The 137,377-nt window shown below is 45.7% G+C and overlaps 3 protein-coding genes across 3 annotated transcripts; 2 read left to right on the forward strand and 1 right to left on the reverse strand.

Annotated features, from left to right (window-relative positions):
• Positions 1-2,331: 2,331 nt before the first annotated feature.
• Positions 2,332-46,649, reverse strand: SH3GLB2 (SH3 domain containing GRB2 like, endophilin B2). Its single transcript, XM_044268579.1, is given in 12 exon segments — positions 2,332-2,569; positions 2,652-2,877; positions 9,638-9,738; positions 11,455-11,544; positions 16,573-16,596; positions 18,046-18,108; positions 20,858-20,950; positions 22,353-22,378; positions 22,381-22,485; positions 27,941-28,069; positions 28,154-28,295; positions 46,406-46,649. Coding segments are annotated over 12 exon segments (1,170 nt in total). The 5' UTR covers positions 46,469-46,649; the 3' UTR covers positions 2,332-2,461.
• A 6,599-nt stretch (positions 46,650-53,248) lies between these two features.
• On the forward strand, positions 53,249-87,381 carry MIGA2 (mitoguardin 2). The gene is given in 17 exon segments (XM_044268578.1): positions 53,249-53,443; positions 58,449-58,665; positions 60,931-61,080; positions 61,083-61,140; positions 63,958-64,079; positions 65,780-65,894; positions 66,109-66,239; positions 68,574-68,688; positions 69,964-70,064; positions 71,519-71,634; positions 76,120-76,192; positions 76,284-76,370; positions 76,454-76,552; positions 81,942-82,076; positions 83,165-83,218; positions 83,461-83,577; positions 85,485-87,381. Coding segments are annotated over 16 exon segments (1,776 nt in total). The 5' UTR covers positions 53,249-53,443; positions 58,449-58,569; the 3' UTR covers positions 85,692-87,381.
• A 29,725-nt stretch (positions 87,382-117,106) lies between these two features.
• DOLPP1 (dolichyldiphosphatase 1) lies at positions 117,107-127,022 on the forward strand. The gene is made up of 8 exons (XM_044306208.1): positions 117,107-117,254; positions 120,208-120,308; positions 120,387-120,471; positions 121,058-121,157; positions 121,311-121,409; positions 121,484-121,612; positions 123,215-123,304; positions 126,695-127,022. Exons 1-8 carry the CDS (start codon positions 117,179-117,181, stop codon positions 126,729-126,731), a joined length of 717 nt encoding a protein of 238 aa, XP_044162143.1. The 5' UTR covers positions 117,107-117,178; the 3' UTR covers positions 126,732-127,022.
• The last annotated feature ends 10,355 nt before the right edge of the window (positions 127,023-137,377 follow it).

The following is a 137,377-nucleotide window of genomic DNA, read 5'->3' on the forward strand; positions in this document are numbered from 1 at the left end:
CGCACTTGCTTGCGATTTTCACGCAACCCCATTCACTTCTATGGGGCCTGCGTTGCGTGAAAAAAAAAAAACACTATAGAACATGCTGCGATTTTCACGCAACGCACAAGTGATGCGTGAAAATCACTGCTCGTGCACAGCCCCATAGAAGTGAATGGGTCCGGATTCAGTGCGGGTGCAATGCGTTCACTTCACACATTGCACTTGCGCAGAAATCTCGCCCGTGTGAAAGGGGCCTAAAGGTTATATATATTTTGCAACCAATTTTTTTTTTTTCTAAAATGAAGCAAATTCGCAACGACTCAGTTGAGAAAATTACAATAGTGTATTCAGCCCTATATGTCACGATGGTTATGGACTACAAAGAAACCATAGGTAGAGCTTGGTTTGTGGTCTGTCACCAGTGCGACACATAGGTCTGCATACATGCTGTGGACGCCAATCAGAGAATTTTAATTAGCAGGGATGCTCAACCTCCGGCCCTCCAGCTATTCCAAAACTACAACTCCCAGCATGCCTGGACAGTCTACAGCTATTAGGTCATGTTGAGAGTTGTAGTTTTGCAACAGCTGGAGGGCCGCAGGTTGAGCATCCCTGCCATACAGTAATACATTCTCTGAAAAGCAAAGGGCTATAATAAGCAAATCCTGCCTTTTAAAGGGAACCTGTCGCCAGGATTTTGTGCATAGAGCTAAGGACATGGGTTGCTAGACGGCCACTAGCACATCTGCAATACCCAGTCCCCATAGCTCTGTGTGCTTTTATTGTGTAAAAAAAAACCCGATTTGATACATATGCAAATTAACATGAGATGAGTCCTGTATGTGAGAGGAGTCAGTGACAGGACTCGTCTCGGGTTAATTTGCATATGTATCAACTTTTTTTTTTTTACACAATAAAAGCACACAGAGCTATGGGGACTGGATATTGCGGATGTGCTAGCAGCCATCTAGCCACCCATGTCCTCAGCTCTATACACAAAATCCAAGTGCCAGGTTCCCTTTAAAGGGGGTTGTCTAGCAGCATTTACAGTACTTTTTTTATTTTAAAATATATATATTATATAGATAGATAACTCACAGTGGGTTAAAGTGCATCCATCGGCAGGATCAACCCTATTAAATCAGGTGGGTGGAGTGGCCCCTGCTGAGTACAACAATACTTTATGTACTGCTGTTACCGATTTCATTTATATGCAATTAGCTCATGGCAGGCGGGCCCGAGCCCATCAGATCTACACTGGTCCGCACCACCTGGCACTCTTGCATTCCCCTTGCTTGACAGGGCCAGGCATCCCGCACCCGTGCTGTAGTTTCCACTAGAGGTGCATGCACGGAGAACTGTCGCTGAAGCAGATGCTCTGTACATGTGCCTATAGTGTAGCGCAGCAGCCAGTAAAGATCTGGGGCTTAGATTGCACCTAAATAAAACCGCTATATTTTGGTAATGGTGCCACATAAAAAAAAAAGGTATCGTTTTACTTGGCAAGATCAACCCGACCTGGCATCATGCCTGGTTCAATAGCGATAATCCTGCTGACAGATGCTCTAATAAGCCATAATCTCGCTGATCCCCACCACTGCTCCAGGCCCTACTAACATGCCAGGAACGCCCCCGCTCAGCCAGTTACTTGCAGAGGTGGGTCACCAGTACGGCCAGTGCTTGGCTGAGCGACCATTTCCAGCATGTCGAGTCTGGACCAGGACCTGGAGAGCAGCAGCAGGGGATTTGAGAACCCAATGGACAACCTGTTAGTTGCATTCACTCTATGTAGATGACTTCTCTGCTTTAGGTGGAAGAATGCTGCAAACATAAGGGAATGTATATAGGGCCAGCTTGGATAATAATTGTAGGTTACACTGAGGGGTTCACGCAACAGCAGAATGCACCCTAAACCTCCTCTCTGCATAGCGGTGATAGTGATCCTATTACGTGGACACTACCACGTACCCAGCGCTGGCCCCCACAGTGCATTCTTCCACCTGTTGCACTCCACATTGGGTGTTCAGAATTGGGACAGACACCCATTTTAGGTTAAAACAAGATTTCTCGTGCATGGCATTGGGGGACACGGCACTCATGGTTCTCTGTCCCCCAATGCCTACTACGAGAAAAGGATTTTACGGTGAGTACAAAAAAAAAAACAAATTTTCGGGGCAGACCTGAGGGGTAGGAGTGTATGGCAGAGACCATTGAAATCTGTGACTTTAGTGCAAGCAGGATGGGTTCGCCCCCGGCTGCTCCCTCAACAGCAGGATCATTTAATGACACATTGAGCAATGGTGCTTAACCTCTTATATGCTGGAAGCTATTATAAACTGCGGAGGCTGATCAAACACAGTAAAGGGGACTGGTGAAGAAAGGATTTGCAAGGACAGACAAAGGGAAACAAGAAGAAGAAGCAGCAGCCCCAAGGGGCGATTGGCTTGTTGAGAGATTCTGCACAGCCGCAGCCTTCAGTCTAACTGAGGAGTTCCAGGTACGTAACGGGGACTTTGCCTTTCTGGTTCCCCCTCTCTCCAATGAGCCAGTCTGGGTCCATGCCAGGGAGGCTGTACACCGTGATTAACTGGAAGAGGAAAGGACATGGCTAACGATAAGAAATCCTAATATACAACACATAGGAAACAGGCTCAGCAGCCTCAGCTCACCTCGTCGGCCATGAGGCGAAGCTCAGTGCTGTCTGCTGCCTCGTAGTCGTATAGCACTTTTGCTTTTCGTGTGCCACTTGAAGGTGGTTTGACGTCTGCTGGATTCAGGGTCCCGTCTGCAGGGTTGGGACTTACGGCTTGGAGCAAGGGGAGAGTGGCGGCTGGAGGGGAGGTGCTGAGAGAGGGGACGATGGCATCTGCGTTCCCCACAAACGTCGATGGAAATCTGTAAGGACAAAAGGTGCACTCTGGTTATCCTGTAGAGGAAGGAGTCCATTCATAACCAGCGGTGCTGGAAGTGAACCGTTTAATCTTGAAGGTTTTCATTTCCTTTAGGTGGTGATTGGCTGAGGGGGGCAGGGACCCGGTAAGTGATGGAACGGATGCAGCAGGGGATCGGTGAGTACTGCGGTTTCCACGCCCCTGCCCAGCGCTTACAGTGATTGTTCCCATCTCGGGCATGAACCGGTAAGATGCGACTGCACACGGTGCAGATAATCTGCAGTATTTATCATGTTTTTGTTGGAGATTTTTTGTTTATGTAAACAACCTCATTGACGTCTATGTGGAAACCCACTCTACAGAAGTTGCGGAATTGCATGGGTGACAGGCTGCAGATTTTAAAAGCCGCACCTACGGGGGAAAAAAAACGAAGTGTACACGAGATTTGTCAAATCTCATTCACATTGCTGTATTATGCTGCGGTTTTCCCACTGAGATCAGATGCCTGGAATAAATGGGGCCATGTTTTTTTTGCTTGCTGTTACAGCACAAGGTCTTGAAGGTTGAGTGTGGCCTGATCACACATCACTAATTACTATGAACGCTCATTAGCGATGACCTGGTTGACTATCTTCCAGTCTAAGGGCTGTTTCACACGAGCAGTGCGGAAATCACTCTCCGATTCTGCTCATCTTGCAGTATAGTGCACTGCATTATACGGATTTATAGAATCACAGTGACCGTTTCATGTCAGAAGTAAGGTCATGCAGAGGCACATAGCATTATAAATAATAAGGCCTCATGCACACGGCTGTTGTTTTGGTGAGGTGGACCCCTTCACTTCAATGGGGCCACAAAAGATGCAGACAGCACTCCATGTGTTGTCCGCATCCGTTGCTCCGTTCTGTTGCCCCGCAAAAAAAAAAAATAGAACATGTCCTATTCCTGTCCATGCTTTGCGGACAAGAATAGGTAGTTATATAAAGGCTGTCCGTGCCGTTCCGCAAATTGCGGAATGCGCACGGACGCCATCCGTGTTTTGCAGATCCGCGATTTGCGGACCGCAAAACACACAACGGTCGTGTGCATGTAGCCTAAGGTTGTGCGCTCCTGCAAGTCCAGAACGGAGGATCACGCTCACACACACTGCGCGATTCCCGCAATGGACTCGCTCGTGTGAAACATCTCCAATACAACCTTTAGGCCTCTTTCACACGAACGATACAGATTGTGCCAGGATGTGTTCAGTGAAACTCACACCATTTTGCAAGCAAGTTCATTTAGTTTTATCTGGAATTGCGTTCAGTGTTTCAGTTTTTTCCGCACGAGTGCAATGCGGTTTTTCACGAGCGTGAAAAAAAAATAATGAAGGTTTACAAACGACATCTCTTAGCAACCATCAGTGAGTCCAGGGCTGCGTGAAAAATCACAGAATATAGAACGTGCTGCGATTCTCACGCAACGCAGAAGTGATGCATGAAAAAACCGCTCATGTGCACAGACCCATTGAAATGAATGGGTCCGGATTCAGTGCGGGTGCTATGTGTTCACTACACGCATCGCACCCGCGCCGAAAACTCGTTTGTGTGAAAGGGGCCTTACTCTTCCTGAGGACTGCATCACCTGTGAGTGATATTCTACAACACCAAGGGTTGTCCGGTGGGGAAAGAAAAACTATTTGAAAAAGGGCAGAATGGATTTAAAAAAATTAAATAAAATAGAACCAATACTCACTGATCCCGCTGATGCCGAGACAATCCCTAACCTCATTGGGTCCCTGTGACGTTACGTTTCTGCATGAGGATAGGCTCTACTCACACCAAACGAATGCTCTAGGATGCATACGTATGTGAATAGATGCCGTTTATTCATGTACTATGAATACGTGGCATGCACCACATTCCCTCCCACCAAATACATATAGACATGTGACATCATGTATAATATACTTACACCTCACCCCTGGAACTGGAAGCATAAAGGGAGGAGAGAGAGATTATTGGCAATTTGTAATGGAAAACGGAGGCCGTGGACCAGTGGTCTGCAGCCTGTGGCTGTGTCTGGACAAGATGGGAGTTATTGCCCCAGCTGGAGGGCCACAGACTGTGGATCATTGGTCTGGACCATAAGGGAACAATCACCAAAGCATTTTCTTTACATTTCAGGCCCTGGGGTAATTTTCTTTTGCTGACATTTGTGAGATTGATGTAGATTGGGTTCAAAATAAATACTATTCATACAATGTGGTGTAAATCACCACGTGCACATACATGTTCCAATATTACATACAGACTAAAGGGCGTGGCTGCAGATGCCACCATTTATGCATTTCTAGGAGCCATAACTGAGGAACAACACAGGCCCGATTTACTCATGTCTGCGCCAAACATCTGTCTAAAAATGGGTGCAATTTGGCACATCTCGCTTGCTTGACAAGGGGTTGGGTTTCTCTGGGGTCCATTTTGCACCAAAACTGAGACAACTAATGAGGTAGTTGGTATACTATAGTCAGAGAAGTAGGTCTCTCCCTGCAAAAGATTTATCCTCCACCCCCCTGTGATAAATCTGGTGCAGGTGTGGACAGCCGGTCTAAGGTTACAGCAGCCATAGGGAATACCCGTATTTCAATAGATGTAGCAGGTCCTCTTTAAATTATAGTTGCCCGTTTTTAAAGGGGTATTCAGATCCCAGCAAAAAAAAAAAATTATTCTTAGGCTACATGCACACGAACTTTGTTTGTTTGTTTCCTGTATCCATTCCGGTTTGTTTTTTTTGCGGATAGGATGCGGACCCATTTATTTCAATGGGTCTGAAAAAATGCGGACAGCACACTGTGTGCTGTCTGCATCAGTATGTCCGTTCCGTAGCCCTGCAAAAAAAATAATAGAACATGTCCTATTCTTGTCCGTTTTAGGCATTGTTACAATGGATCCGCAAAAAAAACGGATAGCAAATGGATTCATCCGTTTTTTGTTTTTTTGCGGATCCGAAATTTGCATACTGCAAAACATATGGTTGTGCGCATGTAGTGTTAGTATAATGAATGACAAATGTAAGGTTATGCACATGGGAAGGAATAATGCAAGTCACCCGTACATACTATAATGTTAAAACACTGGGTAACACTGACATGGAAAAGGACCTAGGAATGTGAGTGAACAGCAAACTAAGCTGTAGAAACCAGTGTCAGGCAGCTGCTGCCAAGGCCAATAAGATAATGGGTTGCATCAGAAGGGGCATAGATGCCCGTGATGAGAACATAGTCCTATCACTTTACAAATCACTAGTCAGACACATGGAGGACTGTGTACAGTTCTGGGCTCCTGTGAATAAGGCAGACATAGCAGAGCTGGAGAGGGTCCAGAGGAGGGCAACTAAAGTAATAACTGGAATGGGGCAACTACAGTACCCTGAAAGATTATCCACATTAGGGTTATTCACTTTAGAAAAAAGATGACTGAGGGGAGATCTAATTACTATGTATAAATATATCAGGGGTCAGTACAGAGATCACTCCCATCATCTATTTATCCCCAGGACTGTGATGAGGGGACATCCTCTGCGTCTGGAGGAAAGAAGGTTTGTACACAAACATAGAAGAGGATTCTTTACGGTAAGAGCAGTGAGACTATGGAACTCTCTGCCTGAGGAGGTGGTGATGGGGAGTACAATAAAGGAATTCAAGAGGGGCCTGGATGTATTTCTTGAGGGTAATAATATTACAGTAGAAATGTAAAAATAAATGTAACGCACAAGAGTAACTACAGCCCCAAGAGGTGCACTCAGTCGGGTGGACTCACCCTGTCCACTCCCAGAAGTAATAAATATAGAATAAAATTGGCTGGGCACTCTCAGGATATCTGCACCAATTGAAATTTATTAGCATATATTACAATAGCGCTGAACAACAGTATATATTAGCGGAAATACTCAACACTAAATCACAAAAAACACATAAAACAACCAACATGCAGTAATATCATGTAAAACAACTGGAAAATAGAAATCTAAAATATGATAAAAATCGAGGAATAAAATGGAATACTCGATAGTAAAATGATCGTATAAATATTCAGCCGAATATTTGTTTAATGGAAAAGTCACCTCGGATACTGGTCGCAATAAACTGTGTCCTCTAATATTGTCCTATTCGATTAAATCACAGGGGTATCCAAAACTACAGTCCCAATACGTGGTCCACTGAACCAACTTTAAGCGGCGTCCCGCTTATCACATCCACCAGCAGCGTCTCACTGGACTGAGAGTCGTATGAATAAAAGTGCTGGATAAAATCAAACGGTCTTACCGTCTCCCTTGTTAATTCAACGAAGGTAATAATATGATCCTCTGAGTCTGTGGACCGATAGTTCGTCAATAGCTTTGCACACTGGCAATTGTTTGGCACATGTTCAGGCCTTCCACATGGACTTAGGCCTTACAGGTTATATTCCAAGTGAGCCATTCGTGTGACAGACGATTCCTTCTTAACAGATATCCAGTAGATTTTCCAGATTCCCAAGTGGTCCAAGTTTCTGGGGTCCTGTCTAGGCTGACAGGACCCCAGAAACTTGGACCACTTGGGAATCTGGAAAATCTACTGGATATCTGTTAAGAAGGAATCGTCTGTCACACGAATGGCTCACTTGGAATATAACCTGTAAGGCCTAAGTCCATGTGGAAGGCCTGAACATGTGCCAAACAATTGCCAGTGTGCAAAGCTATTGACGAACTATCGGTCCACAGACTCAGAGGATCATATTATTACCTTCGTTGAATTAACAAGGGAGACGGTAAGACCGTTTGATTTTATCCAGCGATTTTATCCAGCACTTTTATTCATACGACTCTCAGTCCAGTGAGACGCTGCTGGTGGATGTGATAAGCGGGACGCCGCTTAAAGTTGGTTCAGTGGACCACGTATTGGGACTGTAGTTTTGGATACCCCTGTGATTTAATCGAATAGGACAATATTAGAGGACACAGTTTATTGCGACCAGTATCCGAGGTGACTTTTCCATTAAACAAATATTCGGCTGAATATTTATACGATCATTTTACTATCGAGTATTCCATTTTATTCCTCAATTTTTATCATATTTTAGATTTCTATTTTCCAGTTGTTTTACATGATATTACTGCATGTTGGTTGTTTTATGTGTTTTTTGTGATTTAGTGTTGAGTATTTCCGCTAATATATACTGTTGTTCAGCGCTATTGTAATATATGCTAATAAATTTCAATTGGTGCAGATATCCTGAGAGTGCCCAGCCAATTTTATTCTATAATAATATTACAGGCTATAGCTAGTAGAGAGGGGTCGGGGATCCAGGGAGTTATTCTGATGCCTAATTGGAGTCGGGAAGGAATTTTCTTCCCCTAAGACCTCATGCACACGGCCGTTGTTCTGGTCCGCATCTGAGTCGCGGTTTGGATGCGGACCCATTCACTTCAATGGGGCCGCAAAAGATGCGGACAGCACTCAGTGTGCTGTCCGCATCCGTTGCTCCGTTCCGTAGCCTCGCAAAAAATATATAACCTGTCCTATTCTTGTCCGCGCTTTGAGGACAAGAATAGGCAGTTATATTAAAGGCTGTCCGTGCCGTTCCGCAAATTGCGTAACGCTCACGGACGCCATCTGTGTTTTGCGGACCGCAAAACACACAACGGTCGTGTGCATGTAGCCTAAAGTGGGGAAAATCGGCTTCTACCTCACAGGGTTATTTTTTTGCCTTCCTCTGGATCAACTTGCAGGATAACAGGCCGAACTGGATGGAGGGCTGTTTTTAGCCTTATATACTATGAAGTGTTATACACTTTCCCACTTCCTGTATTGATACTTCATAGTTTAAGACTACTGCTTGCTGTCATTGAATAGAAACCCTCACTGTTTACTTCCAGCGGATACAGGTCTGTCCTAGTCATGTGATGGACACAGAGGTACAGGGCAGTAATCAGATTTATGTGTTGTAACGAGTTGTGCACCTGTGTGCCCGTCACATGACTAGGAGAGATTAAAAAAATTTTTTTTAATAAACTGGAACCAAAGGAGGCAAAAAGCGAAGATTCTGATATAAGTGAAGAACTGATGCTGAAAGGACGGAAAATGCAATAACATTTCCATGTGCAAAGAACAACGTCTATAGGCTAAAACTGGAATCTCTCTTTTAGGGCTCATGCACACGAACATATTTTCTTTTCGTGTCCGTTCCATTTTTTTGTGGACCGTATACGGAACCATTCATTTCAATGTGTGCATTCCGTCTCCGTATCGCAAAAAAAAATAGAACATGTCCTATTATTGTCCGCATTACGGACAAGGATAGGACTGTTCTATTAGGGGACAGCTGTTCCGTTCCACAAAATACGGAATGCACACGAACGTCATCCGTATTTTTTGTGGATCGCGAAATACATACGGTCATGTGCATGAGGCCTTAGAATCATTTTCCGGGAGACCCAACATGTGGCCGGCTGACACCAACAAGAGCTTACTGCATATGGATGTCTACAGCTCCCATTGAAGTCTGTGGGATAATATAAACTCATATGCCGCAAGCTCCCCCTAGTGGTGGCTGCCGATAGCCTGTGTGAGAGACTTGCAACACCAGCCGTTCTGAAACGACAACTTCCAGAATCCTCCCTTCACTTCTATGGGAGTAACAAGAACAGCTGAGCAAGTGTGACTGCTGGGAGTTGTAGTTTCACAGCAGCTGGAGGATGTCGAAGGTTGCCGATCCCTGCCCTCTGCTTCCTCGGTCACGTACCTGCCCAGTTGTTTCTGCAGGTCCACCATATACTGGTAGCACTGAGCATAGTATGTCGCTTGGGCCTCGGCAAACTCATGCAGGCAGCGGAGGTGATTGACCTGTGGAAGACACGGCAGGTGACGTAAGGCTCTTTCCAGGATAGGGTTTCCTATGTCATGGTTGAAACCACTGGGTAAACAGGGAAGAAATGATAGAAATACAGAAGCAGATCTGCTGGGAATTAACCGTTCACCGACACTTTCAGGTCAATCAGCATCTTCCCATCTATAGATGCTCAAGAACACATTTCACTTTTCTACTACAGGCGACGACCACATTTACAATTTATTCTGCTCCAATGCATCTAAAATAAAGCAACTGTGCAAACAGCATACCGTTATGTGTCCACAGCTCCTATGTAGACCTATGTGTCGGCAAGGTTACCGCCTGCACACACATCCTGTCCGATATTAAACACTCATTCCCATCTTCGAATGTTCCACTATTTTTGGAACCCCCTTAGAAATGAATGGAGAGAGCTGGGCCACCTCTCCATTTACAGCAGCCATGACATGGGGACCCAGTGGATCAGCCATAATGGTTGAGATGAGAATAACCCTTTAAAGGAGGAGGGGTTAGGCAGACCTGTGAAGGTAAGCATACTCACCTGCTTCACCGGCTCCATCCCTTCACGGTCTCCCTGGATGTAAATTTCCTGTTCGACCCTGCTCCACTTTTGTCATGTGAAATGGTCACACGATGCACCCCAGTGGCCAGCGATTGGCTGCAGCGGCGTCACATAGGAAGTTTACATCCAAGGAGTACAGTGGAGGCCTTTGGAACAAAGAAGCCGGGAAGCAGGTTAGGGCGGAATCACATTAGCATTAGGGCTCTTTCACACGAGCGGATGCCGTGCGGGTAATCTGCTGCGTAAAAAAGAGACCCAAGCCCCGTTCTGGACAGCAGAGGCACGGAGCAGTAACATGATTGATAACGCTCCGCGCCTCTGTGACCTTTTTGCTACAAAATCACGGTGACCAACTTTTGTAGTAGAAAGGTCACAGAGAGGCGCGGAGCGTTATCAATCACGTTACTGCTCCGTGCCTCTGCTGTCCAGAACGGGGCTTGGCTCTCTTTCACGCAGCAGATTACCTGCACGGCATCCGCTCGAGCCCTTAGAGATTCCGTTATAACAGAATGCAAACCGGAACCCTTTTAAAAGGCATTCCAATTTGCTCCGTCCTAATACATTTCTATGGGCGCAAATAACAGCTCCGTTTTTCTTTTTTCCGTTATGCATGACAGAAAAAAAAAAAAAAAAAGTCCTGTCGATTTTTATTTTTTTTTCCGCCATGCATAACGAAAAAAATAAATAAATATGGAACTGTTATGTGTGTCCATAGAAATGTATTAGGACGGAGCAAAACGGAATGCCTCTTAAAGGGTTATAACGGAATCTCTAACGCTAATGCGAACCCGCCCTGCATACGCTTCCCTTTGCAGGTCTACCCAGGGTGCACACCCCCTTGTACATATGTACCAATAATCCTTACAATTCATTCATTTTGAAATGATCATAATGATTATTGTGGAGTCAAAATGCACAAAAAGTCTTGGTCCACATTAAAGTGTAGATCTACCTTATCCTGCATTGCTTCTCCTCTCCGGATCCCGAATCATGGTCTTTATTACAGTTGGAGCCCATCAATCCAAGAGTTATCCCCTATCCAGTTGATAACTTCATTTTTCGGGGAAGACCTCTTTAGGGCTGCTCCCACCAAATGACTGCACCCAGAAAACTGCTCTCAGTGCTGATACATGACGCTGGTACTCACGTGAGTGCTGCTGATCCCTTCCAGGAGCAGTCTGGTCACTTCTGCCTGACGGTCAAACTCTGTCTGAGCCACTCGCAGTTCATGTTCTGCCTGCAAGAGAAATCAATCGCCTCCACATTAACAGGATAAGGCCTCATGCACACGACAGTATGTATTTTGCGGTCCGCAAAAAAATACGGATGATGTCCGTGTGCATTCCGTATTTTGCGGAACGGAACAGCTGGACCCTAATAGAACAGTCCTATCCTTGTCCGTAATGCGGACAATAATAGGACATGTTCTATTTTTTTGCGGAACAGAAATACCTTCCTTTTTTTTGCGGACCCATTGAAATGAATGGTTCCGTATACAGTCCGCAAAAAAAAAAAGGGAACGGACACGGAAAGAAAATACGTTTGTAAACCAGACTGCAGACACTGCTCCTTCCTGCACTCAGCGGGAAGGTCCTAATGGAGCCACATACTATAGGAGAAAACCCCTCAATAGTAATTCCCTAATTCCCCTGCAATTGTCTCACAGAGCTAAGAGCAATCATCTCGCTAGTGATATAGATAATTTCTACCTCTGCTATCATAGTCTCTTGCCCTTTAAATTCATAATACATATCTATTGGCCCGAGATCTGTTTTCTGATACAAACCTCCCAATCCCCTGCAGACTCAGGAGTCATTTATGACATACCGGCAGCCACCACTAGAGGGAGGTTACTGTATTTTTTTTATTGATTGTTCAGTATAACAGTAAGCAGTCGGCTCCCCCTAGTGGTGGCTGAAGGCAGCCTGAAATTCATTAACAAAAGGCGTAAAAATCAATAACCTATTCTCAGGACAGATCAACAATGTCTGATCGGTGGGGGTGTGACTCCCGCCACCCGCGCTGATCAGCTGTTTGTCACATATACCGAGCACAGAGCCATACATTGTACAGTGGCTGTGACAGTACAGAGCTGCACAAGGGCCATATGACCAATAGAGGTGACTGCACAGGCCTAGGAAGAGGTCGGAGTGCTTACCTGAGCACTTTAACTAGCTCTATGCTGGAGATTTGCAGTTCTGTATCAGAAAAACAGATTCCCGACTGCTATCAAGATATATTAAAGGGGTTCTCCAACCTTTCTTAGAAAATCCCAGAGTCTTCTCAACTGTGGATCAAAGATTGTTTCCTCAGTACTTACCTGTCCGTCACGCCGCCGATGTCGCTGTCTCCGCTGCACTCAGACTGGGTTGTGGCCTCTTTTTCTCAGGTTGCAACCAAAGGAGTTCCTGAGAGCAGAAAACCCTGCAGCCAGCCTGAGCGAAGCAAAGACGGCGCGGCGATGGCCAGGTAAGTACTGAGGTAACGATCAATTGTCCACAGATGAGAAGACTCCGTTCCAAAAAAAAAGCCCTGGAGAACCCCTTTAATAATTCAATAAGCCAAGGAAAATTGTCCTGCTTATAGTAAAAACACAAAATGGTATTCCAGGATGGACATTCACTTTACAGGGCATCTGTCAGCAGTTTTGTACCTATGACACTGACCTGTTACATATGCGCTTGGCAGCTAAAGACGTCTGTGTTGGTCCCATGTTCATTTGTGCCCGCATTGCGGAGAAAAATGATGCTATAATATATGCAAATGAGCCTTTAGGAGCAACAGGGGCGTCGCCGTTACACCTAGAGGCGCTGCTTTCTGCACTTTGATTGACAGGACCAGGCAGTGAAAACGTGATCATGCTAGGCCCTGTCCAGGACAGCAGTTGCAGAGAGAGCAGAGCCTCTAGGAGTAATGGCGACGCCCCCGTTGCTCCTAGAGGCTCATTTGCATTTAATAAAACCTAATTTTTCTCAGTAATGCGGACACATATGAACATGGGACCAACACAGATTCCTTCAGCTGCCGAGACGCACATGTAACAGGTCAGCCAGTGTCATAGGTACAAAACTGCTGACAGATGCCCTTTAAAGTAAATGTCCATCCTTAAATACTATTTTTTTTTTTTTACTTTAAGCATGACATTTTTTTTTTTTAGCTGATTGAGTTATTATATTGCCCTGTAAGGTGGCTCCAAAGGGGTAGCCCGAAGACATATGTCACACAGATATACCATCTGCATGATGTATTTTCCAGCCAGAAAACTCCAGTAATGTGCGGGATTACCCAGAATACGTTCCATACATCCAGCACGGTAAATACATTGGGCAGATAATCCACCTGTGTGACCTGGCCAATAGGAAGAGATATCGTCTGTATCCAAGTATCAATATTACAGCAGAAGAACGACTGACAACAAAAAGAAATCTACGACTATCATAAAAGTAATGTAGCCAAAACCTTTCGATTGCTCATTTCCAATCTACATAGATGGAGCTCATACTGTGTCTCCTGGATGCAGACGACCTTCACTAGAGATCGGTTTATGGTGGACAGAGGACCTATGTATGAGAGGTCAAAAACTCTGATGGGTCAGTGCAAATATAACGGCTTACTCTGTGAGAGGATATCAAAATTCACTTTTGTGCCACTTGCCCCTCTCTGACTTTTGATGGTGCCCTCTCCTTTTCGGCCTGGTTGGACAGGTCACCCATGACAGTGTATAGTCCTACTGTTTGATGGGACAAGCCACCATAGATTTGAGCTGGATCAGATCACCATTAAGTTCACAATCTGCCACGGTGAGTATCCTGGGTGGCTCCAGGACAAGGCACCGAAGTAGATTTAGGGTAACATGCCACCACCCACTGGACTGGGCTTCTTCCTTCGGATCATGACACCATCATTGCATGTAAAGTGGTTTCATCATCCATCCCGTCCTCTCCTCCATACCATCAGGATTCAGAAAGAGGGGTTCTTTCCACAAGGAACAGGTTGGATCATGCCAATTAAAGGGATATTCAGCGATTGCATAATTAATATGCACTGAATTTTCCTGACTATAAGACATCGCTAAAATATATCTACTTCTAATTGTCCAGAATAACTGGGTGAATTTTCCTCTTGACTTCCAGCTAAACCTAGGTTCTTCATATGCAGTGAGTCTTACAGTGTAAAAATTGTATTTTCCTGACTATAAGACACATCGCTAAAGTATATCTGCGTCTAATTGTCCAGAATAACTGGGTGGATTTTCCTCTTGACCTCCAGCTAAACGTGGGTTCTTCATATGCAGTGAGTCTTACAGTATGAAAACTATGGATGAGCAGTGAGGGCAGCCATGAAAATTCTCCACTAGAAACCAGTGATTGTGTCCCTCTGTGACATCACTAGGGTCTAGTAAAGGTGGGCTCGTAGTGTTCAATATGGCTGCCTCCACATGACAGGCTCACATTACAGGAAAGTCCTGGTGACACAAGAGAAGCAGAATGCATGACTGGACATGGTCACATGAAGCCCCGGAGATAGAAGCGCCCATCCCTACGGATGAATACGTGCATCCTACTGAAGGTGGAGAGGATCATGCTGGGAGGGAAGCAGCAAACAACAAAATGGGGAACAGAGGAGCTTAAACGGCAATCAAACAGGTGGCTCCTGCAGTCCTATATCTGGATGTCTATATATTAGTCTACGTATCACACGTGCCCTCAGAGATGTAGGTCTTACAAAAAATATTAGCAGGGCATCTTGAACATGTGCCTCAGAAAAGTCCACAATACACAGTGCACGGGGGACATGGGAGGTGAGGATATAGAAGTGGCATCACTTACAGGCACTGGATGTGCATGGATCCTGGTGGTCAATCACCTCATGCCCCGACAGGGCTTCTTTTATTATGCAGTTTGCAATGTGGTGGATCCATAACAGGATGAGCCCCACTGTCGTTCAGTGGCGTATTTTTCCACCGCAGTAAGTTTCCGATGTATGTTAATGGAGCTGTAGAAAATCCATTCACATGCATGGGATGTAGATTGCACCCGAATGCAGGGGTGCAGCAGTCCCGGGCCCACTTGCATGGTGGGATCTATCAGGACGGGCACCTCTCTCAAAAGGTATCAACATCTGCAGGATGCCGATATAGTTGAAGCATGTGCGTGTCCCAGCCTCCATCTTGTAAACTGCTGGCCAGTTCAGCATAGGACGCCAGAACGTGCACAGTACGTCAGCATCCCGGCACAGGTGGCACAACGATGTCACCATATCACTCACAGAGGTCATTATCTAGGGGATTCAAAAGGGTCATTATTACTGTCTAGAGGACACACAGGGGGCGTGAACACTACGTAAGGTGTATTCGTAGCGGTCATGATGTGGCTTTACCTGGGTTGGAGGCCCACTCAGGTGACGGATGTGTTTTGTGCACCCCCATGCTGAATCCCTATCTACGCCTATAAACCTCTGGCTATATGCAATACAGATGATCTGTAGCTGAGCTGCTTTGTCTCTTGCGCTGGATGATGAAATGATCCTGGGAGCATGGTCTTTGGATTTCAATAAAAAATAATTTAAAGGGCAAGTACTTCTACTATTCGGAGAAAGTAAATTAGATTTATGCGAGAGGCTTTCTTTATGGACTACTGTTCCCTTGGCCCTCTGCATCAACACTGTATCAGAGAGGGGCTTAAAGGTCCACTACCCTGGAGCAGGCACTTTAGGTTATTAGAAGAGCTGCTGATATTATTTATACATATATTACTCTGGACATCCTTACAACTGGAGATATGGGAGATGATTTCTGAAGAACGTTAGGGTCCTCCTCTCCTCAACCTGTTAAATTAAAGGGATGGCAAACAAAAACAAAACCCAAACTGTAGAACAGTGGAAAACCTATAAAAACGTACAGCTTGTGAGAAGCAGGGTCAATATCATACGTAGATCTGGAGAGGTGTGAGATGAAGTGGGGAGGGGGGGGGATGGGGCAGACATCTTTCAATCCTAATAAAAGACAATGCAGCCAACCACTGCCTCTAGCTAATAGCGGGACTGTAGACTTCTATATCATCCATCCCCATAATCCTGAGGAAACACGATGGTAAACGCAGTCAGTATTTATACCGCTGCAGGACCTGGAGTCGGATTCTGTGGACTGTGTAGTGATGGGATTTTCTGAAGACACAGAACGAGAGGCCCAATTTTAATCAGGAAACACTTTCAGAGGAGCATAGGGCACAACATTAGTCCTCGGCGTAGTCTTGGGTGTGCTTACCTTGTCCACCTCGTCACTCCAAAGCTGCAGTCACAGAGTAACAGGAGAGATGAGTCTGAGATACGTCATAGGCACTCAACAAAACACAACAGCCAGTGATGGTTCACAGATGGGAAGGAAAGGGAAGGGTTAAGTTGGGGCATTGATCAATGGAATGTCATAATTTACATAGGTCCTTAGGGATTTGAGTCTACCCCCCAAATACTAACTTAAATATGCAATACCTAACCCATCAAATTATTACTATTTTGCACTTAAATTAGGTCCTTCACATTGTTTTGCCCAGTAACTGTCCTACTTGGATGTGCTTAGCTGCCATCATTTGGGCATGGCAAGGTCCACAAGGTGCCTCCATGAGAGATCATATATGTCTAACCCACAGATCTCCCATACTATGTAGAACTAAAGGTTTGCAGTCCCCATAAGGGCATCATGGAGATGGTTCTACAATCATGCCTTCTCCATAAGGACCTAGATAATACTGGATGGGAGTTAGTGGCAGTGTATTTGTGGAAGGGATAACACCAAAATGAAGTGTTGGACCATGAGACCTTCAACCAACCTAACACAAGCCAACGTGACAAGACGGAGGGTAGGTTCACACCTCCTTTTAGCTACTGGAACAGCCTGTGGATCCAGCCTAGCTGGATATTGCAGTTTTCTGCTAGACCCCTTTGATTATAATGGGATCCAGACACTTTCCAGCATGAGTGCTTGGTTTTGGACGGACAAAAACTGGTGCATGCTGCGTTTTTTGTCTGGCCAAAACTTGGCACTCATGCTGGAAAGCGGCTAGATCCCCGCCTGATCCCATAATAGTCAAAGGGTTCTGGTGGTGAATGGACGTAGGACTTAGTAAGCTCCGGCAGGCTGTCCTCTGCTGCAACAGCCTGCCGGATCAGTCAAGTAGAGGTGGGAACATACCCTAACATCATCTAGAGATACAAGGGCTACACAACGGCAAGGACCATACTGGATCAAAATGATCTCAACCCAATTGACAAAGGTTTTTTTGGGACGTTCTTCACTACTGAACGAAGACATGGGTTCATGACAAACGACCACGTGTACGTGGACAACATGTGGACACCATGTTGACCCTACGGTGCCTGATCATTCTTTATGGCCACATAATCTCACAAGGTTCTTCCCATGAATCAGCACAACTGGATTGATCTATGAATCTAACCGATGTTCCTAATTTCTGCCAGTGATATCTGTACCCCCCTCCCTCCAGGAGTGCAGATAGCATAGAGACCCAACAAGTCCATCAATGTCCTAAGACTAGTCAGCTTATTTTATGATATAATTATGGTGTCTCCAATATTAGGCTGGAGTGTTACTACTGAACTACTCACAGAAAATGGGGAACAGTTATGAAACGGTCTAAAAGAAAAACAGTTTTTCAATCCCAGGGGGTGCTAATAGGAATCGAGGGGCTGAGGAAAGGGGAGGAGTTTAGATTGATCTTACCGCTGACGCACTGGCCGACAGTACGTAATTACGAGGTCGGGTCTCCTGAAAATCAGGCAAAGCCTGCGGGGAACAGAGCTCATGTCATGCAGGGAGAACATGAATGTGAAAACAGAAACACACAAATGAAAAAAAACAAAAATGAACACAGACGGGTAAAGGGTGGGGGGCAAAGAGCAGCGATAACAAGGGGCACGCCCTAGATCCCGACACTACATTAGGAATATATTCTGTATATTGCTGGCTCACTCTTCTTGGCGTTTTCTACCTGCCGTAACAATACAAATGGCGCATGTCTCTTATAAATATGGAGGACAGAGTGGCTGCTAGGGTTGATACCGCCATCTTTAGGTTCCACTAGTTTCTATTCTTGACACCCAATGGTCTTTCTCATCCAAACAGTCACTGGGAAAAAAGGGGCCTTGTTGTCCACAGCAACCAACCAGAGGTCCAAAATTGTAAGGTCGTTCTCCACCTGAATGTATTATCTTGGTTTGGGCAGAAAGAGTCTACTTTCCTATTCTCTGCCCTCTACTTGCCAAAAGTCTAGATTTTGCCAGGACCATAAATTGATCTTCAAAAAAGGTGGGGTTTCCAAAACCCTGCCCAAAAGTGGGCACTCAGGGGACGTTCCCAAGGCGGGGCTTTCTAAAACTTGGTACGTATGTCATTGTCAAGGTAGCTTTGAGCTGGAGACCAGACAAACTGGTTGCTAGAGACAGTATGAGCACATTTTTAGCAACTTAAAGGGGTTTCCGTGATTTTTAAATTGATGGCCTATCCTCTGGATAGGTCATCAGCATGAGATTGGCAGGGTCTGACTCTTGGCACCCACGCCGATCAGCTGTACAAACGGGCTGCGGCGCTCCGGTGACCACTTAGCCAGCTTCATAGGCCACGTGATGTCACGCTCATCGGCCATATGGCCTAGGCACAACTCAGTCCCATTCAAGTGAATAGGGCTGAGCTGCGATACCAAGCACAGCCACTACGAAATGGATGGCGCTGTGCTTGGTATGTTGCGAGGAGGCGGTGGTCCAATGAGCGCCGCGGCTTCCTCAAACAGCTAATCGGCGGGGGTGTCGGGAGTCAGACCCTCACCGATCACATACCCTGAGGATAGGCCATCAATAGGAAAATTACAAAAAATACCACTTTAATAGAAAGTAGTAGTTAACTTTACAAGGGAAATTTGGCTTCTGATACCATAAAGGTAAAGTGCCAGAGAAAATGGACGTGGGCACCGGACTGGTTGGTTGCTATGAGCGGCAGCACACTTTGCAAAACAGACAGTTTTATTAAATGAACCCCGGGATCACAACATAAATCTACTCTATTACACGTAACCATTCTGGATGAGGCGGGCACGGCGGGCGGTCCCCGGGGGCATCTAATTCCATATAGATATCTCCTGTCCAGTTAAATAGTTGAGCTGCAGAATTTCAAAGCACAACGCAGAGAGGCCGGCAACATGCAAAGAGCAGAATTAAGGGAGGCACGACACAGGGATATGGAAATGTCACAGCAGGTAGGAGGTGGGGATCCTAGTGCTCTGCAAATCTAATGACATCCGGCACAAACTGGTGGCGGGCATTACCAGAGGAAACGAATTACACAGCAACGTATAACACAGTCAGTGAGGCACGAGGAGATTTGTGCCTCATGTCTCAATACGGGCTTTTTTTATTTTTTCGATTCTGTCGTGTGCCTATGTCCCAATGACAACTCCTTCATCCCCGGAATTTGGCTATTCAGTGTTGTCATAGGGACACTACGTGGATTCCAATCGGTATATCCTCATTGCCATGATTACGGGCACGGTTGGCACCTACACAATCAGAATCTTCAATTCCAGTTGGTTATACAAAAATCCAGTCAAAACTTCCGGATAGACCAAGCACGGAGGAGCGGGGATAATACATACACATATTGTATATATGATGTATACAAAATACTAGGAAAACAGATGTAGCAGTGCTGAACCAGTCAAGGCACTTCAGTAGAGTTTGTCACTCGGCACCTCTTGATGTGACGTTGCAAGGCGCTAGCTGTCCTGTTCCAACTGCAGTCCTATAGAAATCCACATCCTGCGACAAGTGACAAACTTGGCTCTGCTACATCTGTCAGGCTAATACCAGTAAAGAGGGCTTGAAGTCGCTGCTTATTAGCTGAGGGACAAACGCAGGTGCCCCCCTCCCCTCATAACATCTTATGGTCTAATGGGGCAGGTATCAAGTGACCTCATTTCTACATCACCAAATAATTATTCTCCAGCGCACCCTGACCCCCAATCCTACAAGGTCGATAACGAGGGCAGCGGAAAATAAAAAAAGTTTACAGATGGACAGAAGGAAGCAAAAAGAAGAAATCACGCAGTGTGACCTCAGCGACAAATACTCACATCGCCCTCGAGCTGAGCAAATCACAAAAAAACACAACAGAAAACAAAACACCACAAGGTTAGTGAGGGGCAAACAGAACGCAACAAGGGAGGACGTTAATAGCAGCCAAACACGGCACCACCAAAGAAGTAGTATGAAGATTGGGATATGGGTAATTCTCGCCTGATGTGATGGTATGTGTATAATGGAACAGACACGACGCAATGATAGGAGCATTCACCACAGATATCCTACTAAAAGCCCCTTAACCCCAAAGCTACAGTAAAGAAAAAAATAAAATAGTGATGGCAAATAGGTAGACACATGTCAACTGGGAGGAGTATATGGAAAGATGGCCGCCTTCAACCCCCAATATGCATGCACCCCCTACCCCCATCATGTAGCAACGTGATTCTCAGATGGGACATTACCGCGGCTTTCGCCTCCGCTGCTTTAGCCTTCTTCAGTCGTGCTTTACAGGCATCTAGATCCAGGCGACGGTTCTGCAGAATTCTCCTCTCCTTCTGTAAAGTCAGGAAAACAGACAAGTGTGAACATGTGTTACAGAAGAAGAAATAACGATGTGTGATGGGGCTGATGAATAATTGGGCGCTAAGGATGTATAATATCTGGGGGTCAGGTGATCACTGCAGCAGCGGCAAACAGAACATGGATGGCGGGAGACCCAAGTGCTGCAGCAGTGGAGCGAAGGAGGAGGTAAATATGCTTCCCTCTGCAGGTCTGGCCATGACAAGTCTGCCGAGAGACCCCCAGAAGATGATCAACGCCTTTAATGGAATTGCGTTATCGTCCGTGGTATCGGATTCCATAACGCAATTCAGCATATGCCTGAAACTTGAAGTTCGCTCATCCCTACTAGGGATGAATTGGCCATAAACCTTACTGGGAAATTTCCCAGTGGGCCGATGCACAAGGGGCCACCCAAGCCCTCCTATTTGCCGCTGGCCGGGTACGTAATGTGCTCTCAGTGGTAATTAACGCTGTGAGAATCAGGTATTCACGTATTTGGCCAGCGACCGCACAACTGCTATGACCCGCATCTCACCTCCTAAGCCCCATGCTGGAGGAGAAGGAGGTGGCATCCATTGATGGCGACCAGACTGACAGCTTTTGGGGCAATATGTAATGCCGCACTGTGGTGTATGGTTCTGATGGGATGGTATTTTGTGCTATGGTATTCCTGACCCTGCCTACTTGGTTGACCCAGCTTCTGTCAATTTGGACCCCCCTACAACATAGGGTTTTTTCCAGGGCCACGTTTAATTCCCAGGCTGTCCCCTTATTACAGGAATATGGAAGCATTATATATTAAAGGGGTTGTCCACGTTATTTTTATTGATGGCCTATTCTGAGGATAGGTCATCAATATCAGATCGGCAGGGGTAAGACACCCGGCAGCCCCACCGATCAGCTGGTTGAAGAAAAGGTGCGCGCCGTGCCACTGCAGCCTTCTCATCATTGCTTACCTGCTCGCCGTCGCAACCGCAGCCGCCCCATTCGCTTCACGGCAACTCTCCCTCTGTATACTCATTGGCACAGAAATGCGATTATGGGGGCTGATTGCTCATCATGGCGGACGTGCCACATACCAGAGCCCATTAGGCCCTGTCAGAGCTAAAAGTTCCTCCAGAAATGGAGCATGACTTTAAAGGGTTTTTCCGAGGACTCGCATATTGATGACCTATTCTCAAGACAGATCATCAATATCTGATCAGTAGGGGTCTGCCTCTCTCTGTAACCTCCTCACAGAATACCAAGCACAGTGCTGTATATTGTATAGAGGCTGTACTTGGTATTGTGGCTCAATCCCAGTCACTTCAATGGAGGTGACATCAAAGGCCAAAGAAGAGGCTGAGGATAGGTCATGAGTCCTGGACAAACCCTTTCAGATGAAGCACAACTTACAGAAATGGTTCTCCAATCTCCTTCCAAAAGTTGCGCAGAGGAGTCAGGAAGTTGATGGAAGAGGAGTGGATGAAGTCTCGTTCTGCAATCCCCAGACGTTTCTGCGTCTCCCCGACCTTGATAAGTGTTTGCCCTGAGAAGGGAACAGCGTACAATTAGGCTGGTGTGATGGGGGGAGACAATGCTGTTTAGCTGTACACGGAATGAGATTAAAATCCAGTCAAGCGCATGGAGAGAGCACAATGCAATTAAGGCAAAGACACAGCCTGCCCGCAGGCTCCAATTACAGCCCCGTCAGTTTTATCAGCCAGGCAACGGGAGCCAGAAACTGAATTGGTATCACATAAGATGTATCGGGAAGAGGACATCTGGGAAATGTGCCCGCTGTATATACGGAGTGGAAAGACTGGCAGCACTTTATTTTCCATCTTGGCCTGTGACGTGTAAGATTCACAATGTGGTCAATCCATAGCACTAAATTCTATAGGGAACACAATGGATGTACACAGGGAACATGAATGAAGTTCTGCAGAGAGTGCTACTAATATCCGTTCTACATCTGCAGGTAAGCAGGACTATAAGGAGACCAGAAGCAGAATACCTGGCACACACTTCCAGGACATCCTCTATAAAGCAGGACTATAAGGAGACCAGAAGCAGAATACCTGGCACACACTTCCAGGACATCCTCTGTAAAGCAGGACTATAAGGAGACCAGAAGCAGAATACCAGGCACACCCTTCCAGGACATCCTCTGTAAAGCAGGACTATAAGGAGACCAGAAGCAGAATACCTGGCACACACTTCCAGGACATCCTCTATAAAGCAGGACTATAAGGAGACCAGAAGCAGAATACTTGGCACACACTTCCAGGACATCCTCTGTAAAGCAGGACTATAAGGAGACCAGAAGCAGAATACTTGGCACACACTTCCAGGACATCCTCTATAAAGCAGGACTATAAGGAGACCAGAAGCAGAATACTTGGCACACACTTCCAGGACATCCTCTATAAAGCAGGACTATAAGGATACCAGAAGCAGAATACCTGGCACACACTTCCAGGACATCCTCTATAAAGCAGGACTATAAGGAGACCAGAAGCAGAATACCAGGCACACACTTCCAGGACATCCTCTGTAAAGCAGGACTATAAGGAGACCAGAAGCAGAATACCAGGCACACCCTTCCAGGACATCCTCTGTAAAGCAGGTCTATAAGGAGACCAGAAGCAGAATACTTGGCACACCCTTCCAGGACATCCTCTATAAAGCAGGACTATAAGGAGACCAGAAGCAGAATACCAGGCACACCCTTCCAGGACATCCTCTATAAAGCAGGACTATAAGGAGACCAGAAGCAGAATACCAGGCACACCCTTCCAGGACATCCTCTGTAAAGCAGGTCTATAAGGAGACCAGAAGCAGAATACTTGGCACACCCTTCCAGGACATCCTCTATAAAGCAGGACTATAAGGAGACCAGAAGCAGAATACCAGGTACACCCTTCCAGGACATCCTCTATAAAGCAGGACTATAAGGAGACCAGAAGCAGAATACCAGGCACCCCCTTCCAGGACATCCTCTGTAAAGCAGGTCTATAAGGAGACCAGAAGCAGAATAACAGGCACACCCTTCCAGGACATCCTCTATAAAGCAGGACTATAAGGAGACCAGAAGCAGAATACCAGGCACACCCTTCCAGGACATCCTCTATAAAGCAGGACTATAAGGAGACCAGAAGCAGAATACCAGGCACACCCTCCCAGGACATCCTCTAAAGCAGGTCTATAAGGAGACCAGAAGCAGAATACCTGGCACACCCTTCCAGGACATCCTCTGTAAAGCAGGTTTATAAGGAGACCAGAAGCAGAATACCTGGCACACCCTTCCAGGACATCCTCTATAAAGCAGGACTATAAGGAGACCAGAAGCAGAATACCAGGCACACCCTTCCAGGACATCCTCTATAAAGCAGGACTATAAGGAGACCAGAAGCAGAATACCAGGCACACCCTTCCAGGACATCCTCTATAAAGCAGGACTATAAGGAGACCAGAAGCAGAATACCAGGCACACACTTCCAGGACATCCTCTAAAGCAGGACTATAAGGAGACCAGAAGCAGAATAACAGGCACACCCTTCCATGACATCCTCTAAAGCAGGACTATAAGGAGACCAGAAGCAGAATAACAGGCACACCCTCCCATGACATCCTCTAAAGCAGGACTATAAGGAGACCAGAAGCAGAATAACAGGCACACCCTTCCAGGACATCCTCTATAAAGCAGAATTATAAGGAGACCAGAAGCAGAATAACAGGCACACCCTTCCAGGACATCCTCTATAAAGCAGGTCTATAAGGAGACCAGAAGCAGAATACCAGGCACACCCTTCCAGGACATCCTCTAAAGCAGGACTATAAGGAGACCAGAAGCAGAATACCTGGCACACCCTTCCAGGACATCCTCTATAAAGCAGGACTATAAGGAGACCAGAAGCAGAATACCAGGCACCTGCTCCTCATCTCCATAGCATACAATATGTAAATCAGCGGAAAGAGTCCTCATGAATATCAGGACTCCTCGCCTTGCCCTGTGTGGTGAACTGGAAGTGTTTAATAAAGGGTTTCAGCAGAACTGCTGGGTCAGTTTTAGAGAGTGGCCCAGAGTTTTGATAAGGGGACCGGTTGCTAAAATAAATGATGATAGCCACCATTTAAAAAAAAATAATTAAAAATTAAAAAGAAATGTGTTCATTGCGGCCCTACAATAAGTATATATAGTTATAATACAAAGTGTGATGATTATGGGGGCTATGTTATGTTAAATAAAATAAAAAGTGTTTCATTAAAAAATGTTTTCCATCTTTTCTTTTTTTTTTTTTTTACCTATTATATACTCTGGCATATACAGATGGGTGATTTTGCCCAAAAAAAAGAATCTTGATTATTTTTAATTTAAGGACAATTATCGATTTTTCTCAAGTATTTTTTTTTTCTGGTGGTTACTTTTATTTTTCTGCCCAATTTTAGAGACACCCTTTTGGTGTACATATAACTTATTGATTTACTTTTATTATTATTTTTTAATCATGTGGTAATCTAAAAAGAAAAAAACAAAAACAATTCAACTATTGTTTTTTTTTGCACTTAGAATTTATGGCATTCACAACATAATTAGCATGTTACTTTTATTATATCCGCCATTACGGTTATATCGATACTAAATACGTATAGTTTCATATGTTTTTTTTTACTACTTTTGCACAAAAATAAAAAATGTAATGTCCTCACATTCTAACAAACAGTCAGAGCGAGATGAGTTGTGGTTTCATTGTTACCATTTTGGTGTACATGGGACTTACTGATTAAGGGCTCATGAACACAAACTTATTTTCTTTCCGTTTTTTTTTTGTAGACTGTATACGGAACCATTCATTTCAATGGGTCCGCCCAAAAAATGGAAGTTACTCCGTGTGCATTCTGTTTCCGTATGCCCGTTCCGCAAAAAAAAAATAGAACATGTCCTATTATTGTCCGCATTACGGACAATGATAGGACTGTTCCATTAGGGGACGGCTGTTACATTCAACAAAATACGGCATGCACATGGGCATCATCCGTATTTTTTGTGGATCCGTTTTTTGCAGACTGCAAAATACATACAGTTGTGTACATGAGCCCTAACATTTATTTTTATTTATTTTTGGGGGGGGGGAGGGGGACAATTCCATTTTGCTTTGCATTTTTTTTTTTTTTTACGTTGTTCAGGGGCGAACACAGTGCGATACCATAGATGTGTGTCGTTTTTTTTTCAACCACATTTATAAAAATAAAAACATTTTTATAATGGAAAACATGGTTACAATGCAGTGGTAAACTGTACTTTGTATACAACTGCATTATAGCCCATCACTTACAGTGACAGTATGTCTGAGGCGGTGCCTGTGGCACAGTGTAATGCTCATACAGTTATGGCAGGCCTAGGGACCTTTGTTAGGCCCCCAACTACCATGGCAATGTATCGACACCCCACAATTGTGTATCCCGGGGCGCAGATGGAGCCCCTGTGTAATTGCCTAGATGCAGCTGTCGCTATTGATCACGGCATCTAGGGAGTTACCAGTAAGCGGCCAGCATCAGAGTTATCTCCGATTGGACAGTTACAGCGGGAGTCCGGCTACAGTCAGTGCAGGGTCCAGTGGTAATTTGCAGCACTGTGCAGGCCTCTTCCGTCCCTGTAGCCCAAGCCAGTATTCATTGTGTGGGTGGCAGGGACTGAAAAAAGAGTATCCAGGTGCCGCACCTGTCATAGAGGTCGGGTGCAGGCTATGTGATTCTGCCGCCGACACCCGCCTCCTGTATTTATATTAAACGTTAGTTATCTTCATTGGTGGCGCAGTGGCCACAGCCCCTCCCCCTCCCTCATTGGTGGCGCAGTGGCCACAGCCCCTCTTCCGCCCCTCTCTATCCTCATTGGTGGTGCAGTGGCCACAGCCCCTCCCCTCCTCCGCCCCTCTCTATCGTGATTGGTGGCAGCGGCATAGAGGGAGAGACTCCTTCTCCACTGTGCTGCTGAGGAGAACATGGCGCGTGCCATGTTCTCTGATACTAGTAGAGCGGCCTAGTATCGGTAAAAGGCAAATCCCGGTACAAAAGTATCGATAATTCGGCACCCGATGCAACCCTAGGTAGGACGTTCCACAGTGTAACGGCTCCACCTATATTGATGTCTAAATCACCTTTCTTCCACAAGATGGCGCTTTGCAAATAGTCCTCTAGGATCACCCGAAAATCTTATTAGTTTTTGCAGCTGCTGCCTGACATTAAGTACTTCTGCTTACCACATTACCCATGTCCTTTTCTTGTTCTGTTGCCGCCAGTTTTATTCTATTCTATATGTACGCAGCCATACGATTACCGTGGTCCCCCGGTGCATTACTTTTTTCTGAACACTAAAATTCACCCGCCACTTTCTTGCCCATGTTGCCAGGTATTTGACAATCAAGCTTGGTTTTAAATGAGTGGTCTGCTTTTCCTATATTGTTTACCTATCCTCAGGATACGTCATCATTATGTGATAGGTGAGGGTCCGATTCCAGGCTAATGTATGAAGAGACTGAGGTGCTTGTGCGAGCGCTGCGTTCTCTTCATTGTCTACCTGCACGCTGTCGACATTGCGCTGGTGGTGCAGTGTAACTACAGCTGCTCCGGCCAGGGTTGGAGCAGTTGTAATTACACTGCACTGCGATGTTGAAAGTTTGCAGGTAAACATTGAAGAGAACGCAGCGCACACACAAGCGCCACTGTCTCTTCAAACAGCTGAGCGGTGAAGGTGCCAGGAGCCGGACCCCGCCAATCTGATATTGATGACCTATCATCAATATGGGAAAGTGGACAACCCCTTTAGCCCATTTTGAGTATGTCCTATTTACAAGGACTGATGTTTTCTGTCGTGTCACCAATTCTTTACCCATGTGCATAAATTGCCCCCTAGTCCAGGCTTCATTACGACACTGAAAGTGTTAATTTATTATAATTTTTTTTTTATATGGAAGAAACTGCAGTTATTCTATAAAACTCACCATAAGGAGAGCTGGGTCCAAAGTCATTGGCTGCTTCGGTCATGTACTGGCCCAATAACTCCCCATTAGTCACCCGAGAGGGAATCTTCCGGTCCAATTTTTCATATAAAAACTCTTCTACTCGAGCACCTACAGGAAGGACAACACACAGTGCGTCTTTCTTCTGGATTTCCATTCTTTCTTTACATTAGCCCTATTTATTCATCTACTCACTGGGGTTGGGCTGCAAGAGGACCTCGGTCTGACGTAGGATCTTCTCGGTCCAGTTCTTTGTACCGTCGGCTCTGGACAAGAGGTTCTCGAAGTGAGCGTCCAACTCCGTCTTCTCTGCCGAACCCAACTTCTCCTCTGTAAACTGAAATGAAGAGAATGGCCAATCAACAAAATGATAACCTATTGTATGAATTGCTGATGGAAGGGCTTAAAGATGGCTCCCGACTCCAACATTCGGTCATGACGGATCTACATGGGCTTGTGGAATCGGCATTCATGTCAACCAATGGTGATGTCCATGGCTTAGCCAGATATTGACATGGGATCCCTAGTATTGCACATATCCTTTAGCCTGGGGGGGTGGGCATAAGCCATGCACTGATCCTCAATCCAGAGGGTGCATAGTGGGAGCAGTCTATAGGCGTTTTAACCCTTTATGGACAGTCTTTGTAGTTAAAGGGGTTTTCGAGGAGTTTAATACTGATGACCTATCCAGCGGAGTGCCGCGAATCCTTCCTAGGCCACTGACGTCACATTTAGCTTCAATGGGAACTAAGCACAACTCAGTCCCATTCAATTGAATGGGCCTGATCTGCAATACCAAGCCCAGCCACTATACAATGTGTGGCACTGTGCTTGGTAAGACATGAGGGGGCTGCAGCGCTCACCAGAGAGCCACAGTCTCCTCAAACAGCTAATCGGTGGCATTGCCCGGAGTTGAACCCCCACTGATCTGATTTTGAGGACCTACAGAATCAGAAAATCATGGCGCTCCACATTTGCGATGCAATCAGTTTATATTTTAATAAAGAAGATCATACATCCAAGTGAAGATCCAGATACATGTGATATAATATCATTTACAAAGAACCCACTGAATATATCAGAGCGGATGTTTTGGTCCTTTATGGACCTTACTTAACGACTAATCTGTGCCCACCGTGTGTGAGGAGCATTGGATGGTCTGGATTGCATATGTATCAGATGACGGACAAGTCCTTCATGAGCACCAGCTTTCTTTTATAACAAAACTATCCTGAGGACAAGTCATCAATATCGAAACTCTCAGAAAACCCCTTTAAGGGGCATCTGTCAGCAGTTTTGTACCTAGGACACTGGCTGACCTGTTACATGTGCGCTTGGCAGCTGAAGACATCTGTGTTGGGCCCATGTTCATATGTGTCCACATTACTGAGAAAAATTATGTTTTACTATATGCAAATGAGCCTCTAGGAGCAACGGAGGCGTTGCCATTACACCTAGAGGCTCTGCTCTCTCTGCAACTGCTGTGTCCTCTGCACCTTGATTGACAGGGCCAGGCAGCAAAAAAAGTCATCACCTCTGGCCCTGTCAATCAAGCAGAGAGATTGTGGCAGTTGCACAGAGAGCAGAACCTCTAGGTGTAATGGCGACGCCCCCGTTGCTCCTAGAGGCTCATTTGCATATAGTAAAACATCATTTTTCTCAGCAATGCGGGCACATATGAACATGGGACCAACACAGATGTCTTCAGCTGCCAAGTGCACATGTAACAGGTCAGCCAGTGTCATAGGTGCAAAACTGCTGACAGATGCCCTTTAAACTCACCCTCCTGTTGTGTCTGTTTTAATGAATAATTGCATTCCCTGTGCAACAGAACTACCCATGGTACGGTTCCTCCTTATTCCTCCTGGAAATGTATAAAAAAGGGTGACACTTGGGCGTTACCATTCCCCTTACTAATGCAGTGCACCCCCATAGACACTGTCCAATTAGTGCTCATATTCTGTAGGTAGAAACTCCCATTCTCCAAACGAGTGGTAACCCTCAATCTATTCACAGATTTCAAGGAGGAATAACGGAAGAATGCACAAAGTAGTAAAAAATGTGCTCCTGAATTGTTGTTTTATGAGGAACTTATATATGTATTTATGACAGATCCTCCTTCCATTTCCACCAAACGGTGTTTTCTACCGAGAGCAGAGTCCATATATCCGCACGCACACAGTACATAAAGCATTTCCCATTGTGTACGTGCTCAATTATTTACACCGTATATAGCTGAAGACGTTAGGTAAGTGGTTAAGTCCTATCATCGTCCTAATCAATAAGAGCAGCCAGGTTAATAAAATGCAGATTTATATATCCAGGCCATCAATACCTGCCACCTTGTAAGACGGCTTAGAAGCATTTCTAAAGGGAACCTGTTGCCTTGGAAGTACTGTGTAATTTATGGGCACCTTGTAATAGAGCGGGAAGAGCTGAGCAGATTCATATATAGTTTGTGGGAAAAGATTCAGTATAACCTGTATTACATTCGATGAAATCCCTGCTTTCTTTTTATGCTTGGGAGTCCAGTGGGCGGTCCTATCAGTGAAATCCCTGCTTTTTCTATGCTCTGGAGTCCAGTGGGCGGTCCTATCAGTGAAATACCTGCTTTATCTATGCTTGCGAGTCCAGTGGGCAGCCCTATCAATGAAATCCCTGTTTATTCTATGCTTCTGAGTCCAGTGGGCGGCCCTATCAGTAAAATCCCTGTTTATTCTATGCTTGGGAGTCCAGTGGGCGGTCCTATCAGTGAAATCCCTGCTTTTTCTATGCTCTGGAGTCCAGTGGGTGGTCCTATCAGTAAAATCCCTGTTTATTCTATGCTCAGGAGTCCAGTGGGCAGTCCAATCAGTGAAATCCATGCTTTTTCTATGCTTGGGAGTCCAGTGGGCGGTCGTATCAGTGAAATCCCTGCTTTTTCTATGCTCAGGAGTCCAGTGGGCGGTCCTATCAGTGAAATCCCTGCTTTTTCTATGCTTGGGAGTCCAGTGGGTGGTCCTATCAGTGAAATCCCTGCTTTTTCTAGCTTGGGAGTCCAGTGGCCGGTCCTATCAGTGAAATCCCTGCTTTTTCTATGCTTGGGAGTCCAGTGGGCGGACCCATCAGTGAAACCCCTGCTTTTTCTATGCTTGGGAGTCCAGTGGGCGGTCGTATCAGTGAAATCCCTGATTTTTCTATGCTTAGGAGTCCAGTGGGCGGTCCTATCAGTAAAATCCCTGCTTTTTTAATGCTCTGGAGTCCAGTGGGTGGTCCTATCAGTAAAATCCCTGTTTATTTTATGCTCAGGAGTCCAGTGGGCGGTCCAATCTGTGAAATCCATGCTTTTTCTATGCTTGGGAGTCCAGTGGGCAGTCCTATCAGTGATTGAAAGCTTCTCCTGTATGACAGTGTATACATAAATAGCCGTCAGTCAGTTATAGGACTTCCCCCAGGACTCCCATGTATAAAATGAGCAGGGAGTTCAGTGAATAAATCACTCGGCTCCTCCTGCTCTATAACCTGCAGACACTATGTTCAACGTGGTTGCTATGAAAAATATTCTGCAGCTTTCAAACCAGCACCTGGATCTGAATATTTTTGTAATTGCATGCGATTCAAAATTTAGTATAGCCACTAAGTTATTCAATAAAAGATATCTGTATAGCGCCACCTGCTGTTTCTTCTTTTTCTTAATACGGTGTCCCTTGCTGAGGTGGACGCACATGCTCAGTTTAATCCTTCAACTGCCTCCTGAGCTGTAATGGGGAGAAAGCTGCAGTAGAAAGGACAACCTAAGCCCCCCCCCACCCCCACCCCCACCCCCATGAGCTACAGCAGAAAGGACACATCCCCTGATATAAATCTAGCAAAGCAATTGGAACAATGAATGAGATCTCTGGATCCATGTGAGGTCCATGGCTGGTTCTAGCTTTGTTAGAAAGAGATTGTCATGTACAGTTTCATTTCATTTTTTTAGATAACCCTTTAAGTAGCCATGATATGGTTTTACTGATGCCTGAAGGTTCCGCCCTTGCTCCCTCTGTTCCAGACATAATCAGCCGATCAGGTAAATCAATTCAGGGTCACACCAGCCGGCTGATAACTGACTGATTGCCATCTGCCCACAGGGATAATGAACGCTCAGGATGCTCTGACCTGTTTTCCTGCTGGCGTGGAGATAAATAATGCAATGTCGCACACCTGTAGCCCCCGCTTCACGCTGCCAGTGGGACCCGCCATCCATTATTCATAGGGGGCTAAGGTTTCCAGTGGTCACTTAAATAGGATTCGCAACTTATGAAGAGCAGCAAACTTGAGGTGGGGGATGGGAACTCCAGCAGAGACCACAACCCCATTGGCGTATCCATCACAATGGAAGGTGCAGCTGAACGAGATCCAAAAAAGCCAGGAGGACGAACATTAAAACATGACTGCGGGAGACTAAATTTTAAGAGCAGTCGTTCTGGATAATGTAGAACCGGAAAGCCGGTACATTAGAGTCTAATGTATATTACATCGACCATTATCAAATATAATATATATTCACTGGGATCGCTAATCTACAGTAAAGGCCTCGTGCACACGACCGTATGTATTTTGCGGTCTGCAAAAATACGGATGACATCCCTGTGCATTCTGTACTTTGCGGAACGGAACAGCTGGCCCTTCATAGAACAGTCCTATCCTTGTCCGTGATGCGGACAATAATAAGGCATGTTCTATTTTTTTGCGGAACCCAAATACGGAAACGGAATGCACACAGAGTACCTTCCGTTTTTTTTGCGGACCCATTGAAATTGAAACTGGAACGGACACGGAATGAAAATACGTTCGTATGCAAGAGGCCTAACTCCCAAAAAGACAGGACGTCCGGTGCACACCTCTCTTAACAGGTATGGCCAATTCCCGATCGGCCCTCCTTTACTTCAGGGGCTCCTGCATTTAGTGGATAAGATGGACGGTGCCCCTTCTATGACCCATGTTAGAGGGCAAACATATTAAGTGCCCCCATTTCATGCTGAGGATCAACAAGCGGTAGCGCCCAATGTTTAGGAATGAAGAGGGCGGAGGGGTTGGTGAGGAGTTACTATTTGCGCACATTCACATAAGGTCATGTTCACATAGCACAGATACGCCAAAGGCAAATCCACCGTGGAGTTTTTTAAAAAAAATGCACAGCAGAAATCTGAAGCCTCCATCCTCATTGTAAGGGCTCATGGCACACGAACATGTGCGACAAACCGCAAATAGCGGTCTGTAATGCACGAGCACTGGCCATGTGCCTGCTGTTTGGGGATGCAGACCCATTCTCTTGAATGGGTCCACGATCCACAAGATTCAGTCCACCTCGCAAAAAAAAAAAAGCACGGACCGAAATCCCACAGAAACGTTCTTCCACTCCGTATCTTGAATGGGTCTGCATCCACATGGAGCACACGCGGCTGGTGCCCGTATATTGAGGGCCACAATACGGGCACGAGGCACAAACTTTTGTGTGCATGAGCCTATTAAAGGGGTTGTCCAGCCTACAAGCCAAAAACTTCAATGAAGGGAACCTGTCCGAAAGTGGCTTGGTCCCGTGATGGGTTTGGCCAATCACTTACCTCAATAGTCACGTGCTAGAATGGCCGGTTCCAGCACTGTGACCAGCTGAGGCTGGAGGCGCCACGGGACCAAGCCACTTATGGTCCAGTGGGGACTGGAAGCGGCAGGGAATGGCGGGGCTGTGAACAGGTTCCAACCATTGGGGTTGTCAGCTTGTAGGCCAGACAACCCTTGTAATGAAGCTAATTTGTGCCTTTTTGTACAATGAAAAACCCGCTGTGAATTCTAAAATCCGCAGCAATGTTCTGCACGGATCGGCAGACGAGCATCAGCTCTATGAGCTCTGCCGGGTCCAGAGCTCTGCCGTCTCCAAAAGGCCGAATGTGAATGCAGCACGACCGTATGTGTTTTGTGGTCCGCAAAAAAGACGGATGACGTTCCGTATGGCATCCGTTATTTTGCGGTTCTGTTTTTTTTTTTTGCGGATCCATTGTAATAATGCCTATCCTTGTCCGCAAGCTAGAAAAAAATAGGACATGCACAATTTTTTTTGCGGGGCAACGGAACGGACATACTAATGCGGACAGCACACGGTTAATGCCTCATGCACACGACCGTTGTTGTGTCCCGTGTCCGTTGTTCCGTTTTCCGCAATTTTCTGCGGACCCATTGACTTTCAATGGGTCCATGGAAAATTCGGAAAATGCACCGTTTGTCATCCGCATCCATGATCCGTGTTTCCAGTCCGTGAAAAAAATAGGACCTGTCCTATTTTTTTCTTGGACAACGGTCCGTGAAAAAACAAGGATGCACACAAGATTGTCATCCGCGTCCGTGATCCGTGTCTGTTTTTTTTCCTATCATTTTCCTTCATGTCTGGTGATCCTCCAAAAATCAAGCAAGACACACGGAAACAAAAACGGAAACGGATCACGGAACCCCGTTTTGCGGACCGTGAAAAAATACTGTCGTGTGCATGAGGCAAAAAACAAAAAAAATAAAATTAACGGACACGGAAACAAAAACGTTCGTGTGCATGTAGCCTTACACTCAGGAACCCAGTTCTTGTGATCGGTCGGGAACCTAGTGGTCGGCACCCCGCCAATCAGACACTTGTCACCTATCCTGAGGATCGGTGCTAAGGAGGAACAACCCATTTAGTCTAGGCAGAATCCCGGATGTGTGAACATGGCCCAACAGGAAACAGCGGGGTGAATATAATCAGCCTTCCATATCACAGAGGACGCATTCAGGGGCTTATCCACCTACACACCTCAGCCTCTCGGGGCCTTTACTAACCCTTCTTTAGCCTGGCAACCCAAGCCAGAAGAAAGAGATTAAGGAGACTTATGTCACATAGCCGGAATTTCTGAACAGCTACTTGGAAAGCTTCCTAGACAACGCGCTGCGGGTTGCTGTCACAAATACGAAAACGGTCGGCTGGAAGTCACGGCAAGAAGCACCGGGAGGGACGGCAAAAGAAATGTTACCCTGCTTAGTCCAGTAATGGCCCGACTTAGTGAAACTGAACTGTCATATATCCCTTAGTCACCAGCCTGTTAGGGGCGTTAGGCTACTTTCAGACTAGTGTTTTTACTGGATCCGGCAGGGTTCAGCAAAAACGCTTCCGTTACTGATAATACAACCGTCTGCATCTATTATGAACGGATCCGGTTGCATTATCTTTAACATTGCCAAGACGGATCCGTCATGAACTCCTTTAAAATTTAATGGGGGACGGATCAGTTTTCTATTGTGTCAGAGAAAACGGATCCGTCCCCATTGACTTGCATTGTGGGTCATGATCCGTTTTGCTCCGCATCCCAGGGCAGAAAACATGCTGCGGTTTGATCTCCTGTACGAGAACGTAACGGAATGCATTCTGGCGCCCTCCATTCTGTTCAGTTACGTTTTATCCCCATTGACAATGAATGGGGACAAAACTGAAGCGTTTTTCTCCAGTATTGAGCCCCTATGACGGATCCCAATACCAGAAAACATTAACGCTAGTGTGAAAGTAGCCTTAGTGACCAAAACATTTATTTTTATTCTTTTCATTTTTTCTTTTTCACATTTCAAGAGTTGTAACTTTTTTATTTTTCCGTCTATCTAGCCATATGAGGGTTTGTTTTTTTGTGGGGGAGGTTGTAGTTTTTAATGGCACCATTTTGTGGTGCATCTGTGCTGTGAACGGACAAAAAATGCTGCCGAAAGCCGGCATATGAAAGCAAATGTGAACCCAGCCTTAGGCCTCATGCACACGATGGTTACCTCATAATATACACACAAAGATGCCACATGCTAATGAGTTGATTTGAGTCCAGCGTGATGTCATTGAGTCCAGCGTTTTTTTTATTCAGAGCTATAGCCACTCCCCTGCCCACCTGCTGCTTAGTCATATGGAAAATAACTGTCAATCAGCAGCAGGTGGGCGGGGAGAGTCAGGAGCTCATGAATATTCAGGACTCATCATTATCAGCTGGAGCTTTTCAATACAAGATGTTGGCAGATTGACTGGGTCAATTCAAGAAAGTGACCCAGAATTTTGCCCTTAGTTAGGACACCATAAAACTGGTGACAGGTTCCCTTTAAAAACACAGATATGAACCCAGCCTAAGGCTACATTCACATGACCGTAGGTGTTTTGCTGTCTGCAAAACACTGATCTGCAAAAAATACTGATGTGGTCCTTTTGGCATCTGCACTGCATCCGTTTTTTTTTTTTTGCGGATCCATTGTAACAATGCCTATCCTTGTCCGCATAACGGACAAGAATACGACATGCTCTATATTTTTTGCGGGGCTACGGAACAGACATACAGATGTGGACAGCACACGGTGTGCTGTCTGCATTTTTTGCGGACCCATTGAAATGAATGGGTCCGCATCCAATTCGCAAAAAAGATGGAACGGCCATGGAAACAAAATACGTTTGTATGCATGTAGCCTAAGATAGTAATTCCTTGATGAATTAAAAAAAAAATGTAATAAAAAAAGTGCAAACAATAAGAAATTATTTTACATCAAATACATTTTATGGTACATCCACGATTTGTGCACCTTTTCCACACGTACCCAAAAATGGTACCAATAAAAACTACAGTTCTGTAGACAGAGATATGAAAAGTTACGGCTGTAAGAAAACAGCGATGCAAATAAAATGTTGATTTTTTTCAAAGTTATTTTTTTGTAATTTGGTAGCGCTGTAATCGTACTGACCCGCAGGATAAAGACGTCATGTCATTTTTTGTGCACAGTAAAGGCTGTAATATCAAAAGCCAAAAACTTGACACGGAATTGTGTTTTTTTTCAATTTCACCCCACAAAAGATTTTTTTGTCTGTTTTCCAATACAAAACATGGTAAATTCAATGGTATGTACCATAAAAAATAAAAAATATACACGTTGTCCCACAAATATGGGGAGGAAAAGCTGAAAGCGCAGTAAGCTTTTATATAAACTGAAAAAAATAAAATAAAAGTAAAAAAAAAAAAATGTCTGCATGTGCTGAATTCAAATACCTCCTACTAGTCATCTGGGCTTGTGAAAAACTATAGAAATAGTCATCCAATCCGGTCGGGTATCACGCCCCCACTGTGGCATAACTGACGTCCCAAAGAGGCCCCAACACCGCCAATGCTATGTTCCCCACCTCTTGGCACATGCGCAGTGAATTTCGAGCGGAATACAAGCCGAAATCCACATGCAAAATCTGCCGTGAACACGTCAAGCCAGTGGCCGCCACAGCTCCATGAAGAGTCACCAAGCCTCGGCATGGCGGCAACTATCAAGAAAAAGAGCTGGACCTTCCACTGAAATTTGCAAACGACAGTGGGAGGCCATCCTACAAGGCACGTCCACACAAAGCCTGACGCCACGACTGCAGAGCTCTGCGGGAGCGGCGTATAATTGTGTTACCAGCCTGATCCCCCTGACCCTACATTTCGCTCCACTGCTTGCCAATTTCGGTAGAAGGTGCAGCTTATTCTTCTTAGAGCTTGTGCGCACAACCACGTTTTTTGTCTGCATCCGATCCGCATTTTTTGCGCTACACACTGATCACATCAGCACCGCGGCCCCTTCATACAGCTGATCTGCATCAGTGCCAGGAGTTGAACCCCCACCGAACTGAAATTGATGACCTATCCTCAGGATAGATGATCAATTATCTACAGCCTGTACAACCTCTTTACAATTCGTTATTCTAGGCCAGCGACATCACGTTCATTGGTCACTGGCCTGGGAGCAGTTCAGTCACATTCAAGTGAATGAGGCTGAGCTGCAATACCAAGCACAGCCACTATACAATGTACGGCGCTGTGCATGGAAAGACGCGATGTGGCCGCAGCGCTCACAGGAGCACCGCAGCCCCCTCATACAGCTAATCGGGGGTGCCGGGAGTCAACTGATCAGATAGGGATAACCTGTCCTGAAGATTAAAAATAAATAGAGCATGCCCTGTTCTTGTCCGTTTTACCGGCAAGGTTAGGACTGTTCTATAAAGGACAGGACGTTCCATTCTGCAAAATGCGGAACGCACTCAGACGGTATCGGTGTTTGGCGGATCCGCAATTTGGGGACCATAAAAAATGGCTACAGCCATGTGCATGAGCCCTTAAGAGTATAATAACAGATATGCCATTTGGGGGGGTCTGATGGCTTCCAGGAGTCACTTCCACATTAGGCTACATTCATATGACTATATTGGTTTTGCGGTCCGCAAAATAAGGATGCAGTTCGTGTGCATCCTGCACCTTTAGAGGTCCTCCCTGTAAAAATGCCTATTCTTATCTGCAAAACAGCACAACCGCACGGATGCAGACAGCACCGCCGCTAGATGGAGTCCTGTCCCTTTAAGGCGCCGTCATCCCTACACATCAGATGTTTACTCCAGACCGAGCGCTCTTGTATAAATCCTTCCATGACCCGTAACACAAATACCAGCATTGCACAAAACCCGTCACATTTACAAGCTTTAAGCTTCTAAAAAAAATGAGAAGTCGATGACGTGTGACTCACTAAAAGCACTGACTGTGCCGCACATTAAACCGCGCTCTGCAAGGAGTGAGGAGAACATCAACTGCCGGCCATTACACCGACACATAAATGGAATTCACTGCATCAAAAAAATATAATTTATAAACAGACTAAATATGTGGTGCTATAGCTTTAAGGGACCCTAAAAAACCATAGCCCCTTTATGACTGTCCATAAAACTTACAAACCAAAAAGGGAAAATTCAACATACTAGATGGCTTTGAAGCAGCTTCCTGACACAGAAATGTTCCTCTGCTGTTCTGTCTGCTATGAAGACCATTGTCTGAACTAAAAAACCTTCTCAGTACTCCTGAGGGCCTTTTAAGGTTGATTTCCACGACCACGCTCGGTCCGGGAAACACAGGCCGTGTGTCAGACGCCTTTCCCGGACCGAACGGATTACATCCTGGTGATTTATGATACAGTCAGTTCCTGCAAAAAATAAGCCCTCCTATGACTATGTCAACTGAAAATTAAGTGAGGAGGAAAAACTGAAAATGCAAAATGGGACCGGTCCTTAAAGGGTTAAGGATAGTCAGGTCCATATCAAATCCAAGTGGCCATTGGAATAGTGTTTCTGCTTCCGGCATGTCTTCTCTACGAGTCTTCTACTAAACCACCGCCACAGTGTTATTCAGCTTGTCAGTAGGTTTAGCAGTGCAGGTCCTGTTTTGGACGCCTTTCCCGGATCTAAACTGTTTACATCATAGATTTATGATACAGTCACATCCTATCTGATTGTGGCTCTATTGTACTGTACAGAAAAATGCGCAGGTGCACGTTACTTTGGCTGAAAACAAAGTAAAAGAATGCAATGCAACAGCTCTCTGCAAACCAAATAAAGTGCAAAAAAGTATTCTAATGCTAAGCTTATTAGGTAAATTAGAGATGCTTGGCAAATACATTTTGTACAAAATTATTTGGGCCCGTCTGCCACACGTCAAGGCGATCTCTGTAAGACGGGAACCTAACACTTAATTCTACCTCTTATGTGCCATGACGGCTACCATACAATTCAAGGAGTGTAGGTTCCACATGCATGCTGGGCCCACCTTAATTTTTGTCATCTTTGGTGCCAAAATGGCCTACATTAAATCCAGAAAATGCAGGTACCAACATGCATGCCGAGCCCACTCCACACCTCTCCTGGTGCCAAATGGCTTCCAGTGATTGAGGGAGAGCAGACTAAGGTTCCCGTCTTACAGAGATCGCCTTGACGTGTGGCAGACGAGCCCCAATAATTTTGTACAAAATGTTTTTGCCAAGTATCTCTAATTTACCTAATAAGCGTAGCATTAGCATTAGAATACTTTTTTGTACTTTTTTTGGTTGCAGAGAGCTGTTGCATTGTATTTTTTACTCTATTGTACTGTACTCACATGATGATGATGATGAGCACAGTACAACAGACCCACAATCAGATAGGAACTGACAATATGATAAATCACTATGATGCAGTCAGTTCCGGTCGGGAAGGCGTCCAACACACAGCCAGTATTCCCCGGACCGAGCACAGTCGTATCAATCAGTCCTTAATAGGGGTTGTCCGAGTTATGAAAAAAAATATATATAGCACTGAAAATCTGAAGGGCAGCAATATATAACGAAGCAAGTTTTATGCAAAAAAAAATATATATATATTTCCTCATTTCCCTGGTTCTTTTCTGGCCCTTTGTTTACATGCAATAACAACAACCTCTGCCCCTCCCCCTGCTCTGCTAAGGGAGTGGCTACAAGAGCTGCCCTGAGTGACATGTCTGCCTGCTGGGAGAATTAGCAGCATGTTGTATGTGTAGGACTACAAGTCCCAGCTGTATAATGACACTGCTAAGGGAGTGGATACAAGAGCTGCTCTGAGTGCTGGGAGAATCAACAGCAACTTGTAAGTGTAGAACTACAAGTCCCAGCTGTATAATGACACTGCTAATACACACAGGATCTTCCCCCTACCTTCTTGTGCAATGCTCTCTCTAGTCTGTCAGCTCCTGTGCCCAGAATTATCACTGCTGCAGCTAACCAGTCTGTGCAGCTGAAGGGGTTAAGAATCGTAGGAGAGAGCAGACAGCCCGGCAGTGAAGGGGGGGCGTGGCCAGCACAGTGACCTCTGGTTTACAGGCTTGTAAATGAACTTCATCAGAGCAGGGAGAGAAGCGGACATCACAGGTCATGTGACCCTCAGTCAAATCTTATAAACCAGGCACCGGAGATAAAGTGAGTTAAAGGGGTTGTCCGGGTTCAGAGCTGAACCCGGACATACCCTTATTTTCACCCCGGCATCCCTCCTGAGCCTGGCATCGGAGCATCTCATCGGAGCATCTGCGCAGGGCACAGGCTCTTGTGTTTTCAATAACACACTGCCGGGCGGTAACTTCCGCCCAGCAGTGTGTTCGGTGACGTCACCGGCTCTGAGGGGCGGGCTTTAGCTCTGCCCTAGCCGTTTTACTGGCTAGGGCAGAGCCAAATCCCGCCCATCAGTGCCGGTGACGTCACCGGGCTGCCTGTCAGCCCCATAGAGAGCCCGGTATGTCACCGGAACTCAGAAAAATGCCTTTGCCCTGCGCGATTTAGCGCAGGGCAAAGGAGAGCATCGGAGCATGAACTGCTCCGATGCTCATGTCAGGGGGGCTGCCGGGGTGAAAATGGAGGGATGTCCAGGTTCAGCTCTGAACCTGGACAACCCCTTTAATTGTAAAGTTGTTATACTTGCCTAGTTAGGAACATAGAAAGAACAAAAAAATAACTCGGACAACCCCTTTAAGGTAGCAGTACACCTTAGATAGCTGTTGGCCAAATATTCCCCCCTACTTAATAAGCCGCTGTTAGACACTACTGATGGCAGCTCATCTCCCTTGAAAACAAAAGAACTAGACATGTCCAATCCTCATCTCCCCTAAAGAGATGGGACGCCCCCATACACGTTACATAATTGGGCAGATTTATTAAACTGTCTAAAAACGCTATGTTGCCCCTAGTAACCAATCACAAGAGCGCATTCATTTTTCAAATGCACCATAAGAAATGACAGCTCGGTTGCGATCGGTCTGTAAGGGCGTCAGAGACAGTTCTTCTAGACAGGTTCGTAAATCTCCCTCTTGATGCTTTTCGATGGCCACAGAGAAGTTTCTACTGCTATTTCCATGTTGCATTATAAGACAGCACTCTCTTGCAGCTCCGCACCTCTGGGGAGCCATACCCATGGGCCTATACCTCATGGCCGGCGTGCCGTCTACATAAACAGCAATATTCATTATAAAACACCTCATGACATTAGAATCCCCATGCACTGGGTAACCTACCTCTTCTACAACTTACTGAACTCACTGCCCCCCACATATCTCCTCAATGTGCAGCACCTGCAGTCAACACTTTACAAAATGATCTAATTTGGGGCATTTTATGGTCATTCTGGCCCATTTTTGAGGGGCTTAGCTTTCCTGATGTTTGCATTTTCAACGTCGGTAAGTATGGGAGCCCACGAGGAGAAACCAGAAGCCAGTTAGATTTTTTTTTTTTTGGAAAGAAAAACTTCCATAGACATCAATTGAAATGGCCAAAGATTTACTGCTATAGGTTTGCGTCTGTATTACAGCAAGTATATCCTATTTAAACCTTGTTGCACTCTGTTGTTCTTGCTTGGAGTAGGGTTCCCACCCCAACTGTCAGTGAAGAAAAGACTCCAGCATATGATGTGTTAAATAGTTTTTTTATTTTTTATTATTACGAGGTTACTGCGGCTTTGAGTAACGTTTCAGCCTTATGGCCTTCTTCAGACTAACAGGGGGTTCAGACCTGAGCGTTCTGAAACGAGCGCTCTGTATGCGCGATTGTACGGGCGTTTACAATCGCGCATACAGAGACAGGCGTTCACAAATTGTCGCGCGTTCCCGAATATCTATGTGCGGGAACGCGCGACAAACGCCCAAAAAAAAGCTCAAGAACTTGTTTGAGCGTCGGGCGTTTTACAGCGCGATCGTACGCGCTGTAAAACGCCCAGGTGAGAACCATTCCCATAGGGAAGCATTGGTTTCTCCGTGTTGAGCGTTTTACAGCGCGTAGGAACGCGCTGTAAAACGCTCAGGTCTGAACTTAGGGTAATGCCGCTGGTGAGAGAAGGAATAAGGTTGAGCGCAGTGTAGAATGTGGATATACCGCTGGTGAGAGCTGGTTGAGCGTAGCGCTTCTCTCACCAGCGGTATATCCGCATTCTACACTGCGCTCAACCTTATTCCTTCTCTCACCAGCGGCATTAGTCTGAAGAAGACCATAAGGCCGAAACGTTACACAAAGCCGCAGTAACCTCATAATAATAAAAATAAAAAATAAAACCATTTAACACATCATATTCTGGAGTATTTTCTTCACTGTATTACAGCAAGTTCACATGCGGCAGATTTGTTGCCAAGGTTTCTGCATCTGTCCCATTCATCTTGGATGGGTCCTACAGCATCCATGTGCTTTGTGCAGAAACAACTCTTATCACATGAATTCAACTCAGTTTTTATTCACGGGAACATCTGCAACAAATCTTCCAAATGTGAATTCACTTTTATGGCTGCAACACCCGCCGCCTACAGACCTGGAGTTGGGTCACCATAGTGCTCAACAGGTCCTCGTAGAACCTCTGAGGGTTCAGGTGTTACAGTCGCTAAAAAGCAAGCCGCCTTAGAAGCCCTCAGAGATGTCACAGTATTATTGGCTACGAGGATGCTGGGATTCGTCTGGGTTGGTAGCTTTAGGTTAGTATGGGCTCCTTACCGCTTCCTAAAGGGTTCACTCTAGGTAGCCATCATGTGTGCAGGGGCGCCATGACCAATGCACCAGATCCTAAAAGTCCACCAGAGAAGCAATGACTACAATGATGCCATTGACACCTCGCTAGCTACTGCTTCTAGTATTGACAAGCATAGTGATTAATATTTCAGAGCTTCAGCCTTCCTCTCGAGGATCCTTCCTCTCATCTCAACCAGACAGACCCTGTCGATAAAGAGCAGGACACATATTATTAGGTGGCTCACAACGTCCATAAGTTCGGATCTCAACTGCGGCCACAGCTCAGTGAACAGTGCCTTGTTATTAGACAGAAACCCAAGGGAGGGTGACTGTCACAAGACAGCTGCGACTAGCACCACCTTAACCCTTTTGATTCTTGTGTACTGTGACGAGGTCAGAGATACGCCACAATGTATTTTTACTTCCTAAATGCAGAAATGGCTGCACTAGCAGCCCCCCCCCCCCCCCCCAACACGAGTCTTTACAGCAAAATGACGGCTTTCAGCCAGAGAAAAAACTGTTGCATGCAACATTTTTCTCCAGCCAAAACCCGGCACTCATACAGGAAAGTAGCCAGATCCCATTATAGATTATGGGGTCCGGCAGTGAACAGCAATATCCGGCAATGGTGCGGGAACAGCTTGTCAGATCAGGTTACGGATGATGTGAACGTAGCCTGACTTTGAGATATTGAATTTAAAAGGTTGTGCCACAATGGATGGGATTCTAGTGGTGGTCCCCGCGATCAGATCCTGTGGATAGGTGAGGAACGTCTACTATGGCACAAACCTTTCTACAGAAAAGGGCTTAGTCGGTGACGGAGGACAATAACTTTTTAAAATCTATGGATGTCCTATCTGATGAACCTCCAACGATTCTATCATCATATGTTAAGATGAAGATCAAACCTAATACCAGGTCAGAATGGCCAACATACGATCCTCTATAGGGTCTGGGTTGTGGTAGTGCCACAATGGATGGGATTCTAGTGGAGATCCCAGCGATTAGATCCTGTGGATAGGTGAGGAACGTCTACTATGGCACAAACCTTTACACAGAAAAGGGCTTAGTCAGTGACTGAGGACAATAACTTTTTACAATCTATGGATGTCTTATCTGATGAACCTCCAACGATTCTATCATCATATGTTAAGATGAAGATCAAACCTAATACCAGGTCAGAATGGCTCTCTCCATAGGATCTGGGTTCTGGCATGATCAGGTCAGAAGAATCTATGAGGTCGAGTGGACACTGACATTGAAGCGGGTCACTTTCTGTTGAGGGTTATTACATTTTTGGGCTATTTTACAGATCAATTGTAAGTCCTTAGTGATGAAATAAATGTGGTAGGTGGATGGACCTTCACCATAATCAGACCTGGTTGTCCCAAGAGATAAGAAATATACAACTGATGGCCTACAGGATGTTCGCAACTAACTATTTTCATATGTAGGCATACAACCCAGTGTGTAAAGTAGTAGAAGATCACAGGGAGTGATCCTTTAAAGGGGTCTTCAGAGACTTTAATATGGAGGACCCATTAGTATCAGATCAGTGGGGGTCTGGCCCCCAGCCGTTCAACAGTTTGAATGGGCTGCTGCGCTCCACTGACCGCTCCATACACTGGGTCGAGACTGTCCTTGGATACTGTGCTGATCCAATGCAAAAAAGCTGCGGCAAACATCTGATTGGTAAGGGATCCAGAAGTCGGAGCACCAACTATCGGGTATCGATGGTCAACCCTAAGGATAGGTCAGCAACGTTAAAGTCCGGGAATCACTTTAACAGCAAAAATAAAGTGAACACCACTGCCCCAGAAGTAAAAATATTGCATGATGTCACCTTTTGGGGGTCTGTTCACACTTCAGGATTCCTGCATCTAAATACTCGTCAAATCAGCAACTTTCCGTATCCAACGCAAGTGAATGTAGTATTTTATATGCCACTCATGTGCTCCTGAGAAAATCGGGACGAAAAATGTACACAAGAAGAATGGGCATGTGTCTTCTTGTGGAAGCTGCGGCAGAAATCAAAATGCCGGCCTCGAATTTGCTATAGGCAAAACAGTAATGTGTGAACATACCCCTAGATGTCCTAAGGGCGGCGTACACATTTCTGCATGCACGCAAGTGTGTTTATATTGCGATCTGCAAAATACTAGAAATGACTAGTCTTGTCCGCAATCCAGAGAAGAATAGGCCATGTTCTATGATTTGCGGATGCAGAATACGGTTGTGTGCATTAGGCCTAACCTTATAGATGTTTTTTCCGTTGGTCCTGATAGCACAGACGCGCTGAGCTGGGGACGATGACAAGATTCTCATCTGTACAATAACAAATGGGGGCAGAATTGCAATGGAGCCGGGCTCAGCAAACTCTGACGCTCCACCTGTGGGGACACTACAACTCCCAGCGTGCTCCAGTGAATTTTCTGGACACCCTAGAGAACAGCCAAGCTGAGAGTTATAGTTTCACAACAGCTGGAGCCCTGCAGGTTGCTGATTGTTGATATATAGGGACGCATTTTACCTAAAAATGCTTTTATAGTGGGGGCTCTATCCCTATCTCTAGAAGCCCCCTTTATTAGACAGAATGGAGACAGCATCGTACTGCTGCCAACCCCACGACATCCACACCGCTGCCCAGTGAATGGGAGTCTATGTAATACAAGAATGTGCCGAGTCAGCTTATGTCAGGATCCAGTCATACGCCAGAATTTCACCCCACCCCAAAATTATCTCATTTATTAGGGGGGCTCACTCAAATAGGGCTCCCCTTTGCACATGGCTGAATGACAAGTCCTGGATCCCTATGCAATAATCAATCTACTGATCCCTACTAGAGATGAGTGGCGAAAAACAATGCACATATAAAATATGTATTCAGAGCATTCATAAGATGTTCTGCAGCAGCTGCCAGCATGCAGAGGCTACCTGTCATCATCCTCCATGGATGCTCCAGCTCCCAGCAGGTGGATGGAGGACAGTCTAGGGAGATGCAGCAAAGATGGAGGGATAAGAAGCGGCATCTGTCAGAGGATGCTGCAGAGGGGAGGGCTGCACATCCCAGGGGCACAAACCCCCCCATACACCTACATACACATGCCCCCTTACCTGCACAGCTCTGGTGAAGAACACCCCTGCATCAGAAGCCAGCTTCTTCACGTTGAAATCCATGGTGTCTGCAGCAGCTCCTGCCTCCTGTACTGCTAGTAGTCACCAGCTGCCTCTGCTCCCAGATCCTCCCACCCACAGCTCCTGGCCAGGCCAGCTCAATCCATCACAGAGCGTCCAACATATTCAATCCATCTCTTCCGGCATCGACTGCTTGGCTTGTTAAAGGGGAAGTGTCATCTATACTCCTATAAAAAAAAAACTATTTCGATGAATTCTCTTAAATCCTGCAATTAGGAAAAAAAAATATATAAAAAATTTCTGAATTCCAGTTCACTCGTGACCGCTTCAGTACGTTTTATACTATGGCCTCATCCGCAGTAAACTAGTGCAAAGGACAAGCGGAGAAATTACCCATAGCAACAAATCAATCGTCCCAGATCCAGGAGGACAGTGCCAAGTTTCGGCCTGTGTCCTGTGGTCCCGGGATGTGTGGACTTCAAATGTATCTGCGTCCTTAGGGTGCACATTTAGCTGAACACGAGGGCGAAGCAGGGAGCCTCACCATTCCAAAGCTGACGGAGTTTCGGCGCAGTGATGTCATCGTGCCAAGCCGCAGACTGGAGGCCAGAGCAGTCCTGCTCTGCACCACTCATCGTGGGAACACGGGATAGGGGAGTATTCAAACTAAGGGGTATCGCCATGTATTGGAATACTTATGGGGGGCCCCATACGGTGAGGGTGTACTTAGGGGACAAGTAGGGGCATCATACCATCTGGGAAGGCACTAATAGGGCATCATCCTGAGTCAGGGGAACCAAGGGGACATGCTTAAAGGGAACCTGTCATCAACTTTATGCTACCCATACTAACGGCAGTATAAAGTAGAGACAGGCGAGTTGATTTCAGCGGCCTGTCATTTATAAGTTAAAAGTAAGTAGTTGCCGAGAACCAACATCACAATCATTGCAGACTGGGCCTGGAAAAGAGTCCCGGCCACCTGAGAAGAGTCCTGGTTATTCCTGCTGATGACTGACCGGCTTCTACCGAGTTTTCTCCCTTTCTGTCTAGGAGAGAACTGCCAATCATCAGCAGATGGGTGGGAGAGCCGGAGATTATGTATAACCAGGACTCTTCTCAGGTAGACTGGACTCTTTTCCAGGCCGGGGCTGCAATGATAATGATGCTGGTTACTTTTAGCTCATGAGTGACACACCGCTGAAATCAGCATTTCTGTCACTAATGGTGAGGTCAGCATAAAGTGGATGACGGGTTCCCCTTAAACTGTTGTCAGACTAAAGAAGTATTCTTACTATGTGTGGAGCGCTATTATGACAGAGGCACGGCCTAGTAAAAAAACATAAAAATTTGCTGTTATATCCACCACTGATATTGTCCCTCCTCCTGCTTTTCGAATGTTGGGAGACAGGGGCGTTGCTAGGTTAAAACATTTGGGGCCTGGGCCCCTGTTTTGTCCCAGGCCCCGAATGTCCTGACTGCCTGCTAGATACAACTGTATTGCCTCCACAGGACAGCAATGCAATTGAATCTAATGCGTTGGAAGAGCTGAAGGACCTGTGATGACATCACAGGTCATGTGACCAGTAAAACAGTCAGTGGTTGAGAAGGACCTGCGAAGATGTCACCATCATGTGACCAGTGCAGGAGAGGACGGCAGTAAAGAGGGGAAGAAGCTGAAGTAATGTCTGCTACATCAGGAGAGGTAAGTGAAGGGAGAGGCAGAGCAATGCTGGGAGTTGTGGTTATTTAACTGGGACTGTATGTTAGGGGTGAAGGGGGGGGTGTTATTTACATGGGACTGTGTGTTGGAGGTGGCTGGGGAGGGGGTCATGTAATTTACATGGGACTGTATATTGGAGGGGGCTGGGGGAGGAAGTGATGTTATTTACCTGGGACTGTATGTTGATGGCGGCTGTGGGAGGGAGTGATGTTATTTATATGGGACTGAATGTTACAGGGGGCGATGTTATTTACGTGGGACTGTATGTTAAAGGTGGCTGGTGGGGGGGGGAATGATGTTATTTACATGGGACTGAATGTTCAGGGGTGATGTTTACATGGAAATGCATGTTGGAGGCATCTGGGGAGGGGGTGATATTATTTACTTGGGACTGTATGTTGAAGGCAGGCTGGGGAGGAGGTGATGTTATTTACATGGGACTGTATGTTGGTGGGGCTGAAGGGAGGGGAGTGATGTTATTTACATAGGACTGTATTTTGGAGGGGGCAGGAGAGATGGTGTGATGTTATTTACATGGGACTGTATGGTGGAGGCGGGAATATAACAACAGGGGGGCACCTGCAAATCCAGGGGACATTATAGGCGTTATTATTACTACTGGGGGCTCTATAGGAGGGACTTATAGATCTAGCCTTATTTCTACTAAGAGCACTATGGGGGTCTTATTACTACTGAGGGGGTCTGTAGAGAGCTTTATTACCACTGGGGGGACAATAGGGGGCCTTATTTGTACTGGGGGCTCTGTGAGGGTATTATTAATACTGGAGGGCTCTTCTACTAATGGGGGCACTCTTGGGGAGCATTATCACGGTTGGGGGCACTGTAGGGGGGCAGTATTACTATGGGGCACTCCTTCAGGATAGTATTTGGGGGTATTAGGGGGCACAGCGAGCAGCAGGATAACACTGTGGGGACTCCAGGTTGGGGGATAATGATAGAAAAGTGAGGAAGCTAAGATGTCTGTGTGTCACACTCTGTAGAGACGAGGCGGCTGAGAGAAGTTGTCCAGACCGAATGGAGAAGATGATGACAGAGAAGATCTACATCAGAGGAGACGTCACCTGGAGGCCCTGGATGTGACAGGTATCTGCTGCTGTATGGCAAAATGCAGTGTGTGGGGGGAAGGAGGGGGGGGGCGACTTAAAGAACTGGGCCATATTCATTGGGGCTTGGGCCCCGGATCTTTTGAGACCCTAGCAATGGGTCCTCATTTAGAAAAGGGTTCATCCTGATAACCCCTTTAAAGGGCATCTGCTCCTAGAGGCTCATGCCCTCTTAACTTTGATTGACAGGGCCAGGGGTGGTGACATTTACACTGCCTGGTCCTGTCAAAGTGAAGATAGCAAGGCAGCTGCAGAGAGATCTGAGCCTCTAGGTGTAATGGTAACACCCCCGTTGCTCCTAGAAGCTCATTTGCATATATTAAAACATAATTTTTCTCAGCAATGCGGACACATATGGACATGGAATCAGCACAGATGCCTTCAGCTGCCAAGTGCACATGTAACAGGTCAGCCAGTGTCATAGGTGCAAATCTGCTGACAGATGCCCTTTATTAAAGGGGTTCTCTGGGAATTTAGAAATGAAAATACTTAAATATTACTTTATTGTAAATATATTCTCAAACACCTTTCATTAGTTATAAAGGTTTGTTTTGTCTGGGGAGCAAATAAAATGGCCGCTGTCATATTTTTACATCCAAAACCTGCCCTAATCACACAGGAGGACAAGTTACCTCACAACACTGAGCTAAAGAGCTGCTTCATCCTCCTCTCCTCTTGTCAGGGATTATGATCCTGAATACAGCTAACAAGATCTTCAGCTGAATCTCTGGGGAATGCAGTTTATGAGAAGACATGAATTACAGAGAGGACGGACAGGACAGGCTGTGGTAATGGAGACTGTAAACAAGTGCTGCTGCTCATTAGTCACATCCCACCGCCTCTCTGTACTTCATGTCTCCTCATGAACTCTGTTCCTTCAGAGATTCGGCTGTAGATCATATTAAATCGTATTCAGGATCATAATCCCTGACAAGCAGAGCAGAGAGGAGGATGAGGCAGATCTTTAGCTCAGTGTTGTGAAGTAACTTGTCCTCCTGTGTGATTAGGGCAGGTTTTGTGTGTACTAATTCAGGACAGCGGCCATTTTATTTCCCCTGATGATCGTTCCCCAGACAAAACGAGCCATTATCTAATGAAAGGTGTTTGGGAATGTATTTATAATAAAGTTATATTTATGTATTTTCAGTAATTTTATTTTCTTAATTCTCAGAGAACCCCTTTAAGGGATGATGCGTGAGAAGGAAGGGTCAAGACACAGTGTGATGTAGCGATATATTTTCTTAACAAAACCTGAATAAATAATGGAATATAGAAAAAAAAAACGATGAAAATGATATTGACTATAGTAATTGTGTGATCAAATCCTGATTCAGGGCACCCTCTACTGGCCATACTTAATATTACCTGTGAAATCTCAGTACACTGGTACCTCAGGATATAATGGGAGTCATTAATTAAGACCAGCGTTTTAGACACCAGTCTTAATGGCACCTATAGCTGGCGGTGGATCCACTGAAGTTATGAAGAGGCGCCGTCCTCTATATCACTTTGGCGTATCCAGCGCCAATCTAAATGTAAGCCTGCTTCCTTGCTGGCTTAGGGCTTGTTCACACGAACGTATGGGTTCCGTTCCGTGCATTGGGGCCGCAATTTGTGGTCTGCAATGCACGGAGAACGTTCGTGAGGCCTCTGGGACGGATCCAGACCCATTTAACATCTCTCCGTTCCGCAAAAAGATAGGACATGTTCTATCTTTGTGCGGAACAGAACCCCACAGAAGCACTCCGTAGTGCTTCCGTGGTTTTCCCTTCCGTGTTTCCGTTCCGCATCTCCGGATTTGCGGGCCCATTCAAGTAAACGGGTCCGCATCCGTGATGCGGAATGGGCACGGAACGGTGTCCGTTTATTGCGGATCCGCATATGCGGTCCGCAATACGGCAACGGAACCCATACGTTCGTGTGAACAAGCCCTTACATTTAGACCATTTTCTACGCCTCAAATAGGCATAGAAAATAATGAATGTGCCAGCCCGTCCACCTCCCATGCCACGGCCACTTTTTTAGACTTGGCGTGAGCGGGGAAAAAGTTGTAGATTTCGTTGAAAATAACCTTTGCGCCGCAATCTGCGCCAGAAATACGCCTTATAAAGGCGTATTTCTGTATAGTAAATGACCCCCAGTATTTTTAGGGCTGTTTCAGACGAGCGAGTCCTGTGCGGGAATCACACTCCGTGTGTGAGCACCATTCCCTGTTATGGACACCGTTTGTTTCCCAGGACCGTATGACATTAGGGCTGATGCACCCGGCCGTGCCCGTATTGCGGCCAGCAAACAGCGGGTCGGCAATATGCAGGCACCGGCCGTGTGCTCACTTGAATGGGTCCACAATCTGGAAGGTCCAGTGCGGAACGGAGGCACGGAAGCACTACGGAGTGCTTCTGTGGGATTTCTCTCCGTGCCTCCGCACCGCAAAAAAATGGAAGTAGTAGTCACACGTACCTAGCAGCAGTCAAGCATGCCCCCGCCATTCCATTCATCTCTATGGAACTGCCAGAGACAGTCAATTATAGTCCCACAGCAGCAGCGTGCCTGATCCGCTGCCATCCCATTCTCTCAGAGAGCTTGGGAGTCGGGACCCCCGTTCTTGTGATCGGTGGAGGTCTCATACAGATCAGATACTTACCCTGTGGATAGGAAAGAATGGGGTCATTTATCAAACTGGTGTTGCCCATAGCAACCAATACAATTCCACCTTTCATTTTTGACAGCTCCATAAGTTTGTATCTTGAGATCACCCCTTTAAAGGGATTCTGTCACCAGATTTAACCCTATTAAGCTAGCTGACATTAGCTATGTGCTAATGTCAGCTAAACCTAACTCGCCTATTCCTACTTTTATCTATGCCCCCGTTACGCCAGAAATCGTACTTTTATAATATGCTAATTAGCCTCTAGGAGTGGGGGGGGGGCACGTTCCTGCTCCTAGAGGCTCCGTTCTCCCTCCAAGTCCTGATGACGGGGCCAGGCAGTGCTCGCATCTGTCTGCCAGCCCTGTGCTTTGGTGAAATCTTGCGCCGGTCAGTATTCTGCGCAGGCGCGGTGAGGGAAAGACGCTCGCAGGCTGCCAGCTTCCTCACCGCGCCTGCGGCGAAAACTGAACGGCGCGAGATTTCACCAGAGCACAGGGCCGGCAGACAGATGCGAGCGCTGCCTGGCCCTGTCAATCAGGACTTGGAGGGAGAACGGAGCCTCTAGGAGCAGGAACGCGCCCCCCCGCTCCTAGAGGCTAATTAGCATATTATAAAAGTTAGATTTCTGGCGTAACGGGGCATAGATAAAAGTAGGAATAGGCGAGTTAGGTTTAGCTGACATTATCACATCGCTAATGTCAGCTAGCTTAATAGGGTTAAATCTGGTGACAGAATCCCTTTAAAGGGGTGATCTCAAGATACAAACTTATGGGGTCATTTATCAAACTGGTTTAAAGTAGAACTTGTTTAGTTGCCCCTAGCAACCAATCAGATTCCACCTAAGCAGCTAGATTAATAGGGTTAAATCTGGTGACAGAATCCCTTTAAACACCCTCACCGAGCGGTTACTTTTTTCGCTGGGTTATTTTGTGACACTTTTATACCTTCCATATCCAATAATTGTTCCGCTGTCACATTTATATTATAAGCAAAAGCCCAGACCTCAGTGAATCAGACTAATCCTAAATCCATCAGGTCAGTGCCTGTGCCCAAGATTAGAGGTCACCACCAGACTCCCCGAAGAGTCCTCTCTCTCTCTCCCACGCTGCTGCAGCCCTTTTAATTGCGGACACGCCCCCTTTTCTCTTAGCAGCGGCTAAACCAATTAGAGAGCGCAGCGACCAGGAAGCCTGTGTACACACATAGTCCCATGCAACCCATCCCTGTTTGAGGCAGAATATGCGCCCTTCTGATTGGTTACCAGGAGGACAGGGGCGGGCAGCGACGTTGGCGATTGGACGAAAGCTCAGCTGCTCTGGCCTCAGGGTTTGGCTGCGCTGTGCTGGAGGAGAAGCTGCCCTTCTGGAGGCAGGAAGCGGGGAGTGCGGAGCGGAGGCGCCGGGGGCTGCAGACGGAATACCCGGGGAGCAAAGTGACAGAAGGCTGGGCTGTGCTGCTGCTGCTGGGGTACTGTACACAGCGCTGTACTGCTTATTACCATATCATGTGCATTACTATTAGGGGTAATTATTATGTATCATTAGTCTTTATTCTGTATTATTATTATTATGATGCTTTTTTATGAATTTAGTTATATTTTATGTATTGTCATTTTTATATATATTATTTTTAGATTAGACTTAGATTGTAAGTCTAGTCATTATTCATGTTTTTTTATATATTAGTCATTGTGTACTTTTATATATTACTTTAGATTTTATGTATTAACATTTTATCATTTTAATGTAGTATTATTATCAGTAATTATGTATTATAATTTCTATTCTTATGTTTTAGCCATTTATTACAATGTTATATTTAATGAATTAGTAGTAATTACTATGTATTCTAACTGCTATTATGTATTAGTCATTTATTATAACATTATATTTAATGTATTAGTAGTAATTACTATGTATTATATATTGTTATATTTTATGTATCACCATTTGTCATTTTTCTGTATTATAATTGCTATTAGGGGACGGCTTGCTACACGACGACATGTCGCATGGCGATGCATTTCAGTGGTGCTGACAACGACTTGGATGGATTTTTGGTGACCGTCACATGGCGACACCATTGAAATACATTACATGAAATGTCACGCGACTTTCACGTCGCCATGTAGCCGTACCCTTAGGGGGGGGGTCACAAAATATTCGGACAGAACACCTTTGAATTGATAAAAGTTGAACATGTCCTATTCTTGTCCATTTTGCAGACAATAATGAGCTTTTTTAACAAAGGGAGGCACGTGGTGATCCGCTAACCTCGGAACGTACGTGGCCGGTATGTGCATTTTGCGTTTCGGCAATGTACGGACTGCAGGACGGATACGTTACCTCCTGTCAGTCATTAGTAAAGCCTTGATTACCGGTGACTTTGTGGCTGCCATGTTACAGCAGTAGGTGGTCATGACATTTCTCTCCAGGTACACACGGTATGACCTGTACTTTGACCTGTGATGTGTATGTTCTGCTGCCTGTCAGTGACTGGAATGAGGTGTTATTTACACCCAGTACCAGTGAAAGGCGTGGGCTACACGGCGACTTTTTGTAGCACAACTGATCGATTTAAGGCTACTTTCACACTTGCACGAGGAGGGTCCGGCAGGGGCAGTTTAATTCTGTTTGGCGTGCCGCGGCCGGACCGCCGGCCCATCCCCATTATAGTGACTGGGGCCAGAGCGGACTTCCGGCGGCACACTTGGGCTAGCGTTAGTACGGGTCCGGCAGGCTGGTGGTCCCCTGCCGGACCCTTCTAGCGCAAGTGTGAAAGTAGCCTTAACTATTGAACTCCAGCTGCCGTCCAAATAAACACATTCAGGTGAATGCAATCTTGCGGACTGCGCCTGTCATTCAATAGTTAAAATCGATCAGTCGCGCTACAAAAAGTCGCCGTGTAGCCCAGGCCTAATGGAACTGTTATGGCTCATGCACATGACCGTATGTATTTTGAGGTCCGCAAAAAACGAATCTGCAAAAGATACGGATGACGTCCGTGTGCATTCCGTATTTTGCGGAACAGAGCAGCTGGCCCCTGATAGTACTGTTCTATCCTTGTCCGTAATGCGGACAATAATAGGACATGTTCTATTTTTTTGCAGAACGGAAATACGAACGTATGGAAACGGAATGCACACAGAGTAACTTCAGTTTTTCCGTATACGGTCCGAAAAAAAAAACGGACATGGAAAGAAAATATGTTCGTGTGCATGAGCCCTTAAGGGCGTATTAGACGGGGTGTTGGGAGGGAAGCGTTCCTTCCTGGCGATCGCCTGCTCGCTTACTGAGTAGACCACTGCTATTACATACAGCAATCTCCTCCACAGCATGGGAAGGAGCGATCGCTATCCCATGTTATAAAGTGGTTTGCCAGCGACAGATCGTGGTGTTTAATCACTGTAAATGATAATTTTTTTTAACATGTCAAAAGATTTGGATCGCCCTATGTTCGAGGAATTGGGTAATTGGCAGGCAGTATTATCTGCCGAAAAATTAGGCGGTGTAATTTAGTTACATAATGGATCAGTACAAACACCTGACAGTACAATAAGGATATTACAAGTTAGCAAGTAGCACTTTATTTGTATAGAGCAGGGGTAGGCAAGCTCTAGCATCCAGCTGTTGGTAAACTACAACTCCCAGCATGCATAATTGCTCTGCTCTTCTCAGAACTCCCATAGAAATGAATGGAGCATGCTGGGAATGGTAGTTTCACAACAGCTGGCGTGCTGGAAGTTGCTGTCCCCTGGTATAGAGTATAAGGGTCCATTCACACGTCCGTAGTGTATTGCGGATCCGCAATACTCCCGGCCGGCACCCCCCATAGGACTGCCTATTCTTGTCCACGATTGCAGACAAGAATAGGACATGTTCTATTTTTTTGCGGAGCCGCGGCCTGGAAGTTCGGGGCCGCTCTCCGGAAATGCGGATGCGGAGAACACATAGTGTGCTCTGCGCATCCATTCCTGCCCCATTGAGATCGAATGGCTCCGCACCCGTTCCCGATATTGCGAAATGGATGCAGACCCATTTGCGGACGTGTGAATGGACTCTAATGTGACTGGTTTGGTTCATGTGATCAGACTAGTCAGGTGATCAGCCCAATTTTACTCTGAGTCTGGTTTTCATTGATCAGTCACGGTATTTGTGGCACCAATGGGCTCTAGGCCTTGACCTCATTTTATGACCCCTGGATTGTAGGTATGGACGGGTTCCCCACAACAGTCACTCTATTAAAAGCTATATTCACCTCCGCAACCATTTTTTTATGGCTCCAGTCAGGCCAAGTTTACATCACAGTTACATCAGAAGAACAAAAAAAAAAAAAAAAGGATCCTTTTTTTTTTGCATCCGTTATGCTCATTTAGCATCCTTATTTGTCAGTTCTAAGATCCGTTATTTTAGACGGGAGAAAAAAAATCCAAAACGGGTGCAAAATAAAAGATCATTTTGACAGATCGGTGATGTGAACCCGGCCTTATAGGTTTTAATAAAAAATAAATCTTACTATTTGTGCATAGGTGCTGTAGAAACCAATCTCCACGGTACAAGGTGACAAATCCTGTGCTGTGAAATTTTGCAGCCTCGTCAGTTCTTCTATTTGTCACATACTTTATGCTATAGTATAAGCAGTAGAGGACGTATAGAAAGGAATGCGACTACAAGATCCGACTACACAGCATGTGTTGTCTGTTACCATGGAGACACAGACTGCATAATAACTGTAGAAATAAAACAGTGGGAGTCTTTTTTTTAACCTCCTAAGGACCCTGGGATTTTCTATTTTTGCATTTTAGTTTTTCGCTCCCCGCATTCCCATAGTCCTAACTTTTTTTATTTTTCCATTCACATAGCCTTACGAGGGCTTATTTTTTGCTGGACAAGTTGTACTTTCTAATGGCACCATTTACGGTTGCATACGATGTAGTAGGGAGCGGGAAAAAAATTCCAAATGGGGTAGAATTAGGAAAGAATGCAATTGTGATAAAGGTTTTTATTTTGTATTTTTTTACACTGTACACTATACGGTAAAATTGATCTGTTATCTTCATTCTCCAGGTCAGTACGGTTCCAATGATACCACATTTGTATAATTTTTCTTGCGTTTTAATACAGATTTTTATTTATTTTTTAAACCTTTGAGGATTTTTTTTTTTTCATAACCATATTCTGGCCCCTATAACTTTTTTTGGAGCTATGTGTACGGGGCTGTGTGAGGGCTCATTTTTTGTGGGACGATCTGTTCTTTTCAGTGATACCAATTTTAAGTGTGTGCAATTTTTTGATCATTTTTCATAAAAAAAATTATTGGGTAGTTGAAGTGACAAAAAATGGCAAATTGGCTGTTTTAATTTTTTTCCCCGCTACGTCACTTGCCGTATGCCATTAATATTGTTATATTTTAATAGTATAGGCATTTTCGCATGCGGCGATGCCCATGTTTATTTTTTTTATTTATTGGTTAAGTATTTTTATTTTAAGGAAAGGGGGGTGATTTGAACTTTTAGGTTTTTTAAATTTATTTTTTATATTTGTAAAAACCTTTTTTTTATATTATTTTTTACTTTTTTTTAAAGTCACCTTGGGTGACAATAACTTGCAATTATTCGATTGCCAATAGTATACTATCCAGTGATGGCTAAATAGCCATCATTGAAGACTTCATTTGCACTATATCAATACAAGGCTGCCACCTAGTGGCCTGTATTGATATATACATCTAATTTACTCTGAAGCCGGCTTGAGGCTTCGGTCAATTAGCTCAAGGTAACAGGTTCCCCGAACACAGCCGGGGAACGCTGTTACCGGACTAGAAGCAAGCGACCTCCGGTTCCGGTCTGCGCAGATGCCGTAGTCACATTTGACCACACCATCTGAAAGGTAAGATGTATGTGATCAGCCTTATGGCTGATCGCATATACATGCTGCAGGTCTCTGCTATTTAGGGATCGGACATATGCCGCGGGCGCCATGTTTAGGGATCGGATCCATGACGTACAGCTGGGTCCTTAAAGGGTTAATAAACACCTATTGCAAGATTGCTTAATTTTTCATTTTATATGCATTAAGATAGCAGGAAAAAAAAATGTGTCTGCAAAATATTTTTGGGGGACAAGAAGCTTGTCAGGGTGCAGATCACATTTCGGGTACACTGGTATGGGTATTAGAATGTAGTGGTGACCCCATAGAAATGAATGGGGTCGCTGCACAAGTCACACATGTGCTGTAACTGTAACCCCTGAATTGAAAAACATCTAACACTGCTGGATTTTTTAGCGATTCAGGGGTTGCAGTCGCGGCACGCAGGCGACTTATGCTGCGACCCGTGTAGCCCTATTCTTGTAGCATCTCTAGTGGGGGAATACTCCTTTAACCTTATAGTGGCAGCGCTGGCGACATGTCACTGTCTCTGAACATATTCGTCATGTTTGTCCGAGATCTTAATCTACTGTGTATAAGGCAATGAACACCATGTCACACTCGCTGTATGATAATCTTATCTTTTCACCTGACTCTCCAGGATCTACTTGGAAGATGGGACATCGGTGTGGCGAGAGCTTCGTATCTGATGAAGGACGGAAGATTTTAGTATCTGAAGTGAAGTAGATTGTTCTGCGATCATCTGCTTCTTTTTCATCATCATGGCATTCCAAAAGGCGGAGGGCATGTCCATTATCCAGGCTTTGGCTATGACCGTGGCAGAGATACCCGTGTTCTTGTACACAACCTTTGGACAGGTAAATACAAACTCTTATCACGGTCATGTCAGGAAGCGCTTATAGGTCGGTGTGATCAGTGAATCCTGCTGGGTTTGAGCTCTGATGTTATACTTTCATCAGTGACAGGAAAACTAAAGGCCCCTTTTACACTGCTCAGTTGAAGTATTCCTTCCCGGCAATCGCCTGCTCATCAGTGAAGGAGACCACTCTTATTACAGCGGTCTCCTCCATAGTATGGGGAGGAGTGATCACTGATGACATCGCTTGTTCTCATACAGAATCACGATCTGCTGCCAGCAAATGATAATTTACGTGACCACACAAAGAATCCTATTACCTGAGGAACGAGCGTTTCGGTCATTCATCAGGAAATCGGCGGCACCTTTACACTGGCACATTATTGCTAACGAGCGTTCATAGTGATAATCTGCCAGAATATCTGGCAGTCTAAAGAGACCTAAAGACTTTGGTAAAGGACCTTTTCCATGGGGTGAAAAACATTTGTTTCCAATACCCCTGTGTAAAAGTGCTCCGAGATCGAACGATAAATCACTTACTTGTCGTTGATCTCATCTTTTGTCAGCAACACATTCCCTCGAGACAATGAAGTTAACTAGGAGAAAAGGGGACAGCGAATGATTGCATGTTCATACAAACCCATTCAAACAAGTTCCAGTAGGCGATTTGTTAAGGCCGTATTACACAGCCCGATGTGGCAGACGATTGTCGGGAGGGAAGCGCCCCCTCCCGGCAATCGCCTGCTCGCTGGCGGAGGAGACTGCTGCTATTACATGCAGCGATCACCTCTGCAGCATGGGGAGGAGCGATCGCTATGCCATCGCTCATCCCCATGCTGTATAGAGGTTTGCTGGCACCAGACGCCACAATCTGCCGCCTGCGAAAGATTATTTGGATTGCCTGATGATTGAGCGTTTGCTCATTCATCAGGCAATCGGCGACAGTATTACACTGCGAGATGATCGCTAACAAGTGTTCATACGATGGCTTGTTAGCGATTATCTGCCAAAAAATTGGCAGGTGTAATACAGGCTTTAGAAGCTTGTCAAATATCACCCCGTATCTCGGTGTCTGGGAACGAGGTAAGTGTGAAGTGGGGGGTATACTGAGGAAAAACTGTTTGTCAGAAATTTGAAGAAATTAAATTAGCTGCAGAAATGTTGCAAGATAAAAGTGAAGTTTAAGGCCACATTCACACGACCGCGGGACGGTCATGCCCATTTTGCGGACGGCAGATCTGCAAAACGGGGGGACTGGCCGTGTGCAACCCGCCTCGCCGTGTTGGCCCATTGACTTCGATGTGGGGAGCACACAGCCGGTGCCGGTGTTTTGTGGATCCTCGGTTTGGGGTTCACAAAACAGGCATGGCCTTCGCATCGTGTGAATGTGGCCGTACTACGCTGTTACATCACCTGCCACTCCACCGTCGATGCACTGCTGGTCCTTGCCCCCCGCCATGTATCTGCCGTACATCCATGTGACCACTGCAGTCAATCATTGGCTACATGCAGGCTTTAATGCTGGGGCGAGTGCTGGCTGCAGCAGTCACATGGATGTACGGCACGTCCTCAGGAAGGTAATAATCAGTGGATAACAATGTATTTTCTTTATCTTATCAAATTTCCTGCAGCTATTTTAGCCTCTTAAACTGTTGGACCAACCCTTTACCTGCACCCACACCTGAGCAGAGTCTGATGTTGGTGTAAAGCCCCTTAGGCTACTTTCACATTAGCGTTTATTGCAAATCCGTCATGGATCTGCAAAAAAACGCTTCCGTTACAATAATACAACCGCCTGCATCCGTCATGAACGGATCCCGTTGTATTACGTCTTCTGTAGCCATGACGGATCCGTCTTGAACACCATTGAAAGTCAATGGGGGACGGATCCGTTTTCTATTGTGCCAGATTGTGTCAGAGAAAACGGATCCGTCCCCATTGACTTACACTGTGTGCCAGGACGGATCCATTTGGCTCCACTTCGTCAGGCGGACAGCAAAACTCTGCAGGCAGCCTCCAGAGCGGAATGGAGACTGAACAGAGGCAAACTGATGCATTCTGAGTGGATCCTTTTCCATTCAGAATGCATTAGGGCAAAACTGATCAGTTTTTGGACCGCGTGTGAGAGCCCTGAACGGATCTCAGAAACGGAAAGCCAAAACGCCAGTGTGAAAGTAGCCTTACTGATTGTATAGTATGTACTGTAGTTACCCTCTGCTATAAAACTGCACCGGTTTGTTTAGCTTGTCTTTTCAATCCGTTTCAGAACACGTTCTCCCAGCTCAGGTTGTCACCAGGGCTCCGCAAAGTCCTATTTGCCACTGCGCTGGGCACTGTGGCCTTAGCTCTTGCTGCTCACCAGCTGAAAAGACGGAAGCACAAGAAAAAACAGATAACGGCAGGTGGTGAAAACCTAAGCCAGGAGTGGTCCCTCCTGTTATGTTACCCGTAAGACGCTCCTCTTGTGTAAAGAAAGGTAAGTGCCGATCGTGGACAAAGGTTACTACTGGTGTTTCTAATATTAACTCGCGTCCCATTAAAAGTTCTTTTGACATTCTGGGTTATCTGATGTTTGTAGTTCATCTCACAACTGGGAAGCGGAGTGAAGTTTATTGTTAAAGTGGCCATATATAGTAGTCTAGGTGAAATTTAACAACGAACGATCGTTATGACAGACCGCTATCGTCTGAAAAGAAGTTGTCCTTGTTTAAAGGGGTGGTCCGGTTTCCGATATTGATGACCTATCCTCAGGATAGGTCATCGATATCACAGTGGCGGGGGTCCAACTCCCAGCATCCTCACCGACTAGCTGTTTGAAGAGACTGCAGCGCTGTTTACTTGCTCGCTGTCAGCCTCAGGATAGGTAATCAAAATCAGATTTGTATGATTCTGCCTTGATCAGGTGTTTTCTGCTTGTCCTGGGGTGGGGGAACCTTTGGCTACGGGTACTGAGGTGAAGTAACAATACAGCACAGCAGTTTCTTGTTAAATGTTATATTTTTATTATTTTGTCTTTTCTTTAGCGTTATAATGCACATGTCACGTGTACACTCCTACAAGACACTGTTGTACAATTGATGCTAGACTTTGTACTGAGACTGTCATTATTGATTGCTTTGTGTGTTCAATAAAACGAATATAAAAAAAAATATCAGATTTGTGGGGGTACAACTCCCGGCACCCCTGTCGACGAGCTGTCTGAAGAGACTGCAGCTCTGGTATGAGCGATTCGCTTTCTTCACTGCTCAACATTGCAACGCCGAGCAATGTAATTACCGCTTTTCCGTCACTTCAATGGGAAGGAGCAATTGTAGTTACACTCCGTCCTATTCAAGTCAATGGGACGGAGGAGCTGCTTCCCGCTGCGATGCCAACAGCGAGCAAGTAAACGACGCTGCAGTCTCTTCAAACACCTGGTCAGCGAGGGTCCTGGGAGTCAGACCCCCGCCACTGTGATATTAATGACCTATCCTGAGGACAGCCCATCAATATTGGAAACCGGACAACCCCTTTAATATTTTCTTCCAATAGTCGGAAAGGCCTTTTGTTCAATAAAAGATCATTCATGGACAAAAGATCTTTTTGTAACGGCCAATATGGACTAAAAGGTGTATGGCCGATCGTTCAACAGATGTTTATTTGTTCAGCTGCTGTTCAACCATCAACCAGCTTATATCTAATATGTATGGCCACCTTAAAGGAGTTTTCTCATCACCGACAATGGGGGCATATCGCTAGGATATGCCCCCATTGTCTTATTAGTGTGGGACTCACCGCTGGGACACGCACCCACAAGGTGGTGGCTGGAGGACTCCAGTCCGACCACCACCATCAAGCGCTCTCCCCATAGAAGTGAATGGGAGTGCACCGCGCATGATCTGCCGCCGCTCCCAATTACTTCTATGGGCCCGACGGAAATAGCAGAGTCAGTGCTCGGCTATTTTCATCAGCCTCGTAGAAAATTAATGGAGGGTGGCTGCGCATTCGCAGTGCACCCTCCAACACTTTCGGGGGTTCCGTTCTCGATATAGGTGCGGGTCCTAGAGTTGCAACCTGCACCTATAAAACAATGGGGGGAACCCTAAATAACACAGTATATGGAAATTATATATACCTGAAAGGTGACATGTGTTATAACTTGTATCTGTAGTCACTTGGTTTTGGAGTGATCTGAGCACAAGCTACGAATCCTGCACGTTTCTTACGTTGGTACACAGCGGGCACTACGGCTACACTGTTAGCCCTGGAATATGACAGAATTTTGTATCCACCGGAGAACGCTCCCTTTTTGTAGCGCAGTATGGCTGATATCTGTTATCTTCATATTTATATCTCATTTAGCCATACAAAAATCAATTTCATTCACTTTGGCTGCATGTTGCCTCCTATGGGAACCTCTTCCCCTCCCCTGAGATGGTCGTAATCTGAATTTATGGTTTGCTCAAGTGATAACATGAGCAGAGGAACTGACTGCTGTGATGGGAAATGGGCAGCATTCTCCAGTTCTAATGTGACACCAGTGACGGGGGCAGCTGGATAGGGTGCGGTGCCCTCCCCAGGCCTCACAATTCTTCCCCAGTGGGAAAACAATGAAGGGGTCAGAGCTGTAAACTGGTGGTGTGCTTCTGTCATTCATAGAATTGGGGCTCATGCACACAGCCATTGAGTGGGCCCACAATACACGGGACACCGGCCGTGTGCATTCCGCATCAGATGCGGACCCATTCACTTGAATGGGTCCACAAATCGGGAGATGCAGTGCGGAACGGAACCACGAAATGGAAGCACTATGGAATGATTTTGTGGGCTTCCGTTCCGCAAAAAGATAGATGTTGTCCCATCTTTTTGCGGAACGGACGGATCGCGGACCCCATTCAAGTGAATGGGGTCGCGATCCGCATTGCGGATCCCAATTTGCGGTCTGTGGCACGGACAGAACTCGTTCGTGTGCAAGTGGCCTAACCGATGAGAAATCAGTAATTGCACTGGGGAAAATCTCCTGCACCAGAGAAAACACATGATCACACTTACCTCCATTTTTTATGAACCCCACTTCCCCATTCTGCCCGACGTTCCCCTGATCTGAGTACGTTGCAAGATCTGTGACTCCTCAAGGCCAGAAAGGAATGGGGAGAGGGTAAAGCAACAAGCAAAGTAAAAGTTTCTATTGGCAGCTTGTCCAAATATATGCAAGCTGTGGCCAGGTTCTGTCTTATCAGAAAGGACTGCCTTCCATTCGTACAAGTGGTGCTTCTCGTATGTCCCATGGTCCTTTGTTCCCATCTCCTTCTAGGACACTCTCGCAGGGTGCAAAGTCCTAGCGGCAAAAGCAATGACACACTCAGTGGCATCTCATCTATCGAGCCAAGCAAGCATTCCAGCAAGCACTCGAGCTCCACTCACAGTCTGGCATCGGTAAGCTGTTCTCTTATGCAAAAAGGGAATCCTTTTGATTTAGAAATAAATGATTCATTTGAGGCTGAAGCCTGTGTTAGACTGTCAGATAGATAGTCTGTCAGATCATCGCTCACAATCTAGACTGGTTGTTTGCCGGCGGGAGATGGCGCTATCTAATCATCATCTGCTGCCGGCAAACAACTAGTCAGTATGGGGATGAGCTATGGCAATAGTAATCGTTCCTTCCCATACTGTGGAGGAGATCGCGCTGTCTAATTATGATCTGCTGCCGGCAAACAAGTAGTCAGTTGTACAGTCGCTTAGAATTGAGAAAGCTCGTTGGAAGAAATCTACAGTAAGTCCAGTTGCCTTGATTTATTCTTTACATAGTCAGTATGGGGATGAGCGATGTCATTAGTGATCGTTCCTTCCCATACTGTGGAGGAGATCGCTGCATGTAATAGCAGTGGTCTCCTCCACAAACAAGCAGGAGATATGTAATACATATGTGAACCCGGCCTAAGGCCTAATGCACACGACTGTTGTGTGTTTTGTGGTCCGCAAATCGCGGATCCGCAAAACACGTATGGCGTCCGTGTGCGTTCCGCAATTTGCGGAACGGCACGGACAGCCTTTAATATAACTGCCTATTCTTATCCACAAAGCGCGGACAAGAATAGGACATGTTATTTTTTTTTTTTTTTTTGCGGAGCAACAGATGCGGACAGCACACGGAGTGCTGTCCGCATTTTTGCGGCCCCATTGAAGTAAATCGGTCCGCATCCGAGCCGCCAAAACTGCGGCTCGGATGCGGACCAAAACAATGGCCGTGTGCATGAGGCCTCACACTGTGGATTTTCCCCATGGTGGGACTATTAAAGGATTATCTTATCTTAAGACCTACTGCACACGAACGTGTGCGCCCCATGGTCGTGCTGCGGCCCGCAAAATGCAGGCCGCAATGCACGAGCACAGTCCGTGGGGCAGCCGCAGCAGATTGCAGACCCATTCACTTTAATGGGTCCGCGATCCGGCTGTTCCGCAAAAAGATAGGACATGTTCTATCTTTTTGCAGAACGGAAGTACGGGACGAAACCCTACGGAAGCACTCCGTAGTGCTCCTGTAGGGTTCCGTTCCGCATCTCCCTGGATTTGCGGACCCATTGAAGTGAATAGGTCCGCATCCGTGACCCGTAATAGCCACGGAACGGCGCCCGTGTATTGCGGATCTGCAAATGCGGTCCTCAATACGGCAACGGGAAGCAGGAGGCCTAACAATGCTGGTTTGTATCAGAGGAGCCTTCATTCCCAGGCAAGATGCTTCTCATTTGGGGTTAATACTTGCCCTCTCTGTGTTTAGGGAATGTGTTCCTCGTATCTGGTTCAAAGAGCCCATTAGGGAATTGCCCAAATAGCAGTTCCATATATTAGTAGCTGAATCACTTGCTTTGTTGAGGGGAGTGTTCAACTAATAGGCTGTTCAGGGTTTCAGCACCCATTGGTAGATTACAGGCTGCTGTTTAGGGCTGTGAAACTACAACTCCCAGCAGGCACACTTGCTTGGATGTTGTTGTAACTCCCATAGAATTGAAAGGAGGATTCTGGGAGTTGTAGTTTCAGAATATCTGGAGTGCCGGAGGTTGTCGGGACTAAAAGTACTGTAGATAATAAATGTCCGCAGAGACTCGCATTCACCTTCGTCTTCCTCACTCGGTTAGGTAGTGGCAGTCAACTCTTCTAGCGCAAATCCTACTTCTCTGGCACCGTGGGAGTCCCGAGAGATGGATGAACAGCTAATTGATGACGCCAATGCAGAAAATCTGTACATTCAAGGTAGGACCCTCTGTAATAAATCCATAAAATAAATGACTAAGCAGATTATACGGGGGGCGTCAGTTATAACGGTATCCGAATGTGTTAGCACTATAGGAATGAATAAAACAAAAATCAGTAGTATAATGATCCAAATTTTGGTCAGAGTCGCTTAGTTTCTTTGACAAGATGATGAATTTCTGATGGTTATCCATTGACTATTTGTGCTGCTTAGGAATGGAGCTTTTTGAAGAGGCTCTGCATAAGTGGGAGCGGGCTCTGAATATCGGGCAGAGGTGCAGCTCCAGTACCCCAACCGCTTCGAATAGCGAAATCCACGATGAGACGTCTACAAGCATACTGGAGGTGAGTACTGTGGGGTTTTTTGTGCAGGGGTATAGAGATTTGGTAGCTTTGCGAAGGCACTGACTCAACGCACAAGCTGCTGGGTAGCAAACATTACCGATCAAGGGTCAAGGACCCCGTAGTAAGATTGCGCTTTTTGGCAGTGACTTTAGTGTTGGTTTTATATATGTAAAGACGCTGCTGATGAGCGTTGTGCCGGGTCTGCCTTTGTTACTGATGCCACAATGATTTTAAGCTTATATACGTGTTCTTCTGAATCTCCTAGAAGATAATGGATGCATCTCCTCATGGTGGAGTTGACTTTGAGCTCTGTACTTTCTGTAATGCTTTGGCGATGGGGCCCATACACGGTAGCTGTCCTCCTGACTACCCCATATACATGCATGTATTCATTTTCAGTAGGGAGAGAAGAAAAGATTACTGCCAGGCACCTTTAGGGTGTTCTCGTAATAGGGATTTCAGACCAGGCACCCTCGGGGGTGTTCAGACATTAGGGCAGGGGTCAGCAACCTTCGGCACTCCAGCTATTGTGAAACTACAATTCCCAGCATGCTCCATTCATTTCTTTGATATTTCTTAGAAGAGCAGAGCAAGTGTGCATGCTGGGAGTTGTAGTTTTACAACAGCTGGAGTGCCGGAGGTTGCCTACCCCTGCATTAGGGATTTCGGCATTATTTTGCATGTGTTGAGCAAAGTGTATATACACCCATCAGCTGTAATAATTAAGGCCCCTTTCACACCGGCGAGAATTCCTTGCGGGTGCAATGCGTGAGGTGAACGCATTGCACCCGCACTGAATCTGGACCCATTCACTTCAATGGGGCTGTGCACATGAGCGATGATTTTCACGCATCACTTGTGCGTTGCGTGAAAATCGCAGCATGCTCTATATTGTGCGTTTTTTACGCATAGAAGAGAATGGGGCTGCATGAAAATCGCAAGCAAGTGCGGATGCGGTGCGATTTTTACGCATAGTTGCTAGGTGACGATCGGGATAGGGACCCGATCTTTATTATTTTCCCTTATAACATGGTTATAAAGGAAAATTATAGCATTCTTACTACAGAATGCTAAGTAAATTAGGGATGGAGGGGTTAAAAAAAAAAAAAAAAAAAAAATTTTTAACTTTCCTCATCCACTTGTTCGCGCAGCCCGGCTCGTCTTCTTTCTTCTTTTTTGAGGACCTGGGAGGAAAAGGACCTTTGGTGACGTCACTGTGCTCATCACCATGGTGATGGACCGTGTGATGGACCATGTGATGAGCGCAGTGATGTCACCAAAGGTCCTTTTCTCCCAGGTTCTCAAAGAAGAAGAAAGAAGACAAGCTGGGCTGTGCGAACAAGTGGATGAGGTGAGTTTAATTTTAATTATTTATTTATTTTAACCCCTCCATCCCTAATTTACCTAGAATTCTGTATTAAGAATGCTATTATTTTCCCTTATAACCATGTTATTGTGCTGTATGCAGGAGAAATGAGCAAGTGTAAGGATCTGAATGACAAGGGCCAGATTATGATGAGTACACGACTGGGTCAGAGCATCTCCGAAATGGTAGGACTGGTGGGGCCTTCCCAGTATGCAGTGGTAAAGACCTACCATAAGGTAGGGACTGTATAGCCACATGCCGACCCCTGTAAACTGCCAAGAGTTTATGGTGTTGAATTAGCCTCCATAGTGCCCATATCTCAGTTTGATTGAGTATCTGTGGGATGTGCTGGAAAAATGAAAAATGAGTCTTATCTACTGACACCCGACCTCATGGCTTGAAGGATCTGCTGCAATTGTCTTTGTGCCAGATACCACAGGAATGGGTCAGAACTGTTTTAGTGGCACGAGGGGGTCCCTATACAATATTAGGCAGGTGGTTTTAATGTTATGTATAACCACATGTTGGGTTTATGCATTTGTTTTGGCACTGTCAGCCAGTAATATCCTCAGGATAGGTCATCAATATCTGATCGGTGGGGGTCCAACTCTTGGCATCACTGTTTGAAGAGGAGGCGGCGGCATTCGTACGAGCGCGCCATCCTCTTTAAGATTACACTGCGTGTCCTCTTGGAAATCTTGGTGGCGCAGTGCTTGTTCTACTCACTTAAATGGGATGAGCCCTTGTAATTGCGCTGCTCCTCTGAGACGACGTGCAGTGTAGTCTGGAAGAGGAAGTATTGCTCGTACGAATGCCTTCTCCTCTTCAAAGAGCTGATCGGTGGTGGTGCCAGGAGCCGGACCCCCCAGCGATCAGATATTGATTACTTATCCTGAGGATAGGCCATCCATATTACTGGCTGCACAACCCATTTCATACCAATATCCTTCTCCGTTCTTTTATTTTAGACGTCCCAGAGCAAAGACTTTGCAGAAAAGTTAGAGACCTTGCTGAGCCGTGCCTACAATTTGCAGGAAGAATTTGGAACAAGCATCCCTCCTGATGCCATGCTGATGGATCTGGGTGAGGATGGTATAACAGCTTGTCCCTCTTCAAGTGTTGTACAGTGTGACTGGTGGCCCTAAAATATCATTTGCTCAGGATCGCGGAAAAGGCAATTACACAGGTGAAACTCTAAAAATATAAATATCGTGCAAAGTTAATTTATTTCAGTAATAAAAAATAATATATGAGACTCATTACATGCAAAGCGAGATATTTCAAGCCTTTATTTGTTATAATTTGGATGATTATGGCTTACAGCTTATGAAACCCCAAAGTCACAGTCTCAGGTCCCCTTTGCTCAGGGGGTATGGATTAATTAGCTGACTGGAGTGTGACACTTTAAGCCTAGAATATTGAACCTTTTCACAATATTCAAATTTTAAGCTGCATTAATGCAAATCCTTTTAAGTTGCATTACTGAAATAAATGGACTTTTGCACGATATTCTAATTTTTCGAGTTTCACCTGTGTTAGGGAGTGTTTAGCTAATAGAGGTCTCACCCTTCCATTTAGTAGATACCTGTATGAATTCCAAGGATGGCATGAAGACCCATTGATTGTGTTTTCCCTGTAGCATGGTTCCTCTGCTGTAATAGGTGGACTAAAGACCGCCATACACATTAGTGTACTGTTAGCCAAACCCGCCGACTTTCAGATGTGTATGTGGCGCTCCCGAAAGATGATGTTGGGGGAGAGAAGGATTGAGCGAAGTAATTTCAGCTTTCAATTTCTCCCCTCTCCCCCTTATTGAATACGCAAACATATTCAGCCAAAACGAACGGGGATGCCGGAGTTGGGAGAGAGAGAGCTGTCGACCAAATGGTCGTTCAGCTGACAGCTACTGAATGTGTATGGCAGCCTTTGGGGCTGGTGATTGCCAAAGAATATTTGTACGAAACGTTGCTGAATGGAAACTTTCCCTGCAATCGGCCGACAAACAAGAAAGCACTTCTTTGCTTTTTTTGTGGTCTTAAAAATCTTCTGTTACCAGCAATGCATTGCCTTATGTAAATGGGGATGTGTTGCTGACAGTAACGAAACCGTATGTGCCTGAACATCCATCGTTTGGTGACATACAGTAATGACGAATGGCGCTGAGTGCCGATCGGTGCCCGTCTAGAAGGAGACTTGGATAGGAGACTGAAAATCTAATAATTGACAAACTAGAATACAAAAAAAATGTCAGTGTGTGGTATCTCGAATCACAATGGAAATATACTAAATTATCAGTGAATTTAGTCATCATACCTTTCATTAAAGCGTGCAATATTTCTTTGTTCTTTTTCCAAACAGAAGGAGTCCTGATGCTCCCGTTACTGGAGGGCAGACGGCAGCTGCAAATGGACGATGAAATAAGCACCATATCCGATGAGTCCTTCTTCTCGGCAGCAGAGGTGACCTATGTTGTAGTGGATGGACGTATCCATTAGTTACATTACAGAACAGGGATGCCCAACCTGCGGCCCCTCCAGCTGTTGCAAAACTACAACTCCCAGCATGCCCGGACAGCCTACAGCAGGGCATGATGGGAGCTGTAGTTTTACAACAGCTGAAGGGCCGCAGGTTGAGCATCCCTGTTGCAGAACGTTTCTGCTCGATCCTAAGCTGCTCACTTCTGACTCAGAGGTGTACCTCTGGCAGATTGCACATTATGTACTATTATTTTTTATTTTCTTTTATGTGGGAGCCTGTGAGCGGTGTGAATACAATCTAAGGGTCCGGGTATTTATGCTAAGCCCATTTTGAAGGGGCTCTGTGTTTATAGAGCCCCCTCCTGCTACACTGGGACCTGGATGAGAATGCTGTGTTATACGCTCCCTTAGTTTCAAATGGACTGGGACTGCCAGGTTGGCATATCGTGGAAAGGCAAAGGAGCTGGAATCACTGCATTAATAAAATAAATGCCTGGTGTAAACTAGTAGGGCGCCAGTGGAGAAATTACCGCCAGTTTCCTCTCTGCTTCTCCACTGGCTCTACGTCATTTTAATGTCATGGGACACGGGGATACTTCTCTCTGTCCTCGTCCAAAACATATTACCCTAGAAGCTTCCTTTTTTCTTTTACTTGCGTGCGTATGGCCCAAGGCATTGGTACAAGAGGTTGACAATTGCATGTATTATCCAGCTCACCTCCTTGGCCTTTGTTCTCCCGTGTGTCCAGTAACCTTTGGGTGTGTCCCAGTATAGCAGAAATAAGTGAAAAAATGGTTTCGGCACTAAAGATGTAGTCCAATAAAAACTTCTTCTTTATTGCAACTTATGTACATCAGCAGACACCACCACGAAGCATGCGGTAATCATTGACGCATTTCGGACAATCTGTCCTTAGTCGTAACTGCTGATGTACATAAGTTGCAATAAAGAAGAAGTTTTTATTGGACTACAACTTTAGTGTTGACAATTGCACAATGAAAACCTTACCGTATAGACGCCAGCCCCAAGGATATGTTTTAGCCAACACATACATTAAACATGATTCACACAAGAGGAAGCTTCTGTATCTCTCCTTTCTTTCCACCTTCCGACTTAGGATCCACGGCCTCTTTTAGGCTCCCGTCGTATTCCATTACCTATCTGGCAGGACACAACATAAGAGAATATGTATAGAGCAATGCATCTGTTACACAAAACTTGCAAATTCTGAAGTTTGATGGGGTATATACTAGAAACTTAATTGATTTAAGGATTTGTATAAACTAGTAAAAGGAGAAAGTGGAGCCATAGTCCCGGCTGTCATTTTTCAGAGGGTTACTAGAGGCATCGTCTTTGCTCGTTGTCTATGGGGATCTTCATGTCCACATTATTCTTTTGTGTATACGAGTTCTAATGTCGACACATTTGCCTCTCAGCTTTTCGAGTCTATACAGTTGAATGAAGGCCCATTCATACCAGCCAAGCCTGCAGCAGCCTATGAAGAGGCAATGAAGCTGGTTAAATACGGGGAAGTAACCTGCCGGACGGCGAGGTAAGAGTCTTCAACCAAGACTTTGTAGTGTGGAAAAATCTGATGCGGAATCCCTGTATCTACACTGCGGATTCTACACTGCCACAACGCGACTCGCAAGTGACAATTCCACCATGTGAATCTACCCTTCAAGAGGTATTCTAGGATTTTAATATTGACAGCCTCTCCTCAGGATAGGCCATCAATGTCAGATCACCAGTCAGACTAGCTCTGTCAATTTTAGCAGTCGGACCTGTGACCACAGTGCTGCTTTCACTGAAGAGAATGGGAGCAGTGCTGCAGTTAGAAGCTCCATCTACTGCACAAGTTTCATGGCTACTCGTGAACAGCTGATCCTTTGTAGCGGGGGATCTCGGATTCCCACCATTCTGATATTGGTTTCCTATTCTGTGGTTAAACCTTCTGCATTAAAATCCTGGAATACATAGGAGCAGGTCCCAGACGTGGGACCCGCACCTATCTGACATTGATGGTATATCCTAGCGATATCCCACCGTTGTCCCAGATGGGAATACCTTTTTAACCCCTTAGGGACCCATGACGTACCGGTACGGCATGTTTCCCGAGTCCTTAAGGACCCATGACGTACCGGTACGGCATGAGTTTAAATTGAGATTGTGGCGCCCCAGGGGTTAATCCGCACAGGATGCCGGCTGAAATCATTCAGCCGGCATCCTGTCACAACGCCTGGGGGGGTCATGTGACCCCCCCGTATCGGCGATCGCAGCAAACCGCAGGTCAATTCAGACCTGCGGTTTGTTGCTATTTCTGCTGTTTCTGATCGCCGCGGTCCCTGACCGCGGCGATCAGAAACTTTAGTGTGGCACAAATCTATAGTGATCACCCCCCCTGCACCCCTGCATGATTTTAGCCTGGTGGGAGGTGCAGGGGAGGCGGGCGGTGTTGCGGGCGGTGTGGGCGGTGCGGGAGGCGGGCGGTGCGGCAGGCGGGATCGCGATCCCCCGCCCGCCTCCCGCCGAATAATCGTTGGCTTCTAGTGGGTATACCAGGGTGCCAGCACATTGCTGGCACCCTGGTATAAACGGCTGACATCTGTGAATGGATGTCAGCCGTTTAACCCTTTCCATACAGCGGTCCGTACGGACCGCTGTATGGAAAGAGTTAACAGTAAGATGCGGCTCCCTCCCTCTCCCATCGGGGGGCTGCTGTGCCTTTGCAGCCCCCCGATGGGAGAGGGAGAGAGCCCCCAGACAGCCCCCCGAAGCCCCAGTCCTTACCCTTCCCCGTCGGCGAAGTTGTGGCAGACGGGGAAGGTTCCCCTGGCAACAGGACGCCTGCTCAGGCGTCCTGTTGTCCATGGTGCTGAACAGATCTGTGCTGAAAGCATAGATCTGTTCAGTGTAAGTAAAATACAGTACAGAAACATATATAGGTTCTGTACTGTATTATGCAGACACCAGACCCACTGGATCTTCAAGAACCAAGTGGGTCTGGGTCAAAAAAAAGTAAGAAAAAGTGAAAAAAAAGTGAAAATCAAAAAACACATTTATCACTAATTAAAAATGAAAAAAATAAAATTCCCTACACATGTTTGGTATCGCCGCGTCCGTAACGACCTGATCTATAAAACGGTCATGTTACTTTCCCCGCACGGTGAACGCCATAAAAATAAAAACTATGAGAAAATTAAAATTTTGCCCACCTTACTTCCCAAAAAAGGTAATAAAAGTGATCAAAAAAGTCGCATGTACGCCAAAATAGTGCCAATCAAACCGGCATCTCATGCCGCAAAAAATGAGATCCTACCCAAGATTATCGCCCAAAAACTGAAAAAACTATGGCTCTTAGACTATGGAAACACTAAAACATCATTTTTTTTGTTTCAAAAATTAAATCATTGTGTAAAACTTACATAAATAAAAAAAAGTATACATATTAGGTATCTCCGCGTCCGTATGGACCGGCTCTATAAAAATATCACATGAGTTAACCCCTCAGGTGACCACCGTAAAAAAATAGAAATAAAAACGGTTTAAAAAAAGCAATTTTTTGTCATCTTACGTCACAAAAAGTGCAATAGCAAGCGATCAAAAAGTCATATGCACCCCAAAATAGTGCCAATAAGACAGCCATCTCATCCCGCAAAAAATGAGACCCTACATAAGATAATCGCCCAAAAACTGAAAAAACTATGGCTCTTAGACTATGGAGAAACTAAAACTTTTTTTGTTTTAACAATGAAATCATTGTGTAAAACTTACATAAATAAAAAAAAAGTATACATATTAGGTATCGCCGCGTCCGTGAGAACCTGCTCTATAAAATTACCACATGATCTAACCTTTCAGATGAATGTTGTAAATAGCCCAAAAAAAAAACGGTGCCAAAAAAGCTATTTCTTGTTACCTTGCCGCACAAAAAGTGTAATATAGAGCAACCAAAAATCATATGTACCCTAAACTAGTACCAAGAAAACTGCCACCTTATCCTGTAGTTTCTAAAATGGGGTCACTTTTTTGGAGTTTCTACTCTAGGGGTGCATCAGGGGGGCTTCAAATGGGACATGGTGTAAAAAAAACAGTCCAGCAAAATCTGCCTTCCAAAAACCGTATGGCATTCCTTTCCTTCTGCGCCCTGCCGTGTGCCCGTACAGCAGTTTACGACCACATATGGGGTGTTTCTGTAAACTACAGAATTAGGGCCATAAATAATGAGTTTTGTTTGGCTGTTAACCCTTGCTTTGTTACTTGAAAAAATATATTAAAATGGAAAATCTGCCAAAAAAGTGAAATTTTGAAATTGTATCTCTATTTTCCATTATATCTTGTGCAACACCTAAAGGGTTAACAAAGTTTTTAAAATCAGTTTTGAATACCTTGAGGGGTGTAGTTTCTTAGATGGGGTCACTTTTATGGAGTTTCTACTCTAGGGGTGCATCAGGGGGCTTCAAATGGGACATGGTGTCAAAAAACCAGTCCAGCAAAATTTGGCTTACAAAAACCAAACGGCGCACCTTTCCCTCTACGCTCTGCTGTGTGGCCGTACAGTAGTTTACGGCCACATATGGGGTGTTTCTGTAAACGGCAGAGTCAGGGCAATAAAGATACAGTCTTGTTTGGCTGTTAACCCTTGCTTTGTTAGTGGAAAAAATGGGTTAAAATGGAAAATTAGGCAAAAAAATGAAATTCTCAAATTTCATCCCCATTTGCCAATAACTCTTGTGCAACACCTAAAGGGTTAACAAAGTTTGTAAAATCAGTTTTGAATACCTTGAGGGGTGTAGTTTATAGAATGGGGTCATTTTTGGGTGGTTTCTATTATGTAAGCCTCGCAAAGTGACTTCAGAGCTGTAGTGGTCCCTAAAAATTGGGTTTTTGTAAATTTCTGAAAAATTTCAATATTTGCTTCTAAAGTTCTAAACCTTGTAACATCCCCAAAAAATAAAATATCATTCCCAAAATAATTCCAACCTGAAGTAGACATATGGGGAATGTAAAGTCATCACAATTTTTGGGGGTATTACTATGTATTACAGAAGTAGAGAAACTGAAACTTTGAAATTTGCAAATTTTTCCAAATTTTTTGTAAATTAGGTATTTTTTTATGCAAAATTGACTTCATTTTACCAGTGTCATGAAGTACAATATGTGACGAAAAAACAATCTCAGAATGGCCTGGATAAGTCAGTGTTTTAAAGTTATGAGCACTTAAAGGGACACTGGTCAGATTTGCAAAAAATGGCCAAGTCCTTAAGGTGAAATAGGGCTGAGTCCTTAAGGGGTTAATAGTGTTAGGCGAACTTGTGTTTTAAGTTCGGCGTGTAAAGTTTGGGTCCGGGTTATGGATTCTAAATTCCGTTATGGTCCGTGGTAGCGGAATCCATAACGCGATCCTTCGATAACCCGAACTTTAGACGCCGAACTTAAAACACAAGTTCGCTCAACACTACTTTCTAACTGTGGAACGAACAGAACACTTCCATGGTGACCTTCTTTTTGGCTACAGATCCGCCAATTCATGGGCTTCTCTTTTGTCGTCCAAGATGGCCGCGCTGCTTCTCAGACCACCCGATGCACACTTTGCATTCGGTAGTCCAAGACGCTTTCTGCAGCCCTCTGGTTGGCCGGCACTGTTCAGACGGCAGTGCTGGCCAATCGAAGAGCAGGGCTGGACGTGCAGGAAGCGTCTTGGACTACCGAATGCAAAGTGTGCATCGGGTGGTCTGAGAAGCAGCACAGCCATCTTGGATTGCTATGTTATGTACTATGTTACTATGTTAAAAGGAGCCCAGGAATTGGTGGATCTGTAGCTGAAAAGATGAACATTTCATGTCAATTTTTTTTCTTTAAATGACCGGTGATTGGTTGCGGTGGGACAACCGTTCCACTTTTCCTTTGCACCAGCTTCAATACATTTTCCGCATGCTGTTGAGGTAGATGTGTAATTGCAGTGAATTCTTAATATTACTCAATCGTCACCTTCATGTTTGACCACTTTGTGATTTAAGGCATTTTATATTTGTAGGACCGAGCTCTTGGGATGCTACAACGACCAGGACTTCCTGGCGAAACTCCACTGCGTCCGTCAAGCTTTCAAGGTATCTGAACCAACATGTCCTTTCTTAGCTGAAGTACCTTTTTATCCGTGTGAGAGAGGCATAAAAACCCAATGTGGATTTCCAATTGCAGCTGTTACTCCAGGATAAAGGGAATCTGCTATTTTTTGGTGAAGTCGGAAAGCAGATGGTGACGGGACTTATGGTGAAAGCAGAGAAGGTATCGGACCATTGTGCACGTAGGTCAGGTCTATTAGGTCTTGAAAGCTTATTAAGCAAGATCTTTATATTGTGAATCACTAGAACCCCAAGGGATTCATTGAGAACTATCAAGAGATGCTGCTGTACTCTTCAAAGGAGGAGACGTGGCCCACTACACAGAAGGAACTTGAAGGACGTGGGGTAAGGAAAGTTTACTTTTAGTGTCAAACTTTTAAAGGGCCCAGTACAGACTGAGGTTTGCTGTAGTCCCACATGAGGGGTTTAAGGCATTTTGCAGGATTCAAGGGTTAATCCATCCTGGCAAACTGTAGCCTATCGCTGGGATAAACCACCACATACCAATTAGTGGGGTCCAACAGCTGCTCCCCCACCGCTTGCTAAGTGAATTGTCCATGGCGCTCTCTGGAGCACTGCAGCTTCTTCTAAGCTTTTCCATGCAGAACCATGACTGTCTAGGCCTGTGATGGCTAACCTCCGGCACTCCAGCTGTGGTAAAACTACAACTCCCAAGTTGTACACTTGCTTGACTGTTCTCAGAACTCCCTAGAAATGAATGGAGCATGCTGGGAGTCGTAGTTTCACCACGGCTGGAGTGCCGGAGGTCAGCCATCACTGGTCTAGGCAGTGGACAGGTTGTGAACCTTCGGCACTATTCACTTAAAGGGGTTGTCCACTAATTTCCAGACCGCTCAGACTGGTGGGACCCACATTGGTGATCAGGCATAACTGATTCCCGGCGCTTGGTCGCTGGCTCGTTTGCTCCCCGGCCTCTTCCGATTGTCTTGGGTTCCTCCATGTAAACTTTTTGTTTGACGCCGCTGCTCCCCATGCGTCATGTCAAATGTTCTCGATACGCAAGAGGAGCGGATCACCTCTGTGGCCACTGATTGGCTGCAGCAGGCGTCAAACTTTAAGTTTAAACGGAGGGACCCAAGACAAGCAGCTGAGGTCGGAGAGAGAACTAGCTGGGACCCAGTGCCAGGGACCAGGTAAGTATGATCACCAATGTGGGTCTCACCAGTCTGAGAGGTCTGGAAAGTAGTGCTTTAAAGGTGGCGGAGCACCGGTTCAGTCCTCGCCAGGCGTTGTGCAGGGAAATATCAAAGGGGTCTCAGCAACTGGACTAACAACCAGTCCTATTTGATGTCACTTGCCATGGCTGGAATAACCCTTTAATGCAGTTTATGGCCGATCTAATATTGATGACCTATTCTGAGGATAGGTCATCAATAGTAAAATCCCGGACAACCCCTTTGAAAACTACTGGGGTCATTTATTAAGACTGGCGTTTAAGACGCTGGTCTTAATACCCCTGCGCTGGCGCTTGATGCGCCCAAGTTATAGTGGAGACGCCGGCCTCTACATAACTTTGGCGTATCCACCACCGGTGCCTAACAGCATTAGATCTACACCAGCTCCCTTGCTGTCGTAGATTTACGCAATTTTTTTTTTAGAACTGGTGTAAGTGGCGTGGAATAGGAAGAAGTCACAGAATCTGCAATACATATACGCTAAAAAGTGGCGCATATCTAATCATAAATGACCCCCTACCTGTCAGCAGCGAGCCTATTAATTAAGGAATACTACCTGGTAGGGTTGATCCTGATCATGTTTTTGTGGCGTTCCTGAGGTACAAAAAAAACTAGGGTTTTAGTGCACCAAGGGCATGGCCAGCACTGGATAGCTGAGAAGCTGAAGTGCACCAAGGGGGCTAGTTCCTCTTATCCCCTCGGTGCACTGAAGCCCTCATTTGCATAAAGAATAAAAGTATTTTCTTGGGAACGCCGCAACCGATTTTTAGCAGCAGGATCAACCCTACCAGGCACTCTCTGGTTTAACGTGGTTGATCCTACTGATATTGGCCATCAGTAGCCATGTTAATCTATATACTATAGGCAAAATATATAATATTTAGTAGTTTCAGTGGATAAATAATCCTATTAGTCCCATCCACATCCTTCCCTGTACACACTCGCTCCTTAGGATGAACTTCTGCCAGTAAGACACCAGTGTGTATTTCAGCTATGTATAAGCTTCCAGTATGTATCGGCACAGATGTACTGGGGGCAGTATTCCCGTATGCTTCTTGCAGTCCCACAGTATCTCCCTTGCGGCTGATGATGTAAAGCAGTAATCTGACTGAACAGCTTTTGTTATGCAGTTGTAATTATCTGCTCTTATTATGCAGAGATCAGGAAGCCGTATCAAGGGAGAAGACTGCAATAAAAACACGTATGATTACAACAAGACGTCTCCCATAGGAGCGTCTTGTGGATTCATACAAAGAGTTATCGCCTGAGCTGCTTTTGGGCGCTAAAACGACGGGAAACACAAGCTGCTGTCAGAATTATAAGTAGTATCAAAGGGCATGTTCTGGAAAGTGCCTTTTCCCCATTGTCATTTGAGTCATCATGTTTCAGGCTGCTGAACATTCAGGATTGTCCAATCTTTAAAGAAGCACTCCCACAAAAATGTTTATTCTTTTGACCTGATAAAAAAAGGTACATGATGTAAACTGTAGTTTATCCCCTGTGAGTTATAACCTCCCTTCTCATCCTCAGCTGTGTCATGTGATTAGCACTCTGACTCTCCAAATAACACATAATTTTATGTGTGGACAGGAAGTCAGTTTCTCCATGTATTCCTATGGGAGACTCAATGTCTTATAGGAATGAATAGAGAAGTCACTGACTTACTACCCTCTGTCAGTTGGAGAGCAGAGTGCTGGTCACATGACATGGCTGAGGATCAGAAGGGAGGTTATAACTCACAAATACAGTCAAGTCACTGGTAAGAAGATTACCTTCACTACAGATTACATCATGTACCTTTCTAAAAGGTCATAGAATAAACATTTTTTGTGGGAGGGTTACTTTAAGGGTGGGGCACGGGGCTAGGGACCAAATCAAGTCCATAGGATTGAATATAATTGTCACGGTCCCGCCTGTGGCAGGGACTAGAAGTCGAGGAGACTGGCTGCAGGTGATTGACAGTCTCTTTGGTTTCACTTTGCTGTGTTGTTGCTAGGGATGAGCTAATGTCATCTGAACATAACTATATTAGTGCCATCTCACTAACTAACTTTTATTATATGCTAATTAGCCTCTAGGCGCGGGGGGGGGGGTTGAACCTGCTCCTAGAGGCTTTGTTTGCCCACTTCTTTTCATGCCCTTCTTCTCTTGATTGACAGGGCCAGGCAGCGCTGCTCTCCTCCTGCCGGCCGTGTCTGCAGTGTAAATCTCACACCGTTCAGTATTCGTCGCAGGCGCAGTGAGGGAAGGACGTTCGGCGGCTGCTGGCTTCCTCACTGCGCCGGCGCGAGATTTACACTGCAGACACGGCCGGCGGGAGGAGAGCAGCGCTGCCCTGGCTCTGTCAATCAACAGAAAGACGTGCAAACGGAGCCTCTAGGAACAGGTGCAACCCCCCCCTCCCTTTGCTTCTAGAGGCTAATTATCGAATTATAAAAGTTATTTTTTCTCAATAACGGCGGCAGGCAGTGATATGGCACTAATATAGTTATGTTCAGCTGACATTAGCACATCGCTAATGTCAGCCAGCTTAATACCCATTTTTCAGGTGACAGAAACCCTTTGGCCCCTTTCACACGGGCGAGTTTTCCGTGCGGGTGCGATCCGTGCGGCGAACGTACTGGCACCCGCACTAAATCCTGACCCATTCATTTCTATGGGGCTGTGCACATGAGCGTTGTTTTTAACGCATCACTTGTGCGTTCAGTTGAAATCGCAGCATGCTCTATATTGTCCGATTTTTGACGTGACGCAGGCCCCATAGAAGTGAATGGGGTGTGTGAAAATCGGATGGCATCCGCAACCAAGTACGGGTGCCGTGCAATTTGCACGCACGGTTGTTAGGAGACGATCGGGATGGAGACCCGATCATTATTATTTTCCCTTATAACATGGTTATAAGGGAAAATAATAGCATTCTGAATACAGAATGCATAGTAAACCAGCGCTAGAGGGGTTAAAAAATAATAAATAATAATTTAACTCACCTTAGTCCACTTGATCGCGAAGCTGGCATCTCCTTGTGTCTCCTCCTGCGCTGAACAGGACCTGGGGTGAGCTGCTCCATTAAATACAGGTTAAGGACCTTCGATGACGTCACTCCGGTCATCACATGGTCTTTTACCATGGTGAATTCACCATGGTAAAAGATCATGTGACGTACCATGTGATGACCGGAGTGACGTCATCGAAGGTCCTTAACCTGTATTTAATGGAGCAGCTCACCCCAGGTCCTGTTCAGCGCAGAGGAGACACAAGGAGATGCCGGGCTTCGTGATCAAGTGGACTAAGGTGAGTTAAAAAAAAAAAATTTAACCCCTCTAGCGCTGTTTTACTATGCATTCTGTATTCAGAATGCTATTATTTTCCCTTATAACCATGTTATAAGGGAAAATAATACAATCTTCAGAACATCAATCCCAAGCCCGAACTTCTATGAAGAAGTTCAGGTTTGGGTACCAAACATGCGCGATTTTTCTCACGCGAGTGCAACGCATGACAATGTTTTGCACTCGCGCGGGAAAATCGCGCATTTTCCTGCAACGCACCCGGCTCTTATCGGGGCAAAAAAACTGACGCCCGTGTGAAAGAGGCCTTTAAGTGGTCATTCCTTCTCCTCTATTTATTCTGGCCTCACCCATCATGCTATGCGGTTGATAGCTCCTTGTTTGTGGAAGTCCTGGTGTTGGTTCTCTCTGAGTTCCTGCTCGTCCACATACTTCTGGAAGTTACGTTATCATCTTTGTTTGTTGTTTTCCACTACCTGCTGATATTAGGCCTGAGGGGGAAGGAATAGGCCATCCGTGTCCTGACACTATCTGCAGGGCCCTGCTTAGGGTGAGATTGGGCTTAGGTTCCTGCGTATAACATTCTTCCCATTAAGGTCTGTTCATACTGATAGCAGTCAGGGCACGGCGTAGGGACTCACTAAGTGTGACCATTTCCCTTTCCCTAGCTTCCAGGCCTAATACCTTTTCCCTTCCCTTCTGTGTTCAGTGTGGAGTGTATTTACCACACTGCGCCGTGACAATAATTAAAGATTCTCCAAAATGGAAATTTATAGGGAAAAGACTTTATTTTCTCAGGGTTATCTGTTTTATCTTCCCATGGGCTCAGACTATGATATTGATGTTTGGGTAAAGGGACAGGGTTTAATGGTGGTTATAAAAGTAGATGAATGTCCTCAGAATCTTCTGTTTTTGGTGGACCGGCCAGTCATCTGATGTTATGAGGATGTTCCGCCTCTCCCCCAAAGTCGAGGAAACGAAGGGTCAGGCATGTTCAATTTTAACATACCTGATCCTTCTGTCCTCAGGTAGATGTCTCTAAAGGTTAGAGGTTCAACATACCTGATTCTTCTGTTCTCAGGTGTCTGGCAGCGGGCTTATTCCCCTTTCCCCTATTGAAATTATAGTGCATGCTTGGCCAGGCATGAATATGTATTGTAGGGGGGAGAGAATAGCTTCTACTGCTTCAATGTCAATTTGCACCGAGCAAAACCCTGTAAGCAAATAAACGCTGTCTTCCTCCTCTTTCAGGTGGTCTGTATGAATTTCTTTGACATTGCGCTGGATTTTATCCTAATGGATGCCTTTGAGGATCTCGAAAACCCTCCCAGCTCGGTGATTGCTGTACTGCGGAACCGCTGGTTGTCTGACAGCTTCAAGGAGACAGTAAGCAGGAAGAATAAACATTATAATGCTTTGTGTTAAAAAGGGAACCTGTCATCAACTTTATGCTGCCCATACTAATGGCATCATAAAGTAGAGACAGGTGAGTTGATTTCAGCGCTCTGTCATTTATCTGTCATTTAAAAGTTAAAAGTAAGTGGTTGCCGAGAACCAACATCACAATCATTGCAGACTGGGCCTGGAAAAGAGTCCTGGCCACCCGACAAGGGTCCTGGTTATTCATGAATTCCTGCTCTCCTGCCCACCTGCTGATGACTGACCGGCTTCTACCTAGTTGTCTCCCTTTCTCTCTAGATACCTGATCATTTGGGGTCCAACCGCTGGGACCTCTACTAATCACAAGAATGAGGGGACTCTGCCACCTCATTCTTGTTATTGGTGGGGGTCCCAGTAGTTGGACCCTCACCAATCAGATACTTATCCCAGTCCTGTGGATAGGAGATAAGCTGGTATGGTGAGACAACCCCTTTGAGCAGTGCACGACCTTCACAGCAACGCTCCCTGAGTGATCAGGACTGTCTACGCACAGGGATTAATGGGGTTCAGCACTGCTAGTATACTGATGACCTGTCCTCAGGATAGGTCATCAATATCAGATCGGCCGGGGTCTCTTTGAAGAGGATGCGGCCTCTTCAAAGAGCTGATCGGCGAAGGTCTTGGGAGTCGGTCCCCCGCCTATCTAACATTGAGGATAGGTCATCAATATACTAGTGCTACACAACCCCTCTATGTGAAGGGACATTGGTCAAACTGATCATAATCTTATGGCATATATGGTAAGTCATAAGAAAAAAATGAATTATTTGGTCAGCATAGTCGCTCAGTGGTTAGCACTGGCGCCTTGCAGCGCTGGGGTCCTGGGTTTGAATCTGACCAAGGACACTATCTGCATGTTCGCCCTGTGTTTGCGTTTCCTCCTAAACACCTACTGATAGGAAACTTAGATTATTAACCCCATTGTGGATAATAATGTCTGTGGAATATGTCAGTAAATGATTTGATATATGGGTAATATAAATCAGATATCAATATAAATCAATCAACGTTTTCTCATTATTTATTCGCTCCAGGCCTTGGCGACAGCTTGCTGGTCAGTTTTGAAAGCAAAAAGGAGACTTCTCATGGTAAGGATATTTGGAAAGTGACGCCCATTTCATATTTATGTGGGTGGGTATTTTAGGGGAGAGTAATCCTTTGGGGAGCGTGCCAAAATATATTCAATGTAAGTTCTCATATCCTCATTTTGCCATGGTAAAATATCTGACATTAACACATTCTGTAGGTGTTGGATTAATTATTAAACTTTTTGGATAATTAGACGGTCATAGAAAAGTTTAACCTATACTTACACATTCTACTTTATCAGGTCCCAGATGGTTTCATATCACATTTTTACTCCGTATCGGAGCATGTCAGCCCCATATTGGCATATGGATTTCTTGGTCCAAAAGAAAATTTAACAGAAATATGCAATATCTTTAAGGTGAGGTATATTATTCATTTATTTTGTGGGACAACAGAAGTTCGTTTTTATCTGTTTTTGACTGCGTTTTCTACTCAACGGTATCCTGAGCACATGAGCTGGCATAGATGTGAGCTATAATGTACGGCCACGACCTCTGCTCCCAAGTCCCACCCATACCAAGTCCACTTTTCCAGAAACATGGAGTAAAACACCAAATAGTAAAAAAAAAAAAAAAAAAAAAAAAAATGTATGACACTTTACTGGCACATAAGGGTTGAATAATTCTCCCCCATAGTATCCTGCTGGTGAGACCTTTGAAATCCACTGTAATCTGTAGAGGAACCCAGCAGTGAGTGTCCTGTAGCATCACGCCCAGACTAGTCGATTATCGGGAAGGAAACGCTCCTTCCTGGCAGTTGGCTTCACGTTTAATGGACGTGAAGCACTGCATTTACATGCCGCAATCGCCTGCGCAGTATGAGGACGAGCGATGGCTGCTGCTATCACTTGTCCCCAGACAGATCGCGGTAGCGGATCACTGCCGACACAGCACACGCGGCTGCTCAGAAGCAATAAATTAGCTGCACGAATAAACGATTGTTTCACCCGATGAACAAGCGTTTTTCTTGGTTATCAGAAACTAATGTTCATAGCAATGTCCATCCCTGACAATCGGGCAATGTAAATCCAGTGTCATTGAAATCCATTCATGAGCTGGGTCTCCTATAGTCAGATTTAGAAGAAAGTTCCATTAGCTACATGTGAAGTTACAAGCTTTTACTATTTACACTATGCAAAGGTTTGAGAGAAAGCACATGTAGTAACGTTAAAGGGGTTTTCTGTGATTTTTACCATCAATATCCGCCGATTTCCGACCCAGCACCCCCGCCGATCGGCTGGTTGAAGAGAAGGCCGAGCTCCGTGCAAGAGCATGCCTTCCCTTCATTGATCACCGTCGACATCGCAGAGGTGTAATTACAACCCGTCCTATTAACTTCAATGGGACGGCTCCTTCCTATTCAAGTGTATACTACAGAGCTGGTCCCATAGAAGTGTATAGGACGGGTTGTAATTACACATGCTCACCGCTGCAATGTCGATGGCAAGCAGGTAAATAATGAAGGAAAGGCTGCGCTTGCGCGGAGCGCGGCTGGGTTTCCGACCCCAGCCGATCTTAGATTAATCCTGAGGATAGGTCATCATCAATATTAAAATCCTGGAAAACTCCTTTAAAGGGAACCTGTCATCAACGTTATGCTGACCTCACTGAGGGCAGCATAAATTAGTGACAGAAATGCTGATGTCAGCGGTGTGTCACTCATGAGCTAAAAGTAAGTGGTTGCTGAGAACCAGCATCATAATCATTGCAGGCATGGGCCTGGAAAAGAGTCAAATCTACCTGAGAAGAGTCCTGGTTATACATAATCTCCTGCTCTCTCGCCATCTCTCGCCAGTTGTCTCCTAGAGAGAAAGGGAGAAAACTAGGTAGAAGCCTGTCAGTCATCAGCAGGAGAGAAAGAATTCATGGATAACCAGGACTCTTCTCAGGTGGCCGGGACTCTTTTCCAGGCCCAGTCTGCATGTTGGTTCTCGGCAACCACTTACTTTTAACTTTATGAATGACAGACCGCTGAAATCAACTCACCTGTCTCTGCTTTATACTGCCATTAGTGTGGGTAGCATAACGTTGATGACAGGTTCCCTTTAACTGCTAGATTATTGAGTACATATTGACTCCTGCTTTTTGTGATATGTATCTATAGACAGATGCCTCGCTATTCTCATTAAGAGTATTTTCTGAGGCTTGATTTGGGGTAATTCTACGCCAATATACTGTATATTATAAAATCCTATTCTCTACTATGGCACGTGGCGGCTGACTACTTCTATCGCCGCGTGATAACCTGTTTCTGCTTGTGTTCCAGCATCAGATAGTGCAGTATTTAAAGGACATGTTTGACTTGGATAAAGTGAGATACACTACAGTCCAATCACTGGCGGAAGATATCCTGCATCTTTCTCGCAGGCGGAGCGACATCCTCCTGGGATATCTGGGGATGGACTCTGTACGGGAGGAAATGAACGGCAACGTCCATGTTGGAAACAGAACAGAAGAAGAACTTCACCTCTGACGGCAGTGATGAAAATTCAGAATGTATTCGCACTGACGCTTCAGGACCCTTCCAGGCTCTTAGGCCAGTTTTAAGACAGCAGTAAACGCAGCTGCATTTTTAATGTCTGTATTACCGCTATCAGGACTGGATCCTCCCCACTGCGATTCCTCTGAACCAAACTCTGATCACCTATGATGATGTAAGTTTGATTTAGCGGGACCACCGGAGATGTTTGAGTTTTGTAGCCACTCTAAACTAACCTAAATCAGTCGGCTGAAGCTGCTGCACGTGGTCACCATCCCGTGGCTCCATTCTGTAGGGGCACGGGCTGCAGATCATTGACCCAAAAGGATCTTCTCCTTGAATGATGCACAGACTTGAAGCTGTGAAGGACGAAGCAGTGAGGTTTTAGTGGCATTGTTATATATATTTTTTTTAAATTATGCGCTGAATTCGACATCTACTGAAATCCTTCGCCTGAACGTTGAAACTCTAATATATCATTTCTATTATGGACAGTTTTTAAAGGAAAGAAAAACTAATGGACAAAGGAAATGTGATAATTTTTTTTTTTTTGTGCATAGTTGACTTTTCTTTTTGCACATATACCTTAACTGTGAAGAGACTGGCAAGTAAAGATAAGTTGAAAATGGAAGTCGTCTTTCCTTCAGTTCCAGCTACCGCCAAGATGATGGGTTATCAAAAAGTTCAGATGGTAGTACATTAGTGCTAGCAGAGTGATGGATTGGAAATGAAACGTGTGTCGGGTTGTCCAAGATGGCAGCACCAGACCCTTCAGCTGAATCTCACTGACACTATTTACTATTATCCTTGTCCTTAATGCGGACAATAATAGGACATTTTCTATTATTTTGCGGAACGGAAATGCACATGTAGCGAGTAACATTGAAATGAATGGTTCCGCATACGGTCCGCAAAAAAAAAACAGAACAGACACGGAAAGAAAATTCATTTGTGTGCATGAGCCCTTAACAGAAGGAATGTGACTTTGTGTAGAGCTGTACAACTCCACTATAAGGCCTCATGCACACAAACGTATTTTCTTTCCGTGTCCATTCAGTTTTTTTTGGCGGACTGTACGCGGAACCATTCATTTCAATGGGTCCGAAAAAAACAAAACAACAAAAAAAACGGAAGTTACTCTGTGTGCATTCCATTTCCGTATCTCCGTTCTGCAAAATAACAGAACATTGTCCGCAATAAGGGCAAAGATAGGACTGTTCTATAAGGGGCCAGCTGTTCCGTTCCGCAAAACATGGAATGCACACGGACGTCATCCGTATTTTTTGCGGACCGCATGTGTGGGACTGAAGTGAAATTTCCTGCCAGTCCCGGACTGGGACTATTAGGAATTACTACAGGATGTGCATTCGGCGGGCAAAGTTTAGATTTTGTCATTCTAAAACCGTTATCTGTGAAATGTACTACCTTTCCCCCTTACAGTTCTTTTTGAATATTATAATCATTTGTCGATGGGTTCATATCTGTGTTTGCAAAGTATTGTGACTTTTTGTTGCACTAATCTGTTTGCTTTGTTTTTTTTTTAAACTCGTTTTATTGAAGTATAAAGTTGCACTATTATCATACATGACAGTTTGACATGACCATAAAGTCAATATTGCGAGTATACAGAGTCAACATGCAAGTTGACAATAAACAAACAAAGGAAACAAACATTCCGTGGTACATAATCCCAAAAATAATTTCCCCTGGACGCAGCAGGGTTACGTGGCAGACACCATTCCCAATCCGAAAATGATTTCCCACCATTCATGTACAGGGACATCAACATATATGGCAATTGAGAACAAAGGAGAAAAAAGGTATATATACATAATAAAGCAAAAACAGAAAAGCCCAACATTTCCCAGCAAGGCCTGCATAGCTAAATTGAAATAAGAGGCTATCGAGAATTCAGCGTACTAGCGGACGCGCACCATTCCCCCCACACTTTCTCAAATTTCTGGGGGCATCCCCTATGAATGTATACCACTTTCTCCAGAGGAATAATCTGGTTCACCACCCGCTTCCAGTGGTTAACATTAGTCATCCTATCGGCCATCCACCTAAGAGCTATCGCCTTCCTAGCCAGAAATAGAGTTTCCTCCAGGAATATCCTATGGTGATGAGACCACATCTCCTCATCGATAACTCCCAACAGGCACACCTTGGGACATAGAGGAACAGTACCTGGCACTAAGTTAGACAATAAGGCCGTCACATCCCTCCAAAAGCATTGTATCGCTCTACATTCCCACATCATATGCCAGAAGTTAGCATTGGGCTGTTGACATCTTAAGCAATTGTCATTCTGCATCCTACCCATTCGGAATAGCCTGCTCGGTGTGAGGTAGCTCCTATGAAGTATATGTAACTGTATTATCTTATTGTTAACCGAGGGGGAAACTCTTGTGGGAGCTGCCAGCGCTTCGGCCCATTCAGTCTCAGAGAGGGACGGAATGCAAAGCCTCCATTTGTCCTCTACACCCAGGGGGGAGGCAATCATCTTCGTGGTTATGAGGTGTGTATAGATAGCCGATATGAGTCCTCTGGGACCTTGTGTGGATAGCACTCCAATCAGCGGGTAATTGGAAATCTTTCTAGATCCTCTTCCGAACTGTGCGGCGAGAGCGTGTCTAATCTGCAGAAACCTAAAAAACATGTGTCTCGGGACTCCATATTTATCCTGTATTTGAGTAAAGGATCTCAGGGATCCTCCCTCATACAAGTCTCCCAGGGCCAGTACCCCATGATCCCTCCACGTCGCAGCACCGTCATGACTACTCAAATGCGGAAACATAGGGTTTCCCCATAGGGGTATTGCGTCCGGTAGGTCAGAGTATACCTTCAATTTAGCTGCCTCCCATACCTGATGGGCCAACCTATGTAATAAGAGGGTTTTACCGTGGAAAAGGTTAATATCTTCCAGCACCGGCCATAAGGAATGTAGCTGGAGGAAGTCCTGCAAATAGAATTCCGCATTGGGGAGGGACTGCGAAGACACCCAGGAGGTTAGATAACGTAGTTGACCCGCTAGGAAGTACATGAACAGGTCCGGGAGTGCCGCACCCCCCTGCAACTTGGGTCTCTGAAGAGTGCGCAGCGCCAGTTTCCTTCTAGCCCTACCCCAAATAAAAGCGGACATCATAGAGTGGAGGCGGTCAAAGAACCGTCTCGGGATAGTCGTACTAGCATGTTCCAGTACATATAAGGCTTTGGGTAGAAGGACCATCTTTATGAGGTTCAGACGTCCCATCAGGGAAATAGGGAGCGACCGCCACGCTGCAAATTTCTTCGTGAAAAACAAAGTTAAGGGCTCTATGTTCAAAGCGTAAGCTGAGGGGGGATCCCTAGTTATTATAATACCTAAGTACTTAAACCTATCCACAACAGGCAGATTGTGATATGTCACGGGCCATCCCTCAGGCTGAAGGGGCATCAGGGCCGACTTGGTCCAATTAATATGCAATCCAGAGAACCGGCCAAAAGTTTCAATTAACTCAATCGCCCTGGGTAACGACTGCTCCGCCTTATCCATGAAAAGGATCAGGTCGTCAGCGTATAACCCGACTCTGTCCTCTCTATCCCCCAAGGATATTCCTCTGTAGACTCCATCCTGCCTCAGTCGAAGTGCCAAGTGTTCTATTGCGACTGCAAATAGGAGGGGTGACAGAGGGCAACCCTGTCTTGTGCCTCTACCCAAATCAAAACAGCCTGAGTGCGAGCCGTTCACCAGTATATTCGCTTTAGGCTGCCTATATAACATTCGCACCCACTGGGCAAATACTGGGCCAAATCCAAAGCATTTCAGCGCTTCCAGTAGATACGGCCATTCCACCGAATCAAAGGCTTTGGCCGTGTCCAAAGAAGCAAGGACCCATGGCTTTTCTAAAGCTCTCCCAATTTGCGTTATTACTTGCGCCCTCCTGATGTTACTGGATGTGGACCTCCCAGGTATAAAACCAGATTGATCCTGGTGTACAATAGAGGCGACAACCCTATTCAATCTATTGGCAATCATTTTTGTAAGAACCTTATAATCTAGGTTTAGCAAGGATATGGGCCTGTATGAGCCACACTCTAAGGGGTCCTTATCCGGCTTCAAGATGATTACAATGGTGGCGTCATAAAAGGAGTCCGGCAGTTTCTGTTGAGACATAGCTGCCTGCAGCATACTCCTCATTCTAGGGGCCAAAATGTCACCATACCTATTGTACACCTCGATCGGTATGCCGTCCGGCCCAGGAGCTTTCCCAGTATTTAGACCTCGCATGGCATCCTGTATTTCTTCCAAAGTAAAGTCTCTCTCAAGCGAGTCTCTATCCTCAGCACTCAATTGGGGATGCGTCACTTCCTGTAAATATGTCGTGAGTTCCTGGGGTGAATATCGTGACACCGAACTATATAATTCTTGATAGAATTCCTGAAATCTAGCAAGGATGTCTGGCGACCTTTCCCTTATCTCACCGTCCAATCCTCTTATACGTAGGACTGGGGGGGCTGATGAATTATTCCGAGCAATATGTGCCAAAAGCTTACCTGCCTGGCCTCCCTGTTCAAAAGACTGCTGTTTAAGAAAGAAAAGTTTCCGGTCACTTTTCTCCTGCAGGTGTTGCATATACTGTCTCCCTTTAAGAAGCCAGTCTACCCTGTTAGCCTCAGAGGGGTCTCCGATAAAGGCAGTCTCTGCTACTTTACAAGTCTCCTGCAGTTCTACCTCCCTGCGGTGGGCCTCCCTTTTAATATAAGCTATGGATGATTTAATACAACCCCGTAAGTAAGCTTTTAACGTTTCCCAGATTAGTAGTTCATCTGTTGTGTCACCCTGCACCTCAAAAAACATATGGAGTTGATCCGGGATCCGATCATTGGGCCCCATCAGGGTGAGCCAGAAGGGATGAATGCGCATCTTGTTCCCACCCTCCCGACCATCTAACAGTAAGAACTTTGCTAACAGCGGGGCGTGGTCAGAGGGACCCTGCGGACAGTACTCAATGCTCTCCAGTTCAGTAAGGGTTAGTGCATTACCCATGATGTAATCTATCCTAGATAAGGCACCTCTAGAAGGGGTGAAGCAAGAGTACTGCACCGCTAGGGGATGCCTCTCCCGCCAGAGGTCCAGCCAGCCCATTTCAGTGGCCACCTTCAGGAGTGCCGAAGTTGAGCTAACGTGTCCCATACTTCCCGCCTGACCCCGAAAACGGTCCAGCTCCGGATTCATTAGCATATTAAAGTCCCCCATACAGATCAGTCTGACATTCGGATACTGCACCACAAAGCTTACCACAGCCTGCAGGACAGATATACTGGCCGGTGGAGGATTATACACATTAATGATGACATACGGAGTACAATTAACATACGCATGCACAAATATGTACCGGCCGTCTGGATCCTCCACGAGCCTCTGCATCTCCCATCGTAGACTACTGTGTACTAAAACCGCCACCCCTCTTGAGTATGAGTTTCCATATGCATTGGCGCTCCACTGGACCCACGACTTCTTTACTCTGTTGCCCGTCTCCGAAGTTAAGTGGGTCTCCTGCAAACCTAGAATATGTGGGGCTAGCCGACGCACATGTGAAAACACCGCTAATCTCTTCCTGGGCCCACCCAAACCCCTCACATTCCATGACATAACTGTTAGTCCCGCCATGCTATCTGGAATCCCATGGATTTCATAAGTAATGTGTCCCTAAACAGAATCTCGGGGCCCCACTCACTGCCATTCACTCTATACATCTGCGTCATACATTCCCAGGGAATAATAGCATACCACCAGAACAAACACATAAAAATAACGTAACAACCAGATGTCAGTAACATCAAGTGTAAAGCAGGCACAAGGCCCACAACATTTGTGACCGTGTATACGGGGACCTGCATGGTGTACCTAGATGTTATCCCAATGCAGGTAATCGCCGGGTGAGACCCGTGGCTATAGAAAACTAAATAGCATAATATCAACTAACCCAAGTGCAGAAAAAAACAAAACATTTCAGAGTACATAACACTCCGTATATCCTAAGAAGAGAACCATGATGATCATACGATACCAATGAAGTGTTCCTGCGAGCGAAGTCCAACAAGAATTAACGTTCTGCACAAATCCGCTCGGAGTAGGTTAGTGTAGTAAGGATCCCAAAGTTCCTCAGATCCCTATCTCGGTCTGCTGGCAATCCATTCATCGGCTTCCCTCGGATCCGTGAAAAATAAGGATTTCCCGCCGTCTACAACCCGGAGCCGTGCTGGATATGACATGGAATACTGGATATTCAGCTCGCGTAGCTTCCTCTTGACCGCCACAAAGGTGGATCTTTTCTTCTGTAACTCCGCCGAAAAATCAGGGAATAGCGAAATCCTGGAGTTGTTATACGATAAGTTCTGCGCGGTCCTAGCCAAGGTAAGCAGCAGATCTCTGTCCTTCCAGTTCAAGAGTCTGGCCAGCAAGGGTCTGGAGGGAGCCCCCGGTGGGGGAGGTCTCGCCGGGACCCTATGAGCCCTCTCCACAGCGTATGTTGCTGAGAACGCGGCCCCCGGAAATGTGGTCTTGAACCAATTTTCTATAAAAGATGCAGGATCCATTCCTTCAGCCCGTTCCGGAAGGCCTAAGATTCGGATGTTATTTCGTCTGGATCTATTCTCCAGATCATCGCATTTTTGCTGCCACAGCTGTACTTTCTGCTCCAAATCAGACAGCTTGACCTGCATTGGCCGGGTGATGTCTTCCAGCTCTGACACCCTGTGCTCAGTCTGTCTCGCTCTTTCCCGCAGCTGCTGCACATCATGCCTCAGGAGCCCCACATCCACCTTTACCTCCTCAATTTTGCTGGTAAGGGAGGTCTGGCACATAGAGATCGCTGTCATCAGCTGCTCATGGGCTTCTTTAGGTGAAAGCTCAGCTTCTTCCTCACTTTGAGGATCCTGCTGCAGGGCCGGATTGCCGCGTGTCACATGCGCGCGCTGGGTAGATGGAGACGCAGCGCCATGTGGATTCTCGGCTCTAGCAAATTCACGGAGCCGGTCCGCCGCTGCCTGTGCCTTGCTTGGGCTCATTTTGCTTCTCCTGGTGGTCCCCCTCCGTTTCTGCACTTGCCACTCTATGATTGCGGCTATTTAGAAATCAGGATGGATAAGGATTGTGATCGGGTCTCGGAGCGGCGCTCAGAAGCGTGCGCTCATACCGGATGTTGGTCACGCCCCCCCAATCTGTTTGCTTTGTATCATTGCACATTTTACTGATATACACATTTTATGTATGTGGTGCGTTCAGGTCGGCGGAGAGTCTGCTACAGTGTTATTTCTAATCTGATGACCGCACTTTATGGGCTAACTGAATGCTTTCACAAAAGTAAGAAGATCACAAACGATCTAAGTAAAAGCGAAAGAGATTAATAATCACATATTGTGGCAGATTTACTGATTCTAAAAAAAAAAAAAAGGTGCCAAATTGATCACACTGGCTCGGGCTGGATGATGAGTTTGGCTATACGGTTTTGTCTAAAGGTGGACGTACACATTAGACCAAAGTTGGGATTTCAACCCAAACGAACGTTCATCGGGTGAAATTTTAAAGAGTAACTAACCCTTTATAACAATTTTTATTATGATGGTACCTAATGCTCTAATAAAACTATCTCTAATGTACTTTATTAATCAATTTGGTATTTTTCTTACTCCTATACGTCCCTAAAGCCTATTATTCACTGTGCGCTTAAAACTCTGTTCACCGCTGACAGCTCAGCGGAGTACGGAGTGTGAAATTTATGAATGGGAGGGCAAGAGCGCATATTGCTGCTCCTGCCCGTGCTCCCCGGAGGATTACTAACTCCTGGCATAGCGCATAGGTACTCCGCTAAGCTAAGAGTCGACATGCAGTTCACTACGACATGCTTAGCGGAGCAGGCAGAATCAGGAGCCCGCTCCGCTCAGCTAATTCTGGCATAGTACATGGGTACAGAGTACCCATGCGCTATGCCAGGAGTTAGTAATCCTCTGGGGAACACGGGCAGGAGCAACAATATGCGCTCTTGCCCCCTCCATAAATTTCACACTCCGTACTCCGCTGAGCTGTCAGGGGTGAACAGAGTTTTAAGCGCACAGTGAATGGTACGCTTTAGGAGCGTAAAAGAGTAAGAAAAATACAAAATTGATTAATAAAGTACATTAGAGAGAGTTGTATTAGGGCATTAGGAACAACATATAAAAAATTGCTATGAAGGTTTAGTTACTCTTTAACAACGAACAATCATTTTGACCGGCCAATGACAGATTGTGATCATCTGACAAGAAGTTGGCCGCGTTTTAATATTTCCATCAGATACTCGGAAGAGCTTTCGTTCAAAGATTTTGTTCATGGATGAAAGATCTTTCTTTGAAAGAACTTTCCCAGTGAGATCGTTCATCCATCGCCCGGTTTCATTGAACGGGCTAAAATGTGTGTGGCCATTTATTTTACACCAGTTTGTGCCAATTTTTGTTCTATCCTAGACTCACACCCCTTTCCACTAAGACATGTCTCCTGACAGGCGAGACGCAGTAGGTTATTCTTTTTGGCACATTTGCTTAAAGAGAACCTGTCATCAACTTTATGCTACCCATACTAACGGCAGAATAAAGTAGAGACAGGTGAGTCGATTTCAGCGTTCTGTCATTTATAAGTTAAAAGTAAGTAGTTGCGGAGAACCAACATCACAATCATTGCAGACTGGGCCTGGAAAAGAGTCCCGGCCGCCTGAGAAGAGTCCTGGTTATTCAGGAATTCCTGCTCTCCTGCTGATGACTGACCGTCTTCTACCTAATTTTCTCCCTTTCTCTCTAGGAGAGAACTGCCAATCATCAGCAGACGGGCGAGAGAGCAGGAGATTAGGAATAACCAGGACTCTTCTCAGGTAGATTTCACTTTTTTCAAGGCCTGGGCTGCAATGATTATGATGCTGGTTCTCAGCAACCGCTTACTTTTAGCTGATGAGTGACACACCGCTGACATCAGCATTTCTGTCACTATTTTATGCTGCCATCAGGGAGATCAGCATACCGTTGATGACAGGTTCCCTTTAATAAATATATCTAAATCTTGATGTGACATTTGCGATGCTTACGTTGCTTCCAAGTTATGCTAAAGTAAATGTGTAATATCTGATGGAGTTTTCCGGTTACACCGATGAGTCCCCGGCGGGTACTTGATGGGCACCTTGGTCAATGGACACTTGCCTGCCATCTTTATCATCCAATGGCTGAACACACGAAGCTTCGACCTGTAATGCTAACAAAAGAAACAAGAATACAAAAGTTATGTTTTTTTTTTTTCAGTTTAGGCTACTTTCACACTAGCGTTCGGGGCTCCGCTTGTGAGTTCCGTTTGAAGGCTCTCGCAAGCGGCCCGAACGGATCCGTCCAGCCCCAATGCATTCTGAGTGGATGTGGATCTGCTCAGAATGCCTCAGTCTGGCACCGTTTGGCCTTCGTTCCGCTCAGCAGGCGGACACCCAGCGTTCGGGTGTCTGCCTGGCCGTGCGGAGGCAAACGGATCCGTCCAGAGTTCCAATGTAAGTCAATGGGGACGGATCCGTTTGACGTTGACACAATATGGTGCAATTTCAAACGGATCCGTCCCCCATTGACTTTCAATGTAAAGTCTGGACGGATCCGTCTCACTAACAATTAGACTTAGACTTTTTTCTGAAATATAATGCAGACGGATCCGTTCTGAACGGATCCCATATCTGCATTATAACAGCGGATCCGTCTGTGCAGACACCAGACGGATCCGCTCCGAACGCAAGATTGAAAGTAGCCTAACTTAACCAAGGATTAGTGATCTGTCTATAGTGGCTCAGAGCTGCTCATATGGAGATTTAAAGGGGTTGTGGAGGGGGTACATATTGATGACCTGTCCTCAGGATAGATCATCAATATAAGATCAGCAGGGGTCCCACTCCTGGCACCCCCATCGATCAGCTGCGTGAAGAGGAGGTGGCTCTCATGAGATCTGGTCCCTGAATGCATATGCCACATATGAAGTACAAGTGTCGGTGGTTCGTGGGCGCACAAGATAAGATCACAATGTCCCGCTGCTAAGAGCGCATGATAGTCGGATTTCTGTCCACTTTCATGTATTCATGTTAACTTGAACGACCACATTCACCTTTGGATGAAGCAGCATGACACTATTTGTTGTGCTGGCGCAAGTTGCCGTGTGGCCCTAGACTAAGTCACCCATCATTTAAAGAGCACCTGCCGTCAGTTATTAACTAATTGTCTTCCCCTAGTAATAACAATTCTGCAGCATCTATTCTTATAACTCTATGTAGTACTATTCCTGTCTTATTCCTGCTAGATTGTCTGCAGTAAAGGTACTGCTGGGTGTTACCAGTAGCAGGTTTGTCTGACTCTGGCCAATCTGTGCTGCCAGTAATACCCCCCCCCCCCCCCCCAACTGGTAACACCCATCTGTACCTTTACTGCAAGCTGCTGGCAATTCATTCATAAACCTCTAGTGGTAATAACAGAGGAATGGCACAATGTGGAGTCCTAAGAATAGATGCTCCAGAATTGTTATTACATGGGGGATGCAAGTAATTAATAAAATACACGTCAGGAAAGGTGACGGGTCCTCATTAATGTGACGTCTCAGGTCACAATCCTAAAACGTTGTACTGTAAAGAATGGATGAATAAACTGCCTTTGGTTGTTCCCGTGGTTACTGCAGACTTTTTTTTTTCCTTCTTTTAGCAAAACATTTCTACCTGCCTTGACTAATGATCTTCACTTTTAAATGCAATCTAAGGCTACATGCACACGACCATATGTGTTTTGCGTACCGCGAATTGCGGATCCACAAACAAAAACGGATGGCACCCGTTTTTTGTTTTTTTTTGCGGATCCATTGTAACAATGCCTTGCAGATCCATTGTAACAATGCCTAAAACGGACAAGAATAGGACATGTTCTATTTTTTTTTTTTTTTGCGGGGCTACGGAACGGACATACTGATGCGGACAGCACATTTAAATAGTTCCGCATCCTATCCGCAAAAAAAAACAAAGAACGGATATGGAAACAAGCAATGTTCTTGTACATGTAGCCTTAATGAAATGTCGTTGCTAAGGTTTTGTTCACACCAGCGTCTGAGGCTCCTTTGCAGTTTACATCAGATTCAGGGCTCATGCACACAACCTTATGTATTTTGCGGTCCGTGAAAAACGGTTCCGCAAAAAAGATGGATGACGTCCGCGTGCGTTCTGTATTTTGCAGAATGAAACAGCTGGCCCCTAATAGAACAGTATTATCCTTGTCCTTAATGCGGACAATAATAGGACATGTTCTGTTTTTTTGCGGAACGGAAATGCACATGTAGCGAGTAACATTGAAATGAATGGTTCCGCATACGGTCCGCAAAAAAAACCTGAACAGACACGGAAAGAAAGTACATTTGTGTGCATGAGCCCTTAACAGAAGGAATATGACTTTGTGTAGAGCTCCGCATATGGTCGGCAAGAAACCAAAACAAAAAAACCTGCAACGGACACAGAGAAAATACGTTTGTGTGCATGAGCCCTAATGAAAAGCAAATCAAGAACAGGAGGAGGACATAATAACATGCCTGTTAAGCTAGGTGTATATGGGGTCAGCCACCTTCAGCACTCCAACTGCTGTGAAACTACAATTCCCAGCATGCTCCATTCATTTCTATGAGAGTTCTGAGAAGAGCAGAGCAAGTATGCATGCTGGGAGTTGTAGTTTCACAACAGTTGGAGTGCCGGAGGTTGGCTATGGGTGTAGGTAGAGAATTTATATGTAGGTTTCTGAAAAGGGGCTTTAGAGACAACCAAGGAAATATAAAGTGGGAGAGTATGAACAACCGACAGAGGTAACTGACGTGGCATGAACCACGGGGGAGGCACATTAAAAAAAAATAATAAAAAAAAATATGAAGGCTCATGATAAAATGGATATAGAGTACGGAACTATTGTCTTTGTAATACTGGGGGATCCATAACGTCCTGTTTTACTATTTTGCCATCTGCTGGCTATATGTATAACTGCAGCACGTGGCTTCTGTAGTTGGATGTAGGCGCACGTACAGTAGATGTGTGTCGCACCACAGCTCCAGTTTCATGTACTTGCAATGTTTCGCACATCAGCACTTTCACACCGATTCCCATTTTCTATGAAATGTATGGGAAGAGCCAGTTACCAGTACTTCCAGTGTAGAAGGTGACTGGCATGAAGACACTATACCTCTTATGGTGGGGCCTGGTTCTAGGCACCTACCTGAATGTACTTTAACCCCTTAAGGACCAGGCTCATTTTCACCTTAAGGACCAGGCCATTTTTTGCAAATCTGACCAGTGTCACTTTAAGTGCTGATAACTTTAAAACGCTTTTACTTATACAGGCCATTCTGAGATTGTTTTTTCGTCACATATTGTACTTCATGACACTGGTAAAATAAAGTCAAAAAAATTAATTTTTTTGCATAATAAAATACCTAATTTACCAAAAATTAGGAAAAATTAGCAAATTTCAAAGTTTCAGTTTCTCTACTTCTGTAATACATAGTAATACCCCCAAAAATTGTGATGACTTAACATTCCCCATATGTCTACTTCATGTTTGAATTATTTTGGGAATGATATTTTATTTTTTGGGGATGTTACAAGGCTTAGAAGTTTAGAAGCAAATCTTGAAATTTTTCAGAAATTTACAAAAACCCAATTTTTAGGGACCACTACAGCTCTGAAGTCACTTTGCGAGGCTTACATAATAGAAACCGCCCAAAAATGACCCCATTCTATAAACTACACCCCTCAAGGTATTCAAAACTGATTTTACAAACTCTGTTAACCCTTTAGGTGTTGCACAAGAGTTATTGGCAAATGGGGATGAAATTTGAGAATTTCATTTTTTTGCCTAATTTTCCATTTTAACCCATTTTTTCCACTAACAAAGCAAGGGTTAACAGCCAAACAAGACTGTATCTTTATTGCCCTGACTCTGCCGTTTACAGAAACACGCCATATGTGGCCGTAAACTACTGTACGGCCACACAGCGGGGCGTAGAGTGAAAGGTGCGCCATATGGTTTTTGGAAGCCAGGTTTTGCTGGACAGTTTTTTTGACACCATGTCCCATTTGAAGCCCCCCTGATGCACCCCTAGAGTAGAAACTCCATAAAAGTGACCCCATCTAAGAAACTACACCCCTCAAGGTATTCAAAACTGATTTTACAAACTTTGTTAACCCTTTAGGTGTTGCACAAGATTTAATGGAAAATAGAGATACAATTTCAAAATTTCACTTTTTTGGCAGATTTTCCATTTTAATATTTTTTTTCCAGTTACAAAGCAAGGGTTAACAGCCAAACAAAACTCATTATTTATGGCCCTGATTCTGTAGTTTACAGAAACACCTCATATGTGGTTGTAGACCGCTGTACGGGCAAACGGCAGGGCGCAGAAGGAAAGGAATGCCACATGGTTTTTGGAAGGCAGATTTTGCTGGACTGGTTTTTTGACACCATGTCCCATTTGAAGCCCCCCTGATGCACCCCTAGAGTAGAAACTCCAAAAAAGTGACCCCATTTTAGAAAGTACGGAATAGGGTGGCAGTATTGTTGGTACTAGTTCAGGGTATATATGATTTTTGGTTGCTCTATATTACACTTTTTGTGCGGCAAGGTAACAAGAAATAGCTTTTGTGGCACGTTTTTTTTTTTGTTATTTACAACATTCATCTGACAGGTTAGATCACGTGGTAATTTTATAGAGCAGGTTGTCACGGACGCAGCGATACCTAATATGTATACAATTTTTTTTATTTATGTAAGTTTTATACAATAACTTCATTTTAAAACCAAAAAATTGTTTAGTGTCTCCATAGTCTGAGAGCCATAGTTTTTTCAGTTTTTGGGCGATTATCTTGAGTAGGGTCTAATTTTTTGCGGGATGAGATGACAGTTTGATTGGCACTATTTTGGGGTGCATATGACTTTTTGATCGCTTGCTATTACACTTTTTGTGACGTAAGATGGCAAAAAATTGCTTTTTTTACATTTTTTTATTTTTTTTTTTACGGTGGTCACCTGAGGGGTTAGGTCATGTGATATTTATATAGAGCCGGTCGATACGGACGCGGCAATACCTAATATGTATACTTTATTTTTATTTATGTAGGTTTTACACAATGATTTTATTTTTGAAACAAAAAAAATGATGTTTTAGTGTTTCCATAGTCTAAGAGCCATAGTTTTTTCAGTTTTTGGGCGATTATCTTGAGTAGGGTCTCATTTTTTGCGGGATGACGGTTTGATTGGTACTATTTTGGCGTACATGCGACTTTTTTGATCACTTTTATTACCTTTTTTTGGGAAGTAAGGTGGGCAAAATTTCAATTTTCTCATAGTTTTTATTTTTTTATTTTTATGGCGTTCACTGTGCGGGGAAAGTAACATGACCGTTTTATAGATCAGGTCGTTACGGACGCGGCGATACCTAATATGTGTAGTTTATTTTATTTTTTTAATTTTTATTCAGTGATAAATGTGTTTTTTTTTTTATCTTAACTTTTTTCACTTATTTTTTTTATTTTTTGACCCAGACCCACTTGGTTCTTGAAGATCCAGTGGGTCTGATGTCTGTAAAATACAGTACAGAACCTATATAGGTTTCTGTACTGTATTTTACTTACACTGAACAGATCTATGCTTTCAGCACAGATCTGTTCAGCACCATGGACAGCAGGACGCCTGAGCAGGCGTCCTGTTGCCATGGGAACCTTCCCCGTCTGCTCAGTTATGGTCAGAACTGCGCAGACGGGGAAGGGTAAGGACGGGGCTCTGGGGGGGCTGTCTGGGGGCTCTCTCCCTCTCCCATCGGGGGGCTGCAAAGGCACAGCAGCCCTCCGATCGGAGAGGGAGGGAGCTCCCTCTTACTGTTAACCTTTTCCATACAGCGGTCCGTACGGACCGCTGTATGGAAAGGGTTAAACGGCTGACATCGCATCAACGATGTCAGCCGTTTATACCAGGGTGCCAGCAATGTGCTGGCACCCTGGTATACCCACTGTACACCAACGATTACGCAATAGGAGGCGGGCGGGGGATCGCGATCCCGCCTGCCGCACCGCCCGCCTCCCGCAACGCCCCCACCGCCTGCGACACCCCCCCTGCACCACCCGCCGCCATCAAATCATGCAGGGGTGCAGGGGGGGGGTGTACTATATTGATTTTAGGCACTCTAAAGTTTCTGATCCCCGCGGTCAGGGACCGCGGGGATCAGAAACTGCAAAAAGCGCAGCAAACCGCAGGTCTGAATTGACCTGCGGTTTGCTGCGATCGCCGACACGGGGGGGTCACATGACCCCCCCTGGCGTTTTAACAGGATGCCGGCTGAATGATTTCAGCCGGCATCCTGTTCAAATTAACCCCTGCGGCGCCGGAATGCCGATTTTAAAGTCAGGACGAACCGGTACGTCCTTGGTCCTTAAGGACTCGGGAAATAGGGCGTACCGGTACGTCCTATGTCCTTAAGGGGTTAAAGGGACACTGACAGACCCAATTAGCATATTTAGGTATATATATGTCAGTACAGGTCTTATAAAGTCTATTAAAATCATCTAAGTATCCCCCCTGTCCACCTTATAAATACCGAAATATAAAGTTTTATAACCTGCTTGTCTCGTCACTAATCTGCCCAAGGGGCGGCGTTTCATCTCAAAATGCGCCCAGCCAGCCGCTCCCAACTGCCGTTCTGAAGCCCCGCCCAGCTCATCAATATTTATTTTATATATAAAATAAGTGAATATTGATGAGCTGGGCGGGGCTTCAGAACGGCAGTTGGGAGCGGCTGCCTGGGCGCGTTTTGAGATGAAACGCCGCCCCTTGGGCAGATTGGTGACGAGACAAGCAGGTTATAAAACTTTAGTTTTCGGTATTTATAAGGTGGACAGGGGGGATACTTAGATGATTTTAATAGACTTTATAAGACCTGTACTGACATGTATATATACCTAAATATGCTAATTGGGCCTTTCAGTGTCCCTTTAAGGCCTCATTCACATGAACGTTGTTTTGGTCCACATCCGAGACTCGGACCCGTTCACTTTACTGGGGCTGCAAAAGATGCGGACAGCACTCCGTGTGCTGTCCGTATCCGTTGCTCCTTTCCGTGGCCCCGAAGAAAATGATAGATCATGCCCTATTCTTGCACTAAAAAACAAAACTTCACCTGTCACCGATGCTGCAGTTCCAGTAAAGAGCTCCATTCTCCACTGCCTCCATCCCTGCTGAACCAGAAGTGTGACGTACCACGCACCCGCGCATCACCGTTGCTCGCCAATCAATGGTCTCTGACTCCGAAGTGACATGCAGGCACGGCATAGACAGCTGCCACCTCTTTGGCCAGCAGGGGGTGACGTGTGGGTGCATGGTGCGTCCCACCTCCGGTTCAACATGGGACTGGAAGTAGAGCCCAGTTCTAGATGTATCATTGCATTCAGCTGAGGTAGGCCTGCACGGCATTGCGTTCCTGGTGACAAGCTTCATTATAGCAGGGTTGTCCCACATAAAGTAGTACTATGCAATGAACGGGACATTTTAAATGAGGTATTGCCGCAGTGTACATGCAATAAAAAGTTTTTTAAATTTTTTTATGTACTTGACATTTTTCTCTCTTGTTGCGCCCCCCGCTGTTTCTCCTGTGACCAAAATCCTGGTCCACCTTCTCCGGTATTCAGTGGTGGACTGACATGCTCAGTAGGTTCTCTCCTCCCTTAGAGCTCATGCACACGACTATGTTCAGTACACATTTTTTGCCGATTGGATGCGGACCCATTTATTCCAACGGAGCTGCAAAAGATGCGGACAGTTCGCCACATGCTGTCCGGGTCCGCATGTCCGTTCTGCGGTCCCACAAAAAAAAAAAAAAATAGAACATGTCCTAGTCTTCTCCTTTTTGCGGACGAGGATAGGATGTTTCTATTGACGTTAAAAAGAAAATGGCAGCATGCGCACGGCCGGAATCCGTGTTTTGCGGATAGCAAAATACATGGCAGTGTGCCTGAGCCCTTACTCTTCTCAGAGATGGAGTAGTAGTAGGGAAGCAGGTGAAGTGACTCAGACACCATTCCTACATCCTATATCTCTCTCTAGACAGCAGAGAAGGAAACTGCATTACCTACTATAGCCCTATTTATACGTGGAATCGCGAGGGCTGGGTAACTATTTTCTGTAAAGGGGAGGAAGGGGTTAACAAGAGCTGATGGCAATGCACTCCTGGGAGATGCAGGTGCTTGACTTTCACATGTGATGAACTGCTGTCCACCCACAGAGATGAGGGGCGTACAGTGGATATAAAAAGTCTACACACCCCTGTTAAAATGTCAGGTTTCTGTGATGTAAAATAATGAGACAAAGATAAATCATTTCAGAACTTTTTCCACCTTAAATGTGACCTATAAACTGTACAACTCAATTGAAAACAACTCAACTGTACAACTCAATTGAAAAACTCAATCATGTTATTGCTCAGTGTCTCTGCTGTCCGGAACGGGGCTTGGCTCTCTTTCTCGCAGCGGATTACACGCACGGCATCCGCCCCTGTGAAAGAGTATAAACCAGGGATGCCCAACCTGCAGCCGTCCAGCTTTTGCAAAACTACAACTCCTAGCATTCATGGACAGCCTAGAGCTATCAGCCTACAGCAGGGCATGATGGAAGTTGTAGTTTTACAACAGCTGGAGGGCCGCGGGTTGAGCATGCCTGGTATTAACAATTATGCACAAAGACAAAGAACTCCGCTCCACTGAGAACATCATCCAGGTAGGATGTTGTAGGTCACTATCTCTCTCTTCAGTTACTATGGGCCATGTACTATGTGGGTAGCGCGGCGACGTTGCAGACCAGGTGATTATTATTTATTCTGTACATGGTTTGTCTGTTTTACTCTCTCTCACATATATATATATATGTCAAAAAAGTGGGCAGCACTCCATGAAGTAAAAAAGTACAAAAAATCTTTATTTACCCAAGCAGGACATGCGACGTTTCGGCTCTATGCTGGAGCCTTTCTCAAGAAGTGCATACAGACAAAAAAGGGCAGCACTCCATGGTAATAAGTGAAAAACCTTTGATTCACCCATGTGGTATCAAAGGAGTGGAGTGCCCACATGGGTGAATAAAAGGTTTTTCACTTTTTACCATGGAGTGCTGCCCTTTTTTGTATTTTGTGTAGTGGGTAACTGCTTATTCCCATAGGGCATTGCACCCGCTCAATTGAGCCTTGAGGAAGGCTCTTGTGAGCCGAAACGTCGCAAGTTTGGGTGAATAAAAAGTTTTCTGATTTCACTACAATTCAGGAGTGCAGTCCCACTTTTTCACTTTTTATATTACTGGGTATTGCCGTTACCCTCTGTTGGACTTTGCACCCGTCTCTTGAATGGTGCTCCTGCTGGACTCTTTCTTCAATATATATATATATATATATATATATATATATATATATATATATATATATAACCAAAGAAAAGAACAGCACCTCCAGACAGAATCGCAGGTGCAAGCTACCAAGGCAACAATGTATAAAAACATGAAAAAAGTAGCAGCACACTACTAAATGCACTAAGACTGGGTGAACAGGTGAATGTGTGAACAGGGTCAAATACATAACGCCCATACTTACTATTATTGCGCTAAGAGCTTCTACCCCGTTTAGGCCTCTTTCACACGGGCGTTGCGGGAACATGCACAATTTTTGTTCTGTGATGAAAAGGACCTTTGATGACGTCACTACGCTCATCACATGATCCATCACCATGATGATGGATCATGTGATGAACGTAGTGATGTCATCAAAGGTCCTTTTCTTCACAGATGAAGACAGAAGAGATGCCGGCTGCGCAAGTGGATTAAGGTGAGTTAAAAAAATTTATTAGATTTTTTTTTAACCCCCCCAGCCCTATTGTACTATGCATTCTGTATTCAGAATGCTATTATTTTCCCTTTATAAACATGTTATAAGGGAAAATAATAATGATCGGGTCTCCATCCCAATCGTCTCCTAGCAACCGTGCGTGAAAATCGCACCGCATCCGCACCTGCTTGCGGATGCTTGCGATTTTCACATGGCCCCAATCACTTCTATGGGGCCTGCGTTGCCTGAAAAACACACAAAATAGAGCTTGCTACGATTTTCACGCAACACACAAGTGATGCGTGAAAGTCACTGCTCATGTGCACAGCCCTATAGAAATGAATGGTTCCGGATTCAGTGCGGGTGCAATGCTTTCACTTCACGCATTGCACCCGCGCGGAAAACTCGCCCGTGTGAAAGGGGCCTAATAGTCTATTAAAAACCCCACATCAAATTTATGAAAATAAGTATGTAAAGATAAGTGACTCGTAAGGGACCCTATATAGTACAGATAGACATTTGCAACCATACGGGGGATGCTGTGTAACAACTCACGATTTGGGTATACCAGCACGTTGTGGTCACTCACTCATGATTAGATGACTCCAAAACGTATCGCTGCCAATCCATCTTGTCTCATTCCTTCATTTGGTCGTATCGGTAATACATTTCTTTTTTTTTTCTTATTACCCCCACCAGATATATATCCTGTCAGTGAACAAAAATAATTAAAAATGTCAAAAAAATCCTATGTGTGAAACCAGCCTAAGTAGATGGTGATGTGTCGCGTGACAAAAAACATTTGCGCAACTTGCAGTCACGGAACCGTTTTAGGACTGTAGTCGCAAGTCACACGTGACTTGCACTATAAACACATGATGGCAAAGTCGAGTGCAACTTGCAACAGAGTTGGATTTTCTGCAGTTGTCACGCCGCAGTATGTTGCGCGTCACACTGCGACACCAATGACAATAATTAGATGGCAATGTCACAAGATTTTCATGTTGCTGTGTGGCCCTGGCTTTACTTCAGATTTTTATTATTATTTTTTTTAAAGGGAGCCTATCGCCTGCACTACCATTGTAGTGTGAAACCCGTCGCTTTCTATGTCACTTCTGGGATGGCTTCTTTTAAGCCTCATTCACAAGTCGGTGTCCGTGCTCAGATCTGTAAAAAGGTGGTCAGTGATGCCTCCGTGAAGGACCTGTGTGTCCGTGTTTTGCTGTCCGTGTGTCATCTGTGTTTCATGGACACTGTGCAGCTAAAAAATTATTTTTAAAGCATCTCTTGCTAATGATCCGTGAAACACGGGTGGCATCCGTGGTTTTCACGGACTCATAGACCATAACGGGTGTGAAGGATCTGTGAACACGGACAAAATAGAGTATGCTTCCATGCTGAAACCACAGACCAAGCTAAAACACGGATGTGTGAATACACACATTAAAATGAATGGGTACGTGTGCCGTCTGTAGATAACACGTATGGCACATGTACGAGTGGTTGAGGCTTTAGGGTATGTTCACACATCATGTATCCCGTGGGAGAAACAGCTGCGGTTTCTGCTGCAGGTTTTAATTTTAAATTGTGCGCTCTCTCTCTCCAGCTGCAGCTTTCCAAGGTGTCCGTGTGATAACTGCGCCAAGCATGGACATGTACCTTCTTGCCGCGGTCTGGAAAACTGCACGGAAAAAATCCTCAGCCGCATTACGTGAACCTATCCTTATAGTACCGACAAGCTGAATCCTACAGAGCATGCCAGCACTGCGAGGGCGAGGAGTCTGATGAAGCTTGCTGCTGGGGATGACGTTATGCAGGACGGAAAACAAACGCCCGCATAACGGAAACCGGCACTACCACCAGTCGTGGACAATAGGGGTGGGATTCAAAGTTTTAACAACAGGTTCCCTACTTAACCGCGGACACGCGTCGTCATGACACATGTTTACACATACATGCACCATATATATGCCACACACGTACACATAAATACACCATATATATGGTACACATACATAAATACACCATATATATGGTACACATACATAAATACACCATATACAGTCATGTGAAAAAATTAGGACACCCTTTGAAAGCATGTGGTTTTTTGTAACATTTTTAATAAAAGGTTATTTCATCTCCGTTTCAACAATACAGAGAGATTAAAGTAATCCAACTAAACAAAGAAAACTGATAAAAGTCTTTTCAAGATCTTCTGTAAATGTCATTCTACAAAAATGCCTATTCTAACTGAGGAAAAAGATAGGACACCCTCACATGTATTCCCTCTTAAATTGGCTCAGATCTCACACAGGTATATCACACCAGGTGCACATAATTAGTAGATCGTTACTCTGCATGTTGAATGAGGCTTGCCCTATTTAAACCTCAGACATTTAGTTTGGTGTGCTCCTGACTGTTGAAGTGAGAGTGAGCACCATGGTGAGAGCAAAAGAGCTGTCAGAGGACTTCAGAAAAAAGATTGTAGCAGCCTATGAGTCTGGGAAGGGATTTAAAAAGATCTCAAAAGATTTTGAAATCAGCCATTCCACTGTCCGGAAGATAGTCTACAAGTGGAGGGCTTTCAAAACAACTGCCAACATGCCCAGGACTGGTCGCCCCAGCAAGTTCACCCCAAGAGCAGACCGCAAGATGCTAAAAGAGGTCTCCAAAAAACCTAAAGTGTCATCTCGAGAACTACAGCAGGCTCTGGCTACTGTTGATGTAGAAGTACATGCCTCTACAATCAGAAAGAGACTGTACAAGTTTAACTTGCATGGGCAAGGAGGAAACCTTTGCTTTCCAAGAGAAACATCGAGGCCAGACTGACATTTGCCAGAGATAAAGTTGACAAAGACCAGGACTTCTGGAATAATGTTCTTTGGACAGATGAGTCCAAAATTGAATTATTTGGACACAACAGCAGAGGACATGTTTGGCGTAAACCAAACACAGCATTCCAAGAAAAGAACCTCATACCAACTGTGAAGCATGGAGGTGGAAGTGTCATGGTTTGGGGCTGCTTTGCTGCAGCAGGACCTGGTCAGCTCACCATCATAGAATCCACGATGAATTCTACTGTGTATCAGAAGGTGCTTGAAGAACATGTGAGACCATCAGTTAGAAAATTAAAGCTGAAGCGGAACTGGACCATGCAACATGACAATGACCCAAAACATACTAGTAAATCAACCAAAGATTGGCTGAAAAAGAAGAAATGGAGAGTCCTGGAATGGCCAAGTCAAAGTCCAGATTTGAATCCCATTGAGATGCTGTGGGGTGACTTGAAAAGGGCTGTACGTGCAAGAAACCCCTCAAACATCTCACAGCTGAAAAAGTTCTGCATTGAGGAGTGGGGTAAAATTTCCTCAGACCGATGTCGAAGACTGGTAGATGGCTACAAGAACCGTCTCACTGCAGTTATTTCAGCCAAAGGAGGTAACACTCGCTATTAGGGGCAAGGGTGTCCTATCTTTTTCCTCAGTTAGAATAGGCATTTTTGTAGAATGACATTTACAGAAGATCTTGAAAAGACTTTTCTTCAGTTTTCTTTGTTTAGTTGGATTACTTTAATCTCTCTGTATTGTTGAAACGGAGATGAAATAACCTTTTATTAAAAATGTTACAAAAAACCACATGCTTTCAAAGGGTGTCCTAATTTTTTCACATGACTGTATACACCACACAGACATACCACCCAACTTTTAAAAAGCCTAAGGAGCCCTGACGAAGGCCGCGCAGCTTGGTTCCGGCTAGAGAGGTCCGATCCGGATCATCATAGATAAGACCCAAAGCTTTGAAAAATTCATCTACCGACCGGAGAAACTGATCTGGTCGGCAGAGAAAAAGCCCATGACTGTGCATCCCCCTTAAGCAAGGAAATAACCACACCGAATCGCTGTTTCTTATACCCAGATGGGTGTGGACGTAGCGTAAAATACCGTTTGCGCGCCTCCCTAAACAAAATTTAATTATCACGTCCCCCAGAAAATCTGTCTGGGAGGGCAACTTTATGCTCCAGATAGGCCTGGTCTCCACCACTACCAACAGCCTGTGATATCTGCATCTGCAAGACGACTACCTCCAAAGACAGCCCTTGCAGCTGACCTGCCAGTGCAGCAACATGATCCATGGCTGCACACATACAAACAAAAAATTACAGTTTTGGCGGTTTATAATGTCACGCTTCGGTGTGGGGGGAAAACACCACACTGAGCATAAGAGTGAAGGGGGGGACAGGGAATCAGAGGACTAGGGAAGGAAGATGGACACCTCCTAGTGAAAACTCTAACCAAAATCCTGACTGACTATCAGTATGAACAGACCCCAAAGGTAGGTGAGTTCATACTCAGGAATACCTAGAGTCCTATCAGGCCCTATAGGACCCTGGTACTAATGGCAGAGACGAGATTACCCATACCTCCAAAAGGAAGGACGAACAGGAGTCTTCTACAGGCCTAATACAAACAATAGAGAAATGGAACACACAAAACCCCAACAAAATACAAAAGGGAAAGGAAAGACTTAACTTCAAAGAAGCTATGGAAGCACTAGGAACTCAGCTGAGATCCAACCACAAACTATGCACAGGCACAGAAGCTATAAACCGCACAGCATTGTGGGAGAAGCAACTATAAATAAGGAAGGTTAAATGACCACATTAGCAACACCTGGAGGCAAGGGGTGTGGCCATTACCAGAAACAACACAGACGCCTATTGATCCGCAAGGAAAACCTGTCAGATCAAACCACGTGTTGCCAGTCTCACAGATCTCCTGCCACTCACTGTTGCCGGGGCGGCCGTATGTCTTGGTACATCCATGACAGTACCTAGCACTAAAGACGTATTTGCATACACAATATATTCAGTGCTATCCAGAATACAGCGCCACATACCTCTCACATCCAGTGACGTCGCCTCTGATGTAGATGTTCTTTTTCCTCACCTTCTCCTTTCAGACCAGACCCCCATGATGATTTTTCACCCATCTCTTGTCTCTGCAAAAAGACATCTTAGGCTCTTACTTTTCCATCCTCCTCCTACCTTCTGAACAACTCATCCTGCCAGCTCCAATACTGTGCCCGCTGGGCTCCCCAATACTATAATACAGAAACAGATGATCCACCTGATAATACTAGTACCACACATATAGTGCCCCCAATACTGTGCCCGCTGTGCTCCCAATACTATACTACAGAAACAGATAATCCACCTGATAACACTAGTACCACAAAGATAGTGCCCCTTCAATAATTATTGGCACACACTGCCCTAAAATAACTGCACCAAGCAAATAGTGCCCCTGACACTAACGGTGTAAACATTATGTCTAGGGATGAGAGAATCGACTTCGGATGAAACATCCGAAGTCGATTCGCATAAAAATTTGTTCTAATACTGTACAGAGCAGGAGATCCGTACAGTATTAGAATGTATTGACTCCATAAATAAATTTGTACTGTAAAAAAACATTTCCCGAACTCGGGTACTATCCCTTTCCCCAATGTGTCCCCATAATGTGCCAGTATAAAATGCCCCCATAGCGCTCCTTCCCCTTCGCCATAGTGCCCCCATAATATGCCCATATAATATGCCCCCCAAAGTGTTTCACCACCCAACTCCATAGTGCCCCTATAATGTGGCAGAATAAGATTCCCCCATAATGCGCCAGTATAAATGCCCCTTCATAGTGCCCGGCATAATGTGCCTATATAATATGCCTCCATAGTGTTATTTCCCCCCTCCAACACCATAGTGCCTCCATAATGTGCCAGTATAAGATGGCCCATAGTGTCCCCTATGATGTGCCAGTAATTCCTCCAGTAGATGCCCCCATGATGTGCCAGTAATGCCCCTTTGGTGACCCCTCTGAGATGCCAGTAGATGCCCCCATAGTGTCCCCCCATGATGTGCCAGTAATGCCCCCACAGTGTCCCCCATGATGTGTCAGTAATGCCCCCAGTGTCCCCCCCATGATGTGCCAGTAATGCCCCTATAGTGTCCCCCATGATGTGCCAGTAGATGCCCCCATAGTGTCCCCCATGATGTGCCAGTAATGTCCCCATAGGTTCCCCCATACTGTGCCAGCAATGCTCCCATAGTGTCACCCATGATGTGCCAGTAGATGCTCCCATAGTGTCCACCAGGATGTGCCAGTAGATGCCCCCATACTGTCCCCCATGATGTGCCAGTAATGCCCCCAAAGTGTCCCCCATGATGTGCCAGGAAAGTCCCCTCAGTGTCCCCCATCATGTACCAGTAATGCCCCCATCATGTGCCAGTATTTGTCCCATAGTATCCATCGTGTGCCAGTAATGCCACCATAGTATAACCCATCATGTGTCACTAATGCCCTCATAGTATCCCCCATCATGTGCCAGTAATGCCCCCATCATGTGCCAGTAATACCCCCATAGTGTCCTCATCATGTGCCAGTAATGCTCCTATAGTATACCTCATCATGTGCCAATAACGCCCCCCATAGTGTCCCCATCATGTGCCAGTAATGCCCCAATATGGTCCCCCACGACATGCCAGTAATGCCCCCAGTGTTCCCCATCATGTGCCAGTAATGCCCCCATAGTGTCCCCCATCATGTGCCAGTACTTCCCCCAGTTGATGCGCCCCTCATCATGTGCCAGTAATTCCCCCAAAAAGTGTCCCCCATCATGTGCCACTAATGCCCCCATATTGTCCCCCATCATGTGCCAGTAATGCCCCCATCATGTGCCAGTAATTCCCCCATATTGTCCCCCATCATGTGCCAGTAATGCCCCCATCATGTGCCAGTAATTCCCCCAGTTGATGCCCCAATATGCCACATAAAAAGAAAAAAACAACAACTATTGCTTACCTCCATGCTGGCAGTGATGCAGGCCTCTTCCGGCCTGTGTCCCGCACAGTACAAATCTTGGCTCAGGCGGACGCGACAATGTCATCACTCCGCCTGCGCCAGCCTCTGATAGGCTGCAAGCCTAGTGCCTGCGGCCTATCAGAGGAGCAGGAAAGGGAGACGCCTCTCCCTTGCTCTGCTGCAACATTAATCTGTATCGCTCATCTCCCCCTGACCTGCTGTCACCACTCCCGAGCTCCGGATCCGGATTGCCGTAAATTCGCGATGCGCGAGCTCGCGCATGCGCAGTGTTGGTATAGTGTGCCTTCCCTGTGCTGGCATCAGCCTCAGGGAAGGAACTGCGCATCGCGAGATTATGGCAATCTAACTGTGACGAAAGGAGGAGATTCGGAGGACATAGGCAGTGCTGGGCTCCTTCACAGGCGGGCGTGGCTGGGCACCAGGAAGGTTAGTGCAGCCCCTTGGGCACCTTACAAGGCTCATTTACATATCTCTAAAATCATTTTTTAAACAAAATAAAAGGACACAGCCCTATAGGACCGGTATGTTGCGGACATGCTAGCGGCGATCTAACCGTGCATGTCTGCAGCTCTATAACCGAAAACGAGGTGACAGAATCCCTTTAACAACCGGATCTGGAGAACCGGCTGAGTCCCATGCCTGTCCGTCCCCATTGACTTACACTGTGTATCAGGACGCATCTGTCTCGCTCTGCAACCCAAGACGGACAGAAAACCGCTGCAGGCAGCGGTTTGGTGTCCGCCTCCAGAGCGGAATGGAGACTGATTGGAGGCAAACTGATGCATTCTGAGCGGATCCTTTTCCATCCACAATGCATTAGAGCAAAACTGATCCGTTTTGGACCATGTGCGAGAGCCCTGAAAGGATCTAAAAAACGGAAAGCCAAAACGCGATTGTGAAAGTAGCTTACTTTACAACACTGAGGTAAAGAGCTGCCTCATCCTCCTCTCCTCTCTACTTGTCAGGGATTATGATCCTGAATAATGATAAGAACTTTAGCTGAATCTCTGGGGAATTTAGTTCATGAAGAGACATGAAGTACAGAGAGGACGGACAGGACAGGCTGCGGTAATGGAGACTGCATACAAGTGCTGCTGCTCATTACTCACACCTCACCTCCTCTCATGTCTCCTCATCATCCCCATTCCCACAGAGATTCACCTGTATTAAGGATCATAATTCCTGACAAGCAGAGCAGAGAGGAGGATGAGGCAGCACTATGGCTGATTGTGGTGAGGTAACTTGTCCTCCTGTGTGATTAGGACAGGTTTTGTGTGCGCTGATAGGACGGCGGCCATTTTATTTCTCCTAATGATTGCTCCCTAGACAAAACGAGCCATTCTAAGTAATGAAAGGTATTTGTGAATATATTTATTATAAAATAATATTTAAGTATTTTCATTTTTTTAATTCCTGGAGTACCCCATTAACCATCTCCCGTCTCGCTAAAGCCGATCGGCGTCAATGCTGCGCGAGATTTCCTGTGAACGCGCGCACACAGGCGTGCGCGTTCACAGGAACCGGAGGTAAACTAGCTGATCTACAGCCTGCCAGCGGCGATCGCTCGCTGGCAGGCTGTAGATGCAATATTTTTAACCCCTAACAGGTATATTAGACGCTGTTTTGATAACAGCGTCTAATATACCTGCTACCTGGTCCTCTGGTGGTCCCTTTTGCTTGGATCGACCACGAGAGGACACAGGCAGCTCAGTAAAGTAGCACCAAGCACCACACTACACCCCCCCTGTCACTTATTAACCCCTGATCACCCCATATTAGACTCCCTGATCACCGCCCTGTCATTGATCACCTCCCTGTCATTGATCACCCCCCTGTAAGGCTCCATTCAGACGTCCGTATGTGTTTTGCGGATCCGATCCATGGATCCGCAAAACACATACGGATGTCTGAATGGAGCCTTACAGGGGGGTGATCAATGACATATAGCCCATATAGACTCCCTGATCACCCCCCTGTAAGGCTGGCTCTATTCAGAGGTCCGTATGTGTTTTGTGGATCCACGGATCAGATCCGCAAAACACATACGGACGTCTGAATGGAGCCTTACAGGGGGGTGATCTATAGACTCCCTGATCACCCCCCTGTCATTGATCACCCCCCTGTAAGGCTGGCTCCATTCAGAGGTCCGTATGTGTTTTGCGGATTCACGGATCGGATCCGCAAAACACATACGGACGTCTGAATGGAGCCTCACAGGGGGGTGATCAATGACAGGGTGGTGATCACCCCATATAGACTCCCTGATCACCCCCCTGTCATTGATCACCCCCCTGTAAGGCTCCATTCAGACGTCTGTATGTGTTTTGCGGATCCGATCCATGGATCCGCAAAACACATACGGACCTCTGAATGGAGCCTTACAGGGAGGTGATCACCCCATATAGACTCCCTGATCACCCCCCTGTCATTGATCACCCACCTGTAAGGCTGGCTCCATTCAGAGGTCCGTATGTGTTTTGCGGATCCACGGATCGGATCCGCAAAACACATACGGACGTCCGAATGGAGCCTTACAGAGGGGTGATCAATGACAGGGGGGTGATCAGGGAGTCTATATGGGGTGATCACCCCCCTGTCATTGATCACCCCCCTGTATGGCTCCATTCAGACATCCGTATGTAAAAATTTTTAGACATTTATATTCCAGACTTCTTCTCACGCTTTAGGGCCCCCAAAATGCCAGGGCAGTATAAATACCCCACATGTGACCCCATTTTGGAAAGAAAACACCCCAAGGTATTTTGTGAGGGGCATGGCGAGTTCATGTAAAATTTTATTTTTTGTCACAAGTTAGCGGAAAGGGAGACTTTGTGAGAAAAAAATAAAATAAAAAAACAATTTCCACTAACTTGTGCCCCAAAAAAAAAATTCTATGAACTCGCCATGCCCCTCATTAAATACCTTGGGGTGTCTTCTTTCCACAAAATACCTTGGAGTGTCTTCTTTCGAAAATGGGGTCACATGTGGGGTATTTATACTGCCCTGGCAGTTTAGGGGCCCAAAAGCGTGAGAAGAAGTCTGGGATCCAAATGTCATAAAATGCCCTCCTAAAAGGAATTTGGGCACCTTTGCGCATCTAGGCTGCAAAAAAGTTGCACACATGTGGTATCGCCGTACTCAGGAGAAGTTGGGGAATGTGTTTTGGGGTGTCATTTTACATATACCCATGCTGGGTGAGATAAATATCTTGGTCAAATGCCAACTTTGTATAAAAAAAATGGGAAAAGTTGTCTTTTGCAGAGATATTTATCTCACCCAGCATGGGTATATGTAAAATGACACCCCAAAACACATTGCCCAACTTCTCCTGAGTACGGCGATACCAGATGTGTGACACTTTTTTGCAGCCTAGGTGGGCAAAGGGGCACACATTCCAAAGAGCACCTTTCGGATTTCACAGGTCATTTTTTACAGATTTTGATTTCAAACTACTTACCACACATTTGGGCCCCTAGAATGCCAGGGCAGTATAACTACCCCACAAGTGACCCCATTTTAGAAAGAAGACACCCCAAGGTATTCCATGAGGGGTATGGTGAGTTCCTAGAATTTTTTATTTTTTGTCACAAGTTAGCGGAAACTGATGATTTTTTATTTTTTTCTTACAAAGTCTCATATTCCACTAACTTGTGACAAAAAATAAAAAATTCCATAAACTCACCATACCCCTCACAAAATACCTTAGGGTGTCTTCTTTCCAAAATGGGGTCACTTGTGGGGTAGTTATGCTGCCCTGGCATTCTAGGGGCCCAAATGTGTGGTAAATAGTTTGAAATCAAAATCTGTAAAAAAAATGGCCTGTGAATTCCTAAAGGTGCTCTTTGGAATGTGTGCCCCTTTGCCCACCTAGGCTGCAAAAAAGTGTCACACATCTGGTATCGCCGTACTCAGGAAAAGTTGGGCAATGTATTTTGGGGTGTCATTTTACATATACCCATGCTGGGTGAGATAAATATCTCGTCAAAAGACAACTTTTCCCATTTTTTTATACAAAGTTGGCATTTGACCAAGATATTTATCTCACCCAGCATGGGTATATGTAAAATGACACCCCAAAACACATTCCCCAACTTCTCCTGAGTACGGCGATACCAGATGTGTGACACTTTTTTGCAGCCTAGGTGGGCAAAGGGGCACACATTCCAAAGAGCACCTTTCGGATTTCACCTGTCACTTTTTACAGATTTTGATTTCAAACTTCTTCTCATGCATCTGGGCCCCTAAAATGCCAGGGCCGTATAACTACCCCACAAGTGACCCCATTTAGGAAAGAAGACACTCCAAGGTATTTTGTGATGGGCATAGTGAGTTCATGGAAGTTTTTGTTTTTTGTCACAAGTTAGTGGAATTTGAGACTTTGTAAGAAAAAAAAAATCATCATTTTCCGCTAACTTGTGACAAAAAATAAAAAGTTCTATGAACTCACTATGCCCATCAGCGAATACCTTAGTGTGTCTACTTTCCGAAATGGGGTCATTTGTGGGGTTTTTCTACTGTTTGGGCATTGTAGAACCTCAGGAATCATGACAGGTGCTCAGAAAGTCAGAGCTGCTTCAAAATGCGGAAATTCACATTTTTGTACCATAGTTTGTAAACGCTATAACTTTTACCCAAACCATTTTTTTTTTTGCCCAAACATTTTTTTTTTATCAGACATGTAGAACAATAAATTTAGCGAATAATTTATATATGGATGTCGTTTTTTTGCAAAATTTTACAGCTGAAAGTGAAAAATGTAATTTTTTTGCAAAAAAACGTTAAATTTCGATTAATAACAAAAAAAGTAAAAATGTCAGCAGCAATGAAATACCACCAAATGAAAGCTCTATTAGTGAGAAGAAAAGGAGGTAAAATTCATTTGGGTGGTAAGTTGCATGACCGAGCGATAAACGGTGAAAGTAGTGTAGTGCCGAAGTGTAAAAAGTGGCCTGGTCATGAAGGGGGTTTCAGCTAGCGGGGCTGAGGGGGTTAAAGAGGGTTTCCAGAAATCATAAATATCCTGGAAGTCACTCATATGCAAAAATAATGGAGGTCATTTATGAACAGTTTTACACCTGTTCTTGGCGTAAAACTGCCGCATGACCCCTTTTTGCAACTTTTTTCACGCCATGTTCGATACAGAGGAATGTCGAGGGAGCGGCGGGGACCAGAACTCCGTCCCCAGCAAAGTTACTCCAGGAGAAAGGCGTAAAAATATGAGAAAACTTAGAATTTTCCAACAGGCATAAGTACTACCAAAGATGCGCCTCATTTATGACGAGGTGCACGCCCTGTAATAGAAAAATGATAGTCTTAATAAATGACTGTCGATGACTTTTCTTACATATTTTCCTATGACATTCTCTCACACTATGTCACAGGACTGCGGCGGCCATGACGACAAACTCTGCGTGGTAGGACTTGAGTAAAGGTTCAAAGAAAAATATATTATTTATGATGAATGTATTATTTTTCACAGTAATTTGGGTTTCCCTCACAAATCCCGCGCACTGCCCTCCCTCCTCCTCACAGGTGACTCTCAGGTTTCTCATCCAGTTGAGTTTCCCGCTCACGGCGCCAACAGCGAGGTCACGTGGTACGCTGAAGCGCTATGGTCATGTGACCGCAACGTCATCAAGGTCCTTCTAGAGGATGGGAACCAGCCACTACCGTTTCCAAACGCCCGGTATCCGGGTAAGATGGCGGCCGTAGAACAGTGCTCGCTCTCAGCTCAATGGCGCCCGGTTTCCCTCACTCACGTTGAATACCCTGCAGGTAAATGACCGTGCCCACAGCTTCGACGCCTTCGCTTAGCCGGCGGCGGATGGAGACGGACTGGAAGAAAGATTTAATGGCGATATTGTGATCCTTTTACGGGACTGTCTGGGTTGTGCGCGTGCGTAGTGCGGCCGAGGCTGATGCCAAGTAGTAGTGGCGGGCCGGCGCGCATGCGCGGCGCACTTTTCTGCCTGTAGCTGGTGTGGGGGTCTCCTGTCATGGAGGAGGGAATGCTGTATGGGGGTTTATGTTTCTCAGTGCACTGTGTGGCGGTATTAAGTGCTTGCTGCATACCTCCTACATGTATGGACCCTATTCCTTGTGTGAATAGGAGCATTTCTCACCTTCCCTGACCGCTCCTTAAAATGGGTTGGGTGGGTTTATGACCATAAATCTCACCTTATACATAATATTGGTACTTTTTTTTAGAGTGTATACGCCACTATGTGACCGCGCCCCATTTTAACACCTCTCCTTAAAGCCAGCAGGGCACGGGTGACTACTTCTGGCCACCGTAGACACAGGAAGTACCGTAACTTGAATCATATGACCGTCTAAGCAGGCATCTCAAACTCGCGGCCCTCCAGCTGTTGCAAAACTACAACTCCCAGCATGCACGGACAGCCTACAGGTATCAGCCTACAGCAGGGCACTGGTGGGAGTTGTAGTTTTACAACAGCTGGAGGGCCGCGAGTTTGAGATGCCTGGTAATGGTTCACAAGATCTCGGGGGTGTCGCATCGGTAGGACCCCTACCAGTCTGTTATCCCCTGGAGATAACTTGTCACTGCTGGAGGAATACCCCTATAAGCTGCCACCAGAGAGGTATCTGGCAGCGCTTACTCCCCATCTTCCACTTAGAACACATGCATGCTCGGCCGAGCATGCATGTCTATTGGTGGTGGAGGGGGTTGTCAGGAGGAATAGCTCTCGGCCTGACAGCTGTCTCGGGTGTGTGGACGTCTGTATTGCAGGAAAGTGATTCCATCATGGTTTTGAATTGCAAATCTGTCGTGTGTGTGTGTGTGGGGCACGTAGTCAGGCCGCTGCCGCTATAACCTAGGACGAGGCTCGTTCCGCTGCAGACCTCTGCGTTTTCCTTCAGTCATCGCTATCTTGTAGTAGAAGAAGGGAAGAGACTTGTAACTGAGTCACGTCTTATCAGTCAGCTGCCTGGGTCGCTTTCCGTTTGGGTGGCCGCATGTTATAGAGCAAACCCCCCCCCCCCTTAAATGGGTGAAAAAAGTCCTAAATAAAATTTTAAAGGGGACCGATTACTCTCCTGTCTGTTTTAGTAAATACTTGCATCCCCCCTTCCCTGTAATGACAAATGTGGAGCATCCATGTTGTGCCATTCCTCTATTATTCCTGCCAAAACTTAAAAATGAATTGCTAGGAATTTGCAGAGAAGGTCCAGATCGGAGTTACCGGTTGGGGAATGTGTCTGATACTGGAGGCACTGATTATATAGGGGCACACCACCCAACTGGTAACACCCATCTGGACCTTTACTGCAAATTGCTAGTAATTGATTCCTAACTTCCAGCTGGAATAATAGTTATGCAACAACATGGAGTCAGACCAATAGATGCTCCAGAATTGTGATGGCGTAGGGGATACACGTGTCAGGAGAGGTGACGACCACATGGGATGACAATGCTGCAGATTTTACCCTTTGCAGCGCAGAGAGGCTGAAATCTGCACGTATAGCATGCAGATTTCAGCGTAGGTTTTCCAGCGTCTTTGATATCCGGTGTGGGGGCATGTTCGCACCTGCTGCTGGTAGTAAATGCTGTAAAAATGCTTGGGGAAATAGGATGGCGCCACCTGTGTGAGCAGGCTGTGTCTGGTATTGCATCTCACCCCTTTCACTATAGTAAAGTGAGACAACCCCCTCTCAAAATGCAGCCCCCGTTTTCTTAAGGAAGACGCAGCCAGCTAGGGAGGATGTAGCATTACATGGCGCTCTCGTCCAGAACAGGTGTAGTACCGCTTTGTGTACGCAACTCCTCCCAGACCATTGGGGACCCCCCTTGTGTAAGGCAGGGTCCACCCTCCTCCTCGGCAGACGGGATCTGACCGCATTTCTCTCCTCTGGATTCTTCTGCTCTGTGGTTTCCCTGAATATTTCATGTGGTTTTTTAATGGTTCAGCAAAACTGCCGGCCTCAATTATTCACGAGGTTCTTCCTCCTCGCTGCAGCCAAATAAGCCCCCAATATACGACGCCGGTGATGTAACCGGATCTGTTGTTCTCCAGGCCTGAAGGGGGCGCTCATTCCTACAGTGTTCACTGCTGGGGCATGTAAACCCTTATGGGGAGAGTTCCCCCAATTGTACTGGTCTTCCTAAGCCCTTGAGGACTCCCAACATCTAATAAAACACAGCCCCCCCCCCCCCCCTCCTCTTTCATAGATTAGGCTCACTGTTTAAGAACATGGATTAGGACATAACTCAAAACGGGTAAACTGGGCGTATCCATTCCCATCTTGGTATCCTCCCCCAATGGACTTGGATCAGACCATCAATGCCTCACAACCCCCCCCCCCCCCCCCCCCCCCATGGACTTGGATCAGACCCCCCCCCCCCCCCCCTTCCAATGGACTTGGATCAGAGCCCCCCTCCCCATGGATTTGGAACAGACAGACCACCCCATCCCACCTCATGGACTTGGATCAAACTCGGAGAGATGCCGCCACGTTCTGGACACATGCATGCTCATCCAAGCTTGCGTGTGTGTGGGTCAAGAGGGATACCCATCAGCTGACTGTATGAAGCACCTGTCATGTTCTCATGACCGAGTAGGGCATATGGAAGGGGTTGCCCCATTTGTGTTCTCGCTCCATGTCCATCAGCCCCTTGCCCTGTAGGGGTGTCTCTACTGACAGATGCTTGCCTTTGCTATGGACGGCCTGGAATCTCTGTCCTTCTAATGTCATCGTCCTCTTCTAGGAGATGTCTACGGGCAGCTGTTGGCCTACCTCAGCCTGGGACCAGTCGTTATCCTCATCAGTTTTGTGACCCTCATCATATTCAAGAGAGAACTTCACACGGTAAGGGTCTCTGAATCCCCCTCCCCTGTAAGGTGGTTAGACTCCGGGTCACACTCTCATCGTCTTTCTCTCTTCCAGATTTCTTTTCTGGGGGGTCTGGTAATGAATGAAGGCGTAAACTGGGTAATTAAGAACATAGTAAGAGAGCCGCGTCCATGTGAAGGTAAGTGAGGCTGCTGCTCAGATGGGGATCAGACTAGAAATGAGTGACTACTCACCCCATCATCATTTCTGGCCATACAAGTAAATTGAGTTGCATGTTAGTGGAGCATGGGGTTGTAGTAGTAGTGGTGTTACCGGGGGCCTGGGCTATAAGGACAGCCACCATGCTGGACAGCTGCTGGCTTAGTAAGATCAATATTAGTAATGTTAGGGTTAATATGGGATCGTAAGGTTAGGATTAGTAGGGTGAGTAGGTTTAGTAAGGCTAGGGTTATTAGAGTTAATATGTTTATGGTTAGTAAAGTTTGGGTCACATGGAATAGGGATAGTAAGGTTATGGTCAGTAAAGCTCAGGGTTAGTAGCGTCAGAGTAATTAGGATTAGGGATAGCAAGGTTACGATAACTAAGGTTGGGGTCAGTAGGATTAAGGGTAGTTACATCAGGGTGAATGGAGTTATTAAGCCCAAGGTTAGTAAGGTCTAGGGTTGGTAAGGCCGGGGTCTGTAGGGTTAGGGTTGGTAAGGCCGGGGTTGTTTGTCTGAACTTGTCCTTGTTTCATTTTGCATTTCTTTCCGTCTTCTCGCAGGAATGCACACAACAGTCACCACAGAGTATGGGTTGCCTTCAAGTCATTCACAGTTCATGTGGTTCTTCTCTGTTTATTCATTCCTCTTCCTATACTTAAGGTGAGATCTGCTGGTAGCCTGTCTGGCTGGTTGTACATGTCCTAGTTAACATTCTCAAGTGGTCAAGTTCCCATGGGCCATCTGTATGGTTGTACTCGCCCTTTACGCAGTTTTATTCTCATCAGACTTTATCTTGTGTTTTTTGCTGTTCAGGATGCACCAGACAAACAACGCTCGGTTCTTGGACTTGCTGTGGCGCCACGTACTGTCACTTTGTCTCTTGGCGGCAGCAAGTCTAGTCTCATACAGCCGGTAGGTACTATGCCTCTTGTAACGTCCTATACTGGGCGGTAGGTCTTGTGTAACGGTCTCTGGTTCTCCTGCAGAGTGTATCTAATGTATCACAGCTGGAGCCAGGTCACGTATGGAGCTGTGGCAGGAAGTATCTTGGCTATCGCTTGGTTTGCCATCACCCAGGAGATTCTTACCCCGTTGTTCCCTAGAATCGCATCCTGGTAAGTTGTGGTCCGTGAAACAAGAATTACACCATGTTCCAAATTATATTTTTCTCAGATTTTCCTAAATGGTCGATGCAACAGAATCGGTCATCAACAGAGTATGAATCAAATTTTATTGAACAAACCTCCCAATTTTTTATTTTTTTTGCAAATAACACCAAACCCGTCTTGTTTTTTTTTTTATCTTTGTCGGCAGCGGGGTCTTGGCCTAGCAGAGTCAGGGGCATGATCAGAGTGGCCACCCTAAGCATGACATGGGGACTTAATCCCTGTCACGTTTATCCCCCTGGCCCTGTACCATGCATAACACAGTACGTATACTTAATGGGGTTGTTCATCCCTGAGGACCTTTTCTACAGACCCCCCTCCCAGCTTAGTCGGACCAGTGGCAGTAGTCATGCTTATCTGATACCAGCCACTGGCTTCCGGCTCCATCGGTGCCTCATCGGCTCTGCAGGTCTCAAGTGAACATCAGGTTTGATGTCGGGTCACAGAACTGCTGAAGTGGTCATGTGTCGCCCGTACTTCGGTGAGGCGATGAATGGGTGACACGTCGTCCCTGCGGCCAGTCATTGGCTGCAGGGGTCACGTGACCTGGCATCAAAGCAGATGTTGATAAAGGGATACCAGGACCAAAAGAGCAGCGATGAAGCTGGAACCTAGTGGCAGGGGGTCAGGTGAGTATGATTACTACCGAAAGTCCGGGCCACGTTGTGGGGCCTAAAGAAAAGGTCTCCAAGGGTGAACAACCCCTTTAATCTATTTTATTGTAGTGCTTCAGTCATTGTACATAACTTCAGTCATTGTACATAACTGCATACCAGTCTGCTAGCAGATGGATGGGAGTGACACTTTATTGCATAGGAGCTGCATACACAAAACAACAATGTTTTTGAAGGGTTCCTAAACCTTTGTTTATAAAAAAAAAAATACAAAGGTGCAGAAACGCTGCTGTGCTCTCTACCTCTTCAGCTTTCATTGCTTCTGCCCGACTCTGTGTGGAGTACAGGTCCATAGAAAGTATATGGGATTCATACCCACCAAATCTTAGACAGTCGAGTAGAGCCGAAGGTTGAGTGGCATTTATGCCCCTTAACATCCTGTCGTTTTGTGTTTACAGCTCCTATGCAATTCTGTTTTTTTTTTTTTTTTGCCATATTGTCCCTCAGCAGCACAAATTTAGTGCGCTGCTTCGGGCCTCTTTTGAAAGAAGAGATTTCGATGAGTAAACCTGAACTATTTTAGAAGCAATAAAAATGCATTTTCAAAAGTATACATACCATTTTTTATTTTATTTTTTTCTCTCTGAATATTTGCAATTTCCTTTTTGATCAGTTCATTTGCCGATCTCTTTCATTAACGGGGTTACCTGCCACGACTGAGACAAACCGCTGCATAGGAAGGGTTTGTTAATCCTGATCTACTGGATTAGAGATTATTCTGGATTATAGTAGTCATATATAAAACTTGTCAGTGGAGATCTCCAGGAAGACAGGCGTCTCAGAAATAAATGTGTATTATTTAGAGGACTGAATCCAGTGGCCTCGGTCCTCCATTTTTCTCGGACGTCTTAACACTGTCTTCTGTTGTTCCCCGCAGGCCAGTCTCAGAATTTTTTCTCATTCGTGACACCAGTCTAATTCCCAACATCTTGTGGTTTGAATACACAGTCACTCGGTCAGAAGCCAGGTAAATATGCCAAGCATCCCAACAGTGCTCTCCAATACACTTCCCTGCATGCAGGGCAGCCGCAGTCTGGTCCCCCCAGGCCATGCTAAGCTACATCTCCCAGCATGCCCAGACAGCCAACAGCTATTAGCCGAGCATGGTGGGAGTTGAAGTTTTACAACAGCCGGAGGGCCACATTTTGGGCATCCCTGGTTTAGATAGATGTATGTAAATGCCTCTCGAGGTTCTTAGGAGGTAGACTAGTCCTCGTGGTAGGGATGTTGCCTGTTGGTAATCCTACTGAAGAACCTGTCCGAAAGATACATTTTCAGCGTGTCTACTGGAATTCTGAAGCGGCAAAATTTTCCCCAAATTTTGCGTCAATCTTGTGGATTTGCCACAGAGTTGACTGTCTGCATTGCAAAGGGTGAAATGCAAGGTGGAAATTCACAAAGTAAATCGACATGCTGCCGATTTCCTGGTTCCTTAAAGGGTTTCTACCACTTAGGTGTCACATATTTGGCTGTCAGACACTAGCGATCCGCTAGTGTCTGCTCTGGCCAACCATCCTAATATAATTGCTTTTGGGGCGGTGGTTTGGCTAAAAAAAGAACTTTTATTAATATGCTAATGAGCCTCTAGGTGCTATGGGGGCGTCATTAGCACCTAGAGGCTCCGTCTACCTTTAGAAACTGCCGCCCCCAGCGCGTCCCTCCAGCCCGCCCATCTCCTCCTGAATGCGATCCTCGTATGTATTCTGCGCATGCGCAGTAAATGTCTGACAGCTTCCCTGCTCAGACATCTCCACTGCGCCTGTTCCTCGGAGCACTATGGCGTCATCGCGCAGGCGCAGTGGAGATGTCTGAGCAAGGAAGCGGTCAGACATTCACTGCGCATGCGCAGAATACATACGAGGATCGCATTCAGGAGGAGATGGGCGGGCTGGAGGGACGCGCTGGGCGGCGGCAGTTTCTGAAGGTAGACGGAGCCTCTAGGTGCTAATGACGCCCCCATAGCACCTAGAGGCTCATTAGCATAACAATAAAAGTAGTTTTTTTAGCCAAACCACCGCCCCAAAAGCAATTATATTAGGATGGTTGGCCAGAGCAGACACTAGCGGATCGCTAGTGTCTGACAGCCAAATATGTGACACCTAAGTGGTAGAAACCCTTTAAAACTGATGGCCTAGCCTTCAGTGGGGATATGTCATTAACCACCTAACTGCTCAGCTAGGGCTGTGGGAAAAGTACTTAACTGTTCTCCCGAGCTGAGCTTGGGCAGAAGTGGAGGGGCAGGGCTGCTTTAGCCACTGATATCTCCTGAATGGTAGCAGCCAGAAGCATGGGCCTGGTTTTGTTTGAAAGCTTTCCTACAAGACCAAAATGACATCATTAGTCCAAGCAAAAGAGGAGATATCGCTGTTAGAAATTAAGTTGGGATTAATAGTGGGTAAAACCTGCTTTTAATTTCACTTTCAGCTGTATTTACTGTATCCCGATTTCTAACAGTGATGTCTTCCCATGTACTGAAGATATTGCTGTCATTCTGGTATTGTTGGACAGCTTAGAATGGCAGCATATCTCTAGATGCTACCAAACCAGAGATATGAGCAACTAAAGCATCCACCCCTCCCTGTCAGTCTGGAGGAGGAGAGGGAGCAGTTGCAGAGCTGACGGGCTGCAGGAGGAAAGAAGAAATTGTAAAAAAAAAATACCGGTTTATAGAAACGTGGCATTATTATCATTGTACTGACGCACATTATAAACAATGTAAATAAATTCTACAAAATAATGATGTAAAAATAGCGTTTTTTCTTTCCCCCTAAAAATAAAGTTATTTAATACACTGTATATGCCCCCAAATGGTTCCTAAAAGACCTACAACTAATCCTGCCAAAAAAAAAAAGTTATGACTGCTAGAACACAAAGGGGGAAAATATTATTGGTTCGTTCTTAAGGCTAAAATTAATCATGTCACTAAGGGGTTAAAAATGCAATAGTGTCCCCTGAGTTGTGCGCCAACAAGATTTACTGCAGACACACATTAAAAATCTACAATAAGGTTTTTCTAATTTTACTGTTAAAGGATAACTGTCACATTTAGACCCTAATTTCAATGTTCATATATGTAGTTACTAATAGCATGATATTCCAGAATCAGTTACTATCAGACTGACTTATTCCATATTTAATAAGATTCAGCTCTTGGCAACCAGTCTGCATAAAACTGCAATCTCACTATTCAGTTAAGATGGCCGCCACTGCCCTCACCCTGAGGCTAATCCCCCCTGCCCTCACTAGCCAGTAACAATAGCCCCCCAAAAGTGTCAGTAACCACAGCCCTCCCCCTAAAGGGTTAATCTCCCGCAGCACAAAGGGGTCCTCTTACCACATGTTGCTGTCATTTATACACTGAGCAGACGGCAGATCTCCCTTCCCTGCTCTGCGCTGCTTCGGCTCTGAATTCTCCAGCTCTGCTGAGTGAGGGAGCGTCAGCCAAGCGCAGGGACAGGGAGACGTGCACACAGCCCAGGCACTGTTATCAGCTGCTGGGGAGGACCTGGCTTTAATCATTTACTTACAGTCCCTGGCTGTCAGCAATGTGACCCTGCACACTGCTGCTTCTGCGTCCTCCGTCCTTCAACACATAGACGGACCTGCATAGCAACCTGATTTTAAGCAGAGGTAAAAGTAGGCAGAACAGGGAACAAAACTGTGGAATTAAGGGGTAATTGAATACACAGTGAAAAGATGAAATGGGGCCACCAAGGTGATATTAATCACCACAATCCAATACTCCCCAAAAAAATACTACAGTTATCCTGTAAGAGGTTAAAGGGGTGGTTATGTCACTAATAGAACATATCCCCCTATTCACAGGATAAGGGGATAAATGTTTGACCGCTGGGACCTCCAGCGATCATGGGCACCGGGGTCTGCAAGTGCTGTCTTATAGTCCCATTAGAATGGAACAATGGTGCACACGTTTCCACCGCCTCATTCACATCTATAGGACTGCGAGGTACAGTGCTCACAGCGGTCCCATAGAGGTGAACGCAACGGCGGCCACACAAACGCTGCACTGCTCCATCATTGCTAGACCTCCAGCGATCACTCTCCCCTACCCCGTGTTTTAGTGGCACAACACCTTTAATTTCTTCCAAGTGAACGAGACTTGGCTGAAATACCAGACAGATGCACTACGATAGGTGCCGAGCCGTGTCTAGTCAACGGGGACACAATGGGGGTCAATCTCTCGGACCCCCTTTGAGCAAATATTGAGGACCTAATTGTAAAAGTAGTAATTCTCCCCCCCCCCCCCCCCCCCCCCCAATTTGTTTTGAATGGTTAAAAACTGTGTAACAGACTGAAATTTATACAAAATCGATTTTTTTTTTTTTGCCTTGTCCAGAAGCAGACAACGGAAACTCGGTACAAAGCTGCAGTGAATCTCAGACCAAGAAACTGACAGGGTTGGGGTATGACGGCGGTAGGATCCATACTATTCTGGCAGTCCAAAGGAACTGAAGCCAGTGCAGCCCACGGTGCACTGAAGAACATTTAAAACTGACGGACCAAAAACTGGGAGCGAGAACGAGAGAGGCCTTCTACTTGGTTTACAATGCCTGTCTTGCCAGCAGCCGCCCTCTGCATGTCAGGACCGGGGTCGACCAATGCACGCTTGTCCGCCAGTCCCTCTCCGAGACGGATTAATGGGAATTTGCAAGAGTTAAGATTGCCCCCCCCCCCTTTTTTTTTTTTTTTTTTTTTTTTTTTTTTTTTTTTCTTCTTCTTAAATTTTCAGGAGACGATCAAAGAAAATCCATTCTTCTAGCAAAAAACAGGCCCCTTTTTTATGGCATGAACGTCCGTCTTTTATTTATTTATAGATATTTTTTAACGAATCCACAGAAGCTAATAAGTGTAAGAGTGGAACATGCTGTAAATGGCGGCAACTTTTTTTTTTTTTTGGGGGGGGGGTGGTGGACGATGGAGGGGCTCTAGGACTTGCTGTCCATCATTTACAAGCGAGGCACTTAACCCCCTGCGCTTCAACAGGCTAAGTTTGGTTGCCGATTTAATAATACCGCCCCCTCCCTTCCCCCATGGGCTTCAGCTATGCTCCCCGAGGTGCCTATTGATGACTGATGGCTGGAGGGCTTAAAGCAATTCCTGCACTTTTTGAACAAGGTTTTTTCGATTTAAGGACTAAAAATAACCCTTTTAACACTAGTGATTTATTTTTATTTTTTTTGTGTGAAAATTGTGAAAGTGGGTGGAAAACGGGATTATGTCCTTGCTAATTTGATACTTGTCTTACCCCCGTGGAGAGGATGATTTTATTTTTTTTGCAGTAACTGAGGAGCCGGTTAACTCTGTAGCCTCCCATGTGGTCCATCTTTGACCTTTCATTCAATACAGCTTTACCCTTGGAGCCACCAATTATGGAATTGCCTTTTGAGCGATTTTTCTAACGTGTAGCAATTGCACTGGCAGCAATAGGGAAAATTTAGTTTTTGTGTTGTGTGCTGCTGCAGATATAGGGGCCTTATCCAGGCCCTTCTCCCTATACAGCGTTAGGGGGCTCTCTGCGTGTTAAAACTACAACTCTGTCAGGGGTATGCTGGGAGCTGTAGTTTCACAAACGTTGGAGATAACTGATGTGAAGAATACAGACTGCCGCTAGCGACACCTGTATTATGCTCTTGCTTTTAAGGAAAGAGATGTGGGTAGTTTATTAGGAGTAAAGATCGTTTGACGTTTGGAGAAACCTGATGGTGGTTGTCCAGAATTGAAGGGCATCTGTCAGCAGTTTTGTACCTATTACACTGGCTGACCTGTTACATGTGCACTTGGCAGCTGAAGACATCTGTGTTGGTCCCATGTTCATATGTGTCCGCATTGCTGAGAAAAATAAAGTTTTAATATATGCAAATGAGCCTCTAGGAGCAACGGGGGCGTTACCGTTACACCTAGAGGCTTTGCTCCCTCTGCACTTTGACTAGAAGTCAGGGCCAGGCGTGATCACATTTACATTGCCTGGCCCTGTCAATCAATGTGGGGGGGGAACGCGGCGGGGCGGAAAGGGATTGTTGAGGACTAGAAAAAGATGGCTTTCTTTAAAAAAAACAGCACTACCCCTGTCCACAGGTTGTGTGCGGTATTATATCTCAGCCCCATTCATTTCCATGGAGCTGACCTGCAATACCGGGTACCACCTATGGATAGGTGATGGTCTGATTTTGAAATGACGTCACCATGTTTTCCTCTAATTCTGCACAACCCCTTTTAAGAAACACAAGACCAGTGTCCGACACCTGCGTTCCCATCATGCGCCACTTGTTGTCAGTGCTGACCTGCTAGTACGGGGGGCAAAATCTGTTATCTCACATGCATTCCAGGCACTGTATACCCACGATGGGACTAGTGACGACCCATCTACTAGGCTGGGACTATCATCACGTAGACCCTGTGATCACCATACAGGACGTCACTAGAGCAGGAAGAAAATTTCACGTCACAGGCAAATTAGAAAACGAAGCCACTTTTTGAAATTACAACTTTATTGTTTAGGACTAGTTGGGATTATTGGAGCAAAAAAGCCCAAAAAAAAACTCTGATCCCCCTTTTAGTGTATGTTCAGGCAGAGGATTTTACCTGCGATTAAAATGCACCACATGTATCATGTCCCTCGACACCCCCCCCCCCCCCCCCCCCCCCTTTCCCCACTGCAGAACTACGTTTAGTACTGATCGGTGACCAGGCCCCCACCACATCTTTGCAAGGGGTCTGTGCGGTAACAGCGCCAAGAATGGACCTATACGCCATCTTTAAAACAAAGCGGAAAAAAATCCCCGGCGGCATGAACTATGGTGCGGCCTCCCATGGCAGATTCGGTATCTAATCCTGGCGCCAAAATCTTCCGTCTTAACACACCCTTAAAGGGGTTGTCTGCTTTTTTTATTTATTATTGACGACTTATCCTCAGGATAGATCAGCGCGGGGGTCTGACTCCCAGCACTGCCGCCGATCAGCTCATACGAGTCCTGCCTTCTCTGTAATTAGAAGGATGGCGTCTCCATTCGCTTCTATGGGATGGCTCCGTCTGTTCAGGTGAATACTACAGAGCCGTCCCATAGAAGTGAATGCGGATGCCATACTTGTAATGACACTGGGTGACCACTGCAATTGCTGTGGAGAGCAGAGACGGCAGCGCTTGGAAGACCCCTGACTATCTGATATTTATTACCTTTCCTGAGGATAGGTTGCCAGTAGTAAAAAGCGGACAACCCCATTAAGATGCAGGACCTTCTTGCAACGATCTGCCATATGTAATGTCCATAGAAGTAGCAATACCCACCCGCAAATTCAGCGTAAAAAATCCAACCCAAAGACACCCCAGCAGTTTTGTTTTTAGCATGCAAAACTGTTTTTTTTAGTGAGAAGGTGATGTCTTCGGAGCACAGTGTTACTCTGTATACATGTGGAAAGGGCTTATGGCAGGCGAGCCGGGTGCCTGCCATTTCTGTCACGTGTGGAAATCCATGTGCTGTGTGGGCCCGGACCAGGTGACTGCGCGAAGGAGGAGGAGGAGGTCACTCTTGTGGGTTAGATGAGGACTGCATGGGAGGCTCAAGGTTCACCCTCACAATGTGCACAGTCGGGGCTTGGCTCGTAGTTTAAACCTTTCTGAAAACTCTGTGACCCTTTGATAGGTCAGACCGATCAAAAGTTTTGATCAGGGGGGCCTGAGTGCAGATACCCCCCACCGATCGCTAGACTGCTGTCGGGGCAAAATTGAGACAGGCCCATAGATTTCCTATTGAGCCCGTCTCCTGCAGCGAGGAGAGAGAGTGCGCAATATGTGAGGGTCTCAGCAATCAGACCCCCACCAATCAACTTTTGATAGGTCTTGAACATAGAAGCTTTGTGAAAACTCGGTAACCCTTTAAAGGGGTTGTTCACAACTTAAGTAGAAAAATGGCATTGCAGTTCACCCCTATTCATTTTAAAGGGATAGTGCAGGATTAGAAAAACATGGCTGTGTTCTGCCACAAACAGTGCTAGGTGTTTGGTATTGCAGCTTAGCTGCATGGAAATAGAGGTTGAGCTGCAACACCACATACAACCTGTAGATCAGTGTGGCGCTGCTTTTGGAAGAAAGTAGTCAAGTTTTCCTACTTCTGTACACTTGTCAAACACTTATCTTGGCCATTGTACCACTCTGTCCGCCTTTTGGCGTGGAGAGATGCAACAGCACAACAAGTGGCAGAGTAATCCTGTAATTGGGGCTGAGCTGCAATACCAGGCACAGCCTGTGGACCAGAGTGGCGCAGTTCCCCCCCCCCCCCCCCCACTAATCCTGGAGAACCTCTTTAATGTGAGATGGGGACATCGGTCTATTACTTCAGCAGGACGGAGCCCCCATTTCATGGTGACTGACCAGTGGCTCCTGGCATCAGTTTGTCACTCTTGTTCGTTTCTGTTCATATGTGAGTCCAATTATATTTTTATTTTAAAATAAAAATTATGCAGAATTCTATGGCGTGTTCTAGTCTTTAATAAGGAAGCGCGCATTACTTCACCTCTGCTTTTCCTATAGATCTCCGAAGGACGCAGTGTCCCGACTTGAGCAATTACAGACTGCAGTTCATGTAACTGTAAGAGTATGTTCAGACATGGCGGAAGACTTCTGGGGCCATTCTACCGCAAAATGCATGAAATAAGTTACATGCTGCAAATTAAAAAATGTGCAACATGTGGATGAGATTTTGGAAAATCATAATGACTTACCTTGTACTGTTACCCGCTGCAGAAATGACCATGTAAAATCCACGGCACGTCTGCCACGTATACACTTGGCCTCATAGTTGGGAGGGGGGCTGCGCTGACTGCTCGAGACTTAAAGCGGAGAGCAAGTCTATAGGATCCATTTATACAGGGTGGTAATGCTGCAGCACAAGGTGGTGGGTTTACGTAGAAAATGTGCACAGATTTTCATAAGTTTTTTTTTTTTTTTTTCTCGCTGGTAAAATTGGGAGGACACAGGACCGTGGGTATAGCTGCTGCTGCCACTAGGAGGCGACACTAGGCTGAAAAAAGACTTGGCTCCTCCCCTGCAGGCTATACCTTCTCCAGCCTGGAGAGAGCATGTCAGTTTTTAGCTTAGTGTCGTAGGAGGCAGACCCACTCTGCAGGGTGGCTGTTATTTTTTATTTTCCTTTTAGGTTGGGGGGTCAATTCAAAGACTACTAAGAGCTCTGCATCCCGGGGGGGGGGGGGGGGGGGGGGGCGCGCGCTGGCTGGTGACACTTATTCCACCGCTTGACCTTCCTGCTGCCCCCCAGCCATAGGGCCACCTGTTCCTGCCCTTCAACCCGATCCCTGTCACTTGTGCCAGGGACTGAAGAGGTGGCTCTGCTGGTCCATGTCAGAAGGGTGAACACAAATGAAGGCAGGTGAGTAGTCTGGGTTGGGTAAGTATCCAGCTCCCCCCCTTGGTCACTCATCTACCACTACAGTGATACCTTTCTTCAGATATGATTACTGTCTGTGTCTCCTCAAGCCATTGGTGGTCTTTCCTTTCACTGCTCATTCCGGGGGTGGACTACGGGCAGAGCGGGTGTCTGTCACGCCTTGCCACTACTGGTAGGGGTTTTGATCCTGGAACGGAACACCCTTTTCTTTCCTGTCCTTCCTCTAGCTGAATGGCTGACCATCTTCCCCCTTCGATCTACTTAACCGGTAGCAATGGAATCCGGGATCTATTTTTTTTTCCACGAGGAGTATTCTCTTATCTTGGTCATCTGCCCTTCCAGGCAGTGTCTCTGCATGGTCAATATATGTCACTTATGGGGCTTTCCATCACCGGTGATGCTCACATCGGTTTTTGCTTCTACCTTTATCCAAGGTATTGGTTCTTTGACCTGCAGTTGGGCATGCCTGGCTCAGGGATTTTTTTTTCTCAGTAGTTTCTCAAGCAGCTTCTCTCGCTAGAAGTCTCACCACAAGCCCGAAGGCTCTAGGGGCATTAGTCTACCAATTTACCGCTTTCTAAGGGGTGTTCTTTAACCAGAGGAGGATCCTGTGGACCTGGATTATGGTTCTACTTCCACACTTGTGGCCAGCAGCTGGCTTCGTCCCAGCGACCTCTCCCTTTTTTTTTTTTTTATTTCTAGGAATGCGGCATTTCGGGTGGCGGGATCTTCAACCTGGTGGCTTTCAGAGTTGATGGCGCCTTCTTGTACGTACATCAGGCATCCTCAAACTGCAGCCCTCCAACTGTTGTAAACCTACAACTCCCACAATGCCCTGCTGTAGGCTGTTCGGGCAAGCTGGGAGTTGTAGTTTTGCAACAGCTGGAGGGCCACAGTTTGAGGATGCCTGATGTACATTTTTAAAAGTCATCAACATCCAGGGTGAGGGCCAGGTACCATCATGGGTCGTTTGGTGTTTCAGTGAGGAACATGACCCCTCTCTGTGAGTCTTCTTCCCCTCTTTTTATTTCTGGAAAGGTGGCATTCCTGGGGGCTGGTTTTTCCACCCAACGAATTTGGGAGTGCCTTTCTTGTAAGTACGTTTTTCTTATCAGGTACTCTCATAGGGCATAGCTCAGCCTATTACCTTCTTTTTGCTGACGGTAGTCGCCGCCTTCCACATTGACAGGACATTGTTTTCCCTTCTTTTTCCATCTCCCTCACACTTGAGAGAGTGAGCTCTCCATCAGAATGAATTCAAGCTCTGAGGTTTGCTTGTCCATGACTGGCTCTTCCGCCGTGTGGATTTTTACCGGGTCATTTTTGGAGGTCCTTGGAAGAGCTTAATGGTCTCCAAGGGGTGTTCCAGGTGTATCCGTTGGCGGCTGCTTAGGCATTCTGCTCCCAGGGCAAGACACCGCCCAGTGGATTTCGGGACATCTGACCAGAGGTCAGCTTTTCATGAGATACAGGTTTCACCCTGCATCAGTTTCACGGTTGTATAAGGCAGCGCCTTTGTCTTCCTGCCGCACGTTCACCAAGTTTTTTTGCCAGGTGCTTCCTAGGCATCGCCAGTGCTGCTTCGGGTCTTGCAGGCAGCAGTGCATTAAGCATTCTCGAGAGTGCTATGCCATGGGCATGGATTTTTTATTATTTTTTTTCCCCCTCCTTGTGGACTGCTTTAGGATGTCCCATGGTCCCGTGTCCCCCCCCCCCCCCCCCAAAAAAAGTGTGAGCTCCAGCTACAGTGAGGAACAGAAGTATTTGAACACCCTGTGATTTTGCAAGTTCTCCCACTTACCTACAATGTGATCATGGAGGGGTCTGAAGATCACATTGTAGGTACATTCCCACTCAGACAATAAAAAAAAATGAGCAGGAAATTACATTGTATGATTTTTTTTTTTTTAAAGAATGTATTTGTCTTGCACTGCTGAACATAAGTATTTGAACACCTGAGAAAATCAGTGTTAATATTTGGTGCAGACGCCTTTGTTTGCAATTCCAGAGGTCAAACGTTTCCTGTAGTTCTTGGCCAGGTTTGCACACACTGCAGCAGGGATTTTGGCCGACTCCTCCAGAGATCTCCTCTAGATCTGTCAGGTTTCGGGGCTGTCGCAGAGTTTCGGCTCCCTCCAAAGATGTTCTATTGGATTTAGGTCTGGAGACTGGCTAGGCCACTCCAGAGCCTTGATAGGCTTCTACTGGAGCCACTCCTTGGTTATCCTGGCTGTGTGCTTCGGGTAGCTGTCCCAGCCACGACACATCTTCACAGTAGGGATGGTGTTCTTGGGATGCAACTCATCCTTCTTTTTCCTCCAAACACGACGAGTGAAGTTTAGACCAAAAAGTTCTACTTTGGTCTCATCTGACCACATGACTTTCTCATGCCTCCTATGGATCATCCAGATGGTCATTGGCAAACTTCAGACGGGCCTGGACATGTGATTACTTGAGCAGGGGAACCTTCTGTGCAATGCATGATGAAACCATGACAGCGTAGTGTTCTACCGACAGTGACCTTTGAAACTGTGGTCCCAGCTCTCTTCATGTCATTGACCAGCTCCTCCCTTGTAGTTCTGGGCTGATTCCTCACCTATCTTATCATCAGTGATACCCCTCGAGGTGAGATTTTGCATGGAGCCCCAGTCCGAGGGAGACTGACAGTCGTCTTTAGCCTCTTATATTTCTAACAATTGCTCCAACAGTTGATCTATTTTCACCAAGCTGTTTGGCAATTGCCCTGTAGCCCTTTCCAGCCTTGTGGAGGTCCACAGTTTTGTCTCTGGTGTCTTTTGACAGCTCTTTTGGTCTTGCCCATGGTAGTAGTTGGCGTCTGACTGACTGTGGGGTGGACAGGTGCTACTAAGTTAGATTGATGAGTGGAGGCGAGGTGGACTTTTTAAAGGCACAGAAACAGGTCTTTGAGAGCCAGAATGCTTGCTGTTTCAATACTAATGTTCAGCAGTGCAAGACTCACGGCTCTTTCATGTCAGTCGCCTTTCCTCATCCTCCATCAGGACAAAGTAGTCCTTCGCCCTGTTCAGTCCTTCCTTCTGAAGGTTGTGTCGGCATTCCATCTAAATGAAGAGATTAGTCTTCCTTCATTTTGTCTTATCCTCAGGAGCAGTCGCTCCACACTCTGGATTTGGTACAAGCCGTTCGCATCTATCGGTCCCAGATGCCATCCTTCCGGCAGACAGATTCCCTGTTCGCCATTCCAGAGGGACTGAGACTAGGGCTGGCTGCGTCTAAAACTTCCATTTCCTGATGGATTCGTTTGGCCATTGTAGAAGCGTACCGCATCAGTAACCGGGCCCCACCCTTCCGGGTGACTGCTTATTTGGCTCTAGCAGTGGGAGCCTCTTGGGCGGTACATCACGGGGCTTCGGCCCTTCAGCTGTGCAAGGCGGCGACCTGGTCGTCTTTGAACACTTTTGCCAAGTTTTACAGAGTGCACACCTTTGCGTCTTCTGATGCTTCTCTGGGGCGTAGAGTTTTGCAGACGGCGGTTCTCTGATTGGCGGGAGGGTTTCTTGTTATGCCCACCCTTGGGACTGATCTGTAACGTCCCATCGTCAAGCCTGTGTCTGTCTCTCCTCCTCCTCCTCCAATGATACGGATGAGAGAACTGGATTTTTGCAATTACTGTAAAATTTGTTTCTCTTCCATTCATTGGGGGACACAGCTCCCACCCGTTCTTGTTTACGGGCTTTTTCTGGCCTGTGTGGTTCTGGGTTTGTACATAGTGTGTGTGTTTTTTTTGTCTTGCTTCTCCTACTGCTTTTGCACTAACTGATTAGCTTAGTCCCTGGAGGAAGGATATAGCTGAAGGTGAGAAGCTCACACTTTGTGGGCTATAGCTATACCCATGTTTAATGCCTCTGTCCCCCCAATGAACGGAAGAGAAACAGATTTTACGGTAAGTACAAAAATCCAGTTTTTTTCTATCATGGGACTTCCAAAAATAGCTGAGCAGGTTGCACTAGGCCAGGGATCGGTAACCTTTGGCACTCCAGCTGCTGTGAAACTACAACTCCCAGCATGCACACTCAATCGGCTGTTCTTGTAACGCTCATAGAAGTTAAAAGAAGCTTCAGAACAGCTGGAGCGCCGGAGGTTGCTGATCCTTGCACAGAGTGGTTGATATAGGGGTGGCCATACTTGCTCTCCATTTACTGCTATGGGACTTCCAAAAAATAGCTGTATGGGTGCACTTGGTGTGTCCAGTAGCAGTGACTGGAGAAAGGAGAAGGTTCCAGAAGTGGAACTTGCACCTCTTAAAAATGTATGGCATACCCTAGCTATAAATATCACAGATGGTAATACCTCTGTAATAAATTAAACCATAATGGCTGCTTGATTTTGGGGACAAACTGAAGTAATACCTATGACCATGAATCTGAAAAGCGTCCGTTTTCGGTTGTGTCTCCGCTGCACAGTGTAGCCGTGATGGGCATCTATGGTATCAAAACTGCATGTGAATAATGTATTTTTTTGACACAACGGCAGTAAAACTGCAGCAAAAAAACATTCATTACAGCGACGTGAAAGCCCAGGCCCGCATACCCCGGCTGCAGTGTTGACCAGTTCTGCTGTGGGGTACTCTCTCTATAAATAAGGAGTAATCATAAAAAGCTTCACATTCTATTCATTAGAAATCTCTTTATCACAGCGACTTACAGAGTAAACATATCATAGACCCATCTGGTCAGGATTAGATTGTACATTCATAAGACCTCTCTCTCCTCGAGCCCATATAGTCTGTCAGGCCACAGATTGCCATTTGCTGAAGAATGTCTGGACTGAACAAGTAAAAATAATCACAATGAAGAAATTTACGTTGGCACGTCTGGGAATCAGAGAGTCATCTCAAGGTGCCCGTAGCGGAAGTGCCGCACGGTTTATTGCCATTTATGTGGTGAGTAAAGGTGAAAAAAAGCTATGTGCGCGGGTATCCCAAGGCCTGATCCACACATCGTTGGCCTGAACTGACAGCGTCACAGGGATGATCTACAATGCTGTGAGTTTGGGTCATTAAAGGGCATCTGTCAGCAGTTTTGTACCTATGACACTGGCTGACCTGTTACAGCTGAAGGCATCTGTGTTGGTCCCGTGTTCATATGTGCCCGCATTGCTGATAAAAATGATGTTTTATTATATGCAAATGAGCCTTTAGGAGCAACAGGGGCGTTAACATTACACCTAGAAACTTTGCTGTCTCTGCAACTGCTGCGTCCTCTACTTTGACAGGATCAGGCAGTGTAAACGTAATCATGCCTAGACCTGTCAAAGTGCAGAGGGTGCAGCGAGAGCTGAGCCTCTAGGTGGAACGGCAACGCCCCCATTGCTCCTAGAGGCTCATTTGCGTATATCAAAACCTCATTTTTCTCAGTAATGCGGGCACATGGGACCAACACAGATGTCTTCAGCTGCCAAATGCACATGTAACAGGTCAGCCGGTGTCATAGATGCAAAACTGCTGACAGATGCCATTTAAAGTTATAGCAGCACTTGGTATATATTTGAAAGGGTGGGTTTTGTGTACATAATATAGATCCTAAACCCAGCCTTATAAGGGGCTGCGGCAATAGAGGAACCTACCCCATTATGTATCT

Source organism: Bufo gargarizans, chromosome 9, assembly GCF_014858855.1.
Source record: "Bufo gargarizans isolate SCDJY-AF-19 chromosome 9, ASM1485885v1, whole genome shotgun sequence".
Classification (NCBI taxonomy): Eukaryota; Metazoa; Chordata; class Amphibia; order Anura; family Bufonidae; genus Bufo; species Bufo gargarizans.

Excerpts from the sequence above, each read along its gene's own strand:
- DOLPP1 (XM_044306208.1), top strand. The coding sequence starts at position 117,179 with ATGGCGGCCGTAGAACAGTGCTCGCTCTCAGCTCAATGGCGCCCGGTT. Across the intron at positions 120,309-120,386 it reads TCAAGAGAGAACTTCACACG|ATTTCTTTTCTGGGGGGTCT; the intron begins GTAAGGGTCTCT and ends TCTCTCTTCCAG. Across the intron at positions 121,158-121,310 it reads TTCCTCTTCCTATACTTAAG|GATGCACCAGACAAACAACG; the intron begins GTGAGATCTGCT and ends TTTGCTGTTCAG.